This window comes from Trachemys scripta, chromosome 1 (assembly GCF_013100865.1).
Source record: "Trachemys scripta elegans isolate TJP31775 chromosome 1, CAS_Tse_1.0, whole genome shotgun sequence".
Classification (NCBI taxonomy): domain Eukaryota; kingdom Metazoa; phylum Chordata; order Testudines; family Emydidae; genus Trachemys; species Trachemys scripta.
Window position 1 is genome coordinate 139,845,901 of NC_048298.1, and position 143,181 is coordinate 139,989,081.

Here is a 143,181-nt window from a genome sequence, read left to right on the forward strand (position 1 = left end):
GTTGCTTAAGGTGTAGGAGATAATCCAAAGTAACTGGGATAGGAACCTGGAGCGGTTGAAGATGCTTGGGTTCACACCAGCAGGAAAACCTTTTCCACTTGGCCAGGTAGGTAGCCCTAGTGGAAGGTTTCCTACTACCAAGGAGAATCTGTCTCACTGATTGAGAGCACTGGCTATCCATGGGATTTAGCCACGGAGTTTCCAAGCCATGAGATGTAGAGACTGCAGGTTCGGGTGGAGAAGGCGCCCGTGGTCCTACGTGATTAGATCCCGGAAGAGGGGCAGGGCTATTGGGGCATCTACAGACAGCTCTAGGAGGGTCGTGTACCAATCCTGCCGTGGCCAGGATGGGGCACTCATGATTACCATCGCCCCGTCCCTGCGAATTTTGAGAAAGACCCAGTGGACCAGTGGGATAGGAGGAAAGACATACTTCAGCACCACACCCCATGGTATTACGAACGCATTGGCAATCGAACCTGGACTGTGGTTTTGGAATGAGCAGAACTGAGGGCACTGTGAGTTGCTCTTATTCATAGATTCATAGATTATAGGACTGGAAGGGACCTCGAGAGGTCATCGAGTCCAGGACCCTGCCCGCATGGCAGGACCAAATACTGTCTAGACCATCCCTGTTAGACATTTATCTAACCTACTCTTAAATATCTCCAGAGACGGAGATTCCACAACCTCCCTAGGCAATTTGTTCCAGTATTTAACCACCCTGACAGTTAGGAACTTTTTCCTAATGTCCAACCTAGACCTCCCTTGCTGCAGTTTAAACCCATTGTTTCTGGTTCTATCCTTAGAGGCTAAGGTGAACAAGTTCTCTCCCTCCTCCTTATGACACCCTTTTAGATACCTGAAAACTGCTATCATGTCCCCTCTCAGTCTTCTCTTTTCCAAACTAAACAAACCCAGTTCTTTCAGCCTTCCTTCATAGGTCATGTTCTCAAGACCTTTAATCATTCTTGTTGCTCTTCTTTGGACCCTTTCCAATTTCTCCACATCTTTTTTAAAATGCGGCGCCCAGAACTGGACACAATACTCCAGCTGAGGCCTAACCAGAGCAGAGTAGAGCGGAAGAATGACTTCTCGTGTCTTGCTCACAACACACCTGTTAATGCATCCCAGAATCATGTTTGCTTTTTTTGCAACAGCATCACACTGTTGACTCATATTTAGCTTGTGGTCCACTATAACCCCTAGATCCCTTTCTGCCGTACTCCTTCCTAGACAGTCTTTTCCCATTCTGTATGTGTGAAATTGATTTTTCCTTCCTAAGTGGAGCACTTTGCATTTGTCTTTGTTAAACTTCATCCTGTTTACCTCAGCCCATTTCTCCAATTTGTCCAGATCATTTTGAATTATGACCCTGTCCTCCAAAGTAGTTGCAATCCCTCCCAGTTTGGTATCATCCGCAAACTTAATAAGCGTACTTTCTATGCCAATATCTAAGTCGTTGATGAAGATATTGAACAGAGCCGGTCCCAAAACAGACCCCTGCGGAACCCCACTCGTTACGCCTTTCCAGCAGGATTGGGAACCATTAATAACAACTCTCTGAGTACGGTTATCCAGCCAGTTATGCACCCACCTTATAGTAGCCCCATCTAATTTGTATTTGCCTAGTTTATCGATAAGAATATCATGCGAGACCGTATCAAATGCCTTACTAAAGTCTAGGTATACCACATCCACCGCTTCACCCTTATCCACAAGGCTCGTTATCCTATCAAAGAAAGCTATCAGATTGGTTTGACATGATTTGTTCTTCACAAATCCATGCTGGCTGTTCCCTATCACCTTACCACCTTCCAAGTGTTTGCAGATGATTTCCTTAATTACTTGCTCCATTATCTTCCCTGGCACAGAAGTTAAACTAACTGGTCTGTAGTTACCTGGGTTGTTTTTATTTCCCTTTTTATAGATGGGCACTATATTTGCCCTTTTCCAGTCTTCTGGAATCTCTCCCGTCTCCCATGACTTTCCAAAGATAATAGCTAGAGGCTCAGATACCTCCTCTATTAGCTCCTTGAGTATTCTAGGATGCATTTCATCAGGCCCGGGTGACTTGCAGGCATCTAACTTTTCTAAGTGATTTTTAACTTGTTCTTTTTTTATTTTATCCGCTAAACCTACCCCCTTCCCATTAGCATTCACTATGTTAGGCATTCCTTCAGACTTCTCGGTGAAGACCGAAACAAAGAAGTCATTAAGCATCTCTGCCATTTCCAAGTTTCCTGTTACTGTTTCTCCCTCTTCACTAAGCAGTGGGCCTACCCTGTCTTTGGTCTTCCTCTTGCTTCTAATGTATTGATAAAAAGTCTTCTTGTTTCCTTTTATTCCCGTAGCTAGTTTGAGCTCATTTTGTGCCTTTGCCTTTCTAATCTTGCCCCTGCATTCCTGTGTTGTTTGCCTATATTCATCCTTTGTAATCTGTCCTAGTTTCCATTTTTTATATGACTCCTTTTTATTTTTTAGATCGTGCAAGATCTCGTGGTTAAGCCAAGGTGGTCTTTTGCCACATTTTCTATCTTTCCTAACCAGCGGAATAGCTTGCTTTTGGGCCCTTAATAGTGTCCCTTTGAAAAACTGCCAACTCTCCTCAGTTGTTTTTCCCCTCAGTCTTGATTCCCATGGGACCTTACCCATCAGCTCTCTGAGCTTCCCAAAATCTGCCTTCCTGAAATCCATTGTCTCTATTTTGCTGTTCTCCCTTCTACCCTTCCTTAGAATTGCAAACTGTATGATTTCATGATCACTTTCACCCAGGCTGCCTTCTACTTTCACATTCTCAACGAGTTCCTCCCTATTTGTTAAAATCAAGTCTAGAACAGCTTCCCCCCTAGTAGCTTTTTCAACCTTCTGAAATAAAAAGTTGTCTCCAATGCAGTCCAAGAATTTGTTGGATAGTCTGTGCCCCGCTGTGTTATTTTCCCAACATATATCCGGATAGTTGAAGTCCCCCATCACCACCAAATCTTGGGCTTTGGATGATTTTGTTAGTTGCTTGAAAAAAGCCTCATCCACCTCTTCCACCTGGTTAGGTGGCCTGTAGTAGACTCCTAGCATGACATCTCCCTTGTTTTTTGCCCCTTTAAGCCTAACCCAGAGACTCTCAACACTTCCGTCTCCTATGTCCATCTCTACCTCAGTCCAAGTGTGTACATTTTTAATATATAAGGCAACACCTCCTCCCTTTTTCCCCTGTCTATCCTTCCTGAGCAAGCTGTACCCATCCACACCAACATTCCAATCATGTGTATTATCCCACCAAGTTTCAGTGATGCCAACAATGTCATAGTTGTATTTATTTATTAGCACTTCCAGTTCTTCCTGCTTATTCCCCATACTTCTCGCATTTGTATATAGGCATCTAAGATACTGGTTTGATCTTTCCTCCCAGTTTTATACTGACTCTCCTTTCTCTCTGCCAATATAGCCCACACTCCCTCTCGTTTCCGACCCATCGCCCCGGTCTCCATGTTCCCCACTTACCTGTGGGCTTTGCTCACCTGTCCCCGTCGAACCTAGTTTAAAGCCCTCCTCACTAGGTTAGCCAGTCTGTGTCCGAATAGGGTCTTTCCTCTCCTCGAAAGGTGAACGCCATCTCTGCCTAGCAGTCCTTCCTCGAATAGCATCCCGTGGTCTAGGAAGCCAAAGCCCTCCTGGCGACACCATCTTCGCAGCCAGGCATTCACCTCCATGATGCATCTGTCTCTGCCCGGGCCCCTACCTTTGACAGGAAGAATTGAAGAGAATACCTCTTGGTGGCGAAGAGGTCTACTTGGGGATAACACCACCTATGGAAGACTGACTGTATGATGTCCGATCTGATTGACCACTCGTGCACATGGTATGACCTGCTGAAGCGATCCGCCATCTCGTTCCATACCCCTGGAAGGTAGGATGCTTCCAGCAAAATGGATCGGGCTATACAGGAGTCCAGAGGAGAAGAGCCTCATGGCAGAGGGGTGAGGAGCAGGCTCCGCCCTGTTCATTTATATAGAACATGGCGGTGGTGTTGTCTGTTAGGACTGTCACACTGTGACCTTGCAAAGTGGTGTGAAAGGTTTGGCAGAATAGACAAACCACCCTGAACTCCTTCAGGTTGATATGGTCCCTTGACCACAAGCCTTGTGTCCTCAGATCCCCTAATATGCATCCCAGACCAGATCTGACGTATCTGTTACTAACGTCAGAGAAGGCTGGGGCTTGGTGAAGGGGACCCCAGCACAGGTCACCAATGCAGGGATTCTTGTACCTGACCTGGGATCATCGCCACAAGGTGCAGGGGGTCTCGGGATGGGCGGTAAGACAGTGCGAGCCATGCTCGTATGGGCCTGAGTCTCATTCGGGCATGCTTGACCACATACGTGCATGCTGCCATATGTCCTATTAGCTGCAGGCAACACCTGACTATCGTGGTGGGGTACTGAAGCATTGTTTTGACAATCTGCTCTATGGCTTGGAACCTGGGCTCTGGAAGGCTCACTTTTGCCTGTACTGAGTCTAGGACCACCCCTATAAACCCTCTCCTTTGGGTAGGTATGAGTGACGATTTGGATACATTGAGGAGTCGTCCCAGGGCACGTCCTCACTACTCGCCGGATCGGCGGGTAGCAATCACTCTATTGGGGATCGACTTATCGCATCTAGTGAAGACACGATAATATCGATCCCCGATGGCTCTGCCGTCGACTCCGGAAATCCACCGCGACAAGAGGCGGAAGCGGAGTTGATGGCGGCGCGGCAGCAGTCAACTTGCCGCCATCCTCACAGCCAGGTAAGTCGACCTAAAATACGCAACTCCAGCTATGTTATTCACGTAGCTGAAGTTGCGTATCTTAGGTCGACCTCTCCGCTCCCCCCCCCGTAGTGTAGACCTAGCCCCAGTCTGTGAAAGGTGTTCATGACCATTGTCACGTAGGACTGGAGCTTGTCCTTGGAATGACCTGTCAGTAGCCATCATTGAGGTATGGGTACACTCGAACTTGCCTTTTCTGCAGGAAGGCTGCCACCACTGCCATGCACTTTGTGAACACACGGGGGGCTGTGGACAGGCCAAACGGGAGAACCGTGAACCGGTAGTGATGTTGGTTATGACAAACCGGAGGTGTGCCAGATGGATGGTGATGTGGAAATAGGCGTCCTTCATGTCGAGGGCAGCGTACCAATCTCCCAGATCCAGTGATAGGATTATAGTGCCTAGAGAGACCATGCGTAATGGGAGTTTGACCATACATTTGTTGAGTCTGCAAAGGTCTAAAATGGGTCGAAGACCCGCCTTTGCCTTGGGGATTAGGAAGTAGCGGGAATAAAACCCCTTTCCCCTTAGCTTCTGTGGAACCTCCTCCACCGCCCCTATCTCGAGGAGTGAACAGACCTCCTGCATAAGGAGATGCTCGTGAGGGGGGTCCCTGAAGAGGGACAGGGAAGGTGGGTGGACGGGAGGGAAGGAGGAGAGCTGGAGGGAGTATCCCACCTGCACCATGCCTAGGACCCAGCGGTCCGATGTTATACGGGACCACACACGGTAGAAGTGGGATAGCCAGTTTAAAAACCGAGGGGATGGATCCAGGTACGGGGTTGGTACACTGTCCTCGAGTGCGCCTTCAAAACCCTTGCTTGTTTCCAGGCTGGGGTTTATTCTGTCTACGCCTGTTTTTCTGCCCCGCCTGCAATACGGCTCATGTCTGGGGTGGGGTTGATACTGCCAATGCTGCAGAGGCTGGGGCCTGAAGGGCTTTCTCTCGGTTGTCGGTGTATGCATCCCTAGCGACTTCAAGGTGGCCCTAGAGTCCTTAAGGCTGTGCAGCCTGGAGTCTGTTTGCTCCAAGAAAAGGCCTAAGCTCTTGAAGGGGAGGTCTTGGAGGGTGTTCTAGACCTCTGGAGGGAGGCCTGACGCCTGAAGCCATGCTGAGCATCGCATGACTACCCCTGAGGCAATGGTTCTGGCCGCAGAGTCAGCTGAATCGAGGGAGGCTTCCAGCGAAGTCTTAGCCACCTCCTTTCCTTCCTCGATTAACGCTGCAAACTCCAACTGCGAGACCTGGGGCAGGCGATCCTTAAACTTGGACACAGCCATCCAAGAGTTGAAGTTATGTCTATTAAGGATCGCCTGCTGGTTGCCTATACGTAGTTGGAGGCCCCCGGATGAGTAGACCTTTCTACCAAAGAGGTCCAGATGCTTTGCCTCCTTGGCCTTTGGGGCCGAGGCTTGTTGGCCCTGCCATTCCTTTTCGTTGACTGCTGAAATGACCAGGAAGCGGGGAGTCAGATGGCAGAACAGGAACTCATAGCCCTTGGATAGGGCAAAATATTTCCATTCTACCCCCTGGCCGTCGGCGTGATGGAGGTCAAGGTTTGCCATACAGTGTTGTAATTTGTCTGTATGGTCTTTATGAGACTACTCTGGAGGGACCCTTGGGAGCCAGGATGTCCACCATCAGATCCTCCTGCTTGACCGTTTCTTCCGCCTGGAGGCCCATATTGAGGGTGATCCTGCAGACCAGCTCTTGGTGAGCCCTGTGGTCGATTGGTGGCAGTCCTGATACTGATGAACCTGCCACCGCCTCGTCTGGGGAAGAGGAGTTGCTGCTGGTTGCCCTCATCCAGACCCTCCTGTGGGTCCCCATAGGCCTGGGTCACCTCAGGGCCCAATGGGGCTGACACCTCCCGAGGGGTTGTAGTGGTTGGTACCGCCGCAGGCATTGGGTCTGCCATCGCCAGTTGCTCTTGGGGATCCAAGGGTGGCTTGGAGAGAGTGGCCTCTCCTGCCCATGATGTGCACCTGTGTGGTGACCTGGAATGGCATTGCATGGAATGCCCAGACTTGGACGCTCGGGAAATGGTGCCCTGTTGCTGATGGTAGGCTCATGGGGTCCATTTAGGGAACTGGGACAAAAATCTGTCTGGGGATTGGTCCTGCTTTGAGTAGGGGGTTGGACTAGATGACCTCCTGAGGTCCCTTCCAACCCTGATATTCTATGATTCTATGACTCCGGTGCCTCAGGCCCCACTGAGTCTGGTACCCAGCGAGTTCAGTGCCAATGAATGTCTGGAGGAGGACCTGGAACACCCCTCCATGCCCGACATTTTCGAGGCAGTGAAAGACCTCATTGAGCAAATCCCCTCTCGTGCAGGGAGAAGACTCTGGCATTGCCTAAGAGGGTGCCATCAAGAGGGAAATCAGCAAGGGTGCACCGCTCAAGGTCACCGTCTCGGCACTGCTCACGGCACTGTTCCTGTTCAAGCTTGACGTCCCGCTACTCTCCAGCGGCCATGAACCAGCGCGAGGTTATGGCACCGGAGGCGAACCTACCTGCGGCGACCAGATGCCGTTCCACAACGCCATCGGGCACCATTTCCCGAGCGTCCAAGTCTGGGCATTCCATGCAATGCCATTCCAGTTCACCACACAGGCATCTTGGCAGTTCTTTGGGGAGAGGGCCCTCTTTCCCCTTTCTTGTGATGCTTAGTCTGTGCCAGAGAGGTCGACCGGTGCTGAGGTTGGTCGTCCCTCCTCGGTGAAGGTGATTTATGCCAGGGTACTTTGCACTGAGGAAGCCAGGCCCGGTGCTGGTCGATCTGGGGCCAGTGGTTGTAACGCAGCCTCCATGAGCAACTGCTTAAGGCGAAAATCTTTCTTTCTTAGTGCACGGTTTGAAGGCCTTGCAGATTTTGCAACACTCTGCCTGATGAGCCTCTCAGACACCGGAGACAGGAGTCGTGGGGATCGCTGTTAGGCATAGACTTGTGGCATGTGGTACAAGCTTTGAAACCCTGGGCTTGCGGCATGCCCCGCAGCCAGAAGCTGGTGCTGGAACTAGCTTCCAGACACCTGAATACAATCGTATTTAACTAACTAATAACTATCTAAGAACAACTCTAACTAGAAGACTGAAAGGTTAAGGGATCACTCGCCAGCAAGAGAATGTTCCAATGCTGCCACGGACGGTAAGAAGGAATTGAAGGGGGGTCAGGTCAACATGGTACTATATTCACCACCATAAGGGCGCCACTCTAGAGGGCTCCCCCCGCCATCCCGACAGGAGCTGCTAAGGGAAAAAGTTTCTGATGTCCGTGCACACAAACACGTACACTTAACTGGAAGGATGTGAACAATCACTCGAAGAAGAAAAAGTAAATATCTAGCAGCATGTAAATAATAAACCTGATTTAAATAAAAAATTGATTTTAAAAAGTCAATATTGTTATCCACCCTGACAGCTGCTTATTCCATAAAATAGACGTTACTTACCTGTAACTGGAGCTTCTTTGAGATGTGTGGTCTTTACCTGTATTCCATACATGGGTACACATATGCTCTATGTGCCTAAGATCAGAGACTTGGAGCAAGTAGTGTTCATCAGTCCACGTCTATGCAGTTGCTCCCTTGTGCTCTGAAGTCAGGGTAAAAGAGGCAATGCGGATTGTTGCCTCATCAATTCCTATTCTTACTCCAAATCAGATATCTGAAGCAGAGAGGAAGGAGGGGGAGGAGTGGAATACAGATAAGGACCTCACATCTCAAAGAAGTTATAAGTAAATAACCCCCATTTCTTATTTGAGTGCTATACCACACATGGGTGATTAGTGAGCAGTATTAAAAGAGGATGCCGATGGTATAGATAGGTGTGGAGCAATCCTCCAAAAAGGGCCATATTTTTGGAATTTAATATATCCACCCTTCACATTTCAAAACATTATATCTTTGAAAGCTTATTTTATGTATGTTTAGATGAGGTATGTCTGACAGGTTGGATCACAGAAACCCACTTTGGGACTGCCACCTGATGTGCCGAGACTACCTCTGCCCCTGCTTTCCCTGTCAGCTTGGGATGTCAGTGCCTTGCCTTGTTTGAACCAGACACACTAGCCTGCTACAAAAACAGACCCAGGTCTGAACCACTTCCCCTAAAAGCTGCAAGCTTAGCTTAAGAAGTGTTCCTGTCTCCAACCCTCAGCTGCCCAGTTCCCAATGGGGTCCAAACCCCACATAAATCCATTATAAAGCTTATACAGGATAAACTCATAAATTCTTCGCCCTCTATAACACTGATCGAGAGATATGCACAGCTGTTTGCCCCCCCCCCCCCGGATATCAATACATACTCTGGGTTAATTAATAAGTAAAAAGTGATTTTATTAAATACAAAAAGTAGGATTCAAGTGGTTCCAAGTAATAACAGACACAACAAAGTGAATTACCAAGTAAAATAAAATAAAATATGCAAATCTAAACCTAATACAGTAAGAAAGTGATTACAGATGAAATCTCACCCTCAGAGATGTTCCAGTGAGCTTCTTTTACAGACTAGCTTCCTTCTAGTCTGGGTCCAGCAATCACTCCCACCCCTGTGGTTACTGTCCTTTGTTCTAGTTTCTTTCAGGTATCCTTTGGGGGTGGAGAGGCTCTCTCTTGAGCCAGCTGAAGACAACATGGAGGGGTTTCCCAGGGGCTTAAATAGGCTCTCTCTGGTGGGGGGGAGACCCCCTCCTCTCTCCTATGCAGAATCTAGCTGCAAGCTGGAGTTTTGGAGACACATAAGCAAGTCACATGTCCATGCATGACTCAGAACTTTACAGGTGGCAGCCATTGTTCACATGCTCCCTGAATGACCTCAGGTAGACTTCTTATGTGGATTGGAATCTTCCAAGGTTCCATTGTCTGTTAATTTGCAAATTTCTTTCTTAAGAAGCTGACCAAATGCCTTACTAAGGCTATTTAAAATCAAACAAGTACACAGTCAATATTCATAACTTTGAATACAAAAATGATACATGAATACAAATAGGATGAATATATTCAGTAGATCATCACCTTTACAGAGATGTGTTACATGGCATATGTAGCATAAAACATATTCCAGTTATGTCATATATACATTCATAAGCATATTTCCATAAAGCATTATGGGGTGCAACGTCACACCCTCCTCCTGAACTTACTGCCGGAGACTTGGACACTGTCCATGGCGGAGGCAGTATACCTAAAATTCCTGTGAAGTTTCCCAAAGGCAAAGATTTTCTCCCCACAGGAGATCTGACCCCCAGTCTTCCCTTAAACCCTGATTTACAGGAGAGGGGTCTGGCATTTTAAATGCAGATTTTTCACCCACTTCCTGAGGAAGAGCCTCCTTACAAAAGGTGGGCAGACTCTCTGGTCCCCCATCACCTTCCATTTGGACTTCCCTCTCTGGGCTCCCCTCTGGATCAGACACTCCTGCGTCTCCTCAAAAGGGAAGGTGACCCTGGTCCAGCTGTGGGCTCACAGCTACCAGTTATGACAGACCCTTCACTAGCCAGCAAAATTCCTACCCCCTTTCCCTCAGGTTGGGCTTGCTGCCAGCTACAGAGTCCCTAGGGTCTGTTCCCACCACAGCGGTTACCAGGACCCCAACTTCCACCATCGGGATAAATGTCTCTGTGCACCCCAGGGCAGGCCCTGTTCCCTGCTGACCTGCAACTTCCTGGCAGTCAGCAGCTGGGAAGGCCTCCCCATTACAAGGTGGAATTCTCCCCTCCCCCCGGGAAATAACAGGACAGAAGCTGGCTTTGTCCAGCCCCACTGGCAGGGACTTGCCTTGAGCCCCGGAGCTACAGGAACTGGTTACAACCATTCCTGCCCCCAAAGCTGCATTCTTTACTGCTACAGAGGAATTTAAGGGACATTCTATTTCCTCAGCAGCCTATGTGACTACACCCCCTTTCCCCCACCTTCCCCCCTGGGCTTTTACCACAAGATTTCTTCTCGCTGCCAACCAACCCTGGGACAGATTCTGCCACATCCAAGAAATCATTCCCCAGTAGAAATGGTGCAAAATTGTGTGCTACTGTTGCAACAGTCAGCTCAGCCTGCAAACCATCAGTTTCCATGTGTATGTTAGCTAGAGGTGCAAGGACTTTGTAATCTCCCACCCGTTCTAATTATGCCATTTGCCCTGGCAACAAATCCTTCTTCTGGATTGGGTCCCTCCTGACCACAGAAATCTCTGCACCCGTGTCCCTTAAACCAAGGAGAACTTTCCCATTAAGTTTAACATCATGCATATGCTCACTGTGTGGAAGCAACCTTTACAAATCCTGTGTGGAAAGAGGCAGCAGCAGCCTGGCTCTGCGTTACCTGCTGCTTGTTCCCACTCAGCAAGGGACATTTATTCCTCAAGTGCCCAGTGGATTACAATTATAGCACCCCTTGGGCTCCTCTGCTTGCACAGGAGATTTGGGACGAGTAACAGAGGAATGGGGAGATGAATGCCCAGCCTCCTTTTTCACAGGGGTAAAATGGTGATTTTGCTTTCCACCAATCCTGTACCCCTCTGCCAGTGGTTTATGTTTAAGTGAAGCTTGTGACTGCTCGTAAGAGTCTGCAACAACAGCTAATTCTCCCACTGCATTCACCTTTTTGTCCCACAAATACTGTTTTACATTATCACTGCACACATTCAGGAATTGTTCCTGCATCACCAAATCACACATTTCTTCCAAGCTTGTAATGCCTTTCCCCCTCATCCACTTATCTAACAAATCTCTCATTTCATTTACATAAGACACATTACTCAATCCAGATCCCCTCTTAAGACTCCTGAATTTAACCTGTAGGTTTCAGGTGTAATCTGAAACGGTTTCAAAACCAGTTCCTTAAATTTACCAGTTTGAAGCATCATCAGTAGGCTTCTTATTGAATATGTCCAGAGCTCTTTCAGACAATTTTGCTATCAATGTAGTCATCTTTTGATCTTCAGGGATAGCATGGAGGTGTAGTGTCTCTCAAAGGTGATGAAATATTTGGCAATATGTCTGGATTCATCATACTGTGGACATAGTTGCCTGGGAGCTGTCCGAGAGGAGGTACGCTAAGTGCTGCATTAGGGGGGCTGTGTTGGTGAGTATCTGAGTGTCTGCTGCTGGGACAGTTGGTCAGTTTGACCGTGTGCTTGATTGCTTGCTTGTTTGTTTGAAAAGTGTGAATTGGGAGTGCTTTGTTCCAGGTGGGCCTTGAGTGGGCCTGACTGGTATATAAGGGCAGTCAGCAGCGAACCAGTGAACAGCAGAGGCTAACAGCGGGAGTTTGCCTGGGAGTTCGCTCACTGAGGCTTTCATCTGCAAGTTTCTCTGAGTAGTTCCTGCAACAGTTGAGGAAGCTCTTAAGAGGACGGTGATATGGAAGGTGAGCGATCAGCTGTTGTAACCTGCACAGGTTGTGCCATGTTTGTCTTTCTTCCACAGGAGAGAAGCGACTCTGTCTGTACAAAGTGCAAGCTGGTCTCCATATTGGAAGCGAAGGTTCGAGGGCTGGAGAAACGAGTGTCGACTCTGCGTTGCATAAGGGAAAATGAAGATTTCCTGGGCAGACGTCAGGAGATGCTTCTACGGCCACAATGTTCTGAAGATTCAGAGCAGGCGCAGCAGGGACAGAAGGATTGTGAGGAGGTTTGGCAGCATGTGACCTCCAGAAGGAGAAAGAGGAGCGTCCATGCACCAGCAATGGAGATACAGGTGAGCAATCGTTTCCATGTTCTCTCTACAGGTACTAATGCGGAGAGTGGACTAGATGACCCATCCGAGGGAAGGGAGCAGAAGGAGACTCCACCGATTGGAAGGCAAAAGATGCACTGTCCTAGGGATGGGGGTTCCACGACCACCACTCCCAAGAGGAGGAGGAGGGTGGTGGTGGTCGGGGACTCCCTCCTCAGGGGGACTGAGTCATCTATCTGCCGCCCCGACCGGGAAAACCGAGAGGTCTGCTGCTTGCCAGGAGCTAGGATACACGATGTGACTGAGAGACTGCCGAGACTCATCAAGCCCTCGGATCGCTACCCCTTCCTGCTTCTCCACGTGGGCACCAATGATACTGCCAAGAATGACCTTGAGCGGATCACTGCAGACTACGTGGCTCTGGGAAGTAGGATAAAGGAGTTTGAGGCGCAAGTGGTGTTCTCGTCCATCCTCCCTGTGCAAGGAAAAGGCCGGGGTAGAGCCCGTCGAATCGTGGAAGTAAACGAATGGCTACGCAGGTGGTGTCGGAGAGAAGGCTTTGGATTCTTTGACCATGGGATGGTGTTCCAAGAAGAAGGAGTGCTAGGCAGAGACGGGCTCCACCTAACGAAGAGAGGGAAGAGCATCTTCGCCAGCAGGCTGGCTAACCTAGTGAGGAGGGCTTTAAACTAGGTTCACCGGGGGAAGGAGACCAAAGCCCTGAGCTAAGTGGGGAAATGGGATCCTGGGAGGAAGCACAAGCAGGAGAGCGCAAGAGGGGAGGACTCCTGTCTCATGCTGAGAAAGAGGGACGATCGATGAGTTATCTTAAGTGCCTATACACAAATGCAAGAAGCCTGGGAAACAAGCAGGGAGAACTGGAAGTCCTGGCACAGTCAGGGAACTATGATGTGATTGGAATAACAGAGACTTGGTGGGATAACTCACATGACTGGAGTACTGTCATGGATAGATATAAACTGTTCAGGAAGGACAGACAGGGCAGAAAATGTGGGGGAGTTGCGTTGTATGTAAGAGAGCAGTATGACTGCTCAGAGCTCCGGTATGAAACTGCAGAAAAACCTGAGAGTCTCTGGATAAAGTTGAGAAGTGTGAGCAACAAGGGTGATGTCGTGGTTGGAGTCTGCTATAGACCACCAGACCAGGGGGATGAGGTGGACGAGGCTTTCTTCTGGCAACTAGCAGAAGTTGCTAGATCGCAGGCCCTGGTTCTCATGGGAGACTTTAATCACCCTGATATCTGCTGGGAGAGCAATACAGCGGCGCACAGGCAATCCAGGAAATTTTTGGAAAGTGTAGGGGACAATTTCCTGGTGCAAGTGCTGGAGGAACCAACTAGGGGCAGAGCTTTTCTTGACCTGCTACTCACAAACAGGGAAGAACTAGTAGGGGAAGCAAAAGTGGATGGGAACCTGGGAGGCAGCGACCATGAGATGGTCGAGTTCAAGATCCTGACACAAGGAAGAAAGGAGAGCAGCAGAATACGGACCCTGGACTTCAGAAAAGCAGACTTTGACTCCCTCAGGGAACAGATGGGCAGGATCCCCTGGGAGAATAACACGAAGGGCAAAGGGGTCCAGGAGAGCTGGCTGTATTTTAAAGAATCCTTATTGAGGTTGCAGGAACAAACCATCCCGATGTGTAGAAAGAATAGTAAATATGGCAGGCAACCAGCTTGGCTTAACAATGAAATCCTTGCTGATCTTAAACGCAAAAAAGAAGCTTACAAGAAGTGGAAGATTGGACAAATGACCAGGGAGGAGTATAAAAATATTGCTCAGGCGTGCAGGAGTGAAATCAGGAAGGCCAAATCACACTTGGAGTTGCAGTTAGCAAGAGATGTTAAGAGTAACAAGAAAGGTTTCTTCAGGTATGTTAGCAACAAGAAGAAAATCAAGGAAAGTGTGGGCCCCTTACTGAATGAGGGAGGCAACCTAGTGACCGACGATGTGGAAAAAGCTAATGTACTCAATGATTTTTTTGCCTCTGTCTTCACGCACAAGGTCAGCTCCCAGATTGCTGCACTGGGCAGTACAGCATGGGGAGAAGGTGACCAGCCCTCTGTGGAGAAAGAAGTGGTTCGGGACTATTTAGAAAAACTGGACGTGCACAAGTCCATGGGGCCGGATGCGCTGCATCCGAGGGTGCTAAAGGAGTTGGCGGGTGAGATTGCAGAGCCATTAGCCATTATTTTTGAAAACTCATGGCGATCGGGGGAGGTCCCAGATGACTGGAAAAAGGCTAATGTAGTGCCCATCTTTAAAAAAGGGAAGGAGGAGGATCCGGGGAACTACAGGCCAGTCAGCCTCACCTCAGTCCCTGGAAAAATCATGGAGCAGGTCCTCAAGGAATCAATTATGAAACATTTAGAGGAGAGGAAAGTGATCAGGAACAGTCAGCATGGATTCACGAAGGGGAAGTCGTGCCTGACTAACCTAATTGCCTTCTATGATGAGATAACTGGCTCTGTGGATGAGGGGAAAGCAGTGGATGTGTTATTCCTTGACTTTAGCAAAGCTTTTGATACGGTCTCCCACAGTATTCTTGCTGCCAAGTTAAAGAAATATGGGCTGGATGAATGGACTGTAAGGTGGATAGAAAGCTGGCTAGATCGTCGGGCTCAACGGGTAGCGATCAATGGCTCCATGTCTAGTTGGCAGCCGGTTTCAAGCGGAGTGCCTCAAGGGTCGGTCCTGGGGCCGGTTTTGTTTAATATCTTTATTAATGATCTGGAGGATGGTGTGGACTGCACTCTCAGCAAGTTTGCAGATGACACTAAACTAGGAGGCGTGGTAGATACACTAGAGGGTAGGGATCGGATATAGAGGGACCTAGACAAATTAGAGGATTGGGCCGAAAAAAACCTGATGAGGTTCAACAAGGACAAGTGCAGAGTCCTGCACTTAGGATGGAAGAATCCCATGCACTGCTACAGACTAGGGACCGAATGGCTAGGTAGCAGTTCTGCAGAAAAGCACCTAGGGGTCACAGTGGACGAGAAGCTGGATATGAGTCAACAGTGTGCTCTTGTTGCCAAGAAGGCTAATGGCATTTTGGGCTGTATAAGTAGGGGCATTGCCAGCAGATCGAGGAACGTGATTGTTCCCCTTTATTCGACATTGGTGAGGCCTCACCTGGAGTACTGTGTCCAGTTTTGGGCCCCACACTACAAGAAGGATGTGGAAAAATTGGAAAGAGTCCAGCGGAGGGCAACAAAAATGATTAGTGGTCTGGAGCACATGACTTATGAGGAGAGGCTGAGGGAACTGGGATTGTTTAGTCTGCCGAAGAGAAGAACGAGAGGGGATTTGATAGCAGCCTTCAACTACCTGAAGGGGGGTTCCAAAGAGGATGGAGCTCGGCTGTTCTCAGTGGTGGCAGATGACAGAACAAGGAGCAATGGTCTCAAGTTGCAGTGGGGGAGGTCCAAGTTGGATATCAGGAAAAACTATTTCACTAGGAGGGTGGTGAAACACTGGAATGCGTTACCTAGGGAGGTGGTGGAGTCTCCTTCCTTGGAGGTTTTTAAGGCCCGGCTTGACAAAGCCCTGGCTGGGATGATTTAGCTGGGAATTGGTCCTGCTTTGAGCAGGGGGTTGGACTAGATGACCTCTTGAGGTCCCTTCCAACTCTGATATTCTATGATTCTATGGTGGAGAGGCTCTCTCTTGAGCCATCTGAAGACAAAATGGAGGGGTTTCCCAGGGGCTTAAATAGGCTCTTTCTTGTGGGGGGAGACCCCCCTCCTCTTGCCTATGCAGAACCCAGCTGCAAGCTGGAGTTTCGGAGTCACATGGGCAAGTCACATATCCATGCATGACTCAGAACTTTACAGGTGGCAGCCATTGTTCACATGCTCCCTGAATGTCCCCAGGTAGACTTCTTATGTGGATTCGAGTCTTCTAAGCGTCCACTGTTTCTTGATTGGGCCCTTAACTTGCAAATTCCTTTCTAAGGCTATTTCAAATCAAACAAGTACAGTATCAATATTCATAACTTTGAATACAAAAATGATACATGAATACAAATACATGAATACTGAATATATTCAGTAGATCATAACCTTTACAGAGGTAGGTTACATGGCATAAAACATTCCAGTTATGTCGAATATACATTCATAAGCATATTTCCATAAAGCATTATGGGGTGCAACATCACAGTATAATGTGGAATTGACAGGTGGTGCCATAAGCCTGTAGGCGAGGTGAAACAATGGTACAGTACACAAACCTAGCAAGTGTAATTTTTTGCACAGTTCTTGAAACACTGCAACATGGACTACAGTTCTTACTAGAAGATAAAATGGGTCAGATATATTTTATTAGACCAACTTCTCTTGGTGAGAAAAACTTTTGAGCTACACAGAGCTCTTCCTTGGGTCTGAGAAAAGCTCTCAGAGTGTCACCGCTAAAGACAAGGTCTAACATCTGGGTTCTCAAACTTCACTGCACCGTGACCCCCTTCTGACAACAAACACTACTACATGACCTCAGGAGGGGGGACTGAAGCCTGAGCCCCACTGCCCAGGACAGGGGGCCAATTCCAAAGCCTGGTAGGGCCAAAACTGAAGCCCAAGGGCTTCTACCCCAAGTGGGGGCTTGTAACCTGAGCCCCACCACCCAGAGTGGAAGCCCTCAGGCTTTGGTCCCTTGCCCCAGCAAGTCTACTGCCAGCCCTGGTCACCCCATTAAAACAGGGTCCCGACCCCCAGTTTGAGAACTGCTGGTCTAACAGCTAATTTAGAATAAGTAGTTAGCACATATTCCAATGGGACCATTCTATGTGAAGTGGCCCTTTAACATCCCTGTAGTAATAGGACAAAAAGGGGGTTAGTGGGTTACAGATTGTTATGATAGGGCTGTCAAGCTATTAAAAAAATTGTGATTAATCAGTTTTAATCGCACTGTTAAACAATATCAGAAAATCATTTATTTAAATATTCTGGATGTTTTCTACATTTTCAAATATATTGATTTCAATTACAATACAAAATATACACTGCTCACTTTATATTATTTTTATTACAAATCTTTGTACTACAAATCTTTGCACTGTAATAAAAAATAAATAGTATTTCAATTTATCTCATACAAGTACTGTAAAGGCTGGTGGAGGAAGGCTGAGCTCACCAGGCTCCTGTTCTCTGTGCCTCCTGGAACAAGTGGCCAGCCGGATGCAATGGGGCATGGCGCGGGGGCGGTCCCCAGAGTGAGAGGCCGGCTAGAGGCAATAGGCCACGGGAGGGTCAGGATCCCTATCTCTTGGCTGGAGCCAGGAGCCACTTCCTCTTCTCTGCTTTCCCTCCGGTGGCGGATTGGGTAACAGCACCTGAGTGGACAGTCTGCAGCCAATGCCTACCTCCCCATCCAGAGGTATGCAATTAACAGTTAAAAAAAGTTTTAATTTTATTTTCAGTTGATTGCAGGTGTTAACTGCAAGTAATTGACAGTCTAAATTAGCTGAAAGAACGAACCTGGAGTCATTGTGGATAGTTCTCTGAAAATATCGACTCATTGTGCAGCAACAGTCAAAAAAAAGCTAACAATGTTGGGAATCATGAGGAAAGGGATAGATAATAAAACAGAAAATATCGTAATGCCTTTATATAAATCCACGGCGCGCCCACACCTTCAATACTGCATGCATCCGAAGAAGTGAGGTTTTTACCCACGAAAGCTTATGCCCAAATAAATCTGTTAGTCTTTAAGGTGCCACCAGACTCCTTGTTGTTTTTGTAGATACAGACTAACACAGCTACTCCCTGATACTTGACATGCAGTTTTAGTCACTCCATCTCAAAAAAGATTATTAGAATTGGAAAAAATACAGAAAAGAGCAACAAAAATCACGAGGGTATGGAACAACTTCTGTATGAGGAGAGATTAAAATGACTGGGACTTTTCATGATAAACCTGTATAAAATCTTGACTGGTGTGGAGAAAGTGAATAAGGAGATATTATTTACCCTTTCACATAACACAATTGCAGGGATCACCCAATCAAATTAATAGCAGCAGGTTTAAAACAAACAAAAGGAAGTACTTCACACAAGAGAGTCAATCTGTGGAACTCATTGCCACAGAATATTGTGAAGGCAAAACTGTAACAGGGTTCAAAAAAAGAATTAGATAAATTCATGAAGAATAGATCTGGCTATTAGCCAAGCTCAGGGATACAACCCCATGCTCTGAGTGTTCCTAGCCTCTGTTTGTCTGAAGCTGGGAGTGGACGACAGCATGGATCATTCTATGCTTGCCTGTTCTGTTCATGCCCTCTGAAACACCTGGCATTGGACACTGTCGGAAGACAGGATACTGGGGTAGGTGGACCATTGGTCTGATCCATTATGGCTGTTACGTTCTTAAGTACACAATGTAATGTGGCCTAATAGAGAAAGGCAGACATTGATGGTGGTTTGTGGTCTGAAAGTGACCTGTCTTATTAAATTGTTCATGGTCTGGAATCTTTCTATAGGGAAGTAGGGCCTTGCCGAGATCAAATCTAGGATTGCTTCTATAAAAATTGCTAGATCTTGCAGGAGTCAAAAGGCAATTTTCATTGTTGATGCAGATTCTCAAGGTTGTCAGAAGATGGAACAAGAACAATCGCCAACTGCACTACCTGACTGGAGTCAGTTATCCGCATATGGAAAGACTGTGTAGCCTGGACATCTCATTTAGGCTGCCACCAGTAAGGCGGCCCTGGGTGCCGCTGCTAGCCCAAATGGGAGTACTTTAAACTGGTAGTATTCTTGTCCTACCAGAAACATGAGAACTTTTTGTGGGATGGATGAGCATCCACATGAGAATAAGCATCTTTTATGTCAAGAGCTGCAAACTACATTCCCTCGTGGAGGGAGGGGATTATTGATGCCAGCATAACCATACGGAATTTTGATTTGAGAGTAAAAATGTTCAATTGCTCAAGGTCAAGAGTCTCCATCCTCCATTTTTCTTGGGAACTAAAATATGGGGAGTAGGACCCTTTTCCTTGGTGCTTATGTGGCAATCATTCTATGGCCTGTTTTAACAATTGGGCCTACAAATTTATCCTAGTTGTCAGCTCAACTGTGGAAAGTGCATGAAAATTCATAAGATGTCACAATAATCTATAACAAGTGTTGATCGGAAAAGGTATAAAACAGAGACAAATACTGAATTAGTCCAAACACTAAAGCCTACTGATATAATTCAAGGGCTGTGGTTATGATCAGGGATCCTACAAATCCATTTGCCACAGAAAAAATGGAATTTGTTTAAAAAACAAAAAAAACAGAATCCTTAGTTTTTACATTTTGTGAAAAAATAAAAAACATTAACTAAATTTTATTGAAAGTACCAGTGTCACTTATTCAATGTGCACACCACCCCCTCTTGTGGTCGATTTTTGAATGCTTAACATTTACAGTGGAACCCCCCTTTTGCTGATCTAAATGGAACCAGAGCCAGATAGAATAATCAAAAACAAGGAGAATGGGCAGAGCTATCTATGACTTATTTTAAGATGGGGGGGGGCCCCTCAGGCTGACTGCCGGTTTGGTTAATACAGAGAGCGGGAACATGGAGTCTCGGGGGGTGTGACAGGATCCCCAGGTTTCAGCATGGGACCACTGTGCCCCCTTAACTCTCCAGCCTGGGCTGTCTCTCACAATGCTTTGCTAGTGGCAAGCAGCAAATCCCTCCACACGCTGTTATCACTCAGCACAACTGCATGCAGAGCCCCACACCTAGATTGCATGAATACTCCCAAAGTCGCTCATGAATCACACAGAGAAAGCTCCCAGCCTTGAACTTCAGGAATATACCATCTTGCACTGCTCAAGATGGGCAGTGCAAATTTATTAATTGATTCACCACTTCAACAATGGAAAGTGGATATACACCAGCCTTTGCAAACCTGAGCTGATTTACCAACACTTCAGGCAAGCTCACTGGTAAAGATAAACAGTTAAACAAATTTATTGACTACAAAAGATAAATTAAGTGATTATAAGTGGTAGGCAAAAAGTCAGAGTTAGTTACCAAAATAAAATATAATATAAGCACACAGTCTAAACTCTCAACCCTATTAGACTGGGCAACATCTAGATTAAGCAGTTTTTCTCACCTCACTAGATACTGCAGCCCTTCATATACAGGCTTGTTCCTTAAACCTGGGCCAGTCTCCTTTGTTGGAATCTTCTGAGTGTCTTTGTTGCTTGCAGCATGGGTGGGGGCAGGCCTGGCCTGTATTCTATATTATATCCTTAGTCCATGTGCTTGGAGAACACAAGTCCAGGCACGTCTGGTGGGCATTGCTGAGTTCCCAAGCAAGGTTGAGCAATTCCCCTGGTGTGGCCTTATGCAGGTGAGTCAATGAATTGTAGCTCCCTTGCTGGACAATTATAGAATCATAGGACTGGAAGGGACCTCAAGAGGCCATCTCATCCAGTCCCCTGCAGTCAAGGTAGGACTAAGCATTTCTAGACCATCCCTAACAGGTGTTTGTCCAACCTGCTCTTAAAAATCCCAGGGTCTTGCACCGCACTGTCGGGGCCTGTGACAACCATCTCGATTCTATGATAAGGTCCTCCCAGAAATTGCTTCTTGGCAGCAACCGGGGAATGGGAGCGGTGCCGAGGTGGATGTTTTTGCGGCCCGGGAGAACGCTGGTCCCGAGAGGAGCGCGGGATCTTCTGCGGTGCCGGAGACGGTACCGCCAGAGGGGTGCTCCGCACCGAGGTGCTCGGGCCCGTGTCTTTGGAGGGCCGACTCCATGAGGAGTTGCCTAAGACGGAACTCCCTCTCCTTACGCGTTCGAGGTTTGAATGTTTTACAAATCTTGCACTTATCTGCTTTATCTTCCTGAGACAGGAATCGTGGGGGTCGCCCGTGGGCATGGGCATGCTGCAAGACTTGCAAGGCCTGAAGCCCTGAGACGGCATGCCCCAGGGCCCCGCAGGGCAGTCTTTGACAAGACCGGCCCCTTAACAGCTAAACTACACTTAACACTATAAAGGAAAGATTACCACTTACTAACTATTTACAATGAAGATAAGAGAGAACGCTAGGTATAAGTGGAACACTTGACAAGACAAGAGACCACTGTTCCAACAACCGTCACAGGCGGTAAGAAGGAACTGAAGGGAGGTCGGGCTGGCAGGGGCTTATATAGATGGACATTTCGGCGCCACTCTAGGGGGCTCCCCAGCCGGCCTGACGGGTAGCTGCTAGGGTAAAAGTTTCCGACATCTGTGCACGCGGCACGCGCACACACCTAACTGGAATTGATATGAGCAATCACTCGAAGAAGAATATGGGTGTTCCCCCATGGTACAGAATGTCACAGGGGTATCAATAAAACATTCTGTTCAACTGATACCTATCTATAGTGTGGCTAGGGAAACTAAAGTTCAGCAATTCATTTTAATTGCAGAAAATAATGGATTTAAAAAAAAAAAAAATCAGAATCTCCCCCCCTCAATCACAGAAAATAGAACCCCTGGTTATGATCATACTTGCTAAATAAAAATATAGGATCAAAAATTAATAAGCCAAATTGGTGTTGGACATTAGGCCTAGTTAGTGAACAAACTTATGAGGGGATGGGCTATTCCACCCACCATTCCCTTTGTAGGTCCTTAAAGAAAGACATGGGGGTGGGGGAGAATTGGCTACTGAAGCAAGCTTCACCATCATGGTTGCCACCCCCACTGTCTTCTGGGACCACAGGCCTTTATCATTCTAATCCTGAGGGATGTTCTGACCAGGCAGGGCCAGAGAATTGGATTTAGGTGACATCACCACTTCTACTGGCTCCTGCTGAATCCTAAACATTACCTGGGATGAAATGGGATTGGACTTTAACAGCAGCTCCAGCCACTTTCAACTAACTACTCTTTTCCCCAAAAGGACAGTTGTTACTATCTAAGGGGGGTGGGTGTGGTGGTGATGGTGGTGTGTGTGTGTGTTCCTTCTAAAACTTTCTCCAGCTAAAGGGAAAAACGGATGTTGTAAAAATGAAAGCCTTATTTAATACTTTACATTTCAAATCTTTCAACTGTTTTTCCTTTTATTTTTAATAAAAAGTTAAAAGGATTTTTAATGGTGTGCACGCCATGGTACTAAGCAGATGAAGGTCTCTGTATACCAAATCCTGAATTTAGTTTAACAGTGTTTAGTAGTCAACAGTAACTGGGTTATATTAACACCTGTATTAATTTAGATGGCATAAGAAGTGAGCCAAAACAGGTCCCTCGAAAGAGAGACTCTCCATATAAGAATAGTCCTTGAAGAGGGGCTGTGACAGGGGGCACTCACCTCTTGAACATCTCCTGCTGCTGCATCTGTTACTGCAGGCCTTTTCTTGCCCTGGGTGTCCCCTTGTAGGCTGTCAACATCACTTGGCAGGTCTTTAGGAGCTCAGCCCTCCAGCCAAGTCACAGTCAGAATAAACTCCTTCCGAGGTAGAAAAAGTCCAACAAAAAACTATGTGACCTCACAGGTCTTGAGACCTGTCTCTGGGCCCTTTAAATTCAAGCCTTGTCCCCTTTGTAGGGCTTAGACCACTTTGCTAGTGGGGGAGACCCTGACCCACTCACTACTCCAGCCTCCAACCCAGGGAGCTTATAAACAGCAGTCATTTACTGCTGCCTTCAACTAATAGCTGCTACTTCCCTAGGCCTCTTCCCACATGACCCTTTTAGCTCTACCCCTTATCTTGAGGGTTCAAGCTCACAGGTCCTCTTTCTCCCAGCTTAAGTAAATGCAGCCAGTCAAGCTCCTATGGCCAGAGAGGAACTCCCTTCCTTACCCCTCTGGTCCAAGCCAAGAACTGACCTGCTCAGACTCTGCAGTTCCTTTTATCTGAGCCTGCTTTGGCTTCTCCCACGAGGCCTTTCTAGGCAGGCCTGGAGAACCCACCTCTGATGCTCCTTCCTGGGGGAGGGTGTAGTAGGACCACAAGACCTCTAGCAGGGGGCTACAAAGGGCCAGGTACACCCCATCACAGGTGCCAAGAGTTTGGGGAGGCCAAGGGAGGAAAAGAACTCTACAGAGTAGCTGCAGTGGATAATCTCTAGTACCCATTTGTCTGATGCAATTCCCCCCAATTGTGGGTGAAGAGGGTAAGGTGGTAGCGGATGGTATCAATAGGTGCAGGCAATTCTTGATTGTCCTGTCAAAAATATCCCATGGATGATGGATGATGTTGAGTAGTTGCAGTAGAGAGAATTGTATATCTAGGTCTCCGTACCTTCTGGCATTTTTTGAAGGATAAATTAAACTCACTGACAGACAAGTCTTTATATCACGAATCTCCTGGAGAACCCCAAGGAATGCAGCCACCTCACAACTATTCCTGTGGCTATCCTTCTAGTTGCAGTGTCAACTACAGCCACTGCAGCTTGAAGGGACATTTTGGCTTCCAGTTTGCTTTCCTCAATGAGGGTCTGGAATTACACCCTGTCCTCTGAAGGGAGTTTGTCCCTGAAGTCCAAAATCTTCAAGTAATTGTTGAAATCATTTTGCAAACAAAGCTCAGTAGTTAATGTGGGATTGAAGACTTGCAGAAGAAAACATCTTCCTCCCCAGAGGGTCAAAGTCATTTAGAGCCCTTATCTCTGTGTAGCCTTGGGGTGTTGTATCCTAGGCCTTTTAATGGCTGCTTGCACCACCAGGGAGTTGGGTGCTGGGTATATGACGAGAAACTGCTACTTTGTCTGGTACAAAATAGTGCTTCTCAGTCCTTTTTCAGGGTGAGGGAGCAGGAGGCTTGAGTGTTACTGACTACCCAAGCTGGTTTCTTGATTGCCTCATTTACTGGGAGAGCCACCTACTGTGACCTGAAGTTTATCAAACGTCAAGGAGCTAATGCTGGGTATTCTGGACCTCCTCTGGTGGAACCTGGAGGTAATTTGCCACTCTTTTTAGAAGCTTGTGATATTGCCTGTGGTTGTCAGGTGTGGATGGCAAAGATGTTTTATTGAGGGGAACACAACAACAAAAACAACCCAAAAAATTCTGTTTCAATTCAAAACAAATTGAATTTTTTTCAGCCTCATCTGGTGAGGAAGATGAAACACCCATCAGTACCTGTAGATCTGGTTCTATCTCCTCTCCCACAGACTCTGATGGAGCCAGTAGGTGTTCCCTGGGAAAGATATGGTGGGACTCGTGGACAGCTCCGGGATGTCTACTGTAGAGATCCCTTGGGCCACAATACGGCCACTATGAAGAGTCAACCAGTTGAGGGGGACTGCATGGCATCGGATGGTGGACAGATCCCAGATCGAATTCACCTCTCACTGTGGAGGTGAAGGATTGCTTGGAGCCTCCGAGTCCTGTTAAGGCTGACTCTTTTTTGACCGGCAGAGCTGTTGGTACCTGTGGGTGAAGACTCCTGCCTAAAACCTGAAGGAGGGGCACGCTCCTGTCCCCTGGAGGTAGCTTCCTCCTCTGGTGTCTCAATCTCGCTCAGGAGGATTGGACGTGAAGGAAAAGGAGACGGAGGATAAGATAGGGTGAAGATATCCTCTAGTTGGGTGCAAAATTTGGTTCACCCTGGAGTCAGAGACATTCCGGTTGTCCGGACCAATGGATCCGGCACATTCATGGCCATTGTGGACAGCAAATCTTTATGGTGATGGGCATCGAAGAGTCTATTAAGGAGCTCATAGATGGTGTCATTGATCCTTCGGCTAAGGAATCAGTGCAGATGTTGATATTGGCAGCTACTCTCCCCTTCATCCCTTGCTCTCATGACAAGAGGCTTTAAGTGAACTTAAGTCTTTAGGACCCATGTGCAAGGACATACCGGACTTGGACAGAGTTGGGGAGGGATCCCTTTTCTTTGGAAGCAGATCCTCCTGCTTTTGTGTGCCCCTTATCATCCAGGGCTTCTGATGAGAGTAACTCCTTGGGCTTAGCAGCTCTAGCTTCTATTCCTGAGTTTGGGCTTGAAGGAGCACTGCTTATCAGTTGAGGTTGATGTACCGTAGAGTGGAAGAGGGAGTCTCACTGGCCCAGTTCTGACTGAGGTCTCATAGCCTCCTCCATATGTTTTCTTAGCTGGAATTCTTGAGCCTTGCAGGTTCATGGGGGAAACAAGTGGCAAATGTTGCACTTAATGGAGATATGTGCCTCTCTCAGACAATAGAGACTGCACTGGTGCTCGTTACTCACACAGAAGCAGCAGGGACAGGAGAGACCGTTCTTAAGCCCTGGAACTCTGGGTATAGTCTTTGTCCACAAGGAGGGAAAAAGAAATGTAGTTATACTAACTATACTAAAATACTAAAAGCTATTTACAACATGTTTGCAGGTTTGTTAAGACAAAAAGAAAATAAGAGAAATCTGTGGACACAGAGTTCTGATTCAGGCCATGCAGTGGTAAAAAGGAACTGGAGAGGCATCAGCCCACATCACCTCTTATATCCTTGGGTTTGGAGCACAAGGAGAACAACTGCACAGGCACGGAACAACGGACACAGCTTGTTAGAAATCTCTGATCTCAGGCATATGGTGCACGTGTTCCCACATGTGGAATACAGATAGGGACGGCACTCTAAGAACAGCTGTATGTTCAGCAAGTTTAAGACAAGTGTACCATCTGCAATGTGATGTAAGACCCCAACGACTGAGCCCCTGTAAATCTCAGCTCTGCCATTTCCTCATTTGCATGGTCAAAAGGCTACATGGTTGGTTTAACACAGAAGTCAGAAGAGAAAATAAAACCAGTTTTATTTCTTATTAATAACTGAGACACATCTGTTAGATATTTTGTCACAGAGCACGGCAAGCAGAAGCTCGGGAAATGGGAGTCACCTTGCTTGGTGTTTCATCCTCTGTCAATTCGGCACAGAGTTCTAAGAGGGAGGAAGCAGAGTGTCAGTCACTGAGGAGACAGCATACCCATATACCCAGAATACCAGAGGACATAAGCAAGGGGGCCAAGGTTACTAGTAACCCAGAATATAATCTACAGCCCTCTGCAGCAAGGGGGCGTGGCCTCCTTCCCAGATGGACAGTCCCCTGGTGGCCAGAGCCAGGACACCCATGCTCGCCTCTTCGGAAGCAGAGGGGTGGGACAGGAACCTGAAGTATAAAAGGCAGGCCCCTCCAGCTCAGTTGGAGAGGAGCTGCTGCAGGAGAAGGACATCTCTCATCCGTTGCTAGAGCTCAGACCCGACAGCAACCGCTGCAGCGCCCGAGATCTAGAGAGAATGCCAGAGCAGTGTTTGGCTGTGTTGCTGACTGACAGCCATCCAGCGTGTTGCGGCCGGATTTCCCTACTGACCCAACGGCGGATCACTCTGCCACTGTTAGGGCCCTGGGCTTGGATGCAGTGGAGTCGGTGGGCCTGTGTCTCCCTACCCCAGCCACCTCATCCCTGGGGTGGCAGCCTCCCCACCATAGGCCAAGAGGCTTGTGTTTGTCAGCGGTCCACCCTGTTTAAGGGCCTGGGCCTATAGACTTTGCTGTCCCGTCCAGTCTGAGGGCTTAGGCATAGGGACTCATTATTGTTCTGCCCTGACCCCAGGCCAGAGCCTCCTGACTTTTCTGCCCTGCCTGAGGGCTTGGGCTTCTGGACTTTACTGCTCTGCCCTGCCTACAGGCCAGAGCCTCCTAACTGTGTGCTGCCCCACACTGCCTAAGGGCTGGGGCTTATAGACATTTCTGCTCTACCCCACTGAGTGACAGAGACCCCAGTGCTAATTCCCCCCTGAGGCCTTGTGGCAAAGGGGCATGGCCTCCCTCCCAGACAGCTGTGAATGCCTTACACCCCCAAGAGATAATGGGATCATTTGGGACTGGGAACCTAGGAGGAACATGCAAAGAAAGCCTGAGAGGAACTTTATTATTATTAGAGCTGAGTGAATAATTGATTTTTCAGTTCGGTGGCTTTAATGGAAAATCCATAAAAAATTCAGTTTGTTTTGAACTGAACAGAATTTTTTCTGTTTTTCTTGACTAAAACAAACAAAAAAAAGTGGCCAGGATGAAGAAAGTATTGACATTTTTTAAGCAAAATATTTTGGAAGTGTCAATTCAAAGTATGCCAATATTTGACATTTCCGATTTTCCCTCCCAGCTGAAACTATTTGTCAAATTTGACCCAAATTCATAAATAGTTTCAGAGGTTCAAAAAAATGCCAGCTCTCATTACAACATGGGCCTTAGCAACGGCAGCAACAACCCGTAAGATCCCATTAAAGGGCAGTCCAGGCTTCTTCCCCCACACCTCATAGCCTTCTAGCATGAGCAGAGTCCTTACCATCCTCAGGGCTGTTCTCCTCATCACTAGAGAAGGTGATGGCAGGTTTCTGAGAGGAATGGCGCAGTGCGGCACCCCGGCAACGCCTGGACACACGGGATTGAGGTGTGATGAAAGAAGGGTCTGCATCTCTGTTGGCTATGCTCATGGGGCGGCGGCAGGAGCCTGCAAGAGAAGCAGAGAGGCCATGCTTCCTGAAAGGGGTGAGAAACTCACAGCTACTCTGCCTGGATTGCACGATAGGAGGAACAAAGAGGCTAGGACTGTGCAGCCTTAGGAAGAACATACCAGCTACTTGTCTCTTCTTTCCTGGTTCTAGCAGGGGAGTCTTGCCTCCCTCCTGACATAGAGGCTCCTTGGGAACCTCTGTGGAATCCATACCATGGTTGTGACAGGCATGGAGTTTCTGCTCCATCTCTTCAATCAGAGCCTGATACAGTGAGACAGAAGCTGATAAGTGGGGAGAGGGGAAGGGATTCCATGCTGCAGCCCAGATTCCCCCTGCACCTCCCAGCAAACTCAGCAAACCCACCATGGGAGTTCCCTACATCTCAAGCTTTGTGATCCTTCATCATGGCATAGAAGCAGCTATATCTAGTCTTGCAGCTCATCATGGACAATCACCTTGATTTTGGCCAGTACTAGTCTGAGATAGCTTGGAAGCAGAAGTACTCTTCCAATCTCGGAATTAGTTATCAGAGTCTCACCTTGGTCTCTGGTCGGGTGACCGACCTGCGGAGTCGGCCCAGTGCAGCTAGGAAACAGTTATAGACAGCCAGGTCATGGAGCTTGTCAGCAAAACAATCAAAATTATCTTGCATCTTGCGGAGGCCTCGTTCAGAGAGAGGAAGCAAAGTGAGACAATGAGAAAGGTCTCGATACTGACGCTCTGTTCTGGGGAAAACAAAGATTGTCTTCAGCTTCAGAGTGAAGGAGCATATACTAAGCAAGTTGCTCTAACGGGTGCAATCTTATAAAATCAGTTTAACTGAATGTATAGGATTCATAGAATTTAAGGGCAGAAGGAACAATTAGATCATCTAGCCCAGTGGTTTTCAACCTGTGGTCTGCACACCCCTAGGAGTCCACAGGCTTTGTCTAAGATTTCCAAAGAGGTGTGCTCCTCCATTTGAAATTTTTTTAAGGGTCTGAAAATGAAAAAAGATTGAAAACCACAGATTTAGTCTAACCTGTATACCACAGCCTATTAAGTTTCACCTAGTTATTCATGTTGAGCCCAATAGCATGTGTTTGACTAATGGCATCCAGTCTTGATCTGAAGATATCAGGAAATGGAGAACAGAATGGTTACTTATCCTACAATAACTGTGGTTTGAGATGTTGTAGTCAATGTGGATACCTCATGCACCTGAGCTCACAATCTTTTCTAAGTAGCAGTGTCAGAGCTCTGGATGCATCCGAAGTGGGTAGCTTCTTCCCTTGTGCAGAGTGTGATTTTGGGAAGAATGCTGATAAGCTAATTAATTTCCACTTAAACCAAACTACTTTGGGAATTAATCTCATAGGAGGTCTGAGTACTTTCTTGTCCTTGTAAAAGTAGGTATATATAGGAGTTTAGATATATACACATAGACTTTAAGGTCAGAAGGGACCATTATGATTATCTAGTCTGACCTCCTGCACAACGCAGGCCACAGAATCTCACCCACTCACTCCTGTAACAAACCCCTAACCTATGTCTGAGTTACTGAAGTCCTCAAATCGTGGTATAAAGACCTCAAGGTGCAGAGAATCCTCCAGCAAGTGACCCGTGCCCCACGCTGCAGAGGAAGGCGAAAAAACTCCAGGGCCTCTGCCAATCAGCCCTGGAGGAAAATTCCTTCCCAACCCCAAATATGGCGATCAGTTAAACCCTGAGCATGTGGGCAAGACTCACCAACCAGCACCCAGGAAAGAATTCTATGTAGTAACTCAGATCCCACCCCATCTAACATTCCATCACAGACCATTGGGCATATTTACCTGCTAATAATCAAAGATCAATTAATTGCCAAAATTAGGCTATCCCATCATACCATCCCCTCCATAAACTTATCAAGCTTAGTCTTGAAGCCAGATATGTCTTCTGTCACCACTACTCCCCTTGGAAGGCTGTTCCAGAACTTCACTCCTCTAATGGTTAGAAACCTTCATGTAATTTCAAGTCTAAACTTCCTAATGTCCATTTTATATCCATTTGTTCTTGTGTCCACATTGGTACTAAGCTTAAATAATTCCTCTCCCTCCCTGATATTTATCCCTCTGATATATTTATAAAGAGCAATCATCTCTCCCCTCAGCCTTCTTTTGGTTAGGCTAAACAAGCCAAGCTCTTTGAGTCTCCTTTCATAAGACAGGTTTTCCATTCCTCGGATCATCCTAGTAGCCCTTCTCTGTACCTGTTCCAGTTTGAATTCATCCTTATATGAGTGCCTGAGAGCACATTCGCTTTTGGCCAAGGTGATGGCCACCAAAAAGACCATAGTGTGGGTGATATGGTGGATGCAGCACTGAACGGGGTTCAAAGATAAAGTTTTCATATAGTGCCCTAGGAGGATGATATTGAGGTCTCATGAATTTCAACAGGAGTTTGAATTTGTGGGTGATTCTTCCCCAGACAATAATGTGCGTGTTATTTCAGCTTCATCCCCCTCTGATAATGCTATCCGATTCCATTACAACTTTGAAATTGCTTTCAGTAGCTTTGGCAGAAGCCACTCATCTGCTTTTCAACATTTTAGAAAGTTAGAGACACAAGACTGGAGAGGTAATAGTGACGGTGGCCCCCATAAGGCTTTATGGAATATGCTTATGATTGTATAGGATTGTACTAGAATATGTTTTAGGCTACATATGCCATGTAATAGATCTATGTAGAGGTTATGATCTTCTGAATGTATTCATCCTATTTGTATGTATGTATCATTTTTGTATTCAAAGTTATGAATATTGGCTGTGTACTGGCTTGATTTTAACTAGCCTAGTAGAGCATCTGGTCAGCTTCTTGAGAAAAGTGCACATTAAGTGCCAAATCAAAAACCACTTAAGCCAACAATGAATTTAAGATGCCAATCCACATCTGAGCCTTCCCAGGAGTGTGGCTTGGCTGGTAAAAACTGAGTCATGCATGAACATGTGGCTTGCCCATGTGACTCCAAAACTCCATCTTAAAGCTGGACTTTGCATAGGAGAGTGGAGAAGGTCTCCACCCTCAAGAGAAAGTCTATTTAAGCCTGTGGGAGACCCCTCCATTTTGTCTTCAGCTGGCTAAAGGGATAGCCTCTCCACCCCCAAGGATACCTGAAAGAAACTGGAACAAAGGACAGTAACTACTGGGCATGTGAGTGATTGCTGGACCCAGACTAGAAAGCAACTAGTCTGTAAAAGGAAGCTTACTGGAATTCCTCTAAGGGTGAAGTTCTTGTCTGTACTGTTTTCTTATGGTATTAAGCTTAGATTTGCGTGTTTTATTTTATTTTACTTGGTAATTCACTTTGTTCTGTCTGCCACTACTTGGAACCACTTAAATCCTACTTTCTGTATTTAATAAAATAACTTTTTACTTCTTAATTAATCCACAGTATGTATTAATACCTGGAGGGGGCAAACAGCTGGGCATCTCTCTCTATCAGTGTTACAGAGGGCGAACAATTTATGGAGTTTACCCTGTATGAGCTTTATACAGGGTAAAACGGATTTATTTGGGGTTTGGACCCCATGGGGAGTTGGACATCTGAATGTTAAAGATAGGAACACTTCTGTAAGTTGTTTTCAGTTAGGCCTACAGATGTTAGGGGACATGGTTCAGACTCTGGGTCTGGGTTTGCAGCAGGCTAGCGGGTCTGGCTCAAACCAGGCAGGGCACTGAAGTCCTAAGCTGCCAGGGCAGGAAAGCAGGGGCAGAAGTAGTCTTGGCACATCAGTTGGCAGCCCCAAGGGCGTTTCTATGATTCAACCCGTCATAGTAATATTTTAATCAGACCAACTTCTCTTTTTTGGGTTTCTTGATGATCTCCAGGTAGGTTTTCTGGATTTTTTTTTCCTTCCAGGGTGTGGGAGCATCTGATTACTTTTTTGAGGTGGACCCTTCTGGAATATCTTAGAAAATTGTTCCCCCCCCCCTCAGCTTCTCTGAATAAGAGTGGCAATTATCAAGCAGCAATGTTGAGATATCAATTTCACCTTTTGGAAAAGATTTCATTTTTCACCAAAAATCTTTCAGAGAATTGACGGAAATTAATTAGTGTCCTCAACAGAAAAAGTCAGAATGCCGCAATACATGCACTTAGAGTGCCTTCTGATATTTCAGACATTGCTTCCAGATTGATTGCTTCCTCAATACCTCTCTATAGGTGTGCATGGTTAAGATCTTTGTTGTTACCTATAGACAGTCTAGAATACAAAACCTTCCTTTTGAAGGGGATGGTCTCTTCAGTGCTAAACCTGATGAAGTTTTAGAAAAAATGGAAGACAAGGTCTTCTACTAGATCTTAGTCTGCTACAATCTTTTAGCAGGAAATCTGCTCCTATGTTCAGATACCACATTTATTGCACCGCAACACTCTTCTGACAACAAAAATTACTACACGACCCCAGGAGGGGAGACTGAAGCATGAGCCCACCCAAGCTCCGCCACCCTGGGTGGGGGTGCAAAGTCGAAGCCCAAGGGCTTCAGCCCCAGGCAGGGGGCCTGTAACCTAAGCCCCACAACCCAGGGTGGAAGCACTCAGGCTTTGGCTGCAGACCCAGGTGGTGGGGCTCAGGCTTCGGCCCCAGCAATTCTAAGCCAGCCCTGGCGACCCCATTAAAATGGGGTTGTGACGAAGTGGGACTGTTCTTAATGTTTCCTCTGAATACTGTAGGGGTGCCTCAGTTTCCCCTATGCATTTCTTAAGTCACTGGGTGATGGGATAAGGGGGTGTGATTGTTGCAGAGCAAAGGACCAGTGCACATAAATGGCCGACACACTGTCTCCTGGCAACTAATGGCCTGGGCCCTTCCCCCTGCAAGGAGATAGCTAAAGGTGTTGGAGAACAAAGGAATCAGGTGACCTCCTGGCCCGGGAAAGGGACAAAGCCCAGAGGAGGAGGGGCTGGAGGGTGAGTCAGTTTGGAGCTAGCTGGGGACGAGTAGTGAAGTGTAGACGAGGGTGTCTGGCTCACAGCCCCCCAAAATGGACATGGCTGAGGGGTCTTATTCTCTGTACCTACAAGCTCTGTTTTAGACCGTGTTCCTGTCATCTAATAAACCTCTGTTTTACTGGCTGGCTAAGAGTCATGTCTGACTGCAAACTTGGGGTGCAGGACCCTCTGGATTCCCCAGGATCCCGCCTGGGCAGACTCACTGTGGGAAGCACAGGGAGGGGCAGAGGATGCTGACTGCTCCAAGGTCAGACCCAGGAAGTTGAAGCCATGTGAGCTTCTTGCCCTGAAGACAGTCTGCTCACAGAGAGGAGACTTCACCAGAGTCCAGACTGGCTTTGTAGGGAGCAGTTCCAGAGCATTGCCCGGGGAGTCCGTGACAGGGATAGTGACCCACTTTGGGGTCCCAACCCACAGTTTGAGAACCACTGCCATAGGCAGTACTGTCCACCCTGTTGCTCTTCTGACCAAAAAAGACAAATACCAGTAGCAGCAACAATCCTCTCCTCAATCTCAATAGAGGAAGCCGTCAAACCTCAGATAAGAACAAAAAGAGTTCTTCAGCTAAGTCTTCATTGCCTAATGTCAGACCACAGGTTTGACAGGAAAATTGAGGGCTGCAAAACAATCGGAGTTCTACCCATATTTTTGGAGACTGCCTGTCATTTCTACAATGTATGGAAGATTATCACCTTGGACAGATGGGTCTTGGACACAAAAGGATTTGAACTGGATAGTTAAACCTTCCCTTCCTCCACACAACCCCCCACTCAACTCCCTTTTCTGTACTAAGGACAGAAATACAGACTCTACTACAAGCAACAACGACAATTAAAAAAAGAAAAAGACAATTACCTTTTCCGTAACTGGTGTTCTTCAAGATGTGTTGCTCATGTCCATTCCACAATAGGTGTGTGTGCTCGCCACGTGCACTGGCGCCGGAAGTTTTTCCTCTAGCAGTACCTGTAGGGGAGCGCCCCTAACTCCTGGAGTGGCACCTCTATGGCGGGGTATAAGGGATTCTGCGCACTCCCCCCCCCATCCTCAGTTCCTTTTTACCAGACGACTCCAACAGAGGGGAAGGAGGGTGAGATGTGGAATGGACACGAGCAACTCATCTTGAAGAACACCAGTTACGGAAAAGGTAACTGCCTTTTCTTCTTTGAGTGATTGCTCATGTGCATTCCGCAATAGGTGATTCCAAGCTATATCTGTTGGAGGTGGGTAGGAGTTCACAAATTCTTGGGACAGAGCACAGCCCTGCTGAACCTGGCATCCTCCCTAGTCTGGGTGATGATCACATAATGCAAGGTGAACCTATGGACCAATGACCATGTGGCAGCCCTACAAATGTTCTGAATGGGGATATAGGCTAAAAAGGCAGCCAATGAGGCTTGAACCCTAGTCAAGTGTGCCCTCACAATCGGCAGCGGGGGGACTCCCGCCAGGTCGTAACAGGTACGAATACACGAGGTAATCCAGTTGGAGAGCTGCTGAGTGGAGATCAGCTGACCTCTCATGCGTTTGGCCGAGGCAATGAACAGCTGCGAGGACTTCCTGAATGGCTTTGTATGTTCCAGGTAAAAGGCCAGAGCCCATCTCACATCCAGCATGTGGAGGCGGCGCTCCTCACTGGATGCATGGGGTTTGGGACGGAGCACCTGCAGGAAGATGTCCTGACCCATGTTGTAGGTGGAGACCACCTTGGGGAGGAATGAAGGATGCAGTTGGAGCTGGACCTTATCCTTATGGAACACCATGTATGGGGGTTCGGAGGTCAGGACCCTGAGCTCCCAGACCCATCTAGCTGATGTGATTGCCACCAGGAAGGCTATCTTCCACGAGAGGTGCGACCAGGAGCATGTAGCTAGCGGCGCAAATGGGGCACCCGGCAACCGGGTGACCCATCAACTGGGCCAGCACCAAGTTCAGGTCCCACTGCGGGACTGGGGGCCTAACGTACGGGAAGAGACGATCCAATCCCTTAAGGAATCAGCCAGTCATAGCATGGAAGAATACTGTGTGTCCCTGCACCGGCAGGTGGAAGGCCAATATGGCCGCCAAGTGCACCTTGGCGGACAAGGGCGCTAGGCCTTGGGCTCTAAGGTGAAGGAGGTAGTCTAAAATGAGTTGGATCGGAGCAGCCATGGGGCAAAACACCCCGATCAGCTGCCCACCAGGAAAACCAAGACCACTTCGCCAGGTAGGCCAGACGTGTGGAGGGCCATCTGCTTTCCAGGAGGATGAGCTGAACCTCTTCCGAGCATGTCCTCTCCTCCCGGCCTAACCATTGAGCAGCCAGCTGTGAGGTGGAGTGCCGCTAGGGTGGGGTGGAGGAAGCGGCCCTGTTCCTGGAAGAGCAGGTCTAGGAAGGACGACAACGGCCACAGTGGGGCGACAGCCAGACTCGTGAGAGTCCTGTACCAATGTTGCCTGGGCCATGCTGGGACAGTCAGGAGGACCCGGACCCTGTCCATTTTTATCTTCCCCAAAACCTTGCCAATCAACGGGACCTGGGGGAAGGCATAGAGAAGCTGGCCCAACCACAATAGGAGGAAGGCACTGGAGATGGCGCCTGCACCCCAGTCCCTCCTGGAGCAGAAGCGGGGACACCGGCGGTTCTGCCGTGTCATGAACAGGTCCACCTGGGGAGTGCTCCACTTTTGGAAAATCCTGTGCACCACCTCTGAACGTAGTGACCACTCGTGCTGGGAGGAGAAGTCTCAGCTCAGGCGATCCGCCCGCAGGTTCCGGGCGCCCGGTAAATGGTGAGCTTCCAGGCAAAAATCGTGAGCTATACAGAAGTCCCACAGCCTGAGGGCTTCCTGGCAGAGGAGCGGGCCCCATCTTGCCAGTTGATGTAAAACATCAAAGCAGTGTTGTCCATGAGAACCCTGACCACTCTGCCCTCCAGGTACAAGCAGAAGGCTGCTCATGCCAGACGGACCGCCCTGAGCTCCTTGATGTTTATATGCAGGGCAAGGTCCTGCGTGGACCACAGACCTTGGGTATGAACATTCCCCACGCAGGCTCCCCACCCCAGGTCCGACGCATCAGACAACAGATCCACTGATGGGGGCTTGCCCCTGAACGGGACCCTGTGGAGCATGTTCCCCGGGAAGGACCACCATTGTAAGGAGGTGATCACCGGTTCGGGCACAGTGAGGACTTTGTCCATCCTGTCTCTGGATTGGGAGAACACCGAGGCCAACCAGAGCTGGAGGGGCCTCATCCTGAGTCTGGCGTGGTGAACCACATGTGCGCGGCGAACCACATGTGTGCATGCTGACATGTGACCCAGGAGCTCGAGGTACGCTCTGGCTGTGGTCACAGGGAACCTTGTGACTGTACCAATGTGCTCCCTTAGGGTCTCAAACTTGTCCGGTGGGAGGGAGGCCCTGGCCAATATCGCGTCCAGGACTGTCCCAATAAACTCTATGTGCTGCACTGGGACTAACGTGGACTTGGTGTCATTTACCAACAGGCCCAGAGTGGCGCATGTGGACAGGAGTGCCACGTGATTCTGAACCTGCGACCTGAAGCGGCCCTTGACCAGCCAGTCATTGAGATAGAGGAAGATCTGGACCCCGTGACGTCTGAGGTAGGCCACTACCACAGACATGCACTTTGTGAATACCCTGGGAACAGTGGACAGGCCAAACGGGAGGACTGTAATTTGGTGGTGTTCCTGCCCAACTGTGAAACAGGGGAAATGTCTGTGCCCCTCAAAAATATGAATGTGGAACTACTCATCCTGCAGATCAAAGGCAGTGTACAAATCCCCAGGTTCCAGGAAGGGGATGATAGTCTGTCTGGCCTCCATGTGAAACTTGAGCTTTACCATGTACTGGTTCAGGCCTCGCAGGTCCAGGATGGGCCTGAGCCCCCCCCTTTGGCCTTCAGGATAAGGAAGTAGCGGGAGTAGAAATCCTTGTGTCTGAACTTCACTAGTACCACTTCCACCGCTCCTAAGCCAAGGAGCCACCCCACCTCCTGCTTGAGCAGGGCCTCCTGAGAGGGGTCCCCCTGGAGGGACAGGGAGTGGGAGGGCGGGGTAGAGGTAAACTGGAAGGTGTAGCCCTGGGAGACAGTGTTGAGGACCCATCGGTCCGAGGTCGGCCGCGACCACTCCAGGAAAAAAAGCACATAACCGGTTGGAGAATATTTAGCGTTGGTGGCCTGGGTGGGAGCCTGCTGCGGCTTAAAACTTGGTCCTGGCCAGAGCCGGGACATAGAGGCCAAGGGTCTTAAGCGTTGTGCAGGAATCTTTCAGGCCGTGCAATTTCATGTCCGTCTGTTCTGCAAACAGGGCCTTGCCATCGAATGGAAGGTCCTGTAAGGAGTTCTGCGCCTTGCTGGACAGCCCAGACAGCAGGAGCCATGACGCCCTCCTCATGGACACCGCAGAGGCCATAGACCTTGCAGCCGTATCCGCGGCATCTGACGCTGCCTGAAGGGCTGCCCTGGCAGCCGCTGTACCCTCCTCCAGAGCCTTGAACTCCTTTTTGTCACGCTCTTGGAGGGAGTCTTCAAATTTGGGCGGAGAGCCCCACAAATTGAACTTGTATCCCCCCAGGAGGGCTTAGTGGTTCGCCACCCTTAACTGGAAACTCTAGGACAAATAAACCTTTCTCCCAAATAGATCCAGTCTCCTTGAGGCTTTATTCTTAAGAGTAGGGGCTGGTTGGCCCTGCCTCTCCCTGTGGTTGAGGGACTCAACCACCAGGGAGTTGGGGGCAGGGTGGGTATACAGGTATTCGTGCCCCTTGGCAGGCATGAAGTACTTCTGTTCCACCCTCTTAGAGATGGGGAGCAAGAAAGCCGGGGTTTGCCACAAGGCATTCAAAATCTTTGCCACCCCTTCATAGAGTCGGAGGGCCACCCTACGTGTTGCCGAGGCCAAAAGGACGTTGAAGAGGGAGTCCGCAGGTTCCTCCATCTCCTCGGCTTGAAGGTTAAGGCTTGATGCCACCCTCTTCAACAGTTCCTGGTGGGCTTTAGAGTCATCCTGCAGGACAGGCGGAGGAGGGGCTCTAATCACATCAGAGAATGAGGAGGATGGGGGTGCAGTACTCTTCATAACCACCGGTGACACAAGACCCATCACTTGATCCCCCTCTGGGCGCAGAACTGGTGATGAAAGCCCCACCGACTTCTTCCTGGGAGGCTGAGATAGGGAGACCGACGGTCTCTCCGAGGCTCCGGCCACCGAGCGAGCCACCACCGGGAGCCCCATTGGTACCATGGTGCTAGCCAAGGAGCCAGGTGCCACTGCACCTACTGTGGCACCTGCTGTGGCACCGGCAGAGCAGGCTGTTCAGCCTGACTAGCCTGTCCCATTGACTAATGGCTGCGAAAGGAGGCCGGGCTGGCATACAACCTGCCGCTATCCTGGGACCAGGAGGAGTGGTGTTGTCAAGAACAGTGCTAACCACAAGACCATGATCCCGGCGTGGAGGAGCGGGAGTGCTGCCAGTAGCAGCTGCTCTGCGATAGGCTCTGACGGGCGGATCCGCAACAGCAAGGTGACGGCGATCGATGCCTGGAACTGTGGGAGCGGTGCCGCAGCGGGGACCTCGAGCGAGACGAATTACGGGAATGGCGTCAATGCCCGTACCCCGACGGGCTACGGTAGCCTCGGAGACAAGGACTCCCAGTGCTGTCTGTCCCGGTCTCGACGGGGCATGCTCTCCTCGCGAGGTCTACGGTCCCTTGAAGCAGAGCAGTGCTTGGAACCCCTGCCAGTCAGTACCCAGCCAGACAACATGGTGGGGGTCGACGGGGACCGGCACGGACTGCGCACAGGGCGGTTGCTGAATGGCATTGGGAACATTCTCTAGATCGTGAACTGTACCAACCAGGCAGCGACTGTCGGGATCCAAGCGGTGGCTTGCCGCTGGACCGGGGAGCCAACAGTGGCGGTGCCCCTAGTACTGGCAGAGACATAACATCCTGGGCCGCTTGCAGAGCCTCCAGGCATCAACATCCAGGGAGGTTGGCGCAGAGTGGGCCGGGCTACTCCACTCAACCTGAGTTGGAGGCCAGGAGGCTGATAGAGACCGAGAACTGACCAACGTAGGTCTAGTCTGTCCCCGGGTCTTATGCCGGTGTCTCGGTGGAGAAGACCTCTTAGCTTTCTTGGAGCATCCTGCGGATGGGGAGCAGTGCTGGCTGGTGGAAGGCACCGAAGGGTCACCGCGCACCGACGCCGTGGTGCTTGGTGCCGACTTGGAACAGCACAATGGAGTCAGGGTCAAGGCCGACTCCATCAAAATGGCTCGGAGCCAAACGTCCCATTCCTTCTTGGTCCGAGACTTGAAGGATCTGCAAATCTTGCAGCGATTGCTGAGATGGGTTTCCCCTAGACAGCGTAAACAGTCCGCGTGCAGATCACTCACGGGCATTGGCCGCTTGCAAGTGTCACACGACTTAAAGCCCGGGGCATACCCCGACCCGGGCACACTAAACTAAGTCTAAACTAGACTACTTTAACTATTGGTACTAACTATGAACTAACAGAGTCCAAGAGGGAAGCTGCAGCCAAGCTGGAGCAGAGCAGTTCTTTCACACCTTCACTGGTGGCAAGAAGAAACTGAGGGTGGGGGAGCGTGCAGCTCCCCTTATACTGCACCATAGAGGCGCCACTCCAGGGGTTGCTAGAGGTGCTCCCCTACGGGTACTGCTGGGGAAAAACTTCCGGCACCGGTGCACATGGCGAGCAAGCACACCTACTGTGGAATACGCACAGGCAATCACTCAAAGAAGAAGTTCCATTAAGTTTCAACATGGGATTTTCCTCATTTTCTTATCCCAAAGGACAGATGTCAGACTGATTTTAGATCTCAGGAATCCAAACAGATATCTGAAAGTTCTAATTCAGAATGCTAATTCTCATATCACTTATCCCCTCCCTTTCTACTTTGGACGGATTTGCTGCTCTCGATCTCAAGGATGCTTACTCCCATATTTGTACAATACCATCTCAATGCAAATATCTTCATTTCACCCTTGGTCAGGACTATTTTCAATACAAGCCTTTCCCGCGGTGCTCAGAATTTTTACCAAATGCCGTTCTGCGGTAGCAACATATCTGAGCAGATTTTGTTTTGTTTTCTTCCCATATTTAGACGATTGGCTCCTAAAGGCTTCTTCTGAAGAGGAAATGAGAAACACCATTCAGTTCACTTGTTCTCTGTTCAAGAATTTGAGCCTTCTAATAAACAAGAAGTCTCTACTGTCACCATCTCAGAGAATCTCCTTCACTGGTGTAATTATTAAGTTGCACTCCAGCATTCAGAGATTACTTCCAAAGCCCTCTCAAAGTGGGTCATGACCCCATTTTAATGGGGTGACTTTACTAGGCCTCAACATATGTGACTAAGAATGAGGCCACTTCAAACACTGGATATCAATGAATCCCAAACTCAGTATGGGTGGTGTGTTCAAGATATTCAAATATTGGAGTGATGATTCTCTTTAACATGGTGGCTGAGATCAGAGAATGTTCTCAAAGGAGGTTTTATCCTCCTACTGTAATAGTTATATCAGATGTGACCTCCAACCGACTCTGGAAACATTGCAGCAATTTATTAATTCGAGGCCTGTGGAATCACCAAGAATCCCATTTGCACATAAATGTGTTAAAACAACTGAGGGCCATCTGTCTAGCTCTCAAGTTGTTCCTCCAAGTAAAGAATTCAGTTGTTCAAGTTGCCACGGACAATAGAATCATAGAATATCAGGGTTGGAAGGGACCTCAGGAGGTTAACCCCCTGCTCAAAGCAGGACTGATCCCCAGACTGATTTTTGTCCCAGATCCCTAAATGGCCCGAAGGATTGAACTCACAACCCTGGGTTTAGCAGGCCAATGCTCAAACCACTGAGCTATCCCTCCCCCGGGATATATGTCAGCAATGTATTATGTGACGGAGCTCATTTATCTTAACTTTGCAAGAAGGCGATAATACTATGGGACTGGTATATTCTACACAGCATTTATTAGTGAGAGATCACAACAAGATTGTTGATTGGCTGAGCAGAGATTCCACGCAACTGCATGAATGGTCACTGAAGGATTCAGTGATTCAGATTATTTTCAACCTTTTGGACTGCTGAAATATCAGTCTTTTTATCACCAGATTAGATACCAAATGTCCTTGTCTTTGTTCAAGTGTGGGCTCAGTCAGTCAGTTTGTAACTGAGTTTTTGTAGCAACCTTGTTGATCCCAGGATATTAGAAAGGTGGATGAGGTATTATCTTTTATTGGACCAACTTCTAACGACAAGACCTCACCCCAGATTTCTTTAATTTCTGACTTTCCATGTTCATATTTTAACCTACCAGTCTTCTTTCCTAGACCCCATACTTAAAGGTGAATCCAAATTGCATGCTTTTGATGTAATGTGAGTTTTATCCTAGTTTCTGGACAGGACTAAGACTTCAGGGACTTCCCAAATTGTTTATTTCCTATGCTGGACACTACACAAAGGTCAAACTGTTTCTGCCCAGTCGTTTTCTAGATGATTTAGACAGCGTATAGTGAAGAGTTTTAAGATTTCTTCCCACTCTCCCCTTGCTGGTCTTTAGGGCTCACTCTACAAGTTCAGTTGCTGCAGTATGTGCTCAGCATTTTCCTCTTATTGAAAATATGTAAAGCTGCTACTTGTGGTTCAATTCACACTTTCATTAAACATGGCAGCCAGAGCTGTTGCTTAGTTTGACAGAGTTGTACTTCAATCCTTGTTTAATTAGGACTCAATATCCCTCCATCCATTCTTGAATGCCAAACTATCCCAAGAGTGGGAATATGCAGAGGACACTCAAAGGTTACATACATGTAACCAGATTTCTTTGAGATGGACTCTGTCTAATCACACTCCCTTGTCCACCTTGGGAATGGAGGTTGTTCATAAGTCTGAAATGTTCAGAACTTTGTACAAAACATTGGTTAAGTCAATGTTTAGTTGTAAACCTTTGAAAGATTACAGCTTTGAAACTTTACTACTATGCTGCTTTTAACCATCTTAATTTAAATGAAACAAGCACAGAAACAGTTTCCTTAGTCATTTTTTAAAAACTTTTCCTTTATTTCTTTAGTACTTTATGTTTAACACAGTACTGGACTGTATTTGTGTTTCCCTCCCCACTGCTGCCTTATTGTGTACTTACAGTTCCAAATGAGGTGTGTGGTTGACTGGTCAGTTTGTAACTCTGGTGTTTGTAACGGAGGTTATACTGTAATACTATTAAAACTCTGCTCAAATGTTGAGGGGAAGGGTAGGAGAAGCATGTGAGTACTCTAATAGACATTGCTACCAGAAAGTTCCATCATCCAAAATGGCACCAAGAGGCACATCCCAAGAGCTGAATACACAGAGTGCATCTCGAAGAACTCCTGTTACATATAGGTAACCTTCATTTCTTCTTCAGGAGTCCTCTGCATATTCCCACAGCAGCAGGCGGATGTGGACCTCTCTGGATGTCTTGGATCCATAGCTATGAACAAAGTGTCCTAATACTTCTACTTACTAGATAGCGAGGATTTTAGAATAAGTTTTAGAGCAGCTTAAAATATTTACTGGAAAGAATGACAGATCTGAAGATGAAGCAGCATAGTTTTAACAGACATGCATTGTGCTCTGCAGTCTTCTCAGCAGAGCTGGTACCAGGGGGTTTGAAGCATGGATAGTGAATACTATGATATTACAAGTAGAAGGTACTGATGCCATAAAAGACATCACTAAAACAGATTGGTGTAGTAACACAAAATCTATGAACGTTGTCAATACAGCTAGTGGCTGTCTGGATGATCTCAGCACCAATGAAGTCAATATCATTGAGATTGTGCTGGCAGAGACCTGGGGTAAGTCTTTTCCCACAGGGCCACGACCAGAATCAATATTGATGCTCAGGGACCTACTGCAAAATTTTGATGCACCCTTAATGTCAGATGGCCTGGAATTTTTAGGAGCCTGAACAGCAGGACTGGAGATGGTGATCTGTGCAGCTTGTCCATGTGATGTTTAAGCTCCCATATGAGGTCTGACCTAAGGCTTGTCATGCAAGCTTGACAATAAGGACGATGAAGCTGCAGGGACTGACCTTGAGGTTCCTCGATCTTTAGAAGCATCCAATGGTGAGAAGCCAGGATCAGAGTCAGTATGAATGGACTATTCATTCAATTAGAGGTGCCATGAGGCAGGACTCCTTAGCCCACTATATTCTTTTTGAAAATGACCAACAGGTGTCAACATGGTCAGGGATGTGATCCTCCCCTAGGCAAAATAAGCACCAGGTGTGCCCATCTTTTAACATGATGGGAAACAAAAAAAAAAAAAAAGTTTTGATTTGTGATCTGTTATTATTACAGGAGAAGCAAAAACCAAAACCTGAATAACAAAATAAAATTATCCAAACTAGGAAGAAAATTAACAGAAATACTAACACTACATTAAACTGCACTGCTACCTATCACTAACCACTTTAAAATATTTTACAAATAATGCACAGTGATGAATAAGAGTGAGAATACGCTGACTCTTAGCAATGGGCAGTGAGAAGGAACTGGGGCGCAATTGGGGCAGCTCTGCCCTTTGTGATGTCTCCCCACCAACAGTGGAATATGTTTACAGACTATCACTTGAAGAACCATTGTGGCCAGAGTTGGGGTTAATGTGTCTGTTTGGTCAAGATGAAGACTCCTTTGATGAAGGAGGACGGTGAAGTGCCTCCAGAACTCTCTTCTCGCTCACAAAGATCTTCCAGTAGCATCAGGCCTGGCCACTGATGCGACTGGCAAGAGAGACCAATTACTTTTTCCTCCAAGCATTCTCAAAACTATGATACCCACACAAGGAAATAAAGAAACAAATCAACAGAGCCAGACATGTACCCAGAAGCCTCCTGCTACAAGACAGGCCCAAAAGAGAAACCAACAGAATTCCACTGGCCATCACCTACAGTCCTCAGCTTAAACCTCTCCAACGCATCATCAGTGATCTACAACCCATCCTGGACAATGATCCCTCACTTTCACAGACCTTGGGAGGCAGGCCAGTCCTCGCCCACAGACAACCCGCCAACCTTAAGCATATTCTCACCAGCAACCACGCACCGCACCATAACAACTCTAACTCAGGAACCAACCCATGCAACAAACCTCGATGCCAACTCTGCCCACATATCTACACCAGCAACACCATCACAGGACCTAACCAGATCAGCTACAACATCACCGGCTCATTCACCTGCACGTCCACCAATGTTATATATGCCAGCAATGCTCCTCTGCTATGTACATTGGCCAAACTGGACAGTCACTATGCAAGAGGATAAATGGACACAAGTCAGATATCAGGAATGGCAATATACAAAAACCTGTAGGAGAACACTTCAACCTCCCTGGCCACACAATAGCAGATGTAAAGGTAGCCATCTTACAGCAAAAAAACTTCAGGACCAGACTTCAAAGAGAAACTGCTGAGCTCCAGTTCATTTGCAAATTTGACACCATCAGATCAGGATTAAACAAAGACTGTGAATGGCTTTCCAGGTACAGAAGCAGTTTCTCCTCCCTTGGTGTTCACACCTCAACTGCTAGCAGAGCACCTCACCCTCCCTGATTGAACTAACCTCGTTATCTCCATACTGATTTATACCTGCCTCTGGAGATTTCCATTACTTGCATCTGAAGAAGTGAGGTTCTTACCCACGAAAGCTTATGCTCCCAATACTTCTGTTAGTCTTAAAGGTGCCACAGGACCCTCTGTTGCTCTTTACTTTTTCCTCAACATTTACAATATGGATCTGCTTCTAGATATATGGAATGGTGGACCCTAGTAATCTTAGCAAGGCCAAGAAAGCGAGTTATAAGGTTACTGACCAGGTTGCAGATGGCCAACTGCAGTTGGCCAGTTGTGCAGATGCTTAGAACAGGGCGCTTCCAGAATTTGAGAGTTCCACTCCTGACCTGAGAGGAGAGGGATCCCTACTTGATGTAAGAGAAGAGTTGAAGCTAGGAGATGGTGAATAGGGACATCTCCTGGAACAGTCATGCTGAATGCAGAGATCGTGTCAAGGATCCTGGTGCTGGCTCTGGATTTTGAGGTTTTTAAACGTTCTCTTCTTCCCACTCAAACCTTGGTGCCTGCTTGCTAGGGTACTGCTAGATGGCCTTCTTGACCCCATCTTGGCTCCTGCCTCCTCAGGATTAGGCACAACTTTCACAGACTGCTCAAGTAAATGTAATTAGAGCCTTAAGTCTCTGGATTTTTAGGTCCAGGAGGTAGATCAAACAAACATGTACTGGGGATATGTCCTTTCCCAAGGCAGAATAATGTGCATAGCAGATGCCTTTTCAAGGGCATAAGACCATTCATTGCATGGTGGACAGGATTTAAATCTTGACAGTTTGGAATCTGCTATGGCCTTCTGCAGTCAGGCCCTGCTGAAGTCATGTACCCTCTCCACTAATGACAGAGTGATAACAGCAAACAGCTTTATAAATCTCAACAGTCCTTAATTTTTTTGTTTTAAAAGGAGGTGGGGAAAGGAAGATCCCAACCTAGAGCAGGGTCTGCAGAACTATCATGTCATATGGGCAGGACAATGGGAGCCTGACGCCATCCCCATGGGAGCAGGCTCACACTCTGGTAGTCAGGGAACTCTCACTATACTCCTGGAAGTTAGAGTGCAACCCACCTGGCTGTCCGGAATCGCTGGCACAGCTTCTCCACCAGGCTCTCTGTCTGCTTGTCCTTTGTGATATAAGAGAAAAGCTGTCTGTAGGGAAAAAAAGGATTAGGAGGATGAGTGCAAAGAGAATTCCTACTTCTCCACACAGAGCCGCAAAATGGGGTCTTTGGGGATATTGCAGAACTGAGTGAAAGAGGAAAAGCTGCTGCAAGCACAGCTCAGTACTAATCATATTTTCCTAGGCAGCAGTACTGTGAATTTGGGTAACTGTCATTGCAATAGGAATTCAGACAAAACTTTAAGGTATAATTAAGATTGTGGCCCATAACACTGGTCTGTGTTCCCTGTACCCCTCCTGTGTGAATTTAAGAACTCAAACCAGAAGTGCAGCATTAAGGATACATGCCAAAAACCTGCAAACAGACCCCATTTTATGGCAATTCCTGCAGGACTGCATCCCATATATTGCAAGAGCATAACATTAAAAAACACCAGTTAAAAAGAAAGCACCAAATTTAAAGGGAAAGCTTTCCAAGAAGATTAACTCTAATACCATTGGGGCACCAGCAACTCATTGTTCTTTTGGTTGTGGGGAATATTTGCTTTCTGATCTGTGTAAATGACAGGAAGGTAATTTGAAGAAATTCCCAAATGAATATGGCAGCTGGAAGCAAAGCATCAGCTCATCATGGCTAAATTAATCTGTTAGCCAGCAGCAGTTACTCTCATGATCAGTATTGCATCACAGACCATACAGAGATCCAACTGGAGCACATGAAGAGGAGCCCTCATTAGGAGTTGTGATGGACATATGAAAAGAGGCAGGTAATGTTGAGGAGCAAGGTGTCAAGAGTTTCATTGTTCTTCTCTTTTGAGGAAAGTATTACCTTCAACTCTGCTATTCTTGGTTTTCCAAAGTTTACTGTTTTTTATTGTAACCAACGTTGTGATACTGGGGAATCAATTTAACCTTACTGTAAATTAGTCTTTACATAAAAGGGTGTGATGGGGTGGACTTGGCCTAGAGACCCCCTGCTGGAGGCCTCAGGGTACTGTCACACCTGTCCCAGAAAAGGAGCAGTAGAGGAGTCCTCAAAGCAGCCTACACTGGCTGCAAGTGAAGCAGCCAATCAGGGCCAAATAAAGAGGAGCTGCAGAGCCATTCAGTTCCTGCCTGGAGTCAGAGAAGTGGAGTTGGTGCTCCTGGATGGCCAAAGGGAACTGCAGCACTGCAGACAGCTCAGACAAAGAGCTCCTGGCGGTCTGCTGGGCCCAAACACAAGAGAGCCCTGAAATAAGGGTGAAGCTTTGGTGAAGGCCGGGGCCACAGAGAAGTGGCACAGGGAACTGAAAACAGTTTTTTAAAGGGAAACAGTGGTGCGTGGCTGCTATTCTTAGGGTTCCTGGACCCAGAGAAGTGGGCAGGCATCGGTCCTCCTCCCCCATAAGTAGGGCCCTACCAAATTCATGGTCCATTTTGCTCAATTTCAGAGTCATGGGAGTTTAAAAATTTCATGATTTTAGCCTATTTAAATCTGAAATTTCACGGTGTTGTTATTGTAGGGGTCCTGACCCAAAAAGGAGTTGCAAGGTCATTGTAGGAGGGATTGCAGTACTGCTACCCTTACTTCTATGCTGCTGATGGCGGCAGGGTTGCCTTCAGAACTGGGCAGCTGAAGACCAGCAGCTGCTAGCCAGGAACCCAGCTCTGAAGGCAGAGCCACCATCAGCAGCAGCGCAGAAGGAAGGATGGCATAGTATTGCCACCTTTATTCTGCAGAGCTGGGCCCTCAGTCAGCAGCTGCAACTCTCCGGCTGCCCAGCGCTGAACGCAGCAGTGCAGAAGTCAGGGTGGCATGGTATGGTATTGCCACTCTGATTTCTGCGCTGCTGCTGGCAGGGCACTGCCTTTAGAGCAGGGCTCCTGGCCAGCAGCTGCCGCTCTCCAGCTGCCCAGTTCCAAAGGCAGTGCAAAAGTAAGGGTGGCAATACTGTGACCCCCTCGCCCCCCAAATAACCTTGTGATCCCCCTGGGCTTTTAGGTCAGGACCCTGAATTTGAGAAATGCTGTCTCCCCTGTGAAATCTGTATAATATAGGGTAAAAGCATGCAGAAGACCAGATTTCATGGTCAGTAACATGTTTTTCATGGACATGAATTTAGTAGGGCCCTACCCATAAGCCACAGGGGAAGTGGCCAACAATTGGATAGCAATAAACCCCCGGAAAGGAAAATGAACTGTTAAGAGGCCTAGCTGGCGATCAGGGACCAGAACAGACGAAGAGGGCAAAACCATTGTCTCCAGGAAGGAAGCCCAGGGGGTACAGCTCAATACAAGGGCCAGGACTGTTTAAAGACCACAGATGCATCTGACCAGAAGGGCCACTCACAAGAGGTGAGTGCCATACTGTTACACAGGGTCTGCAGCCCTTCTCCAGAGCTTAGAGCAGAGCAGAACAGAAAAAAAACCCTAACCAAACAAAAAAACTTCTCACTGTGGTACAAAGGCAGCAAGACTAGGACTGATACACACATACAGGGAATAATTTGGGTGCCACCAATTGATCAGTTGTCTGTGATCTCGTCAGCACAAGTGACATCAGCCAGGATCTCCTCCCCAGCCCCAGCACAGGTGTAGTGTCAGCTGGGAGTAGGGAGCAGAGGGGCTGCGTCGGGGAGAAAGAGCAGTCTGGGAGCCACTGAACAAAGCTCTTTGGGGTCTTGCCTGCTTCACTCAGCCAATTGTCCACCTCAGCTGCTCTAAACCTGCCAGGTGCCACTCATCTCACATTTACTTTTGATGTCACACACTCCCTTACACATAGGTGAAGGGAGAGCAAAATAGGAGCGGGATGCTGATGGCTGCTCCTTACCCCACTGCCAGCCTTGAACAGTTGTATCCTCCTCCCTTCCCACCAAAAAGGTGGGAGGCAAGAAGGGAGCAGCCACTCCACAGCTCAGCTCTGGTAAGCCCAGACCACAGGGAGAGGAACTTCAGAATCAATAACCCCCTGAACCTTCAAAGTTGGTTGCTGCCAAGGACTCAACTATGCCCATTCCAGTTTCCTCAACTCCTCATATACTGTTCCTAGCTTCCCCATCTACTGCTATAGCCACCCTAGCTGTATCCAACCCCCTGTATCGCTGCCTCCTCCCTAACTCTCCAGTCCTGTTCCCTCCATAATTGCAGTCACCTTGTCACGAGCCTTTGGCTAGAGGTGGTGGGGGAGGAAGGGGGTGTCTTGTTTCTGAGTGACTGTCTTCTCTGGGATGAGTTTATATTTTGAGCTCTCAGCAAGGACTAACATTAGAAGTTCCGGACCTTTTTTAAATACACAGAAATGGTAGCATCACCTACAGTGAAGGTTGCCCAAAACTTCCAATTAAAAAGAACTTGTTTTCAGTCACTTATTTGCCAAGCTGAAGTTTTCCATGATGGCTGCCTGTCTCAGGTAGTTCGGGGGAAAATTTTCCAACAAAATGTATTTCCCCACTATGTTTTTAACAAAACAAAAAACCCAAAAAAACAAAACACTTACAACTGCATGAGCGCACTCCAGCAAAGCCCTTTAGTAGCTGCTTCATCTAAAAAGTGACAACCTAATATTATCAGTTACTCCATTAGCTCAAGTGATTGAGGTCTGTACAGTGGATCTAAAAGGTTCCAACACTGCTTGTGACCCATGTAGGTATCAATATGATACCACATGATGAAATTTGTTTCTTCAATTTGCTTTTTTAAAAGCCTATAAGATAACATCAAAAAATGACATTAAAGAAAATTAAAGTTACAAAGTCAAGCACTCAAAAGTTAGGAAATGCCACATTGAAAGTTTTCTATACAATATAAATCTGGGCCCCTTGTGCATATGCATGATACAGTCTTTAATTACATGTGCCTATACCATAATTACATGATTAGATGCTTCTATCCACAGGATCCCGCCTCATTCAATGCACTGGATGGACAGTGACCAGAGAATGAATCATGGATGGATGATGAATGAGACTTGCCTGTAGAACTCCTTCCTTTCACAGGCAGTTCCTTTTTATCAGATGCCTAATTTGAGACCTGGGGTCTGATTTACAGCAGTGCTGAGCATTCACAACTGCAAATGAAGTCAATGAGAACACAGAAAATACTATACAGTAACTCCTTGCTTAACATTGTAGTTATGTTCCTGAAAAATGCTACTTTAAGTGAAACGATGTTAAGCGAATCCAATTTTCTCCATAAGAATTAATGTAAATGGGGAGGGGGGGAGTGTAGGTTCCAGGGGAAATTTTTTCACCAGACAAAAGACTATTTTATCTTATATTATACACATACACAGTATAAATTTTAAACAAACAATTTAATACTGTACACAGCAATGATGATTGTGAAGCTTGGTTGAGGTGGTGGAGTCAGATGGTGGGATATTTCCCAGGGAATACCTTACTGCTAAATGATGAACTAGCACCTGGCTGAGCCCTCAGGTGTTAACACATTGTTGTTCATGTAGCCTCACATTCTACAAGGCAGCACAAATGGAGGGAGGGGAGTTAGCATGGCAGAGAGAGACAGAGACACACACTATGTGTGTGAGAGAGTGAGAGAAACATGCATTGCCCCTTTAAGTACACTGCCTTTAAGTAGATCAGCAAGTTGAGACAGCAGCTGCTGCCAGCAAGCTCCCTCTGTCCTGAGCCCTGTCGTGTGTCTCCCCCCCCCGCCGCCACGCTCTGTGGAGATGGGGTACAGGAGCGGTGGGGCAGGAACAGGGGAGGGGGATACCCTGACATTAGCACCCCTCTTTCCCCCCTCCCACCGCATAGCAAGCAGGAGGCTCCCAGGAGCAGCCCCAAGGCAGAAGGCAGGAACAGCACACAGCAGTGGGGGAGGGACAGCTGAACTGCCCAGCAATTGATAGCCTGCTGGGCAGCCAGTCCTCCCTGGTTCCAAGCCCCCACCAGCTAGCTATAACAGGCTGCTCTTTCTGCAAGCAGTGGACAAAGCAGGCGGCTGCCAAACATTATAAGGGAGCATTGCACAACTTTAAATGAGCATGTTCTCCAATTGATCAGCAACGAAACAACGCTAACTGGGATGATGTTAAGTTAGGAGTTACTGTATAATGCTATGTATTCTGAAAAGAATCAGGTTATAAGCACCTCAAAAGCAGGCCTACAAAATTGGGACATTTAACCTTACTCTATCCATGTGTTTCTCATTTTCAAAACAGAAGTCATAATACCACCTCACATCAGAGGGGTTTTGTGAAGCTCATTCAGTGAGCACTATCCATCCTGCATACTGAATGAAGCAGGGGGATCTGTAGAAAAAAAAAAAATAGTATGACTGTAATTAAAAAGACTATCATAATACGTAAGCACAAGGGGGCCAAATTAATGTTGCACAGGGAACCTTAATTCTAGCACTTCTTAACTTCTGCAGGCTTGACTTTGTAACTTTAATGTCAAAAATACTATGTTAAAAGAACATCTGTATACCCTCCTCCCCACACCAGCTGAGAAAGATTAGGACTCCTGCCAGGCCCTAATGATCTCTCCTAAGCTTAGTAGAAATAGACAATTTATAGCATAGTTCCAAATGAAGAGAGTTTATAGCTTCTGATATTTCACTTTTCACAACTAGATCATTCCAGTTAAGCAGATTTTGTCTCCTTCCTGTCTTTTGCTTTTTCACATAAAGTGGCAAAAAAGTTAGATTTTGGGAACAGTGGAAAACATCAATTTTTAGGATGCTGTAACAGCTTGCATTTTTGCAGGGGTTGGGGTTAAGAGAACTAGACCCATCAGTTATTAGGAGAGCACCCAGTCATCTAAAATACCCACCAGCAGAGAACTACTTCATATAAAATAATTTAATTCTACTTTCCTAATGTCAGAAAGTATGTAGTCTTCAAAATGTAGTTAATTTCTTATTCAGAACATGAGGATAGACTTCCCCTTTAAAAAAACCTGAACGCTAATTTTGCTTTCATCCCAGATGTTCCTTTTGTTTCCAGGATGGGGCATATTTGTGGCCCTTATTAGTCAAAGAATGGAGAAATTTACTTGAAGATTTTCTGTGATAATCTTAAATAAAGGCTTCCCTGTGTTAAAAATAATTCTTGCAAAAGTGAGAGCTAGAATGATGCCCCTCTAGGATTCAAATGGTCAATATTATTCATCTATAAATAGATTACTTTGGATACCTTACTGCACTTTTCAGTGTCCACTGTGTGTGAAGCCCTCCATTCACAACATGGGGGAACTCCCCAAAAAGCAAATACAGCTCTGGGACATGATTGGGATTCAGTAACCATATAAATCAAATACAAACTGAAAAAATTTAGAATTTTCCTCAAAAATGCTCTGCAGCAGGTAAATCTGCTTAAGACTGCCTGCTGCTATGAAGACCCATCATATCTGGCCATGGCACTCTTACAGAAGAAATATCAGGACTCAGAAACCATCCTCAAACCACTTTCACACAAAGGGCCAGCTTCCTGCAAGACAAAACCAGCTTCTTCCAGAAACTCTGCAACATTAACAACCTTCCTCAGAACTCAATCCTTGCCACTATGGATGTCATCTCCCTCTACACTAGTGATTCAAACTTTTGTACTGGTGACCCCTTTCACATACTTGCATCTGAAGAAGTGAGGTTCTTACCCACGAAAGCTTATGCTCCCAGTACTTCTGTTAGTCTCAAAGGTGCCACAGGACACTCTGTTCCCTTTCACATAGCAAGCCTGAGTGTGACCCCGCCCCCCCTATAAATATATAAAAAAGTGTTTTGAATTTAACAACATTATAAATGTTGGAGGCAAAGCTGGGTTTGGGGTGGAGCTCATGACCCCCCACATAATAACCTCACAATTCCCTGAGGGGTCCTGACCCCCAGTTTGAGAACCCCTGCTCTACACCAACATCCCTCATAATGATGGCATCGCTGCCTGCCTCAAATGTCTACAGGACAATAGACAACACTCAGATCTCCACCCTAAACCCATCAAACTCATTCATTTTATCCTTACCCATAACAATTTTATATTCAACAAACATTTTGTCCAAAACAGGGGAACAGCCAGGGGTACTAGGATTGCTCCCCAGTGTGCCAACCTCTTCACAGGCCACCTTTAGGAAGAATTTCTGGACAACTGCTTCATGAAACCAATGATGCACTTAATATATGTCAATGATATTTTCATCCTCTGGACAAAACACCCTAATCTCCTTCAGATTTCCACCATAACTTCAACCACCACCACCATCTGTCCATTATACTCTCTGGAACTAGCATCAACTTCCTAGACACCATTATTAGCTTCAACAATGGAACCTTACAGACAAGAAACCTATACCTACCTTCATAGATCCAGTAACCACTCCAAGAATTCTTATATACAACCAGGTACTCAGACCACAGAATATGCTCTGAGGAGAAAGCCCAGGATACACACCTTAACACAATTAAAACCACCTTCACCAAACAAGGACATGCCACCAGAGAAGTAGACTGCATCACAGAATGGGAAACCCACATATTCTGAGAGAACCTGCTTAAATACAAGGAAAAAAAAAAAAAACCCTCCAGCTGCACCCCCTTAGTTGTCACCTACCACCCTACACTGGAAACTATACAGGGTATCATTAAATAACCCTTATTCTTTCACCTCCTGAAAGAAATCTTTCCCAAACCCCCTCTTCTGGCCTTCAAAACAACCCCCACAACCTCATCAGCAGCTCTCCACAAACCAGGACCTACCAAGTCAGAGTGACACCAGACCCTGCCAGAACAGATGCAAAACCTGCAGACATCAATACCACCCCCACTCCCAAACACACCTTTCAAGATCAATGGGTCCTATACATGCCTATCACAACATGTGGTGTACCTCATCCAGTGCACTAAATGCCCCAATAACTATGTGGGTGAAACAAAAACTGTCACTATGCTCACAACTGAAATCACACACATACAAAATAAAAAAGACTAATCACCCGGAGGCAAACTCTTTTCACAAAACGATCACTCTATATCTGGTCTCAGTCCTCATCCTCAAAGGAAACCTGCACAACACCTTCAAAAGACTAGTCTGGGAATTTAAATTCATAACTTTGCTAGACACTATTAAGTTTGTTTTTATTTATTTATTTTAAAGACACTAGATTTATGGCTCATTACAACAACAATTTAAAGCCACTAACCTTCCTTTTTTGTCCTATGATTGCAGAGATGTTAATGGGCCACTTAACATACATTCTATGGAACCATTCAAGGTGAACTACTTATGCTAAATAATCTGTTCCACCTTATATTTAGCTGTGACACTCTAAGGACATGTCTACACTAGAGACTTTACAATAGCACAGCTGTACCGATGCAGCTACACCACTGCAAGATCTCCCGTGTAGTTGCTCTATGCTGACGGAAGTGAGCTCTCGTGTCCACATAATTAAACTACCCTCAATGAGCAGCAGTAGCTACATCGGCAGGAGACGCTCTCCAGGCCGACATAGCGCTGTCCACACTGGTGCTTCTGTTGGTGTAACTTATATTGCTCAGGAGGTGTTCTCCCCCCCCCACACTCCCCACTCCTGAGTGACACAAATTATACCAACAAAAGTGCTAGTGTGTAGACATTGCTTTAGTATCCTTCCCAGACCTGAAGACCACTTCTGTGAGGCTTGAATTGTCTCTTTCACCAGTAGACGTTGGTCCAATAAAAGATTATGTCACATATCTTGTCCACAGCTATGAAGGCAGAACTCATGGAAACTTCAAGAGCCAGGGCATTCCCCTGCTGTCAGCCAGTGACAAGTATATCCCCAGACTGAAGAATCTTTCTAATGGATGTGTGGATCTTATGATAAAGAACAAGCTTCTAGAAGAATCCCAGCTGCAACCCTAAGTACAGAGTTACTTCATCAAAATCCCAACAGCACTGTGGCCAGAATACAACTCTTTAGGAAAATGCTGTATGCTTCTGGTGGTGTTTGTCCATGTTACCACATAGCCCTAGAAAAGAACATTATCTGAGAAGAGCTTGGGAAATCTCACTATATAGTGTCCCTCACCCATATCTAGCTACAAAGCAGGTGCAGGTGGGTCTGTGTACACACGCACACGCACACGCCTACCTACCTCTTGGAGGCTGCACAGCCAAAGCTACAGAGAAACAGATGAACAGCTACTAGAGGGAGCATTCAAGACTAGCACAAGATATATCCCTACAGATTTACTGCCCTTTTTTTTTTTTTTTTTTAAACTGTAATTCCTATTTCAACTTCTCATTATGAAACAAGTCAACAGTTCTGATCAGACAGTGACTGGAACGTATTTTATATACCACTGCACTGTCTCTGTTCTCTAGACCTTTGTACGTGTTGCATACCAAGATATACATAGTCTTAAGACAACATCCATTTCCCCAGAATACCTCATAATGGTACGGAAGGACTCTTCCTCCACGCCGCAGTCTGGGTCTGAGAGGCGGCTGATAATATCCGGAAGCAAGTTGTAGATGGCATTACCCTGCACAGGACACACAAAATGATCACATGGCATATACTCACAAAGGAATGAATGTATAGTTTGGGACAAGCTAGAGAACAGAGTTTCCAATTTAAATGGCCTGTCACCAGCCCCAGTGATTTTTGGCATGGCTATGTTCATCAGCTTCTGGAGGTGGATCTGTGCACACCTACACGTGCACACACTTCTTGGAGGCTGCACAGCCAAACCCAGAGAAATAGATGAACAACTACTAGCGGGAACATTCAAGACGAGCACAAGAAATACCCCCTACAGATTTACTAATGGCCTAAAGCCAGGATCAAAAGAGGTTTTGAGGATGGAAGCAAAGGAAATGACACCCCGCTTCTGGGATGGAGGACTTCAAGGAGTTGACACTGCAGTCTCAGAGTCAGCACCAAACTTTCCCCACTTTTCCTTTAGTAGAAGATTTAAGGGAAACAAATCTTATGGGAAAAGGTTTTTTTTCCCCTACATTGAGCCTTGATAACCCTCTTACTTTGGGGGAAACCTTAGCAGGAGAAGCAGAGTCATGAGTTATTCCCTGCTGGCCTGGCAAAGCTTGATACGCTTTCAGCATAAGTTTATTAGTGTCTTTGGGGTCAAGCAATTTGGATTCAGAATATTTGAGGAGGCTGTGTCACTGTTACTCAACCCAGGAGAATCTATGAGAAGCTTTATTTTGCTGGCAGGAGAGCTCAAGGAGAACTGAGGAATCCTAGGGATCATGTGTGTCCATAATAGGGAGCTTAATTCCCATAGGTCCCCATAGTGATAGGTGAAGGAAACTGTTTGCCAGTCAACTGGCTCTCTCACGTAGAGTTCCCAGAATAATTATAAAGGAATAATTTAGTGACTAGTGTAACAGCATCTAATTCAGGAACATGAGTTTCTGGGCAGGCTAGCAACCCCAGAGGGACAGACCTGACCTGACAGGGCCAGCAATTACCATGCTCAGTTAAATGTGCCCAAACACTGGCTGACCAGTTTCAAAATAGCACTGTGGAATCCCCTTTGGACAGTCTCGTGAATGCCCCACAGGCCCCACCTTTGTACCCATTTGGTGCAGACACTGGGGACGCTGGATGTCACTCAGCTTTCCTGTGACTTGATTGGTCACAATAGACAGCATCAGTCTATCAGCTGGCTAGCCTCATAGTGCAGCACGAGGAGAGACAGCACATGTAGGCCAAATGGACATTGCTACCAAAGTTCTGTGTCAGCAGCATAGAACGCAAACACACTTACAGTGGAGGATCCATAGGGACACTACTCGAAGAAGAATAAATAAATACTTTGATTTCAAAAGGCTTTCTTGAGTCACAGTATTCAACACTAGTCACAGCTCCTGAAGGGAAGACTTGCAAGGCTTAACCCAATCAAACTGGATGAGAAATCATGGTTGGTATACAAGGGGCTATAGTCCAGGGATCAGTCAGAATGGGAGAATCACATAATTCCTCTCCAGGAAAGTAAAGGCTTGAGGCCTAAAATCTGGAGGGTGTGCACTCAGAGATACCACGGAAGGGGATCAGAAGTGCAGCTAGCCTTGAACCCATGATAATAGTGGAAGTAGTGGGATGAATGTGACAGTGGTAATTTGCAGTAAGTGACAGCAGTAAAAACAAGTATTAAGGAAAAGGCAAGAGAAAAAGTAGCTTAATGTTCTTTTCAGGAAGAGAGTAAGAAAAGATGGTCAGGAAAATCAAATATGAACAGCTCACAAAAAAAGAAGCAAGTGGACATGTGCAAAGAAAGACAATTAAAAAAAACCCAAACACACCACCTGAAAAAGGCATTGCTAGTCAGTCTGCAGTATCTGGAGGAAAAACTGGGTACCAGAAATGTGTGGAAACTGGGAATGACCCAGTTCTCCAGTTGAAACAGGAGAGTCCAAGGAGAAAGTTCCCAGTGGAAGGCTCGGGCCCCATCCCAACCGGGCTTCCTAACAATCAATCCTTGGAGTGGGAAAAGCTGCAGATAGAGAGAGAAACTGGAGTATCAGAGACTTGCTGATTGTGAGGAGGAGAGAACTTAACAGGAAAAAACATTCCAGCTGGCAGTGAAACGGCTTTGAGAAACACAAAACAGCAGTGCCTGCATGAACTAGAACTCAAGAGATTAAAGGGACCAGAAATCTAGTGAACTGATAAGTAGTTATAGAACACAGACCACCAACTCTGGAGAGAGCAGATAGGCTCAATTGTTGTCCCCCACCCCCCAGCAGCAGGGGATTATAGACACTTCTCACTGCCTTTGAGAAGGGTTGTGATTTGAACCCATGTGGATCAATTCCATTTTCTTACCCTCTTACAAAAAGGCACAAAAGCCTACAGCCAAATAGAGGGAACAGACTGTGTGGACAATAGACAATTTAAAACAGCCTTGAATTTGAACAGTTTCCAGAAGATTCCAGGAAAAGATTTCAAGGGGAGAGAAGGGGTTCGGGAGCAATTTGTATGGAGGAAACTAATCAGCTGAGGGGGGGTGGAGGGGGAGAGAGAAGTTTGAGTGCTAGTTGCAGCCTGCATGGAGGTAAACACCTACAGTCAATTTCCATGCACAAGCAGGTCTGCTAACAGCTGTGGCACAGAAGCAGCTAATTGGAGTTGTGAGCCAATTCCAGAGCTAGTATAGGAGGTGCCAAAATACCAAACAAACAAACAAACAAAACAAACAGTTTCAGCTGCTTCATTAGCCTATGTTGGTACTGTAACCCAGTAGTTGGATGCCAGACCAATTAATTCTTTCTGCATGTGAAAATAATGGAGACAGGTCTGAACAGGGAGCCTGAGGCCTGGAGAACAATCAGTGAAAACACAGAAAGCAGGAATCCAGGACCCATTTAGGAACCCCATGACTATCTTAGAGGTAGGGGAAAAACCTTAATTTACAGGGTAAGAGGTTATGGCCAGGAGGAGGCTACCAAGCAAGTTCAGAGAATGTGAGCTTCTGAATGGAGAATTAATGACTAAACATAGGACTTCCCGAGAGCAGTGCTGACCCACTAGGGAAAAGACGGTTACTCACCGTTGTAACTGTTGTTCTTCGAGATGTGTTGCTCATATCCATTCCATTAGGTGTGTGCGCGCCGCGTGCACGATCGTCGGAAGATTTTTACCCTAGCAACACCGGCGGGTCGGCTGTGGAGCCCCCTAGAGTGGCGCCTTCATGGCGCTGAATATATACCCCAGCCGACCCGGCGCCCCCTCAGTTCCTTCTTGCCGGCTACTCCGACAGTGGGGACGGGGGGCGGGTTTGGAATGGATATGAGCAACACATCTCGAAGAACAACAGTTACAACGGTGAGTAACCGTCTTTTCTTCTTCGAGTGCTTGCTCATATCCATTCCATTAGGTGACTCCCAAGCCCAACTTAGGTGGTGGGGTCGGAGTGAGACATTGCTGTGTGCAAAACCGCTGATCCGAAAGCAGCATCGTCCCTGGACTGCTGCACTAGTGCATAGTGAGCTGTAAACGTGTGGACTGATGACCAAACCGCCGCTCTACAAATGTCCTGGATCGGAACTTGCGCCAGGAAAGCAGTCGAGGAAGCTTGGGCCCTCGTGGAGTGAGCGGTGAGGTGCGGTGCTGAGACACCTGCCAGGTCATAGCAAGTCCGGATGCAAGACGTAATCCAGGAGGATAGGCGTTGTGAGGAGACCGGTGAGCCTTTCATTCGGTCGGCCACTGCAACGAAGAGTTGCGTCGTCTTTCTAAAGTGCTTTGTGCGGTCAATATAGAAGGCCAGGGCCCTGCGTACGTCCAGGGAATGCAAACGTTGATCCTGGCGAGTGGCATGTGGTTTGGGATAAAAGACCGGGAGAAATATGTCCTGGTTGATATGAAAAGGAGAAACCACCTTAGGGAGAAAGGCCGGATGTGGACGAAGCTGCACTTTATCCTTATGAAAAACTGTGTAAGGGGGCTCAGATGTAAGCGCCCTGAGTTCAGAAACGCGCCTTGCTGAGGTGATGGCTACGAGGAAGGCTGTCTTCCAGGACAGGTACAAAAGTGAACAGGTGGCTAGTGGTTCGAATGGAGGACCTGTGAGTTTGGAGAGGACCAGATTAAGGTCCCACGTCGGGACGGGCTGACGCTGTTGTGGGTACGTCCGGTCTAAGCCCTTGAGGAATCTAACGACCATCGGGTTAGAGAATACCGAGGACGCGAGTTCCCCGGGGTGAAAGGCTGATATAGCAGCCAGGTGAACTCTGATTGAAGATATCGCCAACCCTTGCAGTTTTAGGGAGAGGAGATATTCCAATATGAGAGGAATGGGTGCCTGCAACGGGGACGTGGCTCGTTGTTCGCACCAACAGGAGAACCGCTTCCACTTGGCCAGGTACGTGGTGCGTGTTGAGGGCTTCCTACTGCTCAGCAGAATCTGTTGGACAGAGTGCGAGCATTGCCGCTCTGCCTGGGTGAACCATGGAGCAGCCACGCCGTGAGGTGGAGTGATTGCAGGTCGGGGTGACGCAGCCGACCGTGGTCCTGAGATATGAGATCCGGACATAATGGAAGCGGGATCGGTGTCTGAACCGAGAGCTCCAACAGTGTGGTGTACCAATGTTGTCTCGGCCACGCTGGAGCGACCAGAATTACCTGTGCCTGGTCTCTGCGCAATTTGAGCAGTACCTTGTGGACCAGGGGAAACGGAGGGAAGGCATAAAACAGGTGGTCTTTCCAGGGAAGGAGAAACGCATCCGAGAGGGAGCCCGGAGCTCGACCTTGTAGGGAGCAGAACATGTGGCACTTCCTGTTGTCTCGGGATGCAAACAGGTCTATCTGGGGAAACCCCCACTTCTGGAAGACGGAATGTATGATGTCCGGACGGATAGACCACTCGTGCGTCTGGAAGGACCTGCTGAGTCGGTCCGCTAGAGTGTTCTAGACTCCAGGGAGGAACGATGCCGTGAGATGGATTGAGTGGGCGATGCAGAAGTCCCACAGGCGAATGGCCTCTTGGCATAGAATTGACGAACGTGCTCCTCCTTGCTTGTTGATGTAAAACATGGCCGTGGTGTTGTCGATGAGAACTAACACACAACGGCCACGTAGGAGATTGAGGAATGCCTGGCACGCCAGGCGCACCGCCATCAATTCCCGAACATTGATATGCAGGGCTAGCTGGGGTGCAGTCCACAGGCCCTGGGTATGGTGTTCGTTGAGATGGGCGCCCCAACCCAGAGATGAAGCGTCTGTGACCAGGTGCAGAGAGGGTTGTGGGGCGTGAAATGGCATCCCCTCGCAGACCACATTGTGATCTAGCCACCAGGTGAGGGAGGCCAGGACCGAGTTCGGGACCGTGACCACCATGTTCAGGCTGTCCCGATGTGGACGGTATATTGATGACACCCAGGTCTGGAGTGGGCGAAGCCGAAGTCTGGCATGCCTGGTTACGTACGTGCAGGAAGCCATGTGACCCAGCAGGGTAAGGCACGACCTCACCGTGGTAGTTGAGAAGGCCTGTAGCCCTTGAATGAGGTTCGTGATGGTGCCAAAGCGGTTGTCTGGCAGGATGGCTTGTGCACGTTTGGAGTCGAGAACTGCTCCGATGAATTCTATTCTCTGGGTAGGTTCTAGAGTGGATTTGTCCTTGTTGAGTAGGATGCCCAACTCGTTGAATGTGTGCACTATTGTGTGGACGTGAGCTTGAACTTGCTCCTTGGTGCGACCACGTACCAGCCAGTCGTCTAGGTACGGGAACACCTGTATCCCTTGTCGACGAAGGTACGCTGCCACGACAGCCATACATTTCGTGAACACTCTTGGGGCCGAGGATAGGCCGAAGGGAAGGACTGCAAACTGGTAGTGCACCGTGTTTACCACGAATCGCAGGAAGCGTCTGTGAGGTGGGTAAATTGAGATGTGAAAGTATGCATCTTTCATGTCGAGGGCGGCGAACCAGTCTCCAGGATCGAGGGAAGGGATAATGGCCCCCAAAGAGACCATGCGGAACTTCAACTTTACTACGAATTTGTTGAGTTCGCGCAAGTCCAAGATGGGCCGCAGACCTCCTTTGGACTTGGGGATCAGGAAGTAACGGGAGTAAAATCCCCTGCCCTTTAACTCTATCGGAACCTCCTCTATGGCCCCCATGGCCAGGAGCGTAGAGACCTCCTGTATAAGAAGTTGCTCGTGAGAAGGGTCCCTGAAGAGGGACGGGGAGGGGAGGTGGGAGGGGGGGATAGAAGAAAACTGGATAGCGTATCCCTCTTCCACCGTGCGGAGGACCCAACGGTCCGAAGTTATAAGGGACCAAGCATGGTGGAAGTGGGAGAGATGATCCCGAAAGGAGGGGGCTGAATCCTGGGGGATGACTGGTGCACCGTCCTCGACCGCACCTTCAAAAGTTTTGTCTGGGGCCTGAAGGTGGTCTAGGTGGCCCCTGGTTCTGGCCGGGTTGAGGGCCAGTCCACCGTCTCCTACCACCTCGCCCTCGCCTCCGGGCCGAGTCTTGTCTCTGACGAGGCGGGGGGGGGTAGAAACGCTGAGGCTGCGGCCTAAATGGTCTGCGCTGAGGGCCCACAACATGCATCCCCAGGGAGCGCATGATTGTTCTCGAGTCCTTGAGGCTCTGCAGGCGAGAGTCCGTCTTGTCTGAGAACAAACCATGTCCCTCAAAGGGCAAATCTTGTAGGGTTTGCTGCAGCTCCGGAGGCAAACCCGAAACTTGAAGCCAGGAGATCCTCCGCATAGCGATACCCGAAGCCATGGTCCTCGCAGCCGAGTCTGCTATGTCCAAGGAGGCCTGCAAGGAGGTTCGAGCCACCTTCTTACCCTCCTCTACCATGGCTCCAAACTCTTCCCTGGACTCCTGGGGAATCAACTCCTTAAACTTCCCCATGGAGTTCCAGGAGTTAAAATTGTAGCGGCTCAGCAGTGCCTGTTGGTTTGCCGCTCTAAGTTGCAGCCCTCCGGCTGAATAAACCTTACGGCCAAACAAATCGAGCCGTTTGGCCTCTTTTGATTTTGGCGCTGCAGCCTGCTGGCCGTGGCGCTCTCGTGCGTTCACTGATGCCACCACCAGTGAACACGGTTGTGGGTGGGTATACAAGTACCCGTAGTCCTTCGACGGGACAAAGTATTTCCGTTCCACCCCTCTCGCTGTGGGTGGGATAGAGGCAGGAGTTTGCCATATCGTATCCGCATTGTTTTGTATCGTGCGGATCAGGGGTAACGCTACCCTCGATGGGGCATCCGCTCCGAGGATATTCACTATCGGGTCGTGCACCTCCACTACCTCCTCCGCCTGCAGGTCCATATTACGGGCCATCCTGCGCAGAAGATCCTGGTGAGCCCGAAGATCTATTGGAGGTGGGCCCGTGCACGATGTGCCCGCCACTGCCTCGTCCGGCGAAGAAGAGGAAGATGCCTCCGGTGGAACGGGATCCAAGGGCTGGTCCTGGTCTTCCTGTTCCTGGGCCGGAGCGTCACCTGCGCCTGGGTCCAGGGCGTCAGGCGGTACGGACACGGAAGCCTCCATGTCCCCTGGCGGAGGCCGAGAGATTGTGGACTCCGGGGCCCTTCTAACGGAATGACCCGAGCGAGAGGTCGAGGGTATTGGAGCCCCTTGCTCCTGATGGTACGCCCACGGGGTCCAGAATGACCAATGAGATGGGCCATGAGAATGGTCCTCTGCCATCTCCCGCCAATGGCCCAAGTCCTGTTCCTCGGCTTGCCCTTGAGGGGGATATGCCGATCTCGAGAGGTCCTCCGATGAGTGGGATACCGATCTCGATGGCCACGGCGGTGCCGAGAGCGTCGAGGCGATTCCTGCGGTCTGCGGTGCCGCACGGTGCCGGTCCGGAGATCTATCTCTACGCGGTGCCGGCGATCAGTGCCGGGACCGCGATCGGTGCCGATGACCTCGTCGGTGCCGGGAGTCAGATCTGGACCTCGACGAGGACCTGGAGTATGCCCGGTGCCGGGAGCGGCCTCTCGACGTCGAGCGTCGGCCATAGCGGTGCCGAGAACTACGTCTCGACGTCGATCGGTGCCGACGATCATAGCGGCGCCGAGACGTAGAGCGTTGTCGCGAAGAAGATCTTGGCCGCGAGTACGACCGGTGCCGAGGCGATATTCGGTGCCGGGACTGCGAGCGGCGTGGGGACCTGCTTCGGGACCTGGATCGGTGCCGAGGTTCCAGCCCTTGTGATGGAGGGCGGATTAGTGCAGGTTTCCCTCTCGACTGGACCGGGCGAGTTAACGGTGCCGTCGGTGCCGGTGGTTGAGGCGGTGCCGGCTCCGTGAGAGCTATTAAGTCTCTCGCCGCCGTGAAGGTCTCTGGAGTCGACGGGAGGCATTGTATCACCGCCGGCCTCGGTGGAGACGCTATCTGCACCGGACTCGACGGCCTCGGTGCCGGAGTCGACGGTGCTGGAGGCACCTGTTTCCGGTGCTCCACCGGCGGACGCGGCTCTACCCCCGGCACTGGGGGAGCCGGCGTCTTCGGCGCGGAGGTCCCCGTCTTATGGGCTTTTTTATGCCCCGGGGATAATGACCGGCGTCGAGGCACTTGCTGCGCTTGCGGTGCCGACGAGGTCCGGTGCCGGGGCGGCTTGTCCGACACCACTCGCGTGGTCGTCGTGGCCGGTGCCGCCGGAGCACTGCGCACCGAGGCGCTGGGTGCCGGGGCCTGACTTGTAGATGGAGCGTCTGGACTAAGTGCCGCTTCCATCAAGAGTTGCCGGAGCCGAAAGTCCCGCTCCTTCTTGGTCCTGGGTCTGAAGGCCTTACAGATCTTGCACTTATCTGTTTGATGGGACTCTCCCAGGCACTTCAGACAGGAGTCGTGCGGGTCGCTCGTGGGCATAGGTTTAGCGCAGGAGGCGCACTGCTTGAAGCCGGGAGCTTTGGGCATGAGCCCGAGCCCGCGGCCGGGGGAGAAAGGGGGAGACGACCCCCTTAGTCCCCTGGACTATTATAACAACTAAAACAACTTGAAACTACTAACTATTTAACTACAACTTTAGAACTATAACTATAACTACAACTATGAACAAGAACAAAGCTAGGGAGAGTGGAGGACAGCTATGCCGCGCTCCACAGTTCCAACGACCGTCAGGGGCGGTAAGAAGGAACTGAGGGGGCGCCGGGTCGGCTGGGGTATATATTCAGCGCCATGAAGGCGCCACTCTAGGGGGCTCCACAGCCGACCCGCCGGTGTTGCTAGGGTAAAAATCTTCCGACGATCGTGCACGCGGCGCGCACACACCTAATGGAATGGATATGAGCAAGCACTCGAAGAAGAATCACATTTAATGGGGCTGAAAGCAAGATTGAAGAGGTAGGCTCTCAAGACTGGCATCCTTTAATAGTACTGGATATGGGTGTTCAAAGCAGTTTGTCCTCTGGATCCAGATTCAAAGTAGTGAGCACTTGAGCCAGTAACTGAAGCTCCCAAACAAAGATACCTGAAACTTCCTTGGCACACTCGACACAGGGAAAACCAAATGGCACATACTCACAGAGAAGTAGGTGTGGGCACCAAGAGAAGTATGCAAGTGGGAGGTACTCCTCCTTTGGAGGAGGAGTTAATGTGTACATATGTCTGACCACATAGTGGGTAGAACTGGCTGAGAAGCTATTACTATCTCTGGAAATTCTGCTTCTTTTCAGGCTTGGTTCTGGCACACAAGGTGGAGCATAAGGCCATATCAGCAATGCATCTGGCTTTACCAGGTTTACCAGGCAAGCTGGTTAGACTGCTGGAGTTCCAGCATTGCTGTGCCCTGTAAGTGTGGCAGGTAGAAGTCTGCTTTAAGTGACAGCCACCAAGGTTGCTTAAGTGTTAAAGGCTAGATGCTGGAACACAGTAGTATGTTTGAAGAGGGAAGAAGAGAGAACACAGGGCAGAGATGAGGTACAGGGTTGGTGGTAGCAGTGACATGCGGTGGTAACAAAATCTCTAAGATTCAAAGACCAAAATGGACCATTGTGATCATCCAGTCTGATCTCCTGTAGAACACAGGCCATATAGAGAGTCAATGTACTCTGCAGTCGATGGATAGTCACTTTCAACAATATCAGGATTGGCACAAGGATGGTTCTGAGAGAGTGTCCTTCTGGATTTATACAGTCACCCGACAGCACGAGAGGGGGTCCAGGACAGACAGTCTCCTTGGCCACGTGCAAGACAGCTTGGAAACTAGCACCCTTCTCCAGAGCTCCTCACTCTTTGCTTAGATCCCCAGTCCCAACAACCTCCTCTCCATCTCCACACCTCCTCACTGGGATCCTCCCTAGAATCCCTTGCCATCCCTCACCTTGTTGGAAAGTTCGCTGAAAAAATTCCGAGCCAGACCCACAATTTCCTCTTCAGGGTCAATGAGCAGAGCAGCCATCTCACTCACTTGCCCCTTTACTTTCACCATGTCTTTGAGAATCAGGTGGGTCATCACCAGCCCAGCTGTCTGCCTCACACCTTGACAGGGGTCCCGCAGCCTAAGAGAAAGATTCAGTTACACAGGGAGCCAACAGGCCATCTGTCTCCCACCCAAAGAGCCAAGTCTCATATTTGTTCAGGCCTCCCCGCCACAACCCTTAGCTCTCAAAATTCCCTCATCTGCACAGACCTCCATCCTATCTCCTGAAACCTGGGTTACTGTAGCTCCCTCGCCTTACTAAGAGGCATTCTGCCCCCCTCCTCCCCAAATCAGCTGTTCTAAACCCTCCACTCCCAGAGGTGTGAGAGGAGGCTTTACCTGGCATACAGATGGGGGGTCCAGGGCTCCACCAGATTGGGGAAGCGGATAGCTAGGTCTCCTGCTGCAATCATGAGATTGGATCTCACACCTGATAGGGTGGATTTCTCCAGCATGGTAAACAGGAGGCGCAAATGAGAGTCACAGAACTCAGCACTGAGGGAAGACAGGGTGGGGACAGAGAAGACAAAATCAAGACTCAATTTTTAGAGCTTCAATGAGAACAGAGCCAAGGGCACTGTCATCGTACTGTCTCCAGAGAAGGGTGCTATGACTTGGGGACAAAGTCACTTCTGACAGATGTTGCTTTAAGAGGTTAGGCTGGGGAGAAGAGAGGACTATGGCCACAAGGTTGGACATTACCTGACCATGCAGAGTTTACCAAGGGCCAGTGCTGCAGCAGCTGAGAGTGCTGGATCATTGTAGAGCCCAGGGTTATTGCAGATCTTGAGCACCAGGGGAATAAAGGCAGAGAGCAGCTGCTTCCCTGCAGTGGGGAGAAACACTGTCAGATCTGAGAGAACATACCACAAAATGTATCTCATTTCAAAGGAGACCACATATTTAGTCACAAATTACTTAAGAGTCCACACAGATTGGATGTCCAACTACAGAAGTGAGGGGACAAGTGCCATCAGAAAAATTCAGAATCATGAACCTGATGTTATAAGAAATTCACACGAAAAGGAAATTTCCACAGCATTTTAAGTTTCCTGAAGGAATAATGTGTGTGCCTCATGCTGGTTCTCTCACACATTGTGTCCACTCTTTAGGGTATGGCACATAAAGAGGTACGGACTGGAGGGGAACACTCCCATCTCGGGGCCACACTCACCATCCAGCAGCTCTGTGTCACAGATGTTGCGGATGAGTTCTGCCTCAGTGTCATCAGCTGAGGCACCTACTAGGCCCAGATCCTCCTCCATGGTGGTCTCATTCTCAATGCTCTGTGCAGAGGGAAGGAAGAAGTTATTGAACAAAAAAGTTACAGGAAAGACTTTGCAGCGTACTAGCACCTTTCATCACAAGGTCCTTCCCTACAGGGTGGGATGTGGGCACTGATTAACAGCAACATGATAAAGGCTTACAATATCAAACGCAGGGAGAATTCAAACCATTTGCCCCCTCTAGTTTGAATAGAATTATGATAGTGGGGGAGAGATCTGTCAGTTTGTATTTCATGATATGGCAGCATTGATGAGGGATTTAAAGAAACAAGTCCATGCGACCTCTGATCAGCCAAGACAAACTGGGCTACAACCAGCATGAGGGCCTGGTCTAATACCTATAAGCAACAATGGATATGCAAATCCAAAAGGCCAGTTACTTTGATTGATGAGGAACTTATAAAAACAGAAGATCAAACTGGTCTTGCTTTATATGGAGGACACAGTTTACCATTTCCTCCAGATGGTACTCTGGAATAAACACTCATGGGGAAACATCAATGTAACCTGACCCGATCTGATGATAAACTATAAACACTTGGGAACTGGATAAGCAGGGTGCATGAGGGATAAAGAGAAGAGTTTTCTGGACACAGCAGAGTGGAGGCTTCTGATGATGAGGAAAACTGTATATATGTTTTGCAACTTAAACTAGTGGAAGTCTCCCTCACTGGGCTTTGCAAAATATTAGAGTAGGTATGATATATTAACTGTTTTTGTTCTACCACCATTTTCTCTATTTTTAACATAGCTTGTTTAAGAAAACTACTGTTGTATGTATAATTTCACAGGCTGTTCCAAAGGAACAAGAATCCCTCAACCTCAGAGATGCTCCAGAAACTCCTTCAACCTTCAGCACCTCCCCCACCACTTAGTCTTGGTCAGACAAGGCACAGACAAAAGACCTCTGCCACTGAAGTGCATTTCAAAAGGTTGTGTCAGGTGAACACAAAAAAGAAGCCAAAAGGCCAAAGGTGCTGGGGAGTGCCAGTGCCAGGAATTGCATGGGACAGGAAGAGAAGAGGGGACCATGGTCAAGACACCTGGGTTCATTCTCCTTCTCCCTCACCCCCCAATCCCAAACTCAAGGGCATCAGGGGATCTTTAGTGAACATGAGAGGTCAAGACCTCAACTGTCTCTGATCTGAAACATATAACAGTGCCCTCAGCACTTTGCTTGAGCACTGGATCAGTACACTCGAGAGAGAGAGAGAGAGAGAGAGAGAGAGAGACTTCTTAAATGTTGTACAAGGTGGATAAAAACTGAAAATTCAACTTTTAAAAATTAAATAGTAGTTTATACAAAATGAACCTGTATTTACATTAAATATGACAACTTATGTTAAGACCTATTCTTACTATAACACATTAAAAACATTTAATTTAAAAATACAAAAAATAATATTGAGCAGTACACGTTGACTGCCAAGTTTAAAAGAAAGTCAAATCACTGAACCGGAGGAAGTCATTCGCTAAGCACCTGGAACAAGTTTGTTGAAATGCTAAACTAAATTTTGAAAGCAATAGCCTCTTCAGAGAGAATTTTTTCATTTCAGATTTATTCAACAAGTTCAGTTCAATGACTAGTTCATTCAAAGTTAAAAAGCCAATGGGAGTTGAAAAAGTAGGAAACCTAGTTTTTCCCTTTCCAGACTATCAATAAGAACTAGGTGAGGATGAGATCTACCAATTCTAAAATCTTGAAGAATATAGTGAGCAGAAACAAACAATTACTTCAATTCACTAACTACAGAGGATATTTCATTTGCTTAATAATCAACTAATTTTAAATGCAAAACATCTTTTAATAACCTTTTTTCCCCTCAAAGTTTTTCATATGTATCCAGTATATTTAAAGTAGATTTAACTAATAGAATAACCATTTAAAAATGCTATTTTTGTGCATTTAATTAAATTTGAATTTCCAGCCAAACAGAGCTTGACACAAATCACAAGTAAAAAAATTTAGTAAATAAGAAATAATAAAATCACCGTATTCTAACATAATGCATCTTCTCGGTGAGCAAAAAGAAGCACTAAATTTAGTGTGAAGGCTATATCAACATGTTTTAATGGTTACAACCAACCAATGATAATCAGCCTTTTTTTAGGAAAAGAACTAAAAAGTTCATATATAAAACAAGATTTAAAAAAAACCAAAACAAAAAACCAAAACCCACCAATAATTTAATCCAAGGTTTCCTGCTTGCTGATTTAAACTGTGATTAGAATCAGTGATTTAAAATCAATCCACAGTGGTCTTGCACACCACTCCTTACAGAACAGTTCCCTAAGGCCTTGGCTACACTTACCCGCTAGTTCGACAGCTGGAAATCGAACTTCTGGGTTCGACTTATCGCGTCTAGTCTGGACGCGATAAGTCGAACCCGGAAGTGCTCGCCGTCGACTGCGGTACTCCAGCTCGCCGAGAGGAGTACCGCGGAGTCGACGGGGGAGCCTGCCTGCCGCGTGTGGACCAAGGTAAGTTCGAACTAATTCGAACTAAGGTACTTCGAACTTCAGCTACGTTATTCACGTAGCTGAAGTTGCGTACCTTAGTTCGAATTAGGGGGGTAGTGTAGACCTGGCCTTAGAAACTTGCTGGAGCAGTGACTGAGGAGGAATGGGCTATGCATATGAAGGAGCTCAATTCTCACCTTGGCACTTTGCTCCTTGGTGCTGTTGACAACATGTTTCTTGGCCTCCTGCTCCTCCCCAAGGACACGGCGCCTACGAAGCTCTGCACTCACTGCCCGCTCCAGATGCACAACCTGTTGTAAGGCCACATTTCCCACGAGAGACAGCAGATGTGTCAGCAGGAAGGTAGGGAGAGTGTTGGCACCGCCGAGGACACTGCTTGGAGAAGTCCCTGGTTCTGATGGGTGGAAAAGGAAGGAGTCAAAATTCATAGAACAACTTCTCTGGACTTACATTCCGTTATTATTATTAATTATCAGCAAGTCTCAATGACTCTGCACCCCACCTCTACACCTTTGGATATCCAGCTCACTGCACCCTCATCCTCTTCTAATCCAGCTTCTTCTGGAGCCGCTTCACCAGGCCTCCCTGACCTACCTACCCCAGGGGCAGCTGGTTGCAATGCTGCAGGCTATGGGAGCAGAACTCCTCCATCCACCTCACCTGCTTCCACCCCTTGTGGCTCCTGAAGCCTCTCCAGAGCCTGTTGGCTACAACACAGCAGAATTTGGGCACATATCTCCTCAGGCCCTTCTGCTAACTGGTAGATGAGGGTCATTGCTGACTCCATGAAGGGGATCCAGAGTGTGCTTGGCTGGGCAAAGCCTGGTGAGTACAAAAGAGATCCACATGTTACACAGGACAGACATATCAACACCTACCCCATACCCTGAAGCTTCCTTGACCTCACCTGTGGTCACAGCCTCACTCAGGTGTCTAAACAGCTGGTGTGTCTGCGGCAGCCGGAAAGGAGCATGGTTCTTCCCCTCAGCTGGCTGTAGAAAGAACCCCGGAAAGATGGGTAACCTTAGCTTACTCACAACCTCCTCTACCCTCCTTCTCCCTCCCTCTGTGTTGCTGAGGGGCTCATTCTTTTCACACTCATACTTCTAGATACAAATGTGTTATACTGATGCTAGAGCCATCCAGAATGTTTTGGGGGAGCAATTCTAGAGTCAGTTGAGAGCCCAAGCAATACAGAACAAAAGTGGTTCCTGCCCCTTTCTGAAGTTACAGTGGTCACACTGCATCATGCAGAAAGACTGCAGCTATAGGCCAACAAAGGAAGCTTCCAAACCAAGATGGCCAATCCTACTTTTGAGCTTGTTCTATCAGTTATTCCCTTGGAGTACCACTTGATCCTGCTTTCCAACCAGGTGAACAAGGATACATGCTAAGACATGTAAATGCTGAAAATATTCTAATGCTATTATATTAAAATCAATAGAATGCCTTCACCTGGAGTACTGACACCAGTCCAGGTCATATTATTATAAGGATATAGTAGACCCTCCCCCTTGCCATTTTGGGGGCTTGAAAGAAGCAGTTTCCACAGACAGCAGCACAGAAGCTGGACAAGTGAAACCAAATGCCCATTCTGTATGCATGGAACCTGGAGCTGGGGAGAGAGTAAGCTGGAAGAGAGGAGTTATTCCTGGGCTGGGAGTCTGACATACTTGAACAGCCAAGCATGGCCAGAATAGCATGAGCATATCTGGAGCTGCCTAGATGCTCAACTCACATAAGCATATTGTTTGGGGTATGGAAAGTAAGAAAATCAGTTTCCAGCAGTGGGAGATATAGCCTCAGTTGCTACAATTATATCCCTACAGTCACAATCCAGGTCTGGAGTATCAATGAGGGAGGGAGGAAGGAAGAGCTGCTACGAGCATTCAACCATCTGTTGCCCTAGTTCCTTCCAGAAAGCTGAGCTGCTGAGAGAAGCTGTGTGCTGTGGCACAGAAGTAACCAACTGGGGCTGTGAGGCTAATATAGGGAGGAAAGTTTGGCACTAAAACACTGAGTTTCTCAAGGCTTCATTTATGGCATAGGTAACCCAGTCAGTCTCCAGAGCAGAGAATTCTATTGCGCATGAGAAGTAGGTAGACCAAGTATTTCTATTCACTCTTTAATGTATGAACAATTAAGTTAAAAAGACAATCCATTTTAAAAGATAAAAAGCTCATTGTTCCATTATATTGGGGCCAAGGCTTCAGATATTCCTATCAACATATAAATGTTGAACTGTTTTTGAATATTAGTTTTAAAAACAGACTGAAAACCTCTCTCCGCCAAGAACTTAAGTAGGGATAAGGAATTTATATTTCAGGGCATAGGCCAACTTATAATGGAGATTAGAGGAAGCAGTTTTCCCTGTGGATGGGCCACTTCTCTAAATGAACGTTACTTACTTATAACTGGAGTTCTTCAAGATTAGGGATGTAAAAGGTTAACCGGTAAGCATTAGGCTTACCGGTTAATCAACTGTAACCGTTAACCCTGGCAGCCCTGTGCTGGGCTGGAGCTCCCGGGCTGGGTTGAAGCATCTCCCCCCAGCTCCGGCCAAGCTGGAGCAGCCCTGGTGCCACCAGGCCTGCCGGAGCTACCTCGGTTAATGGTTAACCGATATAATTAATAGTTTAACTGGTTAAATTTTTTAACCAATATTTACATCCCTATTCAAGATGACTACATATTCCTGCTTATTGGTGGAACCTTCTCTACACAGTACCTGTTGGGGTACACATGCACCACCACCCTTCCACCACCACTCCCCATAGCATTCACAAACATTCCAAGGTCAAGGCTATATTTGTGTGTATGCATGTGTGTGTGACGGGTTTGGTCACAGAGACCCCCTTGGGACTGTCACCTGACATGCTGGAATTACCTCTGAGCCCATTTTCCCTGCCAGCTTGGGACTCCAGAACCCTGCCTTGTTCAGCCAGACACGCTAGCCTGCTGCAACAAAAACCCAGGTCTGGTCCACGCTCCCAAAGCTGCAGTTTTTAACCAAAAACTGATCAGCAGGTCACCTATCTCCAGCACCCAGTCACCCAGCTCCCAATGGGATCCAAACCCCAAATAAATCCATTTTTCTCTGTATAAAGCTCATGCAGGGTCAACTCATAAATTGTCCGCCCTCTAGAACACTGATAGAGAGATATGCACAGCTGTTTGCTCCCCCAGGTATTAATCACTTACTCTGGGTTTACTAACAAACAAAAGTGATTTTATAAAGTATAAAAAGTAGGATTTAAGTGGTTTCAAGTAATAACAGACAGAACAAAGTAAGTTACCAAGCAAAATAAGAGAAAACATGAAGTTTAAGCCTAATACATTAAAAAACTGATTATTGGCAAATCTCACCCTCAGAGATGTTTCAATAAGCTTCTTTCACTGACTAGACTCCTTCCTAGTCTGGGCCCAATCCTTTCCCCTCGTACAGACCTTGTTAGTTCCAGCAGGCATCTTAGGGAAAAGCAGGGACTCTCTCATGACTGGGACCTTTTTGTTCTGTTCCACCCCCTTTTATAGCTTTGACAAAAGGTGGGAATCCTTTGTCTCTCTGGGTCCCCACCCCTCCTAAATGGAAAAGTACCAGGTTTAAGATGGATTCCAGTATCATGTGACATGGTCACATGTCCTGTGAGACCCCAGCCTTCATTCTTCCAGGGCTGGCCTGTATGTACCCAGGAAGGCTTGCAAGTAAACAGAGCCATTCACAACCAATTGTCCTAGTCAATAGGAGCCATCAAGATTCCAAGCCACCATTAATGGCCCACACTTTGCATAATTACAATAGGACTTCAGAGTTATACTTCATATTTCTAGTTACAAGAATGATACATGCATACAAATAGAATGAACACACTCAGTAGATTATAAGCTTTGCAATGATATCTTACAAGAGACCTTTTGCATAAAGCCTATTCCAGTTACCTTATATTCACACACACAAGCACATTTCCATAGAACATTATGGAATACACACACACCACCCTCTATCACCTCAGTTCCTCATACCACTGATTGGGGGGGGGAGGGGAAGAGAGGAAGGAAAGGGGACTTAAGGTATGACTGAGAAAGGGGGGAAGGCAAGTGGAAAGTGCAAGTATGCAGGCATCTCAAAGAATTCCATTTACAAGTAATCAATCTTAATTTCTTCAAGGGGCTCTGGATACATTCCCACTTACGTTTAATTTGGAAAGCAGTGCTAAGAATTTAGGAGATGGACACAAAGTCCTAATTAAATAACAATTGAAGAACAGCTCTACCAGACCTAGCATTTGCTCTGGAAGCCAAATCTAAAAGTATAATGTTTAGTAAACGTATGAACTGACTTCCAAGTAGCAGCTTTACAGATTTCCCCAACAGAAACATGTTTAAAACCAGCAAAATATGATGCCACTGTCCTAGTAGAATGAGATCTCACACTAGTGGTCAGAGAAACTGCTGCTAACTTATAATATTCAAGGATACTATCTGGAAATAGTTTGAAAAGACACTTGATAACCCATATGATTCTTAACATAAGGAATAAAGAACCCAAAAGACTTCCTAAAATTTTTATTTCTATTTAAATAATACATTAGAACTCTTCTAGCATCTGAAGTATCTAAAGCAGATTCCCCAGTATTAGCATGTGACTTCTGAAAGAACACTGATAAATTTATTGTCCTATGTGAAACTCAGATGCTATTTTTGATAAAAACCTGGGATCAGGTCTAAAAACCATCTTATCTTTATAAGAAAGAAAGAAAGAAAGAAAGGTGGGACTGCCATCAATGCATGAAATTAACTTACCCTTCTGGCTGATGTCATAAACAAGCATAAACACAATCTTAATAGATAAATAAATAACACTACGAAGTACTCAAGAAGGGTCTTCATAAGCATAGATAAGACCAAAATAAGATTGCATGTGGAAACTAGGTCCCTGAAGGGGGAATACATGCTAGATAACTGCTTTAGAAATCTTTTAATCATATCATGCACAAACAATCTACCATCAAAATAAGACAAACAAAGCTGCCAAGCACACTCTTAGATAAATTAGATAACCGCTTAGACTTTAGATACAATTTTTATTCCTTATGTTTTGGAATAGTTAATTTAACTGGTGACTTAGGCCTGGTCTACACTACAGGGAAAAGTTGATCTAGCTATGCAATTTGAGTTCCATGAATAGTGTAACTCAAGTAGACGTAGCTTAGATCTACCTACCGCGGGGTCCACGCTACATGGCTCCCGTTGACATAGCTTTCCCATCGACTCCCCTTACTCTTTTTGATCCAGTGGAGTACAGGAGTCGACGGGAGAGTGATCTGCCGCTGATGCATCAATCACCAGGTGTTGATCCCCCGGTAAGTGCAAGATTTCCCCCCCATCTCCAAAAGACAAATCTAGCTCATTTCAAGTGATAATATTTTCTTGTACAATGTTTTCTAGAGTAAAGTGATATCCTGTTCCTTGTTGGTTCACAGTGTATTAGTCAGAGTCCAATAGTCCAGGCCTGTTCGATGAACAGTCTGGAAATCCAGATGAAGAATTCTACATGCTGCTTAGACAATAGGTCTAGAGACAAGGGTAGTAGTTTGTACATCTCCCCTGACAGTAGGTCTGTATACCATTGCTGATCCTTGCCAGGCTGATGTGACCAGGATCAGCCTCCTCTTGTCCAATCTTATCTTCAGTCCAGTCTTATCTTCCTCACCTTCTGAATTAATGTAAAGGAGGGAAAGTATACAGAAGGCCTTCTCCCCAATGCATTAGAAAAGCGTCTGAGATGGGCTGACTACTCTTGGGCAAAAAAAAATATGACACTTTGTTATACCTGCTTGTAAAAAAGAAAGATTCATGACAAGCTAACCCCAACTGGAGAAGCTCTCTGTATAAGCAGGTCCTTTAATAACCACTTGTGCATCTGAGAGCTTTCCCTCAGCTGAGCCCGACCTACCAAACACTCTCCCCTGTTAAATGCAGAGCCATCAGATAGATGTCTCGTGGTATGCCTCAATCCCAGACTGGTTGCCTCAGCATACAGAGCTGAATCAGCAAGTCTTTGCTTGACATAACCCAGCCATTGTATTGTCCATCACTATCTGCATAACTTTCCCCCTTAGATGAGGAGGAAAAGAAGATTTGAGAGCCAGATGAATTGCCCACACTTCTAAAACATTTATGTGCAGATTCTTTTCTTGGGACAGCCAGTGATCTCAAAACTGTCAGAGGGCTTAGTGAGGTCTCCATTCATTGTCTGACGCATCAGAGGTTATTGTGACTAATGGCGAGAGAGGACTGAACAGAACTCCCTTCAAAACATCAGTTCTGTTCATTCACCACATCAAAGAATCTAAAATGTGCTGTGGCATGGTGACTAGCATATGAAGTTTATCCAAGTTTGGTTTGTAAATTTGAGCCAACCAATTTTGCACTGGACTCAGAGACGTTCAAACCGAACGACATAAGTAGTCACTGCCATATGACCCATCAGACCCAAAGTGAAAATTAATATCTGGGTTTGAGAACTACCAATCTTCAGAAATCTTTCCTTTGAAAGGAAAATCCTTCCTGCTACGGAGTTCACCACTGATCCTATAAAGATGATTGTCCGAGTTGAACAGAGAATAGACTTCTTGACATTTGTAAGCAGTACTACATCTGTAAGGAGAAGTTTTAAACTGAATGAGTCAACAGATCTGTGCACAAAGCCTACTTTACCAGCTAATCATTTTAATATATGGATAAGCGAAGACACCCTCTTTTCTAAGATATACCACTACCTCTGAAAGGCACTTTGTAAGGACCCTTAGCACCATAGAGAAAGAACCCTAGGACCTCAAACTGAAGAGGTCGGTCCCACGACAAAACAGAGGTACTTCTGATGACTGAGCTGAATAGAAATATGCATCCTAGAGAGCTTTGAACCAATCCATGCTTGAGAGTGAGGGAATGATCGAGGCTAGGGTTAACATTTGGGACCGAAACTTCCAGATGAATGTGTTCAGCTTCCTTATATCTAAAATAGGGCAAAAACCCCATCTTTTCTCTGCATCAGGAAATAACTTGAATCCCATAGATCTTTGGGAACTTCATTTATAGCTCCCATCAGAAGCAATCCCTGAACTTCTGACAGAAGAACAACTTTGTGAGATGGTTCCCTGAAAAGGGGAAGGTTGGAGGAACTGAAAGGAGATAGTGTTTTGAACTGTATTGCATAATCCTTTCCAATTATTTCTAACTGACCAATGAAGTAAGCCTCCAATTGCTTGCAAAATGGTCTGGCCTGTCTCCAAACAAAGGGTAGAAAGGAATTTTGCAAGTTGGTCCTCAAATCTCTACCCTCACATCAAATCTACAAGCCATATTCAATGAAGAGGAGAAAGCCGATTGCTTCGACTTAGGTCCGGGCCTAAAAGACTTCTTTTGTTGAGACTGAGAAGTAGTAAGTTACTGGTGTTGCAGTTGCTGTTGAGAAATATGAAGATGATTGTGGATAAAATTGCCTCCTGTAGTGAAAAGCGGTAGATGGTTTATATTTTACTACTAAAAGGAGACCAAGTGATATACTGCTCTATCTGTTCTCAATTTCTCCAAAAGTTTGCCCCTTTTCTTACTAAACAGACCCTCAACCTCAAAAGGAAGATCTTCAACTTTAAAATCTAGCATCCACAGCCAATGAAGATCTTAACCATACATGTCTACAGGTGACAGCAGATACTAAAGCCCTAGCCACAGAGCCAGAAGTATCAAAAGCAGCCCTGAGGACTCGTTTTGCCACATTCTGAACTTCTAAGAGGATAGCATTAGCAAATTTCCTCTGATAATTCAATTCTAAAACAAACACAGTCATTTCCCCCCCCACACACACACACACAGGTGAAACTGGTAGTGGGACATTATGGTTGGTAATTGGCTACTCTTTTCTCTTCTTCATCACTGAATATTACTTTCCTTGGAAAGGTAACGTCTTCCCTTCTCTATCAACAACAGTATGGACTTGACCAGACCTAAATCTGTTACTTGCTGTTGAAACTATCAAAGAATGTGGCATAGGGTAAATATGGAAATATGAAACTGCCCATGTGGGAGCTCACAGTTTGTCTGCCTTCTTAGAGATGGACTGGCAGGAAACAGGAGCAGCCCAAACTGCTTTAGCAGGTTGAAAGTGTATCCAAAATAAGCAGACATCATACTTCTCAAAGCTGCTCCTCAGATATCAAATACTAGAAACGATATCTCTTCAATAATAGAAGGCAAGTTCAAAGTAGATGCCATTCAGTCCACCAACTCATGGAATTGTGATTCATCCTCTGAAGGAGACAAAACAGAAACAATGCTCATATTTTCATCAGGATACAACTCTGGTGGATTTGCAACTGGACCCAGATGTTCCAGGAGAGGGACCAATTCCTCTTCTTCCTCAGAGGATGTGTCTGGTACTATTGTTTGGGCTGAAGATGGATCTGGGGACATTGGATCTGAAAAGATCACTTTGACTGGATCCTTTTCAGCTAGGGCCTCACCACCCGACCCATACTGTGGATGATCCAAAAACCCCAAAACACCTCTTCAGGTGGGGTCCAGTAAGGCCATGTTGCCCAGGACTGTCAGTCTCTCCAGTAATCTGGAAACATATCTATAAAATAAGGATATACAAACTGTCCATAAGGTTACAGGAAAACAGTTCTAGGTGGAACAAACAGACTGTTCAGGTCTTCTAAATCCATCTTGATCCTCTTATAATTGTAGGTCTGATTTCAGAGCCACAATGGCTCTTACCAGGGATAACAGCACTGTTGGGCAGGAAGGGGCATAGAAGAGAAATGAAAGGCAAAAAAGGTCTGTCTGGTGACCCAGCAGGAGTCATAGGAGAAGGAAGAGGGAAAAACTGATCTGGGGAAAACCTCAAAATATCCTCTCTCCTACCCACTTCTCAAGAGTAGGGGATTTAGATCTTGCAACCATCAAGGTCCTTCTCCTCCCATCCCCAAGCAATCTCTCACTCATAACCAGATGAATAATCAGATGCAGCACGGTGAAATGTCCTCTTTGGATCCAACATCAGTGCTGGGGTTACTAAAAACATATGCGTCACTGGATCTGGGGAAAGTTTTCTGTCTGTAATCCTGGACTTGCACGGGGATTGCGGAACCACCTCAGCTCTTTTAGCCATAAAAACTGTAGAAAACAGATTTGAATCTTAAGGATACAACAAAACTGATCCACAGGACCTGGCACTGCTAATATTGGCCATTTTCTACCCAGTCTTCTTCTTTGGAATGGAAATTAGTCAGGACAGCTTAAATATAGGTTCCTTAGCTGCAGTCTGAACAGATGATGCCTTAGCAGTTTTCATAGAAGGACCCATGTCACAGGGTACTCCACTCAGCATAGGTGGCACCTCCTCCTGGCTGCTCTGGGGAATAGCTCTCTTCCCAGGTCCAATAACTCCCCTTGTGGTCTCTCAACCCATCATCTTCTCTCTCACTCTGTGGCCCCCCTCTCACTCCAGGACCTTCAGCTTCCTCTTTGTAACTTGGCCTGATGGCCAAGTCACTGTGAGGTTTCCCCCTTCCGGGTTAGTTTTACTGGACCTGCTGTCCAGGTACTGCCATTCTGTGACTGGCTGGTAGGGGAATCCAGGCATGCCCACTACTCTGGGTTCCAACCCAGGAACCCTACAAGATGCAGCCATGGTCTGTGCAGTCCCCAACCTTGCTGCTCTCTCCCTCCCCTACTTCCTACCCACTTCCCACATGCTCTCTTTTCCACCATTCTCTTTTCTGAGTACACCCTTCCCTTGGGCCAGGCTCCCAAGGTCCTGCTCTTTCCCTGGGTTCCCTTCTTCCCCCTCTAATACAGAGGGGCTGCAGACTTCCTCACTGCCTCCATTTCTGTTGCCAGCTTCCTGGCTTTATACTAGCCCAGCCCATACCTGCTCAGTTGAGTGTCATCTTCCAATCAGGGGTTGCTTCTCCAGCTTAAGCCCTTCATTTGTGGCCTTTCACACTAATGGGCCCTTTCCTCTCTTTCAGGGCTGGTGTGGATTTGAACAACTCATCACAAATTTTATGAAGCAACTCCAGAATGTGGAACTTCAACAAAATCAGACAACAAGGACCCCCAACCACTTCTTAGGCACCTTAGCCTTACTTGATGATGCAGTACATGCCAACACAGACCCTCTTAGCCTTAGGATCTGAAGGCATCCCAGCCAAAACCAGAAGGCCTAGCAGTGAGAGCTGCCTTAATAAGGTGCACCTGCAATAAGTTCTGCCACTCCTTATGTGCTCTGCATGTTAACACATGGAACACCAAGGAGAGTGGCCTTCTCGGAGGCACTTAAAGACATTTCACAGGATCATCAGATACCAGGAAGACCACTAGGCAGGAAGCAAAATCTCTTGAAGCTTCCTGCCTAGATCTTTTTTTCAGATCTGCCATCCCACGGAACCCAACCAAAAAAAATCTAACTATTTAACACCACAACTGAAAAGGAACTAAGGTAGAAGAAAACCCTGGATCCAAAGTTTAAGAGCAATTCACTTCCATCTGGTGCTTGCAGTTGGAAGCAACTGAGATGATGAAGGGCGCAGTGCCCATATATATAGCCTTGAACTCAATATTCAGACACTGAGGGGATGGGCAGGAGGGAGTGCATGTGGGCTCCAATAGACATTACTTGGAGAAGGTTCCACGCTTAGGCAGTACTGGTCAGCACATTACCCACAAATTGGAATATACAGAGCTACATGAAAAATCCCGATTTATCCTGCTAGTTTATGAAAGTCTCCTTACTACACATCCACAGATCCATACTATAGGTTTTGTCCACCACTGGCAAGGCTAGCTATACCCCTTTTCTGTCTACACCAGTGTCTGAATGAGACTTCCTTGTAGGATACAGCCCCTATTCACAATTTCAGAGGATTAATTTTTCTTTTTCAAATGTTTGTTTTCAAAGTCCAAGCAGCCAGTCTGAGCTTGTTGGGTCGAATGTAAAACAAGGTCTTAAGTCAGAAGATAGATTCCATGGGATAGAATATCAGTAGACTGGATGTTAGACTGATTGGATCTGAAAAAATATCAAGGCCTCTTGGGTCAGCAAAGGGTGCTCAATATCACTAAAGCCCTTTCTAAACCTTTTGGATGTCCCTGTGGGCAGGACAGAGCAAAAACACATTCAACAATCTGGTTGGCCATATCTGAGATGGGCTCTCCCATTGCATCACCTTCTTCTGGAAGGGTACTAGATAGCAATCTGGGAGCCTTTGTATTGGTCTGGGGAGCAAAAAGCTCTATTGTGTCCCAATTCTTGAGTCTAGGGCTGCAGCCACCTGAGTGTCCACCTATGAGGGACCACTTCACTTGCTGTATTCTCTGGGGATTGAGCCAGTCCACTGCACTGTTTGACCTTCCCTTTACATGTAAAACTTTAAATGTGATTCTTCCACCAATATAAACAAAGGTCTGAACCTGATGCTATGAGAGTTTAGGACACATGGTTTGAAGGAACAGACTCCCCAGCTGGTCAAGCTGGCCTCCAGCTCAATTACCACTCTGGAAGCTCACTGATGGGAAAACAATTAGAGAATCTGCTGTCCTAGTTTCCACCAAATGAAGTTAGCCTTACCTTGCCAGTGATGGACAGAAATGGTTCCACTTATATCTTCCAGTCTACATTGTGGAGGAATCATATGGATGAGTGGACCTAGACTTGATAAATACCTATTTTCCTACGAATTAGATGCTCAAGGATAGATGATTTAACAATGGCAGCTCATCTAAGATGCCCAACATTTCTGGTTTTGGGGAGCTCACTTGCAGAGTACTAGCCTTACCTTGTTGCTGCTGGCAAGTTTGGAGATGGCATTGCATACTTCTTGGGCGAGGCGATAGTCTTCAATTACCTTCTCATCTAGCCCAGTCATCACCAGAACATCCAGGTTACTGCCCACAATCTCTGGCTTTCCCCTGAGTGGCAGTGGTTAGGGGGAAATACATGCAATTAGGTAGGGTTGCTCTTGAAAGCTTACATCAAATATGTGAAAACAGCCAAAGTTTACTTTGTGCCCCAGGGAAGAGGAGGGACTTGAGCCTGAAGAAACAGCTGCCAACTGACATCTCTGACTCAGCTGAGAGACAGTAAACCAAATTTCAGGGAGGTGGGTATTACATATGCTCTGGTGGGGGGCCAGCAGCATTGAAACAAGGTAAGCTGGACAATACATCACTATAGCTGAAACAATGTTGCAAACCTCTTCTCCCCCTCAAGAGCAGAGACGGTTTTTTGGGTAATGAAGGGAGAAGAGGCAGCAGCTGACATCATTCTTACAAGAGGAGGAAGAGGAGAACAGAGTCCAGCAGCTCAGGGTAGTTCTGCTTCCTCCTCCCCTCCTGTGAAAAAAAATGGGTCAGTCTGCTTTGCAAATGCTGCTGAAAGTTACTCTAAGGCTGTGCAGAAGTAATATCTTTGAGGATCTATACTTAACACTTGTGACATGATCTGGCTGCAGCCCCTGGGATGAAGGGTGTACTACATTGACCTCACTGGGGATTCTCCAGTCTCTAACATCAAGAATTCTGGAAACACCTGCCAGATGGATCACTGGCCGATGCAGTAGTGGATGTGAGGCCCAGTGGGGGCAGGTATGTGCTCTCAAGGGAGATAAAGAACAACTCCCCATGTCCCAAAATGTAAAACCATCTCCTGCCCTGACCAAAGTGGGGATGGAAAGATACATCTCACCTGCAATGCCAAAGTCTTCAAATACGCCTATTCAGTAGCTTCCCCCATCTATACAATGCAGCTGTAACTAGGTACCCAGAACTGTAGTATAACATACCATAAAAAAGGGAAGGTAGCCTAGCTTAGAACACAGGGAATTCAGTATCAAGTTAACAACCTAGAGAATCTGGGGCTGGTGGGACACAGTATTTCCATGTCTAATTCAAGTATTTATTTCTGAATGATCCATTTGTGCAGAAATCAGGGACCTTGCCACAGAATCTAGAGCCAGATGCTGCACCCCACAAAGGCGTATATAATCAACTCTGGGAAGACTCCTTGCTTTCACAGGATCAGTACTGATACAGAAAGACCTGAACTATGGGCTCACCGTGCCATCATCCCCAGCAGCATGACAGCAGCACGGCGCTCCAGTGATGAACACTGTGATTTCTTAGTGAACTGCTCCCAGAGCAGGTGGACCACAGGTGGCTTTATTTCATCTTTCTGCACAAACTCTGAGATCTGTAGAGAAAGGGGACAACAACTAGGGATGCAAGAATACAGCAAGGGGGACATGTTTCACACCCTCATGAGGGGATCTTATTGGGATGGCTAGATTACGGTGATATGACGGGGTATACAAACCCTAGACTGAAGGGAGCTTCCCAAATGACCAATGCCTAAAGGCCCCTCCCTGAAGGAAGGGAGGGACAGATTCTGACGCACACTAAGAGGGAATTATTCCTGTCCATTTCTTATTAATGCAGTTTATTTGGGTTTATTCCACTTGCTTTTTGTTCATGGACTATCCAGGAAGGAGAGAGACCTTAAAGCGGCCTGGCCAGAGGGCCAAGGTCACACAGAAGCAGAGCAGCCTTTGGCACAGGGGCGGGCAAACTTTTTAGCCTGAGGGCTGCATCGGGTTTCCAAAATTGTATGGAGGGCTGGTTAGGGGAGGCTGTGCCTCCCCAAACAGCCAGGCGTGGCGTGGCCCAGCCCCACCCTCTATCCAACCCCTCCTGCTTCTCGCCCCCGACAGCCCCCCTCCCCCCCCCCCCAGGACTCCTGCCCCATCCAACCCCCCATTCCCTGTCCCCTGACCGCCCCTGGAACCCCTGCCTGACTGCCCCATCCAATTCCACCCCCTCCTTCCTGACTGCCCCCCCTCCCCCCCACAGGATCCCTGCCCCCATTCAACCCCTGTTCCCTGCCCCGAGTCCTATCCACACCTCTGCCCCTGACCACCAACCCGAACTCCCCTGCCCTCTCTCCAACACCCCTTGCCTCCCTGACTGCACTGCCTGGAGCACTGGTGGCTGGCGGTGCTACAGCCACGCCGTCCAGCTGGAGCCAGCACAGCACGAAGCACTGGGTCAGGCCCTGGCTCTGCAGCTGCGCTGCCCCAGGAGCTCGCAGCCCGCCGCCCAGAGTATTGCACCAGCAGCGGGCAAGCTGAGGCTGCGGGGGAGGGAGAACAGCAGGGGAGGGGCTGGGGGCTAGCCTCCCGGGGCAGGAGCTCAGGGGCCGGGAAGTAGAGTCCCGCGGGCCGGATGTGGCCCGTGCCGTAGTTTGCTCACCTCATCTTTGGCAGGATACACCAAGTGGGGAGAAAACTGCTATGCCAAGCCCAGCCACAAGGAGGCACCAGCAGCAAGTCAAACCCTTCACAGTGAGCAGGACAAAGGCTCAAAATCTTGGACAGAATCTGATACAGGGTGGGACTAGTACTTACTATTTCCCCTAAGCACTGAATGGTCCCTAGCGATGCATCTACCATGAGGAGGGAAAGAGACTGCACCAGCCTCTCCGCCCTGGCCCTGTACAGGAGATAAGCAAACAAAAGGCAATTTACATGCAACTACCTCCCAGATCCAAATCCTACACACAGCAATCCAGTTCCTAAAATGTAGTGTGCATGCACCCCCGTCTCCCAGCAGGATATATAAACATCTGGGAATAGGGAACCAAGAGCTGCTCACATGAAAGCCATTCTCAGAACAGAGAATATAAACACAACAGTAAGGTTCAGAAAAAGCATTAGGGAACATGCAGTGATCTCATGAGGATGGGGCAAAACATCTGTTTTAGGTCCCATGGGAATGGAAAGATATCCAGCAGCACAGTGCATCCTAGAACTGCACAAGGGTAGGTAATGATTCAGAAGGAAGAGCATCTTTACTGACAGTCGCGCGGGCAGCTGTGGGGAGTCCGGCCGGAGTTGCAGACCTTCCACCTGCCCTCAGCCAGGCAGGGACATGGCTGCGGGCTGCTCCGAGTGCACCCCCGCCAGGCACGTGGAGGGTCTGCCACAGCTCCCCAGCTGTGCTCCACGCTGGCCTGTACGGGGAGGGTGGGGGGGTCCGCCATGGCTCCCCACAAATGCCCGCCTAGCTCTTACCGTGGCCAGGCTGAGGCTTCGAGTCACCCTCCTCCCCAGCCGGAGCTGGATCAGGGAGAGCCCCTTGCCCCGCAGGTCCCTGACCAGGGCAGGTGGAGGGACCCAGGCTCCCCACAGCTGGCAGCACGTCTGTCCCCTACCCAGCTCTGGCTGGGGAAGGGAGCATCTTAGAGCCACAGCCCAGCCACAGTAAAAGCTGGACAGGCAGCTGCAGGGAGCTGCAGTGGACCCTCCATCTGTCCTGGGTGGGGGACCTGAGCAGTCCCCGGGCTCCTGTCCCTGCCCCCCAGATCCTTGACCAGGGCAGGTGGAGGGGCCGTGCCACAGTTCCTCACAGTTGCCTGCCCGGCTCTTACAGTCAGAGCCCTGCATGGATACAAAATTTGTATCTGCAGCCACGCTTCTATCTGCGGAAATGGTCTGCGGATATCTGCAGATTTGCAGGGCTCTACTTACTGACTCACTGACCAAAAGTACCATTGTATTCATAGCCTACACAATACCGTAATAATCTTTGTAGAAAGTATGCCTTGTGAAGTATTTGAAAAATAAAACTCTGTTCAATAACACATGGTGAAATATATGTAGCAATATTATTTGTAAAGTCATGAATGATGGTCAAAACCACACAGCTATATCCTGAACAAAAAGTGTGCATTAACCTGAATTTACATATAAGTCGTAAACAGGCTCCTCGAGAGAGAAGAGATGGCAAGAGACAAAGCAAATGTGCATTTCAGCGAACATAAGTGAGAAGAAAGAAAGAACATGGAGTCTGGTAGTGAAGGAAGCTCCATGTGGCCTTCTTTACAGTTTGAATAAACTTTGTTTTGAGGGGTAACCCTCAGAAGAACCCACTTCAAAGGTTAACTGGACTATACAAGAAAGGGGCAGAAAACCCCCAAACTCTCTTTCACTTAAGAAAAAGAAAGCAACCCATGACTTTGGGGGGGTGGGGGTGGGGGGGAAGGAAGGGGAAGAGTAGAGAAATCCTGACCTGAGAATTTGGTCACCCATGTTGCTAGGAACACATGGTAAGGAAGTTACCTTGAACCAAGTCTAGCTTGTTAAGTTTTAAACTACTAGAAAGTGTTTTATCTTTATTTCTCGTGTAACCATTTCTGACTTGATTACCTCATACATGAATTCACTTTAATCGTCAGCCCTAATTTTATCGCAGTTAACTCACGTGATTAACCGCAGTTTTAATCGCACTGTTAAATAGAATACCAATTGAAATTTATTAAATACACCTCTACCTCGATAGAACGCTGTCCTCAGAAGCAAAAAAAAAAAAAAAAAAAAAAAATCTTACCGCGTTATATCGAACTTGCTTTGTTTGATCCACCAGAGTGCGCAGTCCTGCCCCGCTCCCCTGGAGCACTGCTTTACCACGTTATATCCGGATTAGTGTTATATCGGGTTGCGCTATATCGGGGTAGAGGTGTATTTTGGATATTTTTCTACATTTTCATATGTATTGTGTGTTGTAACTGAAATCAAAGTGTATATTATTTTTATTACAAATATTTGCACTGTAAAAAATAGTATTTTTTGATTCTCCTCATACAAGTACTGTACCGCAATCTGTCATGAAATTGCAATTTACAAATGTAGATTTAAAAAAAAAAAAAATGTTTAAATTTTAAAGCCTACAAGTCCACTCAGTCCTACTTCTTGTTCAGCCAAATCGCTAAGACAGATAAGTTTGTTTACATTTATGGAAGATACTGCTGACTGCTTCTTATTTACAATGTCACTTGAAAGTGAGAACAGGCATTTGCATGGTACTGTTGTAGCTGGCATTGCAAGGTATTTACGTGCCAGATATGCTAAACATTCCTATGCCCATTCATGCTTTGGCCACCATTCCAGAGGATATGCTTCCATGCTGATGATGCTCATTTAAAATAATAATAATAATAATGCTTAATTAAATTTGTGACTGAACTCATAGCGGGAGAACTGTATGTCCCCTGCTCTGTTTTACCCGCATTCTGCCATATACAGTAACTCCTCACTTAATGTCGTCCTGGTTAACATTGTTTCATTGCTGATCAATTAGACAACATGCTCGTTTAAAGTTGTGCAATGCTCCCTTATAACATTGTTTGGCAGCTGCCTGCTTTGTCCACTGCTTGCAGAAACAGCAGCCCGTTGGAGCTAGCTTGTGGGGGCTTGGAATCAGGATGGTCCAGCAGCCCCCCTCCCCCATCAGCTCCCCTAAGTTCCCTGTGTGGCAGCTGCCCAGCAGGCTATCAATTGCTGGGCAGTTCAGCTGTCCCTCCCCCCATTGCCCTGTGCTGATCCTGCCCTCTACCTTGGAGCTGCTCCCGGGAGCCTCCTGCTTGCTGTGAGGAGAGGGGAAGGAGGGGTGCTAATATCAGCACCCCCCCGCTCCTTTACCCCATCTCCACAGAGCAGGGGAGACACGACAGGGCTCGGAACAGAGGGAGCTTGCTGAAAGCAGCTACTGTCTCAACTTGTTGATTTACTTAAAAAGGCAGTGTACTTAGAGTGGGGTCAGCGTATTTAAAGGGGCATTGCCCCTTTCTCTCACACACACACACACACACACGGTATGTGTGTGTCTCCCTCCCTCGGTCTCACAAGCACACACACGATGTGTGTCTTTGTCTCTCTCTGCCATGCTGTATCTCCTCCCTCCATCTGTATTGCCTTGTAGAGTGTGAGGCTACATGAACATAACTACAATGTTAAGCGAGGAATTACTGTATTTCATGTTATAGTAGTCTCGGATGATGGCCCAGCACAAGTTCATTTTAAGAACACTTTCACAAAATGCAAAGAAGGTACCAATGTGAGATTTCTAAAGATAGATACAGCACTTGACCCAAGGTTTAAGAATCTGAAGTGCCTTCCAAAATCTGAGAGGGATTATATGTGGAGCATGCTTTCAGAAGTCTTAAAAGAGCAACACTCTGATGCGGAAACTACAGAACTCGAACCACCAAAAAAGAAAGTCAACCTTCTGCTAGTGACATCTGACTCAGATCATGAAAATGAACGTGCGCACTGCTTTGGATTGTTATCTAGCAGAACCGATCCTCAGCATGGACACGTATCCCCTGGTATGGTGGTTGAAGCATGAAGGGACATATGAATCTTTAGTGCATCTGGCACATAAATATCTTGCGACACCGGCTACAACAGTACCATGAGAACACCTGTTCTCACTTTCAGGTGACATTGTAAACAAGAAGCGGGCAGCATTATCTTGTTCAGAATGGACTGAACAAGAAGTAGGGCTGAGTGCGCTTGTAGGCTCTATAGTTTTACATTGTTTTATTTTTAGTGCAGTTGTGTGTGTAAAAATAAATAAATAAAACCCCCCAAAAAACCCACACCTATATTTGTAAGTTGCACTTTCACACAAAGATTGCACTACAGTACTTGTATGAGGTGAATTGAAAAATACCATCTCTTTTATCATTTTTACAGTGCAAATATTTGTAACAAAAAATATACATTTTGATTTAAATTAGAACACACAATACAATAAATGAATATGTAAAACAGCCAAAATATTTAATACATTTCAATTGGCATTCTATTGTTTAACAATGGGATTAAAACTGCAATTAAAAAAATTAATCACGAGTAATTTTGAGTTAATTGTGTGATATAACTGTGATTAATTGATAGCCCTAGTTGTAATTGAAATCAATACATTTGAAAATATAGAAAAAACATCCAAAAGTATTTAAATAAATGGCATGATATTATTGTTTAACAGGGCGATTAATCGTGCAATTAATTTTTTTAATCGCTTGACAACTCTACTTAAAAGCCTATCTTCTTCAATCTAAATCAATCCAGTGTTTCGTAACTCCAGTTAAAGTAGCAAACCTTTACAGGGACAACGGACCTTTAATATCTGAACTGCCCGGGGAGGGCTGGGCAGTGCAGAACACACGTTTTCAGGACTGGGAGTGGGTTGGGGACATCTGGCAAATAGTAACCAATGCTGGTGGAAGCCAGAGTGTGACTGGAGTGTTGCCGACTGGCTGCTGGACCAGGGCTGCAGCTATATACAGACACACAGCCTGCATGTTGGCAAGCTGTTTGTGAGTGGCCCAGCTGGATAGCTACAACAGCAAAACATTGCAAGGCACTCCAGGTTGCAGGGCAGGCAATGACAACTCCTCAGTGGTCTGGATTGCACCCCAGAACTTCACTCACCCACCCCCATCCCTGCAGCTCAGCACCCACTAGCATTTCAGCTCAATATGAAGTTTGACCACTGTCCATACTCCACTTCCAACAGCACCTCCTGGGAGATATAGACTCTGATTTGGGAGTTCCATACCTTTCTGAGTCCCCACTGGGGCTCAGGTAGAGCCTCCTGTAGGCGCTTAGCACGGTTTCTCTAATACCTGGCTCCTTAGACCATATAAGAGGAAGCATCCTTTGGACTCCATGCAGTGCCTGGGGGACACCAAACTGCGAGACTGTCACAAAGAACTCAATGGCCTCCTGCACCACTGAGGGGAGTAGAGAGAGAGGTCAGTTCAGCTTTACATAGTCTCGGCCAGAGGCCTCATTAAGAAATAAATTATGCACCCATTGTTCTTCCAGCAAACCCATAACCCACATACAAAACAAAAACAAAAAAACTCCCTCTCCCCACACTATTGTCCCCTCCCCTGTGGAGCAGACATATGGCTGCTACAGCACTTTCAGCAGCGTCCAAACAGTGGCCCAAAAAAGATGACCTCTCCCCCCTCCCCCCAAAAAACAAAACAGAACAAAAAACAAACAAACAAACCCACCCTGTATTTGATTATGAATTGAGAACATTTCCAGAGCCATGGCCTACAATTTTTGAACAAAAGCATTTTGAAACAGATCAATTTTTTTTCATAGCAAGTGATTTAAAGCAGCTGCTATTTCTTCCCTACTGCAGCTACTCAGCAGCATGCCTGCCAGCCACACACTGTTGTACAAGAAAATGGTATAACTGATCCAATTGCTCCATAGCCTCTTTCTCCATCAGGCTACAGGAGCCCCAGGCAGAGTACAATAAGGGCTTGACTGGCTCCATCAGAGATTGGGGAGCAAAGATACTTCCTGTGGCCCCCCGCTGCTGCCCAGCAAACCAGAAGAAAAGGGTGGGGGCGGGGGAGAGAGAAGAGGATGATTTAAGAAAAAAAAGAGAAGAAGCAGAGAATCAAGTATTTATAGCTTTCTGATTCTCCTCCCCACCTCTTACACAGGTTTAGCACAGCCTGAGGTCTGTTCCAACTTGAACCAGCTGGCTATTGCTCCAAGGGGCCATACACCAGCTGTGATTAGCCACAGCATAGCATGCACCTCCAGCCACTCTCCTCCTTGCTCCTCTGCACACCTGGAACTGTGCAGTGTGGCAACGTAGAAGCCAGATATGCTGGCTCTTTGTCTATAGGAAGGAAACACCCAACAAGAGAGCTGCAAGGGGTGTCCACTACTTGAACACAACCCAGGCAGAAAATCTGTCCCTAAGAATTGATTGTGGCCACCTGACATTTTGAAATATTTTCAGCCTTCAGGCTGAAGAGGCTGGATCCTCTACATTTACCTAAAAAGCTTGCTGAGGCTTTTAGATACCAGAGGAAGCCCTTCTCCCCACAAGACTGCACTTTCCCCAAGATAACCCTTTTGACTGGTACTGTGAGCCCAATGTAAACAAGGTAGGCAAGCCCCCAAGGCACCTGTCCAGGCTACTCCAGTCCCTGCCTCTCCCACATATCCAAAATAGAGTTCTCATACACCAAGCTTAGGACCCTGGAAATCTTAATGTGTAGGATGATCTGTGTCTTCCCAACCTACCAGAGACAGAGCTTTTGTACATCATCCTGCTGACCATGCTCAAGGCTTCAGTGATTTTCATAGAGAAGCTGTGGGCATCTTGCAGATACTGCACCAGCATCTCCTGCTTAACCAGCTCAGATGGTGGCTGCTCCTCTATTACAGGGTCTTCATCCCCACTGCTATGCAAAGGATGTTGGATATTGTTTTCCAGGTTGGAATCTACACAGCAAGAATAATGATCCATAAACAATGCTGGGGGCCAGGAGAAACTGCTCTTTGACCTCTTTCCCTTCACCCCCGGTGACCTAAACCAAGAGCCCCTCTCCGAACAACACAATCTAACAGCAGCTCAGCCAGGCAGTCAAAAGGGAGATTTAGACCTAGAGCTGGATTCTCACCACAATGTCAGTGAAGTCTCACTACCATGGTATGGTGCAATACAAGCAGAGACAGGGTTGAATAAAAGGGATATAAAGTGTTTCACCTCTATAGTATTGGTATCAATATGGTTCCAGGACAAGAAACTAGCGGGCTCAGAAAAGCTACCTGTGTACAGTGTCCTCAGAACGCCCAAGATCATGGTTTCCTTGTCACCTTCCAACCTTGAATTGCTGGTGAAAGGCTCCATCCCATGGAAGTGGCACACAGCCATCTGTGTTAGACGGATAGCATGCCTGGACAGAGATGATGCACAATAAGAAATCATCCACTGGGTGGGGAGAGTATGTCAGTTAAGAAATCCATCACTCAGCTTTGTCCCTGGACCTGTGGGACAGTGACTCCTGTCAGCACCTCCAGCCTACTGTATACACCAAAGTTCTTTCCACACAAGTCTTCAATCTCCCATATGGTGTTACCCCTTTCCCAGGGCTCAGACCTCACCTAACAATATGATTACATATGGAAGTTCCTAGGGCAACCCTCTTCCCCAGATTGAAGGCCCCACCCACTCAACTGTGGTCCATTGGAGGGTCTCCCACTCACTTGTAATTTAACTTCCTCAGCAATTGTATGATGCGCTCAGCCGTATTCAGTGCAGTCTCCTCAACCTCTAGCGTCTCTTCCTCCTCTTCTCCTTGCAATGGGTGAAGGAGCTGATGTATGGTGGCCCTAAGCTCTGGCTGCATGGCCTCCCACTCCTCCTCTGGGGTAATTAGTGCAGCTATGAAAAGAGGGCAGAGGAAGGGAATGATACAGATATCCAGACCCATTATTCTAAAGTGAGGGAAACAGCTTAGACTGAGATGGGGTTGGGGTCCCGCATGCTCCTCTCTAGATCCCTGAGGCAGACACCACTCCCTTTGCTTACCCTTCCTAATCCTCCCTCTCCCTATGGAAAGCTTCTGATGCTTTAGGCCATGCTCTAAGGCCACAGAATCTCAAATGGATATGAGATTGGGGCAAGGCCAACACAGGTTGAGTATGAGCAAGACAGGAGGTAGAGTGAGAAGTGCACAGGAACTCCTGCTGGGAGGGCACAGTATATCCACTAGGAAGGGGAAAAGAGGAGATTACCAGTTTTTGCTGTACGTTTGTCCCTCATTTCTTGCAGCTTCTGCATCTCTTTCTTGAGTGGCTCAGCCAAATCAGTGCAGCTTAGCTGGGGATGTGAGGGGAGAATGGGAATGTTTCACTCTCTATCCTTCGTTTTCTTAACTCTTAGGATCCTCCTTGCTCCCCCACAGCCTGCTTTCAGTGCCCACTTTAAGTACCCCAGGTCCGTAGAAGACACCTGCTTTTGAAAGCTGAGTAGCTGGTTCTAGTCCACTTCCCAGAACGGGGGCTGCAGTAAGTTGCCTGTCTGTGAAGCTAAGCAGTTTGGGACGAAGTCTAAGTGAAGAGTGTGCAACAGCATGAGCTCCATGACCTAGGGATGCAGTGGAGCAAGATCCCAAAGTCTGAACCAAGATCTCAAAGAAGAGTCCCCACTGCAGACTCAAATCAAACTGGGGCAGGTTTTCAGAGTTAAGAGGCATATACCATGCCCCGGCATACATGCAAGCTGCACGAGGGGATGGAAAGCCCAGATATTAGGGCACCTGGATATGAGGAAAAACAAGGGAGCCTCCAACCTGAGCCACAACCAAAGACTGGTGACCACTCTCTCCCTGGGGGCTCCTGCCCCAGGGGAGGCACAGAAATTCCAGCTTAGTACAAAGGGTTACCTTGCAGGAGAAGGGGTTGTTTGAGAGAAATGCAGCCAGCAGCTGGATGGCATTCTTAGCCACTGTTACTGATCTGTCTTGGAGACGGTCCACAGCCAGAGACACCACAGCCTGGAACCGAGCCAAGGGCAGGGCCTGCAGCAAAGAGCAGATTGAAGAGGTTACCCAAAAGCCCTGGAGAAGTTAGATGCAATCTTTCATTCCTCACTCTGGGAAGGCTCTGCAGCCAAGTTTCCTCAGGCCTCTTGCTGGGCCTCTGATGGTCTCCCTCACCCCTCCCTTCACAGGAGAGCAATTCAAAGCCAACCCCCCAGTCCCCTCACACAGAGATTCACCTTCCGCTGGACAATCCGGGTGAAGAGCTGCAGCACACGGCTGCGCACAAACCCATTGACATCACATAAATGGGCCTGCAGTGTATCCAGGAACTGGTCCCGAGTACCCCTTGCAGCTTCCTCTAGCTGATCTCCACTCAGCACCTGCAGCAACATCTCTGCCATGGCTGTCAGGATGGCATTTCTCATCACATAGCTCTGAAGAGAGAAAATGACTTCATTATACTGGGAGTGAAGGGAGGGCATATTCCTGTAGCCCCCATCCAACCAGGACTCATGCTAAGACAGCAAGGATGGTCCAGTGCTTATGGCACCTAGTCTGGGATTTGGGAAATCCAAATTCAATTCCCTGCTCCATCACAGAATTCCTGTGTGACAACAAGCAAGTGTAGCGGAGCCCAGGAGGCTGTGTCCCAGCCCTCCTATGCACCTAGGTCTGCAGCACCCAATCCGTGGAATGAGTATCATTTGTGGCCTTTGAGAATGACTTAAGAAAATTTGTATATGGTTATGAGCTGAAGGTAAGCCACACCCTGCAGTTTAAATAAAAGCAAATCAAGTTCCTTATTATGGGGAGCACCACTTCCCCCGCAGCCCCAAAATAGCTGCTGTTCTTTTCCCCGATGCATTTTCTCAGCAGTTCCCCTATTGGCCAAATGCTGCATCATGATGAGGAAAGACAGAAGTTCTGGCTGCTCTGTTGGCCAGGGTTGGCAATTTCTCAGGAAAAACTAGTTTAGGACAGGATGCTGTAAATACCATCTTAAGCCCGGGTTAAACTAGGAAAAATAGTTGCATCACCATCCAGCAAGTACAAAACAAATCTTTTCAAACTTTGAATACATCCATTCAAAAAAACTGAGGAATAGGCTCAGTCAATCCACTACGTCAAAGTTGGTCTTCTGCTACAGAATGCTGTATGGCCAAATGGACTTGGGTGGTAGTCTGCAATTTTGCATGCTTCAGATTCCTTAATGCTTCAACCCTGTATTACTGTCAATTCCACGTAATCAAATGTTTTCAATTTTTGTTTATAATATTGAAAACTGAAATAAGTCATAACACATAACTTCCTTTAGAAAATACTGAACCGGAAAGTATAGACATTCTGATGTTCAGTATTATAATTACATAGGAGTATTATGCGCACTGAAGTTTTACTTTTTATTTGTACAAACCTAAATTAAATCTACAAATCTATTGCCATATGTAACCGCAACTTGAATATGTAACTAAAGCTAAGTGGAATGTGATATGCATTAATGAAACAGTTTTTAAAATAGAAAATGCCTTAAACTGGTACAAACCATGATTTTACCTGGTCCAAACCACCTCTGCCAAATACCCACGTTATCCCTGCTATTGGCTGCTTTCTTGCCTGGCTGTGGGAGCCCCAGTGAGGACAGCATAGATTAGCTGGCTCTGCCTGAGCCTACCAAAGGATTTCTCTCCTCACAGTCACCCAGAAGGGCAAAAAAAGCACCAAGAGCCAGTTCTCTCCCCCATCCCCAATTCTCTGCTGTTGGATATTACCTATGCTGGGGGAATTCTCAGCGTGGTACTTTCTTCAGTAGTTCCTGCTCGGTTTGCATCACCAGAGCATGCAGGGAGTGGAGCAAGGCAGAGAATCTGCCTCAAAATATTGATTGCAACTCCTTGATCTTTGTGAAATACACTCAATCTTCAGACCAAAAGATTGGACACCACTATGGTACATATTCTTTCCCCTGGATATGTTGTGCTTTGCCCCTTCCCAAGCAGTACCTCTCCATCCAAGTGATGCAGCAGGACACTCATGTTGGACAGCACTATCATTGGGATTTGTTCAGCCAGTTCTGTGAGAAAGGCAGCATAACCCTTCACTCCGGAAGCATCCCGAGTCAGATCCTGTGGACATTTCTGGCCAATCTCCCTGCAAAAAGAAAGAGTCAGTGCCCAAGGCTGCCGGGAATGGAGGGGGCAGGGGCTTGGAGAGTTTCTCACCTCAGCAGCTCTCCCACCATGCTCTTCATGCCATACTCCGTGGCCCACAGGCTCACAGCCCCCGCAAACACTGGGGCTACATGTTCAAAGTGCTGCAGCATCTGTGTGATCTTCAGAGTTGCACCTGCCAAACCAGAGGAGAGGAAAAAAGGGTCAGGGGATACACGAGAGGATCCCACATCAGGAAGGGGAAGTGACAGACTCACTGAGCATGTGGTCATAGTGAGTCAGAGCCACAGCAAGAAGATGCATTACTGCCTCCCGTGTGGCCCGATGCTTCTGGTGGCTGATGCTGGGCTTCTCCAGAATGCGGTAACAGCTGCCAGTCACTAAGCTGAGAGGAAAATAGGGAGTGATAAAGAGACCTGACACTACAATCTGACAACCCCACCCAAGAGATCTGAACTGGTGGAGCCTCTAAGTTTCCATCTCCTCACTGGGGGGAAAGGGGGCGAGCAGAGAGCTGTTGCCTTGGCTCCAACTTCCCAGTGTCCTAAACAATGAGTAAGGCCCTGTGTAAATAATTTCATGGACTGCATGAAAAAAAATCATGAAATTAGCCCAATGCCATGATTTTTCCAACAGCAGGGAGACACTTCTACCTACTCACTGAGGCTGCAGCTGTTCATCATGGACTAGTGGGACAGTTCCATTCTGGGGAGTGGAGGCAGGCAGAGGTATCACATGGCACCAGGTAGTCTGGCTCAGCCCACCCAGCCCAATTCACTCCACCCTAAGCCATCATTGCTGCTTCTTGTCTAGCCAGCAGGGAAAGGGGGTGGCACTGAGAACACCTCTCTCATGTTGGGGTTGGGAGGGGGGGAAATCACTGCAGTTTGAAAAGGGTAGGAGAAGGGGGGGATAGAGACTCAGGAGCCGTGCCTATCCCAGGAAATTCAAACATTTACCTGTTATGCTGCAGTGAATTAAAGAAAGAGAAACAAAAGATTTTTCTCAGAGCCTTAGCAGTGAGGTGTCCATGCTCATAGATCCCTCAGCACTGGGAATGGTTCCCAAACTTTTTCCTTGGTTCAATCTTATCCTGTTCTCCCAAATTTCTTCTCAATCTACCTCCCTACTCCCCTAAGGTTCACATCCTATAGATTGCCTTTGAATGAGGTGGGACAAACTGATTTACCTATCCACGTATCGTCTTACAAGTCAGCCCTTCCAAAAATCTCCCACATATAGCTCACCCCCTGCAGCCATTCCATCCTGCCTTCCTCTCCCCAGCATTCACTTCAACCTTTACCTGATGAATTCCTCCTCCACCACCAAACCACACCACAGTCGACGGAGGTTCAGTTGCAGCAGCTGTGTCAGCAGCTGTAGGAGTGGCTGCCTCTCTTCCTCCCAGCAGAAGCCTGAGCCCGTGGTGCAGTTCTTCTTGCTCTGAGGAGATTATAGGTATTCACATCAGGCAGTACCCCTTTTAAAGCTGGAGGCGACACTCAAGCTTTACAGTAACGAAACCCTTGCCCCAAACCTGCCGGGAGCCAAAGGGCTACACCAAATGGAAGCAGCTGCTTTCCCTAATATGCGGGGGGAGAGGCATGTGCTTGGGAGGAAATGCTAGTATACTGGAACTGCAACAAAGGCAGACACAGAAGTGGGAGGCAGCACAGAGAACAGCCTGGACATTTATAGATCAGTGGAGCATTACATGCTGTGATATGTCCTGTCTCCTGAAGCTGCTGCCCATAAGCATTCCTTAGAGGTGCATGTACCACAGCCTGGCTTTCCTAATGTCATATTGGCCTGCCCAGCATCCATATGGAAAATTCCAGCTATGGCACTGAACTGAGGGTCATCAATGTGTAGGAACAAAGTTGCACAGAGTCCAGTAAGTTTATGCAGCTCCATTTTCATAAAATCCACCCCATGCTCGCATACATACCTTCCCACTGGGATCTAGCCCTGACAAGCCACTCTTGCACGAGTCTATTTCAAAGGCCTCCACTAGATGAGTCAGTACATAGCAGTTCATTTTAAGAGCATTGAGGTGAGTGGAGCGGTCTGAAGGGCTCAGGTCAAGATTATCCAAGATGGAGGAGAGGTCACTAGAGTGACAGGACACCACTGCAGGGAAGTGAGAAGGCATAAGCATCACTACCCATACACACCGAAGCACCCACTTCCCTTGTGACAAACTCACAGCAGCCATCAGATTACCAAAGAACTGTGCTCATGCCTCACCAGCCATAATTTGGGCTACACCCTGTGCCCCAGGACCCAGAGATGCTAAGTTCACCCTGTCCCCATCCCCTGCCCAGCTCCTAGGATCACTTGCTAGGGGAAGGCATATCTCCCTCCAGGAAAGAAATGGAAAATGGGACTTCCTGTTGGTCTGCCCTTACAGCGAACGCACACAACTCTGCACTGCCTGCCAAGATTACAGACCTGTATCAGGGATGGGTGAGGGTGCAGCCCAGCCAATGGGGTCACATTTGCCTTTATATCATCATAAAGCTGCAGGGAGGAAGCAAATATCTCACCAACCCCTCCACAAGGGGAGAAGGATCCTCATACCTACCTTTCACCATCAGCTCCAGGGCATCCTCCTTGACTGCAGCATTTATAGATCGGAAGTGGCTGTGAGGCAGACAACAGATCACAAAAATATAGGATGACCACTGGCACTAGGCCTAGTTCAAGACTGTAACACAAGAGTCTTCAGGAGCAACTCTAGACTTGTCTCCTAAACCTAGTCCTCTCCCAACCTGCCCACATTTGTGACTAGAGGGATCAATTAATGAGACGGTTCAAATAGGTTCTGCGGAGAGTTTCCCTGGAGAATTTGGAGATCAAAGTAGTAATTAGTAATTTTCAACTCATGATGGGTTTACCTGTAATTTCTCAGAAAATTCTGTACTCAAAATGCATGTGCTAGAGTTTTGGGAGGATACACTATATTTCTCCTCAGGTAACAGACTGAACACCTACATTAAGAGCAAAACTCTTACTATAGTATATCAGCACCTCCAAAACAGGCCTCTACACATACACAAAGATTTCATAGAAGAACATTTTAAAATGTTACAAACAAAACATAAACAGAGTGGATCTAGGTGAGCGATAAGAATTTATTGCTTAATAAGCTTATCAATTAGCAAATACCACTTCACTTTTGAGTACCAAACACTTAGCTATGGTCTGGAAATGCAAATTATTTGAATTAGTGAGAGTCTGATATCGTACTAACACAAAAAGTTACAAAAGACAAAGGCAATGCAAGAAGTTATAATATGGTAACTAAGGCCTTGTCTATACTTGGCAAAAAACTAGGACACCATTATATACCCCTTATTGCCAGCAAAAGTTTTGTAGACCTAGATTAGTACAAATCAATAGATGTTTTCCCACTACAAAACTATGGAAACTGCAAGATAAGCTGACATAAGGCTGGAGTGAAAATTGCTTAACACGGAATTCACATACACAAACCATCACCTAATGCTATTCAACAACCAGCCACCCAGACAAACCAAATGTTTATCCTGTAATAAAACTCACAAACAGCTGTAACGTACACAGCCATACCAAAAGATGTCAGTTTTGTCCTGATGTTGAATGGGAGGGGGGGTGGGAAGAATGGCCTACCTAAAATATTTGTGAGATAGGAAATCTGTGTTTCCTGCCCAGCTGTAACATTCCCTTCCCTCCAGGAACTCCCAATTTCCAGCTCCACCGCAGCTTAACGCCCTCTCCTTCCTGAGATGGCGTCTGCAGTAACCAGTTAAACAGTCAATGCTTATGTTATTACATCACTAGTATCCCAGTGGGATCACCGCAGGGTGGGGATGGGTTCATGCCACTCACAGCACCAGGCCCTACTGCACTCAGGAAGAGGAGGCATCTATAAATGGACCCGGCCAGGGCCTAGCCCCATCTGGATACCTCTGCAGATACACCCAGGACTCTGTTCTCCTGAACCCTTGGTAGGAGCAAGAACAGCAGTGCTCACTACTACTGATCACCATCACCCCTGAAGTCCATGACCAAGCCACTTCCCCCCCACCCCTGCAGGGCGGGGTATACTCACTGGAGTAGACTGTAGAGGGTGTCAAAGTGCTGCAGGATGGCCAATGGCCCTTGCACCTGGAATGCCCCCCGGAACTCTGAAGAGAGAGGGAGACAATTAAAACACTATATTGCCAACTGCAAGGGATCAAAAATCATGAATCAAATGCCAAAAAGTCATGAGATTGGCCCCACAAAATCATGAGATTTAAACAAACAAAAACTATCAAACTTTTTTTTTTAGCCTCTTGACTTTTTAACTCCCCTCCACTCTTTTGGCTATATGTGATAATTTCAGGATGCAAAGAGCCTTTAATGGACACAAAATGGACACCCCCTCTCTGGCTGCTCAGATGGAGATTCCACTTATCCTCTCCTCACCCCTAAGATAGACAATGGATTACTGTTCCCTTTATTACTGTCTGGACTCCTCCTGTCACCTGCCTCACTGCCTGAAGTGTTCTCCCCTGCCACCCCTTCTCTGGATCCAACAGCATCACGTCTCTGACTTGCTAGCCCCTTGCTAGCCCCTAGTTCTGACTTGCTTCAGAATTGCTGACGCTTGCCTCCTGTCAGACTCTGTCTGCTTGTGCCACAAGGGAAGTGGAGAATGCCCTCTGCAGCCACAGCACTATTTGCTGTTTTTAGTGGACCTGAGTGATAGTGAATCACACACACACACACACACGTATTATACAAAATGTGCGTACTTACAAGATTAGTAGATTGAAGCCTGAATTAGTAATTTTGTAAATACTAGGGCTGTCAAGCGATTTAAAAAAAAATTGCGAATAATTACATGATTAAACAATAAACAGGGCTTTGGAGCTGTGCTCCGGCTCCGCTCCAGCTCCAGGCAAAAACCTGCAGCTCCACTGCTCTGGAGCTGCTCCGCGCTCCAGCTCTGGGCTCCGCTCCAAAGCCCTGATAGAATACCATTTATTTAAATATTTTTGGATGTTTCCTACATTTTCAAATATATTGATTTCAATTACAACACAGAATACCAAGTGTACAGTGCTTTATATTTTATTTTTTATTACAAATATTTGCACTGTAAAATAAAAGATACAGTATTTTCCAACTCCCCCATTACAAGTACAGTAGTGCAATCTCTTATCATAAAAGCTGAACTTACATAATTCTACATTTGTGTGGTGTTTTTTTTGTTTGTTTTGTTTTTTTAAACTGCACTCAAAAACAAAACAACGTAAAACTTTAGAGCCTACAAGTCCACTCAGTCCTACTTCTTGTTCAGCCAATCGCACAGACGAGTTTGTTTACATTTACGGGAGATAATGCTGCCTGCTTCTTATTTACAATGTCCCCTGAAAGTGAGAACAGGCGTTTGCATGGCACTGTCGTAGCCGACGTCGCAAGATAGTTATGTGCCCAATGTGCTAAAGATTCATATGTCCCTTCATGCTTCAACCACCATTCCAGGGGACATGCTGATGACGGGTTCTGCTCGACAACAATCCAAAGCAGTGCGGACCGACTCATTCATTTTCATTATATGACAGATGCCACCAGCAGAAGGTTGATTTTATTTTTTGGTGGTTCGGGTTCTGTAGTTTCCACATCGAAGTGTTGCTCTTTTAAGACTTCTGAAAGCATGTTCACACCTCATCCCTCTCAGTTTTTGGAAAGCACTTCAGATTCTTAAACCTTGGATTGAGTGCTGTATCTAACTTTAGAAATCTCACATTGGTGCCTTCTTTGTGTTTTGTGAAATCTGCAGTGAAAGTGTTCTTAAAATGCACAACATGTGCTGGGTCATCATCCAAGACTGCTATAACATGAAATATATGGCAGAATGTGTGTAAAACACAGCAGGAGGCATACAGTTCTCCCCCAAGGAGTTCAGTCACTAATTTAATTGACACTTTTTTTTTTAAACAAGCGTCCTTCAGCATGCAAGCATGTCCTCTGGAATGGTGGCCGAAGCATGAAGGGCATACGAATGTTTAGCATATTTGGCATGTAAATACCTTGCAATGCCAGCTATAGAAGTGCCATGCGAACACCTGTTGTCGATTTCAGGTGACATTGTAAATAAGAAGCCAGCGACATTATCTCCCATAAATGTAAACAACATAGTTTGTCTCAGGCCTTGGCTACACTTACCAGCTAGTTCGACGGCTGGAAATCGAAGTTCTGGGTTCGACTTATCGCGTCTAGTCTGGACGCGATAAGTCGAACCCGGAAGTGCTCGCCGTCGACTGCGGTACTCCAGCTCGGCGAGAGGAGTACTGCGGAGTCGACGGGGGAGCCTGCCTGCCGCGTGTGGACCAAGGTAAGTTCGAACTAAGGTACTTCGACTTCAGCTACGTTATTCACGTAGCTGAAGTTGCGTACCTTAGTTCGAATTGGGGGGGGTAGTGTAGACCAAGCCTTAGCGGTTGGCTGAACAAGAAGTAGGACTAAGGGCAGGTCTACACTAACCCCCCAATTCGAACTAAGGTACTCAACTTCAGCTATGTGAATAACGTAGCTGAAGTTCGAAGTACCTTAGTTCGAACTTACCTCGGTCCAGACGCGGCAGGCAGGCTCCCCCGTCGACTTCGCGTACTCCTCTCGCCGAGCTGGAGTACCGCAGTCGACGGCGAGCACTTCCGGGTTCGACTTATCTCGTCCAGACAAGTCGCGATAAGTCGAACCCAGAAGTTCGATTTGCTTGCTGCCGAACTACTGGGTAAGTGTAGACCTACCCTAAGTTGACTTGTAGGCTCTAAAGTTTTACACTGTTTCATTTTTGAGTGCAGTTATGTAACAAACAATCTACATTTGTAAGTTGCACTTTCAGGATAAAGAGATTGCATTATAGAACTTGTATGAGGTGAATTGAAAATAAAATAGATATAAGTGAGCACTGTATATTTTGTATTCTGTGTTGTAATTGAAGTCAATTTATTTGAAAATGTAGAAAAACATCCAAATATTTAATACATTTAAATTAGGATTCTATTGTTTAACTGTGCAATTAAAACTGCGATTAATTGTGATTAATTGGGTTGGAGCACAGCTGGATTCACCACAGAGGCTGCATATTGCGCTCTATCTGCCCCATGTGGACCCTAAGGGGCTATGTTAATGCACTCTAGGTACCTAGAGGACACCAACAGGGCTCACAGGAGAGACAGCGTGCAACACACAGTCTATGGCTTGGGCGGTGAATCCAGCACCCCAAACACCATTGACAAGCACTGCAGCTTATCTTCTTGGACATTCACTGCACAGTCTGTAGGGGAGGAAAAGCTTGAGGAGGCAGTGATGGCAGAGGAGGAGAAATGGAACATGACATAGAAGGGAGAAGAGGAGGATCATTCCTGGAAGGAGGTCCAGGCCTGGGACTGACCAAGCTGATTAAGGACCCTAGGTGATGTATGAGGGTGGCTTTCCCAGGGCTGATCCTCCCTTTCTTCGTTTGTGGGAGGGTGTCAGGGGCAAAATAGGGGTGGGACATCCCAACTCGCCGCTTGCCATAAACAGGGAGTGGAAGAGGAGGGAGATCTCCAAGCAAGCTCCCTATTCCCCCCCCCCCCAACATTTCTAGATGTCTCAGAGCAAGACTGGCATTGCTACATGAAATCAAGTGCCTCCCCACCCCCCAGTGCTCCCCCCCCACTCTCCCCACCAACCATTCAGCCTCTGTTGCCCCTCACTATCTCTGACTCCTGCACCGCACAGTGGCAGCCACATTGCTCGCGGGCTGGCTTCAACTCACTCAAACAACGAGGAGTCCTTGTGGCACCTTAGAGACTAACAAATTTATTTGGGCATATACATTTGTGGGCTATAACTCACTTCATCAGATGCATGGAGTAAAAAATACAGTAAGCAGCTATAAATATACAGTACATGAAAAGATGGGAGTTGCCTTACCAAGTGTGTGTGTGTGTGGGGAGGGGGTGTCAGTGATAATGACACCAATTCAATTAGGGTGGATGTGGCCCATTCCCAACAGTTGACAAGAAGGTGTGAATATCAACAGAGGGGAAATTATTTTTTGTAATGACCCAGAGGGCATTTGCTGGCACATGATGGCATATATCACATTGGTAATCACAGAATATCAGGGTTGGATGGGACCTCAGGAGGTCATCTAGTCCATCTACAGCCAAGCCCTAATTCTAAGATAACACCTACAGGATCTGTATCAAAACCCACCTGGGGAAGTGAAGAAACATATTGACAGAGTCAGAAGGGTACCCAAAAGTCACCTACTACAGAACAGGCCCAACAAAGAAAGTAACAGAACACCACTAACCGTCACCTACAGCCCCCAACTAAAACCTCTCCAATGCATCAAGGATCTACAACCTATCCTGAAGGATGATCCCTCACTCTCACAGACGTTGGGAGACAGGCCAGTCCTCGCTTACAGACAGCCCCCCCAACCTGAAGCAAACACTCACCAGCAACTACACACTATACAAAAAACAAAAACAAAACAAAACAAAAAAAAACACCACTAACCCAGGAACCAATCCCTGCAACAAACCCTGTTGCCAACTCTGCCCGCATAACTATTCAAGGGACACTATCATAGGACCTAATCACATCAGCCACACCATCAGGGGCAAGTTCACCTGCACCTCTACCAATGGGATATATGCCATCATGTGCCAGCAATGCCCCTCTGCCATGTACATTGGCCAAACCGGACAGTCTCTACACAAAAGAATAAATTACACAAACCAGACACCAAGAATTATAACATTCAAAAACCAGTAGGAGAACACTTCAACCTCCCTGGACACTCAATAACAGACTTAAAAGTGGCAACTCTTCAACAAAAAACCTTCAAAAAACAGACTTCAAAGAGAAACTGCAGAACTGGAATTAATTTGCAAACTGGACACCATTAAATTAGACCTGAATAAAGACTGGGAGTGGCTGGGTCATTACAAAAAATAATTTTCCCTCTGACATTCACAACTTCGTGTCAGCTGTTGGGAATGGGTCACATCCATCCTAACTGAATGGGTGTCATTATCACTGACCCCCGACCCTCCCGCCACTTGGTAAGGCAACTCCCATCTTTTCATGTGCTGTATATTTATACCTGCTTACTGGGCAGCCTCACTCCCAGGCGTCGCCAGACGGTAGGGAGATGGCGCCCATTTCGCTGGCTTCAGCCCCATTGACAGCAATAGGAGATGGCGGCCATTTTGAATAAGGGAGAATCCGTTTTCACGAGACCGGGAAAAACACCCCTAAAATTGCCAGTCACAATCACCTCGTGAGAGGCGGCACCGCTATTAACCGCATAGCCTGGGGAGGGGGGGGGGGCAGAGCCGCGCCTCTTACCCGCCAGCTGCCCAGCAACCTGGGCTACAGACAGCACCTCCTGCACCACGTACTGCGCGGGGCCCCCGCTGCGGAGCAGATCGCCCGGGGACAGGGGCAGGTGGAATTCCCAGGGGAGCGACGGCGACGACGGCATCTTCTGGCTGCCAGGGAACAGGACCACGACGTGAGCGGCGCTGGTCTAGCCCCCCACCCAAGAGCCTGGCCTGCCAGCGCTGCCGGTCCGCCTCCTCCAAACAGTCAAAGCGCGCAGGCAAACGCTACAATCACTAGCTTCAGCGCCCTCGGAACACCAAGGAGCCAATCACAGCACAGACCGCGTTCTTCACCTCCATCCAATTACCCACATGCAAGCCCACCCGTCTCTGAACGGCAGGTTTCGCGCCAACTCCTCCCGCATTCGAATCACAACCGCCTCCTTGTTACCAGCGCCAATCAGAGGGCGGCTGGAACACAACAACCAATCAGACACTAGAGGCTCCTTCCACCTCTCAGTTCCCGGCCGCGCAACCTCTGGTCTGTGGCGCCGGTGAGGGGGGGCTGAATCTCTCGAGCCCGGGTTCATAGTCAGCGTGTGGGGGAGGGGGCGTCCGGGGACAGCAGCTACGGTTGGTTTGGTCTGGACCCGTGGCTGGGAGCAGGGACACTGGGGTGCGCCAAGACAGGCCGCGCAGGGAGCGGTGCATTCTGGGAAGCAGCAGCCAGTTAAGATGGCTGTGTCTCAGCGGGGCTCGTGCTGTTACTAAGGCCCCCGCTCCAGTCGGGCCTGCCTGGCTTGTGCCCCGTGGTTCCTGTGGGGAGGGAGCGGGGAGCGCATGCCCGGTCGTCCCGCCCTTGCTGCGCGGGCTCTGTCGGGGCCGCTCCGGTGACCGGGGCTCTGTCTTTGCAGGGTGGGACAATGGGGACTCTGCTGCAGCTGGCAAGATGGGGCCTCTTCGGCCGTAGTCTCTCTCTGGTCCAGACCGCGAGGAGCCTCCACTGTGGTGAGCGGGGCGGGGTATGCACCCAGACCTTGTATTGCCCTCCGGGCCAAGCAAGGGCGACCTGCAGGGTCAGGTCCTTCTACTGATAATCTCGTTCTTCAGCTGTCTTCTCTGTTTCAAGGGGTCTCTAGCTGGATCCATGTGAAGTTGCCCCCTGAACCTAAAGAGGTTGATCGCTGGACAGAGAAACGAGCTTTATTTGGGGTCTATGACAATATAGGAATTCTAGGTAAGTGACCAACGGTGGGTCTGAGGATATCATGGGCAAAGGGAAAGTAACTGGAACTCCAAACTGGGGGGTCAGGAGAGTAGAGGTTAGTCCTACTCTGGGGCTGGGGAAAATTTAATGGTGTCAGAATGAATTGAGGTTGATGGGACCTGGGGCTAACCTTTCTGCTACCCTGGGTTTGTTTTCCTGTTACTGCATCTGTTTCCCACTTACCCCTTCTTCCTCAGGAGACTTCAAGGTTCACCCCAAGGACTTGATCACAGGGCCCAGGTGGCTGCGAGGCTGGCGGGGAAATGAGCTACAGAGATGCATCCGCAAGAAGCAATTTGTAGGTCACCGAATGTTTGATCAGGATTACAAGAACCTTAACAAAAGGATCAGGTTCCTGTACAGACGTTTCAACCGCACTGGAAAGCACCGCTAGGAGCAGACCTGTGAGAGCCAGCCATGTGCCTCCTGGAAGGAATGGCATCCTGGGTGTAACAGGTTTAGCACCTGGAGCTGTGTACAGATTGGGGTGCTGTAAAATCGTAATAAACTGAGTTTCCCTTCTACAACCACCTTCTACCTCTGATCCCACTTGAAGCTCAGTTCCAACCCACAGTCCCTCCTGCTTGTCCAGTCCTGAGCTCCCTTTGCACACCTTTCCTGATTATTCCTTCACCACCACCACCCTTAAATTTCTCTTCTTACTGCTTCCTTTAGTTTGGATCCCCATATTGCTCTATTGCAACCCCTCCCTGTAGTATCTGGTTTCCAGCTTCATAGTTTGTCACACCAATCTTAATATTGAAATGACACAAAACATTAAATGTTTTCAATTATCAGCACTCGGACAACCTTGATTCCATTTTATAATTCTCCCAAAGAATTGCAAGTCTCTTTTGTATTCTCCTTCTCCACTAATTCCCCATCTGCTACAGCTCACAGTTTAGTCATCTGTCTGTCCTTCAAAACCCTCCAATAAATTGTGACTTGAGTAATGCTGAAGTTACCTTAACAACCCAGAATTGAAGTTGCATTGAAATGTGTTTTAAAGGATGATTAATCCTTTTAATTCACACTACTTCCTGTGTTTAAACTCTATACACCTCTACCCCGATATAAGGCGACCTGATATAACATGAATTCGGATATAACGCAGTAAAGCAGTGCTGCGGGGGGGAGGGGCTGGGCTGCGCACGCCGATGGATCAAAGCAAATTCGATATAACTCAGTTTCACCTATAATGCGGTAAGATTTTTTGGCTCCCGAGGACAGCGTTATATCGAGGTAGAGGTGTATTTAATATACTCCCTAAACAGGTGAATTTTCTTAGCCAAAGGTTACTAATGTAACTTAAGCAGGTGAAATTTAGATAAACCCTTTTTGAAATTTTCCCTGAAGTCAGGCTGTCATCAGGCTCTTTTGTAGGAACAGCCCTACTGGATCAGAGCTGGGGTCAAGTGCCCTGTCTCATACAGGGGCCAGTACCAGATCCTTCAGAGGCCGGTGTAAGAAATCTACAGTAGGCAGATCTATGGTACTCTGCCCCCCATTAGTTCACATTCTGATTTCTCACAGTTAGAGATGGGCTGAAACTAAGTATAACCCTGACTTTCACAATAAGCCAAAAATCAAGCTAATCCTATTTCAAAACAAGCCAATCCTTAAGAATCCCAACACTCTATGTGACTAGATTCCCCCCAGGGTGCAGTCTGGGACTGTGGTGGGCCTGCTGTGCACCCCTGATTCTCTCCCACCCCCTTGCCCTTGCTTCCTCCCCCTCTTGCCCCTGCTTGCCGGGAGCCGATCAGAAAAAAAAGCAAAAAGCTACATGCCAAAAACTAGCCAACAAGCAGCTCACAAGCCAATTAAGCCAAAAACAAGCACATTTTCTGTGTTTTTTTTGTGGGTTTGGCATGTCTGCTTGTGGATGGAGTCTTACCAGTTCTCCTGTAATGAAGCATCAGGAGTTCGTTGGCTTCGCTGAAATGTCTGCTATGGGGAGCCCCTGATGTACCAAGGCCTCAGTGTAGAGACAGAGCTGAATGGGGAGTTCTGTGGTGTCCCAGGAGAAGCAGTGTTGCATTGAGATGTTATTGCATCAAGAGTTAGCCTCAGTAAGGGAGCTGTGACAGAAGAACTGAGTTAATTTCCCTCCTTCCTCCAGTGATGGGATAGACGTTGTGACTGGGGAATTGAAACAAGTAGCAGTCTCTCTTGGAGGAAGCTTTAGCTGGTGTCCTGGCAGAGACCCAGTAGTTTCCATTCTGATCCAGTGGGAGGCAGGAGTTGGAAACGTTTGCTGCTTGGGTTGTACCCCAACATGGAACACTGCTGAGCCCTTTGTCTGCAGAGGGACATAATGGAAGAATTCTGGCCCCTAGGAGGGTCAGCAATAGATCTCTAGTCAGGTGACAGAGGGCTGTCTCCTTAGACCTGGCTACAACTTTGGCTCTTACTCCACCTTGTGTACCTTCATGCCTTGATGGAAGAGCTTGAAAGCACTGCTCCTATGGAGGCTACAAACCCTGTCAGAGTGCTCCAGAGGTTATGTCTACACTACGGACCTTACAGCAGCACACCTGTACCGCTACAGCTGTACCACTCCAAGGTCTCCTGTGTAACCGCTCTATGCCAGCAGGAGAGAGCTCTCCTGCTGACATAGCGCTGTCCATACCAGCACTTTTGTCAGTGAAACTTATGTTGGTGAGGGAGGTGTTTTTTTCCACACCAGTGCTAGCATAGACAAAGCTTTAGAGTTTCTGACCATTGCTGCTGCTTCAGCCTATAAGGCATATGCTTGAGCTATCAAATTCTGCTGTACGAAATATGAATGCAAGTACTTCCAGGGGCTTATTCATGTGGGTCTTTTAAATCTGTATCATCTGGAGGCATCCCAGTTAATGTTCCATCTTGATTTCCACTTTGGTGGGACCGTAGCCCTGTAAACACCAAACAATTCTTGACAAAATTGAATGTTAGTGAAACTAAGTGTTAGTCAATCTTTTAAAGGGAATAGGTAAAATAAAGGACATATCTCCTCCCAAAGCATGACTGCTTTCAGTTCTGTGACACAACTCAGGCTTTTCTGATTTTTTTTTTTCTACAATCTCTACACAACCGATAAAATTTGTGAGTAGTAGGTGGAACAGCAAGGTGGCATGCCAAGGAGAATCGTAGGACTAGAAAGGACCTTGAGTCCAGTCCCCTGCACTCATGGCAGGACTAAGTATTATCCAGACCAGTGGTCTCCAAAGTGGGGTTTTGCTTCGGCAGTTCGTGTGGGAGTCTGAGCAGCTTTTTTTTTTTTTTTTTTTGCTTCGGTGCAGCAGGGGGTGCGTGCTCAAAATTTTTTTACTGATGGGGTGCGCGATCAAAAAAGTTTGAAGACCACTGATCTAGACCATACCTGACAGGTGTTTGTCTAACCTGCTCTTAATCTCCAATGATGGAGATTCCACAACCTCCCTAGGCAATTTATTCCAGTGCTTTACCACCCTGACAGGAAGTTTTTCCTAATGTAGACTCATAGACTTTAAGGTCAGAAGGGACCATTATGAGCATCTAGTCTGACCTGCACAACGCAGGCGGCAGAATCTCACCCACCCACTCTTGTAACAAACCTCTAACCTATGCCTGAGTTATTGAAGTCCTCAAATCGTGGTTTAAAGACCTCAAGGTGCAGAGAATCCTCCAGCAAGTGACCCGTGCCCCACCCTGCAGAGGAAGGCGAAAAACCTCCAGGGCCTCTGCCAATCTGCCCTGGAGGAAATGTCCAACCTAAACCTCCCTTGCTGCAATTGAAGCCCATTGCTGCTTGTCCTATCCTCAGAGGTTAAGAAGAACAAATTTTCTCCCTCTTCCTTGTAACAACCTTTCATGTACTTGAAAACTGTTATGTCCCCTCTCAGTCTTCTCTTCTCCAGACTAAACAAACCCAATTTTTTCAATCTCCCCTCATAGGATGTTTTCTAGACCTTTAATAATTTTTGTTGCTCTTCTCTGGACTTTTTCCAATTTCTCCACATCTTTTCTGAAATGTGGTGCCCAGAACTGGACATAATACTCCAGTTGAGGCCTAATCAGCGCAGAGTAGAGCGGAAGAATTACTTCTCATGTCTTACTTACAGCACTCTTACTAATACATCCCAGCATGATGTTTGCTTTTTTTGCAACAGTGTTACACTGTTGACTCTTATTTAGCTTGTGGTCCAGTATGACCCCCAGATCCCTTTCTGCAGTACTCCTTCCTAGGCAGTCATTTCCCATTTTGTATGTGTGCATCTGATCGTTTCTTCCTAAGTGGAGTACTTTGCATTTGTTCTTATTGAATTTCATCCCATTTACTTCAGACCATTTTTCCAGTTTGTCCAGATCATTTTAAATTATAATCCTATCCTCCAAAGCACTCTCAACCCCTCCCAGCTTGGTATCGTCCTCAGACTTTATACATGTACTCTCTCTGCCATTATCTAAATCATTGATGAATATATTGAACAGAACCGGACCCAGAACTAATCCCTGTGGGACCCCACTCATTATGCCTTTCCAGTTTGACTGTGAACCATTGATAACTCGGAACATTTTTCCAACCTTATAGTAGCTCCATCTAGGTTGTATTTCCCTAGTTTGTTTGAGATGGTCATGCAAGACAGTATCAAAAGCCCTACTAAAGTCAAGATATATCACACCTACCGCTTCCCCCCATCCACAAGGCTTGTTACTCTGTCAAAGAAAGCTATCAGGTTGGTTTGACATGATTTGTTCTTGACAAATCCATGCTGTTACTTATCACCTTACTATCGTCTATTCTATCTTACTGCAAATTGATTGTTTAATTATTTGCTCCATTATCTTTCCAGGTACAGTAGTTAAACTGACTGGTCTGTAATTCCCCCGGTTGTCCTTATTTAGCTTTTTATAGGTTGGGACTATATATGCCCTTTTCCAGTCTTCTGGAATCCCATCTTCCATGAGTTTTCAAAGATAATTGCTAATGGCTCAGATATCTCTTCAGTCAGCTCCTTGAGTATTCTAGGATGCATTTCCTCAGGCCCTGGTGACTTGAAGACATCTAACTTGTTTAAGTAATTTTTAACTTGTTCTTTCGCTATTTTAGCCTCTGATCCTACCTCATTTTCATTAGCATTCACTATGTTAGACGTCCATTCATCATCAACTTTCTTGGTGAAAACCGAAACAAGTCATTAAGCACCTCTGCCATTTCCACACTTTCTGTTATTTCCCCCACTGCCCCCATCAAGTGATGGGCCTACCCTGTGCTTGGTCTTCCTCTTGCTTCTAATGTATTTGTAGAATGTTTTCTTGTTACCCTTTATGTCTCCAGCTAGTTTGATCTCATTTTGTGACTTTTTAATTTTCTCTCTACATACTTGTGTTGTGTATATTCATCCTTTGTAATTTGACCTAGTTTCCACTTTTTGTAGGACTCTTTTGATTTTTAGATCATTGAAGTTCTTCTGGGTAAGCCAGGGTGGTCTCTTGCCATACTTCCAATCTTTCCTCCACAGTGGGATAGTTTGCTCTTGTGCCCTTAATAATGTCTCTTTGAAAAACTACCAACTGTCTTCAATTGTTTTTCCTCTTAGACTTACTTCCCATGGGATCTTACCTACAAACTCCCTGAGTTTACTAAAGTCTGCCTTCTTGAAAGCCGTTGTCTTTATTTTGCTGTTTGGGGGGGGATAGCTCAGTGGTTTGAGCATTGGCCTGCTAAACCCAGGGTTGTGAGTTCAATCCTTGAAGGCGGCATTTAGGGATCTGGGGCAAAAATCTGGGGATTGGTCCTGCTTTGAGCAGGGAGTTGGACTAGATGACCTCCTGAGGTCCCTTCCAACCCTGATATTCTATGCCTACCATTTCTTAGACTCATTAACTCTACCATTTCATGATCACTTCCACCCAAGCTGCTTTCCACTTTCAAATTCAAAACAAGTTCTTCCCTTTCTGCCAAAATCAACTCTAGAACAGCCTCTCCCCTAATAGCTGTCTCCACTGGAGAGGCAAATGAATCAACACATTGGAGCCCTGCACCAGCAATCCTGGCTAATACAGGGGAAGGCAATGATGTGTGGCAGAAGTTTGGCTAGTGTCACCTGCCGCTGTGGAGTCTCTGAGTCATGAAGGGGAAGCTGCAACATAGAGTCAGTTCTCCGCATTGGGGGTGGGGCGGCAGTCCCTAGCCCCAACTTCTTTCAGGGCTGAACCACGTGTGAGCTGCGCTGTGGTGACGTTGGTACATCCGGCTGTGATGCCATGGTGATTATTTTTTTCAGTCTGATGCGATCACACTCCACTGTTATAATGACGTCTTGATTATCTCAGTCTGCAGCTCGGCCCTGCAATGATTGCGTCTGCTCCAGGCTGGATTTTCTGGGATTCTTTCCCCTTTCCGGGGCCCTCTTCTTTCCCGTGTAAACACCCATTATCTATCTCCCGCTGCGCAGCTTTCTCTGACCGCAGGGAGAGGGCCCCGAGGGGCTTCCTCGCCACGACCATACCCACCGGGGGGGTTAATCGCCCTTTAAGAGTTGTAGGCATGGCCTGAAAGCTCGGTGGCGCGAGGCCGGAGGAAGGTACAGTGATTGGTTTAGGGAACAGGTAGCGAACGTTCTGATTGGGCAGAGGTCCACGGTGGGGGGGGGGGGGGGGTTCTGGAACGGAGGCTGCAGCTCACTGTACAACGGGTTGGAGGACCGTCACACGACGGTTGGCTGGTGCTAGGCTATAGCTGTTTGGTTGTGCGGGTAGAGAGGTAGCAGCCAGACCTACAGGGTGCCTAGGCTGGCGCTTAGGGAAGCACTTGGCTGACGGTGCGAAGGGACATTGCAGACAGGAGGGGGCGTGGCCGTGGCGGCGTTGATTTGCCGATGGTGGGCGTGGTCAAATAGCACCAGACTATAGGGTGGGGGCCGTAGTGGCGCGACAGCTAAAACCCGAGGCAGGCGCAGGACAGGTGCCGGGTAGACGCGGAGCGCGTGTTCTCAGCCCAGCGGAGCCATGTAAGTATTGGGGGCTCCGCGCTCCCCAGGGTTCCGGCGCCGAGTCGCGCATTGTCGCAGCTGTGGCTCCGCGGCCCCCGAGCGGGGATTGGGCGTTGTGCCGTGCTGCAGTCTCGTCTGGGGCTGAGCAGTCTGCAGGGAGGGGAGGCTCCTCTGGCCCGTAAGATGTACCCGCCACCTCCTTGGGAGAAGGGGCAGCCTACGTGCCAGTATCGGCCGCCTCTCCCCGGCTCCTGGCAGCTCCCCACCGCCCCAGGACTGGCTTCCCCACCTCTATTGGTGAGAGTCTCGGCTGGCACGAAATGGCCCTTCCTGCACCTCTGCCTGGCTCCCATCAACGTCTGTGGCCAGACCTGCCCTGCACAGCGGCGTCTGCACTTTTCCGGCCGGTGATCACGCCAGCCTGCCCTGCTCTGCCCGGCCACCAGCAGCAGCAGCATCTGCGCTCGTGTGTCGTGTCTCGCTCCCAGCAGCTTTCCCTCTGGCCCCTGCAGTCCACGCCCAAGGGCTCAGAGGCGGGGGGGGGGGGTCTCTTGCTGTGCGGGTCTTATAGGAAGAGGCTCCGCCATGGAGTTCCATGTTCTAGGGGACTGTCCGGGGATCCTGCTCCGTGCACCCCCGCGCATCAGTGGTGCCTGTCAGGCAAGGCACCAGGTGGTTCTGGCTCCCAGTAGCTGAAAGTAAGAGGTGCGTGGGGGGAGAGGGAGGTAAGAGTCTCTTTGCCCATGTCGTAATGACATTTGGAATAGGCTCTCCTCTCCCTGTAGGGGCTTGCCTGAGTTTGGGCGGCAGGATTCCAGTCTTGCATGCACATATGCAGGTTTACTGCTAGACTCAATTCCCTTCCCTTGCTTCTGTTTCTTTTCTTTAAAGTTGACCCTTATTTATTGTCTGGTATTAGACACCTATGTGCCATAGAATCATAGAAATGTAAGTCTGGAAGGGACCTCCAGGTCAAGTCCAGCCTCCTACACTGAGGCTGGGAGAAGTAAACACAAATCAGGTCCAACCTGTTTTTAAAAACCTCCAGTGATGGGGGAATTCCACAACCTCCCTTGAAAGCCTATTCTAACCCTTATAGTTAGAAAGGTTTTCCTGATATCTAACCTGAATCTCCCTTACTGCAGAGGAAGCCCATTACTACTTTTCCTACCTTCAGTGGACATGTAGAACAATTGATCACAATCCTCTAATATCCCTTAACATATTGGAAGCCTGTTATCAGGTTCCCCCTCACTATTCTTCTTCTCAAGACTAAACATACCCATTTTTTTTAACCTTTCCATATAGGTCAAGTTTTTTAAACCTTGCCTTTTTTTGTTGCTCTCCTTTGGACTCTCCCCAATTTGTCCACATCTTGTGCCCAGAATTGGACACAGGACTCCAGCTGAAGCCTCATCAGTGCTGAGCAGAGCGGAACAATTATCTCCTGTGTCTTACATACAACACTCCTGTTAATATATCACAGAATGACATTAGCCTTTTTTGCAACTGCATCTCATTGTTGACCCATTTTCAATTTCTGATCAACTATAACTCCCAGATCCTTTTCAGCAGTACTACCACCTAGCCAGTTATTCTCCATCTTGTAGTTGTGAACTAAGGACATGGCTACACTTGCAGACGTAGAGCACTTTGAGTTAAACCAGCCTTTGTAGAGCGCAGTAGGGAAAGTGCTGCAGTCTGTCCACGCTGACAGTGCACTGGCGTGGCCACATTAGCAGATCTTGCAATGGCCATAGAGAGGAGTGCATTGTGGTAGCTATCCCAGCATGCAAGTGGCTGCTGCATGCTTTTCAAATGAGGGGGGTGGGGTGGAGTGTGTTGTGTGTATGTTGGGGGAGAGAGTGGGTTTTTGTGGGGCTGAGAGCATGTTGGCATGCTGTCTTGTAAGTTCAGACAGCAGCAGACCTCCCTCCCGCCCCTCTCTCACACAGCATTCCATAGTAGCGGTGTGCATGCAGGCTGTCAGAAACGGAGCTTTGAAAGGGCATTTCCGCATTCCTACTAGGAGTTCAAAACAATGACAAGAGTGGCCACTTGATTTAAGGGGATTATGAGACGTTTCCAGAGGCTGATCAGAGTAATGCAACACCTTGTTCACACCGTGTGTTGTAGCCAAGGTGCAGCAAATGTTATTCCTCTCGCCAAGGTGGAGTACCAGGAGCGCTTTAGCTGCGGAGTCAGAGCGCTCTACGTGCCTTCCCAATGTGGACGGGGAGTGTGCTAGTGCGCACAGGGCTCCTTTATTGCGCACTAACTTGCAAGTGTAGTCAAGCCTGAAGTCTACTACATCACACTTGTTTTTAGTGAATTTCATCTTGTTAAATTCAAGCCAGTTCCCCAATTTCTTACAGTCGTTTTCAATTCTAAACCTATCCTCCAAAGTGCTTGCCACTCCTCCCAGCTTGGTGTCATCCATGCATTTTATAAGCATAATTTCAATGATATTATCCAAATCATTAATGAAAATATTCAGTAGTGCTGGACCCAGGATTGACAATCCTGCCCCTCCTCTCCCCCTTCCCCCCCCCCCCCCCCCTGGGCCCTCACTACATATCCTCTCCCAGTTTGAGATCCTGTATCAGTTCTTGAGCTTTCTCCTGGCTTTTTAGTTTGGGACTTGACTCCTGAGTTCTGCTTTTCTCTTAAATCTGAGGTTCGTAGATGGACCCATATTACTTTGTTTCCTCTGTTGGGTATGTCTCCTTGTCTCATCAGGTCTGATCCAGCTCAGCAATCTGCTCCCAGGGCCCCAGAAGGGGGTGCTCTTGGTGGGGGTCCCCCTGGGCCTCCCCCCAACATGAGTAGTAACCTTCGGCTGCAGCAGTCCCAGGCCCAGATGGAGGAGGTAAGTCAGTGTCTCATGAACTTGGTCTCTTATTATTATTTTGTATTATCATATTGCCTAGGATTAGTGTGATAGACTAGAATCCCGTTTTTGCTTTTGTGCCTCCCTCTGTACCAGTGTAACATGCTTTTTTTTTTTTTCTTCTTTTTGCAGGTGGTGAGCATAATGAGTGTGAATGTGGAGAAAGTGCTGGATCGAGACATAAGGCTTACCGAGATGGATGGCAAGGCAGAGGCACTTGAGGCTGGTGCCTCAGTGTTTAAAACTAGTGCAGGAAAGCTAAAGAGGAAGTACTGGTGGAAGAACTGTAAGGTGAGTCTCCCAACCCTTTCATCTACCTTCCAATGAGGCCAGATCTGAAGTTGTTCCGTGTCTCCTTTGGCTGCATCCAGAGGCCATGGGGGGGGGGGGGGGGCAGCACATGCAGGGTCACATGATGTGGCCGGGCCCCTCCCTGCCGAGCAGCTGGGCCAGCAAGCCAGGCATGGAGAGGCAAAGGCAGGAGTGGAGTGGTGTATGACTTGAATTTTTCTGGGGTTGTGCCCCTCCCTCTCTTCTCCCCCACTCCCCGTCAGCAGGCACAGGTAATCTGTGGCTGCATCAAAGTGAAGCTGGGGTTATAAGACAGTTGCCTTTTGTACCGTTAGGGCTGTGGTTTCAGCATGAAGCTCCCCCAAGCCCTCTTTGGAAGGCAAGGTACACAGGAAGGAGAATGACCTGGATCTCTTCATACCCTCCCTGAGGGGTTGTGGAGTGCAGCCTTCCGCTGGACCCCTGCTGCTTCCTCGCTACTCTGCATGAAAGGCCTTAGGGACTGATTGTGGGGGTGGGGAGAAGATTAGAGATGGGAATCAATTGGGTCAGCACTGCATCCATGGCCTAGGATTTGAAGAAAACTTGCTGTGCTGCTAATTAGGACTTGCTGCTCCCCCTTCTTTGGAGACTCCTGACCCAACCTGGACATTCATCTCTTGGCTGGTTGAAGCAGGTTCGTGACACTGGGGGTTGGAAAGAGGAAATGCTATTTTGCACCAGGCTATGCTGTATGGAAGGACTGGAACCCTGAGCTTTCTTGTCTCTAGGGTGTGGATGAGATGCCTTGGGAGTGCTCAACCACATAATAACCCCTTCTGAGAGTATTAACCCTTCATAATCTTTCTCCCCAGATGATGATCATGCTTGGAGTGATCTGTGCCATTGTGATGGTGGCGATTGTACGTAAGTACCATATAGAATCTGAATGGAGGGTCAGGGAGCCCCCAAGTCTTGGAAAATGCCACCGTCTCCCTTTTGGTTAAGGGACTGAAGGTCTGAGAGTACCCTGCATGTTCAAGTGGTAGCTTCTGCCTTCTGGTTAAGGGAAAAGGTACCTTCCAAATGCCTGGTGAAGGGTGGAGTATCTGGGAAACTCTACAGGGAAATGGTATGTTCGAAATAGCATATAAAGGACCCAATCTGAGAGCTCTTCCCATTTGGGGGGAAATGGGACCTTCCCTCTACTGGGACAGAGGAGTTCTTCCCCCAAGTGTGAAAGGCATGGGAGTGGAAGGGTTGGGAAGTCCCTAACTTGGCTGGGGGTTTGTAGGCCTCAATTGCCTACTGTGGGGACCTTGGTATAACTTGCCCTCTTGTTTTCTCCTTTCTCTTTTCCTTCTGTTGCATTCTGTATCCAGTTTACTTTTGTACTTGAGAATGTGACCCTTCAGTCTGCAGTCCACCTTCCCCTCTTCCTGTCTCCTTCCTTGCCCACACTCCCCCCTCCATGTGGCTGCTTCATCTTCAGTTCTTTTGTTGGTTTTGTTTGTCTTCTGTGTAAGATTCTGAAGCAACTCTCCTGGACCTAGGTTTAACGCCTTCAACATCTGCTGCAGCCTCAGGGAGGGTCAGCTCACTTGGGGGGGTAAGGGGGGGGAAGATGTTGCTTCCATTCTTATGTTTGAGGGTAACTTTTTTTTTTTTTTAATCCGAATTTGAGTGAGGCATGGCTTAGGTGTCACCTTCATCACAGCTGTACCTAAAGGGTGTACTTCAGCAATTTGAGCTTCCTCAAAGCATTTCCCTGGCAGTGATGATCCTAGAGAGCAGGAGGGGGACTCCAATGTGAAATTGATTAGAGTAGTGCCTCACCTCAGAGGAGAGCATCTGGCCTCCGCTCTTGTGGAGTTTCCCTTTAACTGCTGAAGTCTAAACTAGTTTATGGTGGTCACTTATCCTTCAGCTTCCCACAAATAGTGATGAGTTGTGTCTTGCTCATGTTGTGGCAGCTCTCAGCTTCATAGAATGCAACAGGAAGGGTTGATGATCCTTTTTCCTACACCACAAGGACAACAGCAATTGTTATATCGGGGGTTGGTATTCCTGTAACAGGTACAGACTTGTCAGGATGTCATCCTGGTTAGCTACTGGAATGCATTTTACTGAGGAAGTCCAGGGCGTGGAGGGAACAGGACTGGTAGAGGGAGTGAGAGGGAATTCTGGATTTTTCTTGCTTCATCAAGCTGTGTGCCTCTTTCTGTTGCGTGAAGGGAGACATGGGTTGGGGAGTCCCAGGTGGGGGGAGTCTCTGTTGCTTAAATAGTCAGCTGAGCAACTGCATCCTGTGTGTATTTCTGGGCAAGTCCCCATCTTCTGCTCTGTTCTTTCTCCAAAGCCTCATTCTCAAGGAGTTACAAAAAATGGTAGTAAAGTAGAGTTCTGCGCTGAGAAAGAGCTTTGGGAAAATGTCTTGAACTCAATATTTAGCAACTCTTGGATCTCAGCAAATCTGCTTGGTTCACAAGCTTAAAACTTCTCTATATGCGAATGCTACAAACTCTAGTTTAGACTTTTGAGTCCAGACTGGGCTCTCCAAGGTTTCTGGGAAGGTGGGGAGTTGGGAGCAGGTGAAACTGTATAACCTACTGTGGGTAAGTCACTTCTTTTGTGCCCCCATTTTCCCATCTGTGAAAAGAGCTACACCGCTCCTCTGAGTCCTTGAAGTGTTGTGGTGAATTCTGTGGATGAAATGAGCTGCACAGTTTGTGTGCAAGTCCCTACAGAACCTCTTGTGAGTATTTTGTTCTCAAACAGAACCACTGAGGGAAGAGTGTAGGGAGAAGGAGCAATGCTCCCTGTATTCTGCACCAAAAGGAAGGCTTCCTCAGTTCAGGGAGCCCTGGCTATGAATTAGAATGCACTGGGACTTATGTGCAGGACCAATGATGCTGGGAAGAGGGATGCCATCTGTGGGGCTTCATGGGTGTAAGGTAGACGGAATGCTAGTAAAGGAAGAAAAGACTCTCTTGCAATAGGACATTCTGGGAAGGGTATGGGTTTTGCTTGCTCATCTCCATGAACCAGCATTTCATTTGCGCTGAGTCCATATCCCTGTAATTCCCCATCCCTCCCCACCTTGGGGATGGCAAAACTGAAGATCTGGAGTGAAGTGGCCCTTGTTCTTTGAGTGCTTCCCACTATCCTCTGTTGAATTGAGCTGTGGAGATGGATGGACAGAAGTACATCTGCTGAAGAGGAGCTAGGGCCTGATTGTGCTGATGCCATAATTTGTGGGGAGGGCAAGCAAGATGATGCAGGGCTCCCAAGCCAGCAGGTATTGCTCAACCTTTCTTGGACAAGCCCTCCCCCATCCCTCCTGTTCCTCCGGGGCTGAGGCCTCTGGGCTGTTTCTTCCATTTATCTTTCTGTTGGGGATTTGTATGTTGTGCCCCTCTTTCTGGTTCTTGGTGTGTGGGCAAAAAAAATTTCCCCACCCCTGTCGTTCTGAGCCTAAAGCAAGGAACTTCCTTCCCTGTCCACGTGGCTTCAGTGGCTGTCTCACACATGTGTGATTTGTGTCTTTTCTCTATTAAACACAACTGTAACCTTCTCATTGGGCATGTATAGCACCCACCTCATGTACTTTGAACTCTCTATGCTAATAAACACAGTTCCACTCCCTTACTTTGTCTGCTTGGTCTGCATATAGGTGGGGAAAGGTGGCCCTGGACTACTGCTGGGGCTGAGCGAGCGGGGGCTGACTCCTTCATGTCTAGCCTGAACCGCTCCAGCGGGTGAGAAGGGGGAAGGTCATACACCTTCTGCAATTCCAGCGTTGGGAAAACGAACCTCTTGTCTCTAGGGCAGTGGTTCTCTTCTGGATCTTAAGTGCATAGCTGGTTCTGAGTTATTCTATTTTACTGTATCTCAAGTATGCCCTTGAGAGGAAAGGTGACAACTCTAAACCCTGTTACTATCAGCGTCAGGAACCTGGGTTAGTAATTGGTGCTTGGCCCATAGAATGTAATGGAGCCTGACCTACCTGGCTCTTCTGCTGTACACCATCAGGCAGTGTCTTGTGTCCAAGAGGAAGAGCATTAGGTAGGAGTGGTAACTTACGAGAGGGCAGACAACTGTTCATAATGAGGGTGGGGGAAGATGTGTACTCTGCCTCACTAAAAACAGACTTTACTAAGGCTGGAAGTAGTGGAGTCCAGTGCTGTTTGAACTGTGTTGCAACTGGGAGGTTATTAGAGACAGTTCAGAGGAAATGTAGGAATGAGGGGCTCAAAGGAGATGTCCATAAACAGAAGGACACTGAAAGACCTGGAGTTTAAATTTAAAAAGGAATTTAAAGGAGACCATCCCATTTATCAGATGGGGTAGTTAGTGCGTGCAATCTGTAGGGAAGGGAGTCAGAGGAAAAACACAACTAGAGAAGAGGGAGTTGAGAGCTACACCCCCCTAAGACAAGGAGGAGGTAATTCCCTTTGAAGAAGGGAGTTATTGAGGAAACACCGATCAGAGGAAAGGGGTCTTGGTGGTGCTCTATATATGTGGTTCCTAAGCTGTGGGCTGTGACAGAGTTCCAGGTGTTCTGCTGGAGTGGAGTTTAAGGGGGCATTGCGTGCTGGTGGCCCCTGAGCCTTTCTGTCATTCCTGGGTAGGGTGTGCCTGTGAGGGATTGGGGTAGGTGGGTGGGTTACTGGGGCAGGGCTGCTAGGTGACAAGCTCAGGTACTTAGTGGGCTGTGGAAGCGTTGGCAGGGACTAGCTGTGGCACTGGTCTGGAGCACCCCCAGCACCCCTGTCTCCCCCTTTCCCCAAGATTTAGTCAGGGGTATTTTTAGTACAAGTCATGGACAGGTCATGGGCTGTGAATTTTTGTTTACTGTCTGTGACCTGTCCATGACTTTTACTAAAAATACCTGTGCCTAAAATGTAGCCTTAACAATATTGTATGCAAGATGTCCAGATGCCCACAAAATGACACTGACAGGCATTTACTCATTAAGATAAAAACATATGTTCAGCTGTCCACAAAAAAGGTAGATACTCAGACTGACAGTCACACATACTTTGAACCAATGCTATAATGAAAAGAAAGTGAATTCACTTCAGACGAACAATGAGAGACTTTGTAAGACTATTTGTGCATGCTGCCATACATGCAAAGACAGAGGGACTCCGAGTGGTAATGATAGTCCCATACATTCACAAAAATGTCACTGATGCTTTATTAGCATGCTACCTTATGCTGCCAAAGTGTAAAAGAGACAGACATCTTTTGCATGTCTGTCAGAGGCAAATACAGTTGCCAGAACAGGGTTTCATGCTGTTTGGGGTTCCCTCTGCTTAGTCCATTTGTCATGTATCTTGTCATTTATGTCCTGATGCAGTGACAGATGATTTTATAACATAATGGCATCTCTCATGTTGCTCTCCTGTCTCCAAGCATTGGGCACCATGTTGCACACAGTCAGAGACAGACTCCTATCCTAATGGCCGGGCAGTGCCATTATAATTAATGATGTTTCATGGCCTCCATTGAAAGGTTGACCTTTCTAAGTCCTCTGACTAAACATGTTGATTTTAGATTCCTTTTGAAATTTGGTGTGCCACTGAAGGCTACTGGGTAGAGTTAGTGACCCAAATTTGGGATCACTTGAGCTATAGGTTGGGGAGAAAAAAAACTGAATAGCCTTTTTCAAAAAAGGGGTGTGTGTGGCACGTGCTCTGACCTGCAGATTAAACTGTTGATGTGATGTCAGTCAAAATGGTCTCAATCTGTTTAGTTTTACCCAAAGTACATTTTTGAGGGACCAAATGTGAAAACGGTATTTAAGAAAATGGTCAATTTTTGTACAGTGCGACTGTACCACTACAGAAAAATGTCAGGAGTGTTTCCATTCCCACCATTTTATATGCTTTAAAGCTTGACTGTCTTGTAAGTGCTCTCAAATCTGAACAGTTACTTGGATTGATTTGAAATGTGGTGTGCTTCTAAATTTGGGGTCACTTGGTCATGAAATGCCCAAGTTACAGAGCCACCTTCCAAAAAATGGTTTCCGTCTGCTGCCTTGTGCTATTAAACTGAGAGGTACTAATGACTGGATGAATCGTACCTTGTTGAGAATGAGGATTGTGAACTCACCCTTCAGTTAATGTAACTAAGAATAAATTTATCACAAGCGCCTACTTATGACAAAAGAGTTTTGGACTGAGTGGCTGGAGCTTGCTACAATTTGTGAGTTATAGGTAGTAATTTTATTTTTTGTGGGGGAATTAGACATGTGAATGGTTCCTGGGAGGGAAGAGTTATTAGGGGGTGGAAGGAGGAATTGGGGGAGAGGGGGTTTAGTGCTACAGTGAGTAGGGGGTGTATGGGGATGGATTATAGGTCAGAGAGATGTGGGAATTGGAGAGAGGTGGGAGTGGGACACTGAAGGGGGAATGTGGGGTTGAGTGGCAGGAGGACTGGGGAACAACTAGGGGTAGGGGCACCTAGCAGCCCCACGTTCTCCCTTTCCGTGTGTGTGACCAGACCTGGGGGACTCTTGCTCCTTTAGGGGAGTCGGAGTCCCCATTCCTGCCTCTAGAGCCATTTATAGTGCTTGGATGCCCCGCCCCATGTCAGTGGGTTGTGGGTGGCTTGCTCTTTTGGGAGGATCATAGGCCCCCTCTTGGCTCCCATGTAAGCCAGGATCTGGGGAAGTCTTGCTGCTTTTGATGGGAAGCTGAGAACAAGTATACTTCATGCATATTACAGGCTCTAATCTAAAGTACTCATGAGGGCATTGGGAACCTGCACTGAGATGTGTGGAGCAGTTCACATGCTGTTGTTTCAGGCTGGGGTGGTGTTAATCAGCTGGGATCATCACATTGAGAAGAATGGGCCACTTCACACCTTTCAGAGCCTCCTATGCTGCAGATGGCTGTATAGAGGAACTTTTTTCCCTCCATTGTCCCTCTATCCTTCCTGTTTAAAGGAGGACACTTCTAAGAACTTGTCTTCATGTACAGTGCTACACCATGTACTCCTGGGGGAATTCTGCACCACTGTGCATGTCCATAATTAATGGACCATGCATATTTAAAATTTTTTTTGCAGAAAATAGCTTCTGCAAGATAGTTGCTGCAGTTATGCCTTTTGCCCACCGGAGGGCACTATTGCGCTAGAACACAACAGCTGCTTCCACCCAGCTAGGGAAGAGAGAGAGAGAGCCTGTAGTGCCTTCCTCACAGCGCCTGTCAGCCCAGGTCAGGAGACAGGGACAGTGGGGGGGAAAAAAGACAGCATAGAGCTGCTGGGAGGTTAGATGGGCTCCTAAGGGCTAGTGGGGAAGAACAGATTGGGGCAGGGGCTGAATGGGAGTGGAGGCACAGGGCCACATGAGGATGTGGGTGGGGTGCAAGACCACACATGGGAAGGGAATCCCTGAGTAGGGGCACAGAGACACATGGGGATGGGGGAGTGAGTGAGTGGGGGTAGAGGGACATATGAGGTGCAGGCACACATGGGGACAGGGGCAGATGTGCATGACTGAATAGGCAAGGCTAAGAGTCAGCCAGGATATGCATGGGGGAATCTCTCTAACAATCCCTCCCTGCCCCCTAAAAAAACCTGTTCCATATTTTTCCCATCCATACCCAACAACCCTCCAAGTTCACACCCAGGTTCCTTCCCTGCAATTATTTCCCTTTCCTTCAGCTCCTCTGTTATCCCTCACTCCCCCAAGCCTTTGCATTGGTTCTGAGGGGTGCAGGAAATATATGGTTCTGTATTGTAGTTTAAATGAATTATTACTCAGAGTTCTGTATTAATATGCCTAGTAAGGAATCTGACAAAAAACATTTCCTGAATCTTTTTTGTTGTCTGTATTGTTACAGAGACACTTGCTGACCGGTATTTTGAAATAAATTACCAAAATAATTGAAACTGGTGTGATTATATTGTGTTATTTTGACAAAATATGGAGAATTTTTTTTATTTGGGCACAGAATTCCCCCAGGAGTAACTATGTTGGCGTAGTTAATCCACCTCCCTGAGAAGCGGTAGCTATGTCGGAGGAGAAGCCCTCCCGCCAACATAGCACTGCGTACCTGGAGGGTTAGGTCGGTATAACTATGTCGCTCCGGGGGGTGGATTTTTCACACCCTTGAGTGACATAATTATACTGATATAGATATGTAGTGTAGTCCTGGTCTAAGTGCTCTAAAATCTCTATGCTTGCAGAGATTTTCTTGGAATTTGCAACCCTTCATAGGAATGCAGAGTAGGACCCAGAAATAGACGCCCTGGAAAAAAATAGCAGTTTTTCAGAAAGTTTTTAGGTAGGGCTTTTGTGTGCATACAGAATTAGAGATCAAACTACTGCTGTTATGCAGGTCAAAAATGGTCTCAATCGGTCAATTTTTGTGCAAGGTAGTGCCACCCACTGAGTCTTTGAGGGATCCAAATTGTGAATGGTGTTTAAAAACATGTTAATATTTTTGCTTGTGTGGATGTGTAATCTGGGAAGATTACAGTGTGTGAATGTGCCAATGTAGCGGGGTGGACACCTGGTCCTGCCTGGAAGGGCTTGAAAGCAGCCCTGGAGAGGGCTGCAGCTCTAAAAGCTGGGCTGATTGGGGTGTGGCCCAGCTGCAGCCATTTCCCCAATCAGGCCACAGCTGGCCTGTATAAAAAGGCTGGGAGCCAGGAGCTCAGGAGCCTTACTCCGCGTTCAGAGAGAGAAGGGCCTGGCTGCAGGGAGCTTAACCAAGTACCTAGAGTGGAGCAGGGCTGAGGAAAGGCCAAGGGAGCTGGGGAACTCCGGCCTAGGAAAGCCCCAGGCTGCAGGTCTAGGGTAAGGCCAAAGGAGCACTTGGGTTGCAGGAGGCAGCCTATGGGTAGGCAGAGGCAGCAGGTCCGAACCCCTTTGCCTGTGATGAGTGGCTGATACTGCAGTCTGCCCCAGTGAACGGGGGCTAGATGGAGACTGGGCAGTAGCCAAGACTGAGGCGAAGTGGGGATAGTGGATGGGGGTTCCCCTGGGGCAGATAACGGGGCACCAGGATCCTGGGAGGGACACGGGGCCAGCAGCAAGGCGGATCACCGGCCTGCAGAGGGTGCTCCAAGGCTGGCAGAGCCAATTCCCGGAGATGACCAGCAGGAGGCGCCACAGGGGTGAGTCCTGCACTGCTATAACCAATAAAGAAAAAGAATGTGAGTTTCTGTGCATCCACTTTATACTTAACTAGATGATATGAGGGAATGTGCCAATGCCATTGCCCCGTGAACATCCTGCCACTGATGTTTCTAGTATGAACCTTTGTACCCCTGTCCAATAAAAATTTAATAACTCACGTTGTTTGCTACAAGTTGTCTATTTTTATAATATAATATGCATTTGTTTTATGGAGAGGTTTATTGTGAATACAGCAAACTAGTCAGTATCCAGTCTAATGAAAATGTTTGCTCTATTGGGTGGGGAGGAGCCAGATTAGAGGGGGGGGGGTGTGTGTGTGAAGGTACCAGTGGAGAGGGCCAAGGAGAAAGGCTGGGGCTGCAAAGGGGTCGGGAAATGAGGACGGGTGGTAGAATATCAGGGTTGGAAGGGACCTCAAGGAGGTCATCTAGTCCAACCCCTGCCAGACAGATTTTTGCCCCAAATCTCTAAATGGCCCCCTCAAGGATTGAACTCACAACCCTGGGTTTAGCAGGCCAATGCTCAAACCACTGAGCTATCCCTCCCCCGTAAGCATTGGATTGGTTGCTTGAGAAAATCTGTATTTTCCTAGCCCCTGTGGGAATGAGAGGAGCAAATGGCTACTTCATTCTCGCATAGACTGTCGGTTTGATGATATTTTCATGCTATCTCTTTTTGTGGATTCTGGAGTGACTCTGGAGTCCAAAGCGTGAGGCACATGCTCGTGAGCAGATTGGGCAGACAAAGTCATTGGTGAGCGTCTTGGTAGCTATAGCAGTAGCATGATGCTTTTCCCTTGCAGCTAACAGTTGATTATTTCTGTCCTCATCAAAGGCTTGGAGAGTTCAGTGTTATATGTCACCATGCTGATCTATTTGATGAAGCCTTCTCGAGATCAACTAGTTTTATTGCACCAAAGGGTACTCTGTTCTTGATGCTATCCTTATAGAGCTTTCTGGGGTGGCCTTGATTCCGGTGTCCTTTCTGGGGAGTCGATGTTCAGGCATTCTAATGATGTGTCCAACCCAGTGTAGTTGGGCTTTTATCACCGTGGCCTTGATGCTTGTGGCATTTGACTTTTGGAGAACTTTTAGGTGGGTAATTTTGTCTTGCCAGCGGATTCCCACAGTGGCGCACAGACACCACATATGGAAAACCTCTAGCTGTTTGATATGCCATTTGTATGATGTCCAGGTCTCATAGCCATAGAAGAGAGATGTGAGCACAAAAGCATTGTAAAGTTTTTTATTTTTGTTGAGAGGGTTATGTTGTGAGATTTCAGGACTCTGTTGCATAGCTTTCCTAGTGACTGTGAAGCTCTCTGTATCCTGTTTGTGATCTCTTTGTCAAGAAATCCATCATTGGAGATCTTGCTGCCGAGATAGGTAAAATTGTCAACTTGCTTTAGTTGTATTCCACTAATGGATATGCTAACGGGATATGGCATGGAGTAGTGAAGATGATTGATGCAACACTACAGTTTTCTCCAGGCTGATTGTATTTGGATGCTTCAGCAAAGCGATCTACGATGCACTGGAGATCTCCCTCTGTGTGTGCTAGGAGGGCACAATCATCCACAAAGTGCTTTTCTTATTAGTAGTTCTGTTACTCTTGTTTTTGCTTTAAGCCTTATACGATTGAAGACTGAGACGTCGTGTCTGTACCTGATGTATATGCCTCTGTTGAGCCTGTTTGTAGCATGGTTGAGAACTTGAGTGAAGAAGCGGTTGAACAGTACAGGAGCAAGGACACAGCCTTGTTTGACTCCATCTGAAATGGGAAAGGAGTCAGTGAATCCGCACTGAGCCTCAGGTAGATTGGCTTCTGAGACAGTTTAGGAGGACATGAGCAAAGATTTTTCCAGTGACACGGATAGGAGAGATCCCAGGGTAGTTATCACAGACCATTTTGCTGCCTTTATTTTTAAATAAAGGAATAATTGTGGCATCTTTGAAGCCTTGTGGCATTTCTTTGTTGTCCCAGATGTCAGTAAGGATCTTCTGGAGTGTTGTTGACATCTTTGGACCAGCAGATTTATATGTTTCTGTTGGTATTCCATCTCTGCCTGAGGACTTTCCTGAGCTGCTCATGCCTTTTCTGTTTCTTCAAGTGAGTGTGGGGAGTCAAGGTGGTGCTGAATAGGCTCTTGAGATATCTGGTTAATAGCACTTGTTTCAGTTGAGGATGGTCTGTTCAGTAGTTGGCTGAAGTGTTCAACCCATCTCTGTTCCATGCCATGTTTGTCTTTTGATGACTGTCCAGCCATCAGCCATCATGAGTGAACCTGTGCCCACCTTTGAAGGTCCACAGACTAGCTTCAAAGAATCAAATAACTTATTTCATTTGTTTCTGCATACATTTGAATGTCTTCTGCTACCTTCTCCCACCATTTATCTTGTATTGAGTGTAGTTGTCTCCGTGTGTTGCTTTTCAGGAGTTTGAATCTGTCTCTCTTTGGGATGGACTGAATAATTATTTTGCCAGTTTTGGAAAGCCTCTTTTTTTTTTTTTTTTTTCTTGTGATTTCCTCCTCATTTTTGTCAAACGAGTTGTGGTGAGCCCTTTTTCTTCTGTCTGAGGATGTCAGCTGGAGGTTTCTGTACTTGAGACACTCTGTACCTAGGGGTAACACCCTGCACCCCCATGTCCATCCTTATAATATGACTGTGTGATATCCAATGCAATTTGTCATGGCAGGTGTCTTCGGAAAGCTCATGATACACTGAGCATAGTTTATTATAGTAATGTTATAGGTTGTAATTTCATGTATATACTTATGAGGCTGAAAATGTCCTTGTGGCTTAAAACAAGCCCAGGCAAAACTCTTCAGGAGCGGAGGGGCAGTTCCCATACATGCCTTGATGAGGTGTGACAAACCCAGCCCAGCCTCACAGGAACAAAGGACACTGGCCTAGGCAGCAACAAAGGACCTGTTGGACTCTCTAGTGAGTCACCCCACCCCCCTTCCCTTGGTCGGTTTGGGACTATGATGAGGTAATGCTCACCTGACTCTGAAGGGGGAGGGGGGAGCCAAGAGAGAAGAAAGAACATGATAAAAGGGAGAGACATTTGCCATGCACGCGCGCTCTCTCTCTCTCTCTCTCTCTTCCACCTCCATCTACAGACACCACTACCATGCGACTGAAGCACTGATCAAAGGGGAGAGCCTGGCTGAAGGGCAACCAGCCAGCCTGTGGTGAGAAGCATCTAAGTTTGTAAGGGCACTGAAAGTGTTAAGATCAGTTTAGAATGCATTTTGCTTTTATTTCATTTGACCAAATCTGACTACTTGTGCTTTGACTTGTAATCACTTAAAATCTATTTTGTAGTTAATAAATTTGTTTGTTTGTTCTACCTGAAACAGTGCGTTTGGTTTGAAGTGTGTCAGAGACTCCCTTCCGGATAACAAGCCTGGTACATATAAAATTCTTGGTTAAATTGACGAACTCGTATAAGCTTGCAGCGTCCAGGAGGCATAACTGGACACTGCAAGACTGAGGTTCCTAGGGTTGTTTCTGAGACCGGAGATATTGGCTAGTGTCATTTTGGTTGCATAAGCCAAGCAGCGGCTGGCCAAAAGTGCTCACTAAGGTAGCTGGGAGCAGCTTACATGCCAGAGGCTGTGGCTGAACAACCCAGGAGTGGGGGTTCTCACAGCAGTGCAGGCTGGCTCCCAGAGTCGAGGATTGAAGTGACCTAGCAGATCACTGGCCCAGATAACACCAGGGGAATGTCTCAGTACTGTGTCCCTGAATTCCTCCCGTGAAACAAGGTTATCATCAAGGTTGGTTTCTAGTGCACTTTGTAGCTTGTCTCGATAGTATGCATGATTTAATTCAGCAATATCAGGGGATCTCTTGATTGTTTTTGGCATTTCAGGCATGTGGCTACAATGTGTACATTCAGTATTGACCTAATCATTCTAGGATCCATCCAGCATTCTGCTCCATCCACGCATAGTTCTGGTGATTCTGACATCCCTTATGTCACATTAATGGACAATGATGTAATCTATTAGATGCCATTGTTTGGGGTGCATCCATGTAGTTGTATATTTGTCTGCCTCTCTGAAGATGGTATTTGTAATAGTTAGGCAAGTGTGCATATCATAGCCGAAGAGTAGGAGACCATTTTCATTCACTTTTTGAATGCCATTTTTTTTTTCCAATGACACCTTGCCAGTTGTTACCTTTACCTATTCATGCACTGAAATCCCCTATGATGATTAGTTTGTCACTTTGAGTTGTTGACTTGATGAGAGAGTCGAGATCAGAGTAGAACCGTTCCTTAGCATTGTCAGGGCTTGTTAAGATGGGTGCATATGCATTGATGATGGTAACAAATCGTGACTTATTTAGCAGTAGCCGGAGTTTCATCAGTCTTTTGTTGATGCCTGTTGGAAAGTTTTCAAGAGTTTGGTTTTGATGACAATTCCCAGTCCATGAATTGTGGTCCTTTTGGAAGGGAAATGTCTACACTGGAAAAGTCAAAGCGCTGCCACATGAACGCTGCCACGGCAGCGCTTTGAAGTGCAAGTGTGGTCGCGCACAAGCGCTGGGAGAGAGCTCTCTCCACATACCTAGTAAACCACCTCCGCGAGGGGATTAACTCCGAGCACTCGGAGCCTGGCTCCCAGCACTCAGAGCCTGTTTACACTAACACTTTAAAGTGCTCAGACCTGCTGCACTCGGGGGGTGATTTTTTGCACCCCTGAGCCAGCAAGTTAGAGCACTGTAAAATGTAAGTGTGGACAAGCCCAACATGTAGCCCCCAGCCAGTTCTGTAATAAAGCCCTCATCTGCCAATCTGGTTTCACTGAACACTGCAATGTCAATATCCTACTGGGCTAGCTCTTTTGAAAGAAGAGCTGTTCTGTTCTTCTTTTAAATCGAGAAGTATCATCTTGGTCTATCATAGTCCTGATGTTCCAAGTACTTTTTAGTTATTTTTTGTTTTCGACTGCGTTGAGGATGCTCTGCCAGCTGCGGTAAACTGACCGGATTTGATTTGGGCAGGCAATGTTTGAGGCACCTTTTCTAGCCCCTTCCCTTACAAAGGGAGAGCAGGGCAATCCTAAAAAGGGCTGCTCTGTTGCCAGGCACGTTGCCGAGCTTCCCTGCTGCTCTTGGGATAGGGATGGGTGACCAATGTCCCAGGCCACCTATGTGCAAGCTTGTGGCTACAACAGCTAGTAATCATCTTCACCAGTCTCTTTGCCACTCCCCCAGCTCCACAGGACTCTTAAAGAGAGATGTGCATGAATGACGTGTGTGAGGTTGATTAAAATGGGAGAGTCATTGCACTGGGACAATCCCATTCTCTCAGCGGCTGAAGCTTGGCCCAGTGGCACAAAGGCTGTTACTACTGGAGGCTTCTTTAGCTGCAGTGGATAGCCATGACTTCTGTAGTGCCCCATCATGCCTTTCACCTTCTACAATGTGTTGCTGCACTGCTTTTCAAGCTGTTGGACCAATATACGGTCTCTTCCGCCTTGGCTACCAGAACAGTCTTCGTACGCTTCGGAGGACAATCCCTAAATCACCGTCAGTTTCCACACTTCCACTTACCTTTACCTGGTTTAGCCCACCTGCCGAGGTGGCTTACCGGGGTGTGGCCGCTGTCGCATACTTACAGCTAAATGAAGCCACGGGTGAGAGCGGGGTGTACATTGGGGACGAGCGGGGAAAAGAACCACTCCAGGAGTGTGGCATTATTTTGGGGGTAATTAATGTGGAGTGTCCAAAGAGACACAGTGTGGTGGTTTGGAACCGACAGCTCAGGTATCTTGACTGCTGAGGGAAAAGAAATGTGTGTGCTGCCAGGGTTGCTAATGTGGATTCTAGATGATTCTTGGCTCATGAGGTGGCAACAGTTTGCAGGAGAGCAAGGAGTAAACTATGACATGGGACTGACATTTCACTCCATATTCTTTGTGAAAATATGCTTATGATATTATTATGACATAACCGAGATGTACTTTATGCAAGATGGCTCATGTGAGAGATCATTGGAAAGGTTATGATATTCTGAATGTGATTATCCAATTTGTATGCCTGTATCATTTTTGTATCTGAAGTTAGGAATATTAACTATGTATCTGTATTTCAAATATGCTACTTTTGGGTGTCACCCCTAACTAGCCCTTCAGGTACAACAATGGAAAAGCCAGACAGGGCTAATGGCCCATTAGCAAAAACAATGGACTGTAAAAGAGCTTAGTCTTCCTGTGGAGGCTCCAGACAGCCTATGAGTAATGGCTGCCACAATCCTGCAGAGACATGGGGCTGAGTCACCTGGTACTGGACCCACCCCTTGGAATGCCAGTGTTCTTCCACTGGGAGACAAAGGGTTCCCGCCATACATAAGAGCTATATAAGGCAGGGAAGTGACATCATCGAGGTTCCCCTCTGCCTCCCCACCCAAAGAGACACTGAAAAACACCTGGAAGCAAGAACTGAACTGGGGGGAGAAGCGTTGAGCCCAAGCTGGAAAGGCGTCTAGTTTGTGAGTAGTAATATCTGAGGTCTTAAGCTGGAGACCAGTGCAGCTGCCTTTCAAGACTTTCTGTAATCTGCCTGCAACAATATCTAGTGAACAAGCTTAGCTTGCGTGTTCTGTTTTATTTGCTTAGTAATCTGTTTTGTTCTGTCGGTTATCTCTTATATTCACTTACAATCCACCTTTTGTAGTTAATAAACTTTTCTTTTTATAACATAACCCAGTTTCTGCAATTCATAATTGGGGGGGGGAGGGGGGGGAGAGGGGATAAAAGGCTGTGCATACCTTCCTCCACATTGAGGGAGGAGGCAGATTTCATAATATACCTTTGGGCCTGCATTCCAAAGGAGGTGGACACCTGAGTGCGGGGGCAAGTCCCTTAAGCTGAGCCTTCCCAGAACTGATCTCAGTGTCTGTGTCATTCTGCAGTTGGGTGTGGCCCTGCCTGTGTGTTTGCTGGAGGAGGCTTAATAGCCTGGCTCAGCAAGACAGGTAAGAAGGGTGCCCAGGCTGGCATAACTGGTGGGCTCAGTGGTATCTCAGCACATCAGGTGGCACCTTAAGGGGTCCAACCTATCACTGGGACTACAGCCTGATTTGGGTGGAGAGCAGTGACCTGCATTGGTATCATGTTTTGTCAACATCTAATCAGTGACTTCAGAGATTGTGATCTACTAGGCATTGTGTTGACTCACTTGGATAGAAATGATCTGGGCTTTATTCCTGGTGTGCACCACATACAGTGTATGAGAGCAGATTTGACAAAGCCCTGGCTGGGATGATTTAGTTGAGGTTGGTCCTGCTTTGAGCAGGGGGTTGGACTAAATGACCTCCTGAGGTCCCTTCCAACCCTAATCTTCTATGATTTGGACCACATCCTAGATTTGTTTCCATGAGCTGTGATAGGTTTCTCTGATTTGGCAAGCATCTGAATAATTGCTACAGAAATAATATGGAAACCATTAATAAGTGTTGGAAGAACATTAATTGGGAAATTGGAGGGTTCATGGCTGACCAGTAATTGTGCTCTGTATGATTGTGATGGGGCAGGATGCCACACCCCCACATCTTTCATGAACACAGACTGCTCTAAGACAGGGGTGGGCAAACTACAATCTGGACTGCAAGCTGTTTTAAGCCGCCCCAGAAGCTCCCAATGGGGAGCAGAGTCTGAGGCTTGCCCTGCTCTGGCGCTCCAGCTGGGGCACCGGGTTGGGGGCCGCACCACGTGGCTCGGTCCCGCTCTGGCGCTCCAGCTTGGGCGCCAGGTCGGGGGCCGCGCCACACTGTTCCTGGAAACTTCAGAATGGCTCTGCTCTGGGGTGCAGAGTTGGGGGCCGCTCCACACATAAGAGTTGGAGAAGAGACATGCCACTGCTTCTGGGAGCCACTTCAGGTAAGCGCCGCTCGGAGCCTGAACCCCGTAGCCTCTCCCCATGCCCCAACCCTCTGCCCCAGCCCTGATCCCCGTCCTGCTCTCCAAATCCCTTGATCCCAGCACGGCGCACCCTCCTGTACCCCAAACCTCTCATCCCCAGACCCACGCCAGAGCCTGCACCCCTTCCCACACCCCTGCCCCAGCCCTGATCCCCCTCCTGCCCTCCGAACCCCTCGGTCCCAGCCCAGAGCACCCTCCTACACCCCAAACTTCTCCTCATGCCTGACTAACCTAATTTCCTTCTATGACAAGATAACTGGATGAGAGGACGTGTTATTCCTTGACTTTAGCAAAGCTTTTGAAATAGTCTCCCACAGTATTCTTGCCAGCAAGTTAAAGAAGTCTGGACTGGATGAATGGACTATAAGGACTATAGATCATTGGGCTCAATAGGTAGTGATCAATGGCTCCATGTCTAGTTGGCCGCCAGTATCAAGCGGCGTGTCCTAGGGGTCGGTCCTGGTGCCAGTTTAGTTCAATATCGTCATTAATGATTTGGACGATGGCGTGGATTGCACTCTCAGCAAGTTTGCAGATGACACTAAACTGGGAGGAGTGATAGATACGCTGGAGGGTAGGGATAGGATACAGAGGGACCTAGACAAACTAGAGGATTGGGCCAAAAGAAATCTGATGAGGTTCAACAAGGACAAGTGCAGAGTCCTGCACTTAGGACGGAAGAATTCCATGCACTGCTACAGATTAGGGACTGAGTGGCTAGGCAGCAGTTCTGCAGAAAAGGACGTAGGGATTACAGTGGACGAGAAGCTGGATATGAGTCAACAGTGTGCTCTTGTTGCCAAGAAGGCTAACGGCATTTTGGGCTGTATAAGTAGGGGCATTTCCAGCAGATCGAGGGACGTGATCATTCCCCTCTATTCGACATTGGTGAGGCCTCATCTGGTGTACTGTGTCCAGTTTTGGGCCCCACTCTACAAGAAGGATGTAGAAAAATTGGAAAGAGTCCAGCGGAGGGCAACAAAAATGATTAGGGGTCTGGAGCACATGAGTTATGAGGAGAGGCTGAGGGAACCGGGACTATTTAGTCTGCGGAAGAGAAGAATGAGGGTGGATTTGATAGCTGTTTTCAACTACCTGAAGGGGGTTCCAAAGAGGATGGATCTAGACTGTTCTCAGTGATGCCAGATGACAGAACAAGGAGCAATGGTCTCAAGTTGCAGTGGGGGAGGTTTAGGTTGGATATTTGAAAAACTTTTTCACTAGGAAGGTGGTGAAGCACTGGAATGGGTTACCTAGGGAGGTGGTGGAATCTCCTTCGTTCCTTAAAAGGTCAGGCTTGACAACGCCCTGGCTGGGATGATTTAGTTGAGAATTGGTCCTGCTTTGAGTAGGGGGTTGGACTAGATGACCTCCTGAGGTCCCTTCCAACCCTGATATTCTATGATCCCCAGAGCCCGCGCCCCCAAACAGAGCCCTCACCCCCTCCCACACTCCAACTTTGTGATCACTCATGGCCCGCCATACAATTTCTATTCCTCAATATGGCCCTCAGGCCAAAAAGTTTGCCTACCCCTGCTCTAAGACTTTCTTGCTCGTAATAAAGGCCATTGTGTAGTTGTAGTGAGGCAGTGTGGCCTCCCTCTGACCGAGACAGGGAGGAACCCCCTCTGTGCCTAAGTGGGCAGAGCCAGGCCTGCCTCATTCCTCCGCCGGAAGTACGTCACCGGGACAGGAAGTATAAAGGGTGGGGCCTCCCGCTGAGTTAGGACCAAGACACTGAAGAAGGCAGACAGACCCTGCTCGCTCCTGGATGCTGACCTTCAGGGCCGGCTCTAGGATTTTTGCCGCCCAAAGCAAAAACAATTTTGGCCACCCCTCCCCCTGTTTTTAATAACCCCACCCCCGGCCCCGCCTCAACTCCACTCCTTCCCCAAATCCCCAGCCCTGCCTCCTCCCCCCAGGCTCTCAAGCCTAGGAGGGAGGGAGGGGGAGAAGCAGCGCCCGTGCCGCAGCCACTTGGAATCTCCCCCCCCTCCCAGGTTTGAGAGCCTGGGAGGGAGGGAGGGAGACTCCGAGTGGCCGCGGCGTGGGCGCCGCTTCTCCCCCACCCTCCCAGGCTCCCAAGCCTGGGAGGGAGGGGGAGCAGCGGCGCGCGAAACGGCCACTCGGGATCTCCCCCTCCCTCCCAGGTTTGAGAGCCTGGGAGGGAGGGCGAGTAGCGGCGCACGAATCAGCTGTTTTTGCGCGCTGTGGCAGCAACAGCAGAGGTGAGCTAGGGCGGCTGGGGCACATTTTTAGGGGCAGCATTCTGGCGCCGGTCATGCCGCCCCTAAAAATGTGCCGCCCCAAGCACCAGCTTGTTTTGCTGGTGCCTAGAGCCGGCCCTGCTGACCTTGCTGCTGAACCCAGGACTGCCACAGGCCACCTACCTAGAGGAGGCAGAGGACACCCTGCTGTTCTAGTACATCCTGAGGGGAGGGGAGGAAGTGGTCCAGGGGCAGCCGACCTTGGTCTGGCAGCAGCTTTGCGTGAGCCACAACCAGCATGTTGTGGTTGGGATCCCCGCTGACCCAGTGGTGGACCACTCTGCCACTGTTAGGGCACTAGCTTGGGGTCCGGTGGAGTAGGGTGACTGCTGGCTTGTTCTGTCTCTGCACCGAGAGACTGGGGTTGATTGACTCTTGGGCTTGCTCTGGCCCTACAACTAGAGCCCAGAACTAACTGACTGCAGGTCTTGCTCGGTCTCTGCCTCCAGAGACCAGAGCGAATTGACCACTGTGTGTGCTGCGCCCTTGGCTGAAGGGCCCAGAGCTACTAGTCTCCTATATGGGCTCTGAACCCTGCCACAAGGACCCAGAGACCGTACGCTAAGCTGTGCATGGTCTCTGCATGCACGGCTCGAGGGCTATAGGTGCTTGGCCTGTTAGCCCAGTTGGGACACTATACCTAATGCTAATTCCCCTGACACTAGGCAGCGGCCCGACAACTTAGTGAGGCGGTGTGGCCTCCCTCCGACCCAGAGGGGGAGGGACAACCGTGCCACGACTACAGTAGTTTATTTACAATGTTTTTATCCCTCCCCCAATACATATCAGTGTCTCCATGCCTTTACACACTGTATCTCAACCTCTTCTTCAAAATGGGGGCGGGGAAGGGTAAAGTGTCACTATTGAGAGGACCCCCTTTGTCACGCTCACCTAACCTTCTGTTTCTCCAACACTCCTTGTTGGCTCATCTGTTTGTCACAAAGTGTTAAATTGTCTCGTCCTACACAAAGAGGCATTTTGATCTAGAAAATTTAGATAAGGTGCTTCAGGGAGGGATAGCTCAGTGGTTTGAGCATTGGCCTACTTAAACCCAGGGTTGTGAGTTCAATCCTTGAAGGGGCCACTTAGGAATCTGGGGCAAAATCAGTACTTGGTCCTGCTAGTGAAAGCAGCGGGCTGGACTCAATGACCTTTTGGGGTTCCTTCTAGTTCTATGAGATAGGTATATTTCCTTTTTTTTTTTTTTTCAGGCTGTGCTAAGTAGTTGCTGCTCTTAACAATTTCAAAATAATAAAATACAAATAAATTAGAATAGTTCAGATATTATATTATGTCATCTGGTATGACTCAACGTGATAGGACACCTCATACTATGCACTGCTACTAGTGCCACTCAAACGGATCCTCACAGCTCCTACCACCATGAGGTTGGCAGGAGAGGATTGTTATCCTTACTTGACAGAGGGAGAAACTAAGGCTGAGAAAGGTGAAGTGACTTGTCACACAGTCAGTCAGTCACAAACCAACATGCCTATTTATTATTGGGAGTGGCTCCCTATTACTCCTTTTACTTAATCTTTGGGTACCCACTTCAGTAATACTACAGCACACATTAAGGCAATGCTGTGGACCATAATCCATGTGTCTAAAATTTCAGTGTCCATTTGCTTTTAGAATCATAGAATATTAGGGTTGGAAGGGACCTCAGGAGGTCATCTAGTCCAACCCCCTGCTCAAAGCAGGACCAAGCCTCAGACAGATTTTTACCCCAGTTCCCTAAATGGTCCCCTTAAGGATTGAGCTCACAACCCTGGGTTTAGCAGGCCAATGCTCAAACCACTGAGCTTTTGCTTCAGTCTGTCACCCCCTCTATCCCTAAAGCAGGTTGAGTGGATTTTTTATGCTAGAGGTGGTTGGTAATGTTTCAGTGAAATGATTTTTTGTCAGAAAATGTCAGTTCATTGGAACCAAAACTTTGTGTGAACATATTAGTTTTGACAGAACTTTCATAAGGAAGGTGGTTCTTCGAGTGCTTGCTCATGTCAATTCCAAGTAGGCGTGCGCATGCTGTTCGCACAGTTTTAAGGTTTCCCCCTAGCAGTACCTGTTGGTTCAGCTGTGCAGCCCCCTGGAGTCGTGCCTTCACAGCAGTATATATAGCTCCCTGCCAACCCACCACCTCTTCAGTTCCTTCTTACCACCAGTGACAGTCGTTGGAGCAGCTCTCTTCTCTTGCTACGGCAAGCGATCCCCTAGTGGACTTTCCCGTGTTGTATCTGTAAATAATTAAACTTAGTTTTCACTAGGCCATAGTTAGTTAAGATAAGTTTTAGTTGGGGGTTTCCCCCCACCACCACGTTCTCCCCCTCCCGGGGACCGGGGCATGCCTTGGTCTCAGGGGTTCAAACCATGCGGGTCCTGTCTGAAGCCTATGCCAAAGGGAGACCCACATGACTCCTGTTTAAAGTGTTTGGGGGAAGCCCATCAGACTGAGAAGTGCAAAATCTGCAGAGACTTCCGCCCAAGGACTATGAAGGAGAGGGACTTTAACTTAAAATTGCTCCTCATGGAGTCAGCCTTTTGTCCCCACCAGCACAGGCGGTGTCCGACCCCAAGCCCAGCACCTCGGTGCGGAGCGCACCAGCCTTCGTAAGAGAGGCTGCAGCACCAAGAAAGCACTCAGACTCCAGAGACTGTTGGCACCGCCACTCCCCAGCATGAAAGACCTCCTCTGGTGCAAGTGCCCGGCACCACTCCCATTCACCGGTGCCGCACAAGAAGATGACCGGCAGATCGCTCTCCCATTAGAGCAGCAGAGCAAGGAGGCACCGAGACCTCCAGCTCCTACTCAGCTGGCACCGTCGACTCCAGCCTCACAGGGAGGTCTGTCGAGTCCGGTTCTTGCGGAATCCCCAGTGCAAGAGTGTCAGGTGGAGGAGTTGAACCTTCCCTCCACTCCAGATCCCTTTGAGGCAGCCAGCAATGACAGCGCAGTCCAGGGAAAGCCAGTGATGATGTGGAACTGCCCGCCCTCACCTCGGCACCATTTTCCCCCACGCCATCTCGCGCCATACTGCCTTTGTTGCCGAGGTTGGATTCAGAAGCATACGCATCTAGGTGGAGCCGGCACTGCTCCAGACAGGAGGGGTGGCCATTGCCTATGATGTTGTGGCCACTCGAGTGGCAGGCACTGGCTCAATGGCCCTTCTGGACCCCGTGGGCCTATCACCAAGCCCAAGGCGGGTCCAGATAGGTGTCAGATGTATCCAAGGCATGGGCCCCTCCATCATGATTTGTAGCACAGGAACCTCCTCGAGGCCACGAGATGGGTGCCGGCCTTGGTGCCCAGAGGGCACAGCAGGAACTGGCACTGGGGCTAGCCTGAAGGTCCCTCGAGGGTAGCTTTGCTCCTCATTAAGACCCTCCAGAACACTATTAAAGTGTTGTGACAAACACCCGCCTCTCTTTCTCCCCTCCTCCCCCCCATGACCAAAGGGGTGGAAAGGAAATATTTTGTGCCTTCAAAAGGGTATGAGTACATTTTCACACACCTTCAGCTGGGCACATTGGTTGTAGTAGCTGCCACTGAAAAGAAAATGCAAGGGCAATTCCGGACCAACTCCCCTCCCTTCGTGAATCGTCTATCCCATTTCTTCCATGCCTGGGCACAAATCACCTCAGATCACTGGGTCTTGAGCATGGTAGAACAGGGATATTCTCTCCACTTCTGTTCCCTCCTTATCCCACCATTCCCATTCCTCTTCAGGGACCCTTCTCACGAGCAACTTCTCATGCAGGAGGTGCAAACGTTCCTACAACTTGGGTGGTAGAGCAGATCCCTCCGGAGTTCAGGGGTAGGGGGTTCTACTCCTGGTATTTCCTAATTCCAAAGGCCAAGGGTGGGCTCAGACCTATTTTAGACCTGCAAAACCTCAACAGATTAATGAAGAAGCTGAAGTTCTGCATGGTTTCTCTGGCTTCCATTATCCCCTCCCTGGATCTGGGTTTTACTGGTATGCTGCCCTTGACTTGAAGGACACGTACTTTCATGTGTCTATATAGTCCCATCCCACAGATGGTTTCTCTGCTTTGTGGTCAAGAAAACCCACTATCAGTTTACAGTTCTCTCCTTTGGCCTCTCAGCGGCCCCTCGGGTGTTCACCAAGTGCATGTTGGTCATAGCCACCTTCCTGCAGAAGTGGCAGGTGCAAGTATTCCCATACCTAGACGACTGAAGGACCATGTGGGCCTGGTTCGGGTGACATTCGACAGGCTTGGCCTGATACTGAATGTGGCAAGTCCTAACCCTTACTCAGAGGATCAAATTCAGTGGAGCTCCCCTCGACTCTGGTCAAGCCAGGGCATTCCTTCCAGAAACATGCTTTCTCGCCATGGGTGCCATCATACAGGAACTCAGGCAATACCCCACTATTCCAGCGCAAAATTGCCTGAAGCTGCTTGGCCATATGGCTGCTTGTACGTGTGTAGTACAGCATGCCTGGCTGCAGCTCCATCCCCTTCAGGCTTGGCTAGCCTCGGTATACAGGCTGAACCGAGACCACCTGGACAAGTTGGTCAAACTCACTCCTCCAGTTATCAAGTCCTTCCTGTGGTGGCTCGACCTGCAAGTGGTGTATGCGGGAGTGCCCTTCTCTGGGCCCCAACCGTCGCTGTCTCTAGTAACAGATGCATCAGCAATGGGTTGGGGGGTGCATCTAGGAAGACTCGGGACTCAAGGTCTGTGATCCCAAGCAGAACTTGCGCTGCACATCAATGTCAGGGAACTACGTGCTGTTTGCCTTGCTTACCAGACATTTCAAACCCATCTGGAGGGCAGATGTGTATCAGTAGGGAGCTACCAAATTCACAGCCATGAAAAACACGTCACAGACTGTGAAATCTGATCTTTTGTGTGCTTTTACCCTATACTATACAGATTTCACAGGGGAGACCAATATTTCTCAAATTGGGAGTCCTGGCCCAAAAGGGAGTTAAAGGGGGTCACAGTGTTGTTTTAGGGGGGCTTATGGTATTGCCACCCTTACTTCTGCGCTGCCTTCACAGCTGGGTGGCCAGAGAGCGGTGGCTGTTGGCCAGGCACCCAGCTCTGAAGGCAGCACCCCACCGCCAGCAGCAGAACAGAAGGGTGGCAATACCATATGTGATAGACCCAGGCCAGTTGGGTACAGCAGAATAGCAGATATACTGGCCACTGGATTAACAGTTTTCTGTTCCCTGACTGACCAGAGCAGGGGCTGCTCCAGGCTAATGAACATGTGACTCCAATTAACCTGCAAAGAGTCAGGTGAGGCCATTAAGCTAATGTGACCACCTGACTCTAATTAAGGCCCTGCTGATACTATAAAAAGGGCTCACTCCGGTCAGGCAGAGGAGAGCTAGAGGTGAGGAAGTGTGGCTGAAGGGCTGGTTAATGAAGACACCCTCAAGTTATTGATAAGGGAGCCCTAAGGTAAGAGTGAAGAAGGGAGAAGCAGGAGAGCTGTGGGGAAGTGGCCCAGGGAAATGTAGCAACTCTGGCAGTGAAAGGTTGGCTGCCAACAGCTGCTACCTTTAGGGTCCCTGGGCCAGAACCCAGAGTAGAGGGCGGGCCTGGGTTCCCCCCAATCCACCACTACAGGAACACCTCCTGGGAGGGGAAGTCAGGCCCATGTCAGGACAGGAGGCTAAACTGTTCTAAAACAAGCCCCTAGGGACAACAGAGACTGTGGGAGTTCTCTCACCAACCTCCTTGCTGGCCTATGATGAAAAGGGCTCAGTAGAAAAGGGCCCTAGAGAGAGAAGGCTACGTGGAGGGTCACAGTGAGCCACTGAGGCTAACATATACCGCCTAGATGCGCAGGACCTGCGGGGGCAAGGTCAGAGCTCTGCCACAACTGGTGTCGGGAGTGGGATTGTGATTGTTCACAGCATGGCAGAACAGAGGTGTTTACTAATAATAATAAAAAAAAATGCACTGGGGTTTTTGGTTGTGGGTTTTTGTTTGTACCACGATGGAGGAGGTGGAGAGAGCACTGGTGCAAGCCACAGCGGCCCAGCAGGAGGCAACCCGGGCTCAGGCGATGGCGCAACAGGAGTCCATGAGGTTACAGCAGGAAACCAACCAATTATTAATGAGCCAGACGACCCAAGATCAAGCCCTCCTGTGCGAGGTTGTGGACCAGCTGAAGATCGTCACCACCCAGGCCCAGGGGTCCAATGGGACGCGAACCCTGAGGGTCACCGGTTGTCTGCCAAAGATGACGGCAGACAATGATATAGAGGCATATCTCCTCTCATTTGAAAGGACTGCTCAGCATGAGGTGTGGCCCCTGGAGCAGTGGGCCAGCATTCTCGCCCCTTCTTTGTGGGGAGAGGTCCAGAAGGCCTACTTTGATCTGCCCACTGGGGATGCTGCTGACTATTCCTGGCTGAGGGCAGAGATCCTAGTGACGGCAGCGGTACGGGCCCAGAGGTTCCAGGGAGAACAAACCTCCAAGGTCCCAACTATTCGACCTCATACCCCTCGCTCGAAAGTGGTTACAGCCCGAGGCATGCAGCCCGGAGGAGATTTTAGAGACTTTGGTCATGGACCATTACATGCGGGGACTGCCGCCAGATCTCTGCAAATGGGTCTGCCAGAACAATCTGTCCACCTACGACGAAATGATCACATTGGTGGACAGCCAGGGAGTTAACCCAGCTACCCAAGGAAGGCCCCTCACGAATCAAACACTCGACCCCGACCATGGAGGGTCGGGTGGCCAAACCCCCAGGAAGTCCTAGGTGGAAGAGGGAGGTCGAAAACCAGTCGGGAACCCTGAAGGAAGGGGAAGGCCTGAGTGGGGGGAACCCTAGGACTAACCCCCCTAACCCACATGATAGGGGAGTGACTAGAAGCAATTATAGGTGTTATGGGTGCGGGGAGTTGGGGCACATAGCTGCCCAGTGCCCCAATGTCATAGAGCCAATGCAGTGTAACCTGGGGAACGGGGCAGACCCATGCAGCCTACTCAATATTGTAGGGGTCGCAGTCACCCCACATAAATATACAAGGCAGGTAAAGTTGAATGGGGTAGAAACCATGGCACTCAGCACTCCCCGAGTCTATATCACCCTAATTTTGGGTAAATTAGTGAAGCGCAGCCAGTTAATGCAGGCCAAGTGTATGGGGGTAACCTGTGTCCATGGGACTGTTAGCTACCACCCCATCATACCAGTAAAAATTGAAATTCACGGAAATATCACCGGGGTGAAAGCAGGGGTAGTCCCAAACCTCCCAAACGCCGTTTTCATAGGTAGAGATTTCCTCAGGTTTGGAAACTTGCTTCCATGGGGGGGAACCTGGGCCCGCCCTCTACTCCGGCTTCCAGCCCAGGGACACTAATGGTAGCAGCTGTTGGCAGCCAACCTTTCACTGCCAGAGTTGCTACATTTCCCTGGGCCACTTCCCCACTCCACGCCATTACAGTCATCGATTCCCTTCATCCTGGACTATTTACTGCACCTGAAACAGCAAGGCATAGCAGTGTCGTCAATAAAGGTGCACCTGACCGCCATCTTGGCTTTCTATCCAGGGTCTGACCGCTGGTCAGTATTTGCTAACCCCATGGTTGGCTGCTTCCTCAAAGGACTAGTTAGACTGTACCCTCAAGTAAGACAGCCAATCCCCCCATGGGATCTCAACCTGGTGCTCTCGAGACTGATGGGCCCTCCTTTTGAGCCCCTAGCAACATACTCTCTCCTCTGCCTTTCCTGGAAAGTGATGTTCCTGGTGGCTATAACTTCAGCCAGGAGGGTATCTGAGCTTAAGGCCTTGACGTTCGAGCCCTTTTATAAGGACAAGATACAGTTGCGGCCATACCCGGCTTTCTCCCCAAAGGTAGTTTTGCAATTCCATGTGAATCAGGACTTATTTCTTCCCATGTTCTTCCCTAAGCCACATTCTAGTAACCGGGAACGGATGGTCCACTCCCTGGATGTCAGACGAGCGTTAGCTTTTTGCAATGAGCAGACAAAGCTGTTTAGAAAATCAACACAGATCTTCATTGCAATTGCTGTGCGGATGAGGGGGTTTCCCATGTTGTCCCAAAGGATCTCTTCATGGATCACGGCCTGTATCAGGACGTGCTACGACCTAGCAAAGATACCTCCCTCAGCACTAACCGCGCACTCCGTTGAGGAAGCCTCTGCTCTTCTGGTGTTCCTGGCACAGGTGCCCCTTCAAGTCAGTTGCAGGGCGGCGACGTGGTCATCGATCCACGCCTTTACATCGCACAATGCCGTTACTCAGCAGGCCAAAGACGATGCCACATTTGGCAGGGTGGTGCTGCAGTCTGCGACTCAGTGAACTCTGACCCCTCCTCCAAAGGACTGCTTGGGAGTCAGCTACTTGGAATCAATATGAGCAAGCACTCAAAGAACAAACAGTTACCTACCTCTTGTAACTGTTCTTCTTAGAGATGTGTGGCTCATATCCATTCCAATA

General features: G+C 47.8%; 3 protein-coding genes and 1 non-coding gene across 10 annotated transcripts; 2 read left to right on the plus strand and 2 right to left on the minus strand.

The window, feature by feature from the left end:
• Positions 1 to 26,211: 26,211 nt before the first annotated feature.
• On the minus strand, positions 26,212 to 104,375 carry NCAPD2 (non-SMC condensin I complex subunit D2). Of its 5 annotated transcripts, XM_034787631.1 has the most exons (31): positions 104,018 to 104,368; positions 98,727 to 98,802; positions 97,218 to 97,276; positions 96,582 to 96,763; positions 95,937 to 96,076; positions 94,891 to 95,018; positions 94,685 to 94,808; positions 94,466 to 94,613; positions 92,702 to 92,899; positions 92,367 to 92,501; positions 91,717 to 91,801; positions 91,186 to 91,363; positions 90,748 to 90,875; positions 90,220 to 90,420; positions 88,721 to 88,895; positions 83,725 to 83,809; positions 82,381 to 82,514; positions 81,103 to 81,235; positions 70,167 to 70,251; positions 69,920 to 70,081; positions 69,436 to 69,653; positions 66,667 to 66,778; positions 66,195 to 66,318; positions 65,832 to 65,987; positions 65,394 to 65,571; positions 55,029 to 55,123; positions 45,604 to 45,684; positions 28,470 to 28,656; positions 28,051 to 28,192; positions 27,763 to 27,927; positions 26,212 to 26,353 (listed from the first exon to the last, which is right to left on the minus strand). In XM_034787631.1, the coding sequence occupies exons 1-31, from the start codon at positions 104,151 to 104,153 to the stop codon at positions 26,271 to 26,273; spliced, it is 4,233 nt and encodes a 1,410-aa protein (XP_034643522.1). In that variant the 5' UTR covers positions 104,154 to 104,368; the 3' UTR covers positions 26,212 to 26,270. The 5 variants fall into 5 exon arrangements, 3 of the variants coding, with proteins under 3 accessions (XP_034643522.1, XP_034643529.1, XP_034643538.1); XM_034787638.1 differs by lacking the exons at positions 26,212 to 26,353; positions 28,051 to 28,192 and having other exon boundaries at positions 27,769 to 27,927; positions 104,018 to 104,374; XR_004647878.1 differs by lacking the exons at positions 26,212 to 26,353; positions 27,763 to 27,927; positions 28,051 to 28,192 and adding an exon at positions 43,006 to 43,208 and having other exon boundaries at positions 28,575 to 28,656; positions 104,018 to 104,375.
• Positions 96,843 to 97,154, minus strand: LOC117871417. Its single transcript, XR_004644226.1, has one exon. It is a non-coding gene; the product is annotated as a small nucleolar RNA U85 (small nucleolar RNA).
• A 76-nt stretch (positions 104,376 to 104,451) lies between the features above and the next one.
• Positions 104,452 to 106,059, plus strand: MRPL51 (mitochondrial ribosomal protein L51). 2 transcript variants are annotated; one of them, XM_034787661.1, is made up of 4 exons: positions 104,452 to 104,546; positions 104,907 to 105,000; positions 105,122 to 105,229; positions 105,457 to 106,059. In XM_034787661.1, exons 2-4 carry the CDS (start codon positions 104,916 to 104,918, stop codon positions 105,651 to 105,653), a joined length of 390 nt encoding a protein of 129 aa, XP_034643552.1. In that variant the 5' UTR covers positions 104,452 to 104,546; positions 104,907 to 104,915; the 3' UTR covers positions 105,654 to 106,059. The 2 variants fall into 2 exon arrangements, with proteins under 2 accessions (XP_034643552.1, XP_034643560.1); XM_034787669.1 differs by having other exon boundaries at positions 104,493 to 104,533.
• Positions 106,060 to 111,894: 5,835 nt separating this feature from the next.
• VAMP1 (vesicle associated membrane protein 1) lies at positions 111,895 to 119,026 on the plus strand. 2 transcript variants are annotated; one of them, XM_034787685.1, is made up of 5 exons: positions 111,896 to 112,236; positions 114,958 to 115,087; positions 115,241 to 115,399; positions 116,254 to 116,305; positions 116,761 to 119,026. In XM_034787685.1, coding segments are annotated over exons 1-5 (360 nt in total). In that variant the 5' UTR covers positions 111,896 to 112,234; the 3' UTR covers positions 116,778 to 119,026. The 2 variants fall into 2 exon arrangements, with proteins under 2 accessions (XP_034643567.1, XP_034643576.1); XM_034787676.1 differs by having other exon boundaries at positions 111,895 to 112,236; positions 116,254 to 119,026.
• Positions 119,027 to 143,181: the final 24,155 nt, after the last annotated feature.

Bases quoted from the DNA above. Each gene is read 5' to 3' on its own strand.
- NCAPD2 (XM_034787631.1), bottom strand. From the start codon at position 104,153: ATGCCGTCGTCGCCGTCGCTCCCCTGGGAATTCCACCTGCCCCTGTCC. The intron at 92,502-92,701 runs GTGAATCTCTGT...TCTTTGCTGCAG, and splicing joins CCCGGATTGTCCAGCGGAAG to GCCCTGCCCTTGGCTCGGTT. The intron at 83,810-88,720 runs GTATGGAACTCC...TCTCCTGTACAG, and splicing joins CCCAGTGGGGACTCAGAAAG to GGCCAGGGCGGAGAGGCTGG.
- MRPL51 (XM_034787661.1), top strand. From the start codon at position 104,916: ATGGGGACTCTGCTGCAGCTGGCAAGATGGGGCCTCTTCGGCCGTAGT. The intron at 105,001-105,121 runs GTGAGCGGGGCG...CTCTGTTTCAAG, and splicing joins CGCGAGGAGCCTCCACTGTG to GGGTCTCTAGCTGGATCCAT. The intron at 105,230-105,456 runs GTAAGTGACCAA...CTTCTTCCTCAG, and splicing joins TGACAATATAGGAATTCTAG to GAGACTTCAAGGTTCACCCC.
- VAMP1 (XM_034787676.1), top strand. The intron at 115,088-115,240 runs GTAAGTCAGTGT...TTCTTTTTGCAG, and splicing joins CCCAGGCCCAGATGGAGGAG to GTGGTGAGCATAATGAGTGT. The intron at 115,400-116,253 runs GTGAGTCTCCCA...CTTTCTCCCCAG, and splicing joins ACTGGTGGAAGAACTGTAAG to ATGATGATCATGCTTGGAGT.